The sequence below is a fragment of the Hesperophylax consimilis genome, chromosome 7 (genome assembly GCF_061612785.1).
Source record: "Hesperophylax consimilis isolate HC1 chromosome 7, BYU_Hcon_1.0, whole genome shotgun sequence".
Taxonomy (NCBI): Eukaryota; Metazoa; Arthropoda; class Insecta; order Trichoptera; family Limnephilidae; genus Hesperophylax; species Hesperophylax consimilis.
The window spans coordinates 34,229,982-34,346,380 of NC_142842.1; the positions used below are offsets into that span (position 1 = coordinate 34,229,982).

At 35.6% G+C, this 116,399-nt stretch overlaps 1 protein-coding gene across 1 annotated transcript; it reads left to right on the forward strand.

Moving 5' to 3' along the window:
• Positions 1-1,125: 1,125 nt before the first annotated feature.
• LOC149422654 (uncharacterized) lies at positions 1,126-74,525 on the forward strand. The gene is made up of 9 exons (XM_089633983.1): positions 1,126-1,200; positions 66,941-67,056; positions 67,172-67,314; positions 67,623-67,737; positions 67,822-68,771; positions 70,233-70,475; positions 71,903-72,027; positions 73,080-73,219; positions 74,284-74,525. Exons 1-9 carry the CDS (start codon positions 1,196-1,198, stop codon positions 74,523-74,525), a joined length of 2,079 nt encoding a protein of 692 aa, XP_089490109.1. The 5' UTR covers positions 1,126-1,195.
• Positions 74,526-116,399: the final 41,874 nt, after the last annotated feature.

A 116,399-nucleotide genomic window follows, 5' to 3' on the forward strand; every position in this document is an offset into this window, starting at 1 on the left:
ATTGTGAATACGAACCAAATTCATTTTTAGAAAATGAATTTTATAAAATATATCATGATAAAACTATACTAACAGACTAAACGATTAGTCATAATAGACCCGATATAGTTTTACAAGAATTTTTTTTTTTTAAATAAGTTATATCATTGATGTCGTTATTCCAAATTCCTGTAATATTCAAAAATCTGTTTCTGAAAACATAAGAAAATACACTGATTTAGGAAATGAGATTAAAAGAATTTGGCATTCTCAGACTATAAAAATATTACCATTTGTTATTTCGGCTACTGGCATTATACCTAGCTCTCTAATTCAAAATTTAGGCTATTAGATCTGCAAAAGAATTTATATATAAAAATGGAAAAATCAGTCATTTTAATATTTATATTGAGGGTAGGATTTATAGGTCCAATTAGAAGTTCTACCGAGCCGAACCCTCCGATATGAAAATATCTGGAGTCAGTGAATTATTTTCCCATTTGATCTCTGGTGAGTTGACGTGTTGTTGTATTGTTTTGTATTTATTATGCTTATATAATGCACTTGTATAATGTGGATTGACTAGATGATCATTTGTGGAAAAGTGTGTGGAAGGGTTTAGTTTATAAAGTCGGAAAAATATAAAAAAAAAAAATAATATTTTCATATACATTATTCCCAGTGAGTTAAAAAAAAATTTCGGGAAAGATAACATTAATAAAATAAAAGGAACCTTTTTTACATCAGAACACGAATTTTAAATGAAGAGTGTACAGTGTAGATAGATTTTAAAACACCGACTTAACACAGTGAAATGGAAAATATTTAATAAACACAAGTTCTTTTAGACGCGTATATATGACGCGTTATGATTTTGAATCAGTATACATAAAAGGAATCGTAAACTGCCACAGTAAATCAAACAAAAAAATAACATGTTTCCAGCCCTATAATTCATCACGCTAAATTATTCAGACATGTACCAAAAATTACGCATCACATAGTCATACAATATTATCTTGCATAAACATAAGACTAGCACGTGCTAAAGTTCTCAGAGCGCCTGTGCGAAGCTTACGGTGCTTTCAGGAGGCCTCCCCTTTCAGCGTTCGGCTTCAGGCAGTATTTAGTCTTTCAGTGCCTGTCCTGCGGTACAGCCGCGGCTCACAGTTATCCCACTTTACTCTTGTTAACTTTCAACTCCACTTATACGTATATGGGGTAAGTTTACACATTTTTCCTTAATTTACGGATAGTTAATTAATATTTCGTTTTAGTATGAAAGAAATTAAAGTATAACTAACTAACATAATGATGTACATATAATTTCACGACTTGTATAATTAACTAACATGATTTCCTGGTGGCAACAAGTTTTTTAATCATTAATTGTTACAAAATATACAGGATGTTATACAGGGACATACTTGACTTACTTTAACCAATGTTTCCTGACTTGGAGTAAAAAAAATAATAATTTTGGAATTCGGAATCTAGAATACTTTTTTTATTTTTTTTTTCAAGATAAAAGAAATCCTCGAATCGTCACTGGTCACCAGACTAGTAACCGACCAGGCTCTCACTCCGATCCTAACTTTCCAATACCTACTGATTTTTAATGTTTTAAGTAGAAAACAAAAAACTAAAGAAAATGCAGTGTTTTGAAAATGTTAATTCCACCGCTTCTTGGGCGATCACGCGAATACGGATATTATCTTCAATAAGATAAATTCAATGACATAAAATTATAAGATTTAAAATAATATTTATAATGAGACCAATTTGGCAATGTCTAATCTTGCAATTTCGGAATGCAATCGATCTAATTTATTTCTAAATATAATATGTTTTTTAAATATATTTGTATTAGTTATAAAGCCATTGGTAGTGTATGGTGAGCGATATGCTGAAATAGGCCAAGCCATGATGGTTATAGCGTAATGTGTCTCCACTATTTAAAAAAAACAAATATTTCACTTTATAACGAACTACTTTAATAAAAGATATTTATAAAAAAATATCTTATTTTAACTATCATTGATTCAATAATTCTCCCATATAAAATGAAAAGTATTGCTTATTATATTTTTTTTACCTGGAAACAACTAACTTTATTTTTGTAGGAAAGGCATTGTTAAATACTTAATCTCCTACTAGGTAACATCGAAATATATATCTTCATATTCTTCACACATCGTCAACGGCTTATATTATTTCTCTCAAGTTTTTTTCACTGTATATGGGTGTTCCAAGCTAATAATAATTTGTTATCCTTTGTGATTTGCATAAAAACCTTGTCTTGTAAACATATTATGTTTTTGAAGGAATCATTATTATTCTAAATTAAAGGACATTATAATTTTGTTCACATATCTAAGGATTGAACTGTTTAAAAAAAATCTATTCTCCGTTTTGAGGCTATCGGAGAGGAGATTGTAAATGTGTATTCCTTCCTGTCCTATGTTTCTCTTACCACTTTCAGTCGACTTTATTGGTGTTCAATTTATTATAATGTTTGTTTAGTGTTCGTGTTTCTTAAAACGTTTTTATAAATGTACGTATGTACAAGTCCATTGTGTTTTTATATTAATTTATTAATATTATTAGTAGTCATCATTAACTTCATTTATCGCGATCCAAACATCCAAACTAAAATTGAATTCAAATGTTTGAATACACATCAATATATTATTTATGCATACTCTGTACACACCATTTATTGACGTAGACATTTGTCATACTTACAACTACTTATTAAATATTCCAACCTCTTCGAAGTTCTAGATGGTAAATTATTTGAAGACACTGAATTTCGATTGACAGGTCCAATGTAAAAAATATGGTCAAATGTATGTGTTTTGTTTATAGTTCACGATTTAGCCTTTACTCTGGCCTTTAGTTTTTGGACATGAAATAGTTAATTGCATTAGTCTCAAATTCCAGAATCCAGCGATACTTCGCTTATGCTTACCAAAAATGAAGGTTTGCTACACAAGGTACCTATCTTTACATAGTTAAGACTAGTAGTTATATAAACAGTGGACCTCGCGTTCAAAAAATGTGTTTCTATTTTTCTCTTCTTAAACACATATATACATACATGCAAATGCATGTAAATTAATATATATATATTAATTTACATGTATATATATATATAAAAAATAAATAATCATTTTATTTGTTTGATAATGTGTTATCAACATGTGTGAAACAAAACAAAACAACAATTAATTTGTCAAGAGTAAGCAAAACAGCTGTAAACCGATAAATAATAACGATGGGGAAATAAACACGTTTTTTGATAATATATTATCTATATAACACGTAGACATTTATGTATTACATGAAATGAATATTTCTTTGTTTGTACCATATAGACTTAAAAACTACTCGATCGTTTTCGCTGAAAATTTAGTGCCAGTCTAGAGAATGATGATGAGTTACAGCGTTGAATTAAATTCCATATAATGTAGTTTTTAATGGGAACAATGTGGAATATAGAAGTGAATGGTGGAAAAGTCAGGAACGTCCGAGAAAGACATGGCACGATCAAATTGATCCTGTAAAAAAAATGTTTAGAAAAAGTAAGCTTGTTCATTCCTTTAAAATAATAATATTGTTTCCACCTTTAAAATCTACCTACTTTTCTGGTACACAGAATTTACAATTTTAAAACTTTACCCCAAACCAAGTCTCCAAACGCCTGGTACACTTCAACTAGTAATTAATAAAATGCGAAATTACGTAAAAGAAGTTAAATTTTCCATTAAACACCAATTGCTAAATTTTAAAACGTATTCGCTAACAAACAGGTTAATTGTATTTTTTAAAACAGGTTGCCTTGCCCTAATCGGATAATAAATTAGAAAAACAAATAGATTTGTCAACAGAACCATTACATTAATGTTTATTACAAACATTTACGAGTTTCTAATAAAATTTTGCAATATTATTTTCAATAATTTGCCTGTTGTACTCTGTTCACTTTTCATTACATTCCTGGGTTTAACTCGCGTATCGCGTGGCAGTCGAATATTTACAACAACTTTAACGTTTTAAAATATCATCGTCATCGTCAAGGCTCTATAATTGGCGAACAAAACTTATTAAATTCATTTTCAAGTCAACTAATGCTTTGATGTTAAAGGTTTGCAAAGCGAATAATTTTGAAATTGCACAACTACATTTTCCAATAAGAGGTGTTATTTTGAATAGCTCGCTATTTCGGTAGATGTTACTTTTGAAGCTGTCATTTTTTGACATTTCACAAGTAGAAACTACGCCATTTATAAAAATGGAACGATACACGCTTCAATAACGCATTGAAATTATTAAAATTCACTTGAGTAAATCAAATGCAAATCATCTTGAGTAATGAGGCCCATTTCCACCTCGGTGGCTTCGTCAACAAGCAAAATTGTCGCATCTGGGGCTCGGAAAACCCAAGAGTTATTGTTGAAAAGCCTCTTTATCCTCAACTTGTAACTGTTTGGTGCGGTTTATGGTCCGGCGGAGTCATTGGACCTTACTTTTTAGAAAATGAGGCTTGAGCAACAGTGAATGGATCGCGCTATCGAGAGATGATTAATGATTTTTTATGGCCGAAATTGGATGGTATTGATCTGGACAACATTTACTTTCAACAAGACGGAGCTACGTGCCACACAAGCAACGAAACCATCGATCTTTTACGATTGAATATCAAAATAACACCTCTTATTGGAAAACCCTGTATACATTGATGTAATTTAGTCTATGCCTGTATATAAATTGAACTCTTGACAAATCTGTTCCAGTTATGAAAACGACAATTAAAATAATTTCCCTTTTAAATAATTTATTAAAAAATCACTTTGTGGCGTCAGTTACAAAGTTATTTATTTTATTTTATGTTGATTATTATTTTTAATTATCTATTATCTATTGTTTTTTTTCTATAATAATTTCAAATTAATCGCCGCTCACTATAATATTTTTGACTACTGCTACTTATTTGTCTACTCTTAAATTTTTAAATTTTCGCTATACATTTATCCTGACCAGGGGGATATAATTCCAATCGAAAATTGGAACCGAAAAATGACACGGTAACCTCTGTGGTCTGAAACGTCACCAAGGTTAGCTATCCAATGAAAAGCACTGAATTTTGACAGCTGAGTACTGGCTGAGTGGATATCTGTGGTGGTTTCGTTTGACAATAATCCTAACGAAGAAACCGTATTTTTGATGCATACAAAGTAATTTATTTTATTACAAAATATCCTATTTAAATATAACATTATAGGTAGATAAATTATCACTTTTCTAAATTCTTCACAATCTCAGTTCCAATTTATAAAATGACACTTAAATTCAAAACAAATTTGGTTCATTGAACCAGAAACACACGCACAACCGAAATTGGTATTTTTGTTTATATTCTGGCATGTAAAAAACACCTCGTTTAATATAGGTGATTCAGTGTTTTTTTTCGATAGTTAAAGAAATAATAAAAAAAATGTTTAGAATCAAAGTAGTTTAATGAACAATTTTGGTTAGTCGCTTTGTTGGGAGTCAAAAGTTAATGGGTTATGTTTGATTCCTGACTTTGACAGGATAGACATACCGCGATTATAGCGTGTTATATTCTCGTGGCTTGACCTATTACAGAATATCGCTCGCCATAAATCTACATTAGGAATGTATGAGGAACGACATGTTGAAATAGGCAAAGGCATGAGAGTATAACGCAAGTGTCAGTCCCACAAAGTACATTACATTTGTATTTTCAATAATTATTACAAAAAAATTTTTAACACCAATTATTGTGTACTTTAGGTACACCTGTCAATTATAAGATCCTTCAATACACACAGTCCAACTCATCTTTGATTTGCGTAGGTCTTTCAAAAACAAAAATTTAATAACAGTTCGATACTCAATTTTTTCCATTTTCACAAAAACACACACATTGACTCACTCAAACGACTGTCAACTAAAAACTGCGAAAAAATGGCCGAAACTTTGGTGAGTAACTGTCAAAAGATGCACAACTACATTCACTAGCTTTTATTGACGAGTACCGCCATCTTTGCGTTGAGGTCGGAAACTTTTCAGACCACCCTCGTATATTAAATAACTTGGACGGCCTCCGAAGTCGAGGGACTAGCAATCCGAAGGTCGCGGGTTCAAATTCCAAGTAAATTTATTTGAAGAAATTGTGTTATTTCACAATTAATAAATTAAAAATAATATATACTTGGGGATGGAATATACTCTCAGCATTGCCCGGTATAAGACCACCATTCGGAATTGAAACATTTAATGGTTTTAGCTGTGTTTGGTGGCCAGATCTGAATGCAAGGTACTCCCCCACCTTCCTTTTCCCTACCTTCCCTTCACTACTTATGGCCCAACAACATATCCCAATTATTGAAGATGCTATAGTCTCACTGGCTCCAGACGGTTGGTAACAATTTGGACTCACATAAAAACAAACAAAAAATTATTTCATGTTTTAATTCATATTAAAAAAATACTTGCCGCTTGTTTTCTCACACGGATAACTAAACCCAAAAATAGTATGAAAAAGCTTTTCTAATTTCTGTTACCTTAAATTAATCTCAAACTGATAATTTTTATTCTAAGGCTAAGCATAGCCCTTAGCCTCAATTCTAATCAGAATGGTATGGTACGAACTACGATATAATATGGCTATGAGCTGTAACTAAGTACTACAAGGATTGACTACGAACTATAGGCTATAGCTACGAACTACGAGGTGCTACGCGCTACGAGCTACGAATGTTCCCCTTTTTGTTATTATATTGGGCAAACCTTGAACTGCCCCATGCCTGATGCGATGAACAACCTTGATACAGGAATTATCAAGATGGGTGAATGTACACAAAAGTAGGGCAAACCAACGCTTAGACCTAGACTGACTTTCAACTAACTTATCTTTTGTCTTAATCAGTTTATCATATCGGAAGAATCTAAGCATTTTAATAGTGTTTTGGCGCGTTTTATGTGCTCGTTTATTGATTTATTTTTACACTAATTTATTAAAAACATCAAATACTATTTATATATTTGGAATTAATGGCACAAGTTACATACATAAAATAAAATATATGATTAATTAAGTAAACAAGACAAAAGACACAATAATACACATCACTACAAAGATAGTGAAATAAATGAAGTAATAAATAATATAAAAACAAAAAATATGCACTGCTAAAATTTGTTATTAAAAACATCAGCTAATATAACATAAGTGTCACAAATTGTGTGTAATATATTGAAGCAGAATTGTAGCATGAAACCGTAGTATAATTGTCACACTAAGACACATACGGAGAAAAATGAGTATTGCTAATTTATTAATAATCTCTTCAAATTGTTGGCAATCCGGTTAAAACGGGATTACAGGCCTTATCGAATAAATTAAGATGACATGAGACTAATAGCGGGGGTTTGCTCTTCGCTCACATTTTAATTATTTCTGATGAACGTATTACTAAGATTTCAAATTTTCCTAGAGGGATCCCTACGGATATAAGTTATTTATGTTTAAGATCAATAAAATTAGGACCTTACAATTGAAATATTTATTGTAAAACGGTTTGAAATTTTTATAAAACATTTTTCAAATATAAAATTGAGTACCATATTTTATTTTTTTAGACGTTGAATTAGTAACTTCTGGAGGGATCTCTCTAGAAAAATTTGAGATTTTAGTAATACTTTCATCAGAAATAATTCAAATAAACTCCACGGAAAGATCGATTTTCTAGGCCTGTTGGGGCAAAATCGACCGTAGTTCCATCCATTACGCCGGGTCAACCGCCGGATATTGTATTTACACGACTTCATCACTTATGTTGTTAAGATTCCCACTTTATTTAGAGCGAATTTAAAGCAGTTCTCTACAATACATTTTTTGTGCACGGCTGCTTCACTTACGTCGTTAAGATTTTGGCTTTATTTTAGTGTGTTGTCTCGTCTTAACAGTTTACCTAATAAACTTTTTAGCCTTGATAATATACCATGACGAAATGCGGAAATATTCGGATTTTCCTGAGCACGTGTTTTGATATCGTTATAATATATTCGTAATTTAATAATGAGTTCTTTCAGCATTCCGATTCGAATTTTTCTATTAAAATGTATAATTCTTACGATATCAAAGCCTTCCTTGGTTATCTGCAAGTACATTTATTGTTCAGGGTCAATACCACAATTAAATTATAACATGATTCTTTTCTTTTACCATTGAAATTATTTTTAAGAATTGTTAAAATTATAGTCACGAACTAGAATAACATTGGTATTGGATTCGTGTATTCAGTTACCAGAACAAAATGATTAAAGTTGTTTTAATTTGAAATTAACCAAATTTGAGAAAATATGATTATAAAGTTCGGGGGACTTGTATCACATGAATAGTGGGTAACATTTTTCAACGTATGTTATTATTGCCTATGGAAATAAAGCTATTAGAGTTAATCGGAGTAGGAAGTATTATCATAAAATTGAACTTTAAACGTACCTATTGTTATTGTATTTAAGTGGACTAAAGAAAAGTCAAATTGGTGTAATTTTTTTCCGTTAAATTATTAATGTATGTAAAAAATCATTTCTGAAAGAAAATGGTTCATGATGGTTATCTCGTAGTCGTCTGTACTCTACAACATTTAGTAATATTTACTGGGTATATCGAGCTACTAGAAAATAAATATATTTTTTCCATTTTATCCAATGCGTTTCAGCGTTTTGGAAAATAATTAACATGAGAACAGAGAGAAATTATTATTTTTATTAAAAAAATGTGTTTTGTGATATTATTTATTTTGTAGATTATTTTTAAATTGTTTATACAGTTCAAATTGTAGGGCTTTTACGACAATTTATTCATTATTTAGAAACAACTTTTTCTTTTAAGGTTATAAGGTCATTTGTTTGTATTGTTCTGTTTCTTCTTAGTATTATTATCTTCTTCAATGATATAATAATTATTTATCAACTAACATAATATACTAACCCCAGTGTACTTACCACGGTAGATTGATAAAACCCTATATCAATACGATATTGACAAAATTTGTCATCTATGGTCAGTTGTAGACAAAAGCCGCTGCTGCTTTTGGCGGGGCATTCAAGGTATCCGATAAGCTGTCAATATGCACAACTTTTTTGATAGTGTCGTTCGTTATGCAAAATAACTGGTGAATGAATCGGGGTGAACTAACGAAGCTCTTAGAATTGAAAGAAATCTATACACGATCCATAGACTTAATTAATTCAATTGATTCCGATCTAGCTTTGAGAAACAAAAGTTGTTAGCTATGAATGATTATATAACTCATTTACCCATTGTGTTGACTCGACCTCCTAATTGTCCTAACTCGCTTGAATGAGGTTTTTATACCTCTTTATCCCCAGCGTTCAGTTCGCTTTTGCAAAATGATATCGTGCTGAGCCTAGCTAACTCTGAACATCCCCCGCCCCTGCGATATTGGACACAGTAAAATAAGGCCTTCGCTTTGGGGTTGATCTACAATAAATCCCTTAACTTCACGTTGTGTGATTTGTTAATTCGAAGCCCACCGTTATGGGGTGGTAGGTATTTAATGTCTCCTTTCCATGGTAACTCCCGGTTCTTTTTAGCCAAAGTGTGGGGAAAACGTCCATCGACCCTCAGCGAGTACTACAAGAAACGAGTACGTGTCTCACCTAACTTTCGAATACTGGACCCTATTGCTAATTGACCTAGTAGTTTCTATCATATCTCTACAATTTCCTTGTATCCCCGCCCTTACCTAATGTCCCCGTGTTTATAAATTCTAGATTGTGACATAGAACCGTACCCCCCCCCCCCTCTTGTATACGGGCTATTAAACCCTTCGTTGAATAGTGTGTTGTTTCCGCATAAGTACTGGGACTCTCTCGTCGACCTCTGTAACGATGTACTGAAACTAGATAAATGGATTTAGCTGTGGTTAGTAAACTTTGGGTGTTGCGGATGGAAGTGGAAACGAGAGAAAAGGAGATGGGAACGGATTGAATGACGAGAAAAAGGTTTTTTTTTTGCAAACTGGGTCGGCACCTCACTGCCCCAAATGAAATGGTCGCTATTCTTCCAAATGCAAAACCCCAAGAACCAATACGTGTCTGGCTTTCCCCGAGGTCTGGTCTAACTTCTTCTTATAGTCGCCTTGACACCTCCGGACCGCTCACGTCAGAGGGAGAGATAATGCACCTGTTGGAATATCCCAAATCACCCCGCCCCGCTTCCTCCAACGGACTACTTTACTGACTGTAAAAGGGGAATTTTTCATTGCGTCCCTTGTCATGATGCTAAACGCGTGCATGTTTCAAATAGGTTTGTTCTGGTGAGGCTTTCAACGTCCACTAGCCGCCAGGCCTACTATCCACCTCACGAAGGTTGCTGCAAAGGATCTCGAGGGTTTTCCAGTCGAGTTGCATCAACCTCCGGGTAAACCCCGCTTTAGTATGTGTTCGTCCTCCGATTTTGAACCCTCGTTCATCACGCCGACGTCCCCTCCACGCGATTTTGAAAGACTTGGAGCCCGTTCAATTAAACGCCTTCGCAGCGAACCAAGGCCCAAACATTCCAACTTGACATTAATTTTCATACTGCCTTCTCGTGTCCTCTCATCCGACCCGGCTCCGCGAAAAGGGATGACCTCCCGAACTCTTCGTGATTCTCCATACAACGTTGACGCCCCGAAATCGCGTGATGGGGAAAGTAGAAAAACTTCTGAGCTGAGGAAGTTGTGTGCTTTCTCAAGACAGCTTACGAACAACATACTCCAACGGTGAGTTCTAAGCCGAGGCCAAAGGTATTCGGGAATTTGTTAGTGAACATATAAGGTTATACAAATATTATTAATTTTATTTTTTTATTTGTTTTGAGCATGAGTTGGTTGCAGCTAGTCGCTTCCATGTTGATTTGAGGTGCCTCTGCGCGGCCGCCAACTCGGTAGAGTGTACGACTTTTGTCGTCAGGCACGGACGTCGAGTGATTTATGGGGTCCCTTTTCTTCCTTTTGGGTCGTGTGTCGCCACTAACTGCTTACAAATAAGTAGGTCATTGGCCTCGTGCTAAACACAGCTGTTAGAAGCAAGCAAACAGTTCTAAATGTGATACTATTTTATCAGTTGCAGCCCCATCTTCGTCGCAATTTTAACGTTCTGGAAATATATATTCATGCAAGATCACTCACCCAAAATCGTTATATTACCAGTCCAGTCGGGATATCGACGACATGTACATTAATCCGCGTCCAGGAACTGTAGGTATGAGTAGAAGCCCTTAAGCCGTTAAAGGTTCGTATTAAATTCGAAATCGGTTCTCTATGTCACCCGTCTACTCGCCGGTAGAAACTATAACCATATTGTATCTAATTTTTCTAGCTAAAATTTCTACTTTCATACGCCGCTCCGTAGATAGCACATAAATTACCTGATACTAGAATTCGGAATGTTTAAGCGGATCATTTCTTTCAATAGAATGATCTCTTCCTCCCTAACCGTAAATTGATAGTTGACATGCATCGGTATCTGTTGGCCTCCACTGTACCTTATCTAGATATCTCCCCCTAACGACTATTTTAGAGCATCTAAGTAAGCATTTGCCGAGATCTTTCCAAACTCCCTCCCCCTTCCTAGAACCTTTCATATATTATTTGCCACGTTCACTTCGATTTTTTCACTAAATTCTTATATCGTGTAAACCGTTAAAATCCTTCCCGTGCTCGCAAGGAAAACACTGTCTCTTCAATTTCACAATAAAGTTAGAACTTTGTCTTAGCCGTTTTCGTCAGGTCATTTGATAATTATTATGGTTCTCTATTTTTTTCTCCTCTAATGGCACACGCGTTATTATTAAACATTACTGCAGTTGAGTTTCATCGTTCTATATTAGTCTGAACCAAGAGACTCCAACCCGTGAATTTAGTATCGTCTAATTATGAGTTTACCCTTTTTTTTTGGTTGAATCTAATTAAATTTTAAAACACTTCAAATATTTCAATTAATATTAAAACCACAACTTCACTATATTTAAAACTCTATCAGTTTAGTTTAAAGATAGCACACCAAACTGTCGCGACGTTAAGTTCTCGAAGACCGACTCCTACCAAGTTAAAACGAAAAAAAGCCCTGATTCCCTCCAAACAACGCTATTTAATAATGTTTTTTCGAATAAATCGACTTAAAATTTGTGCGACTTTCGCCTTTATGAATTCAAGGTTTCACTTCCCGTTAAGTTTAGAATTGCATAACCCCGTTTCAGGATTTTTGGCCCCCGCCTGCCGAGTTGAGGTAGACACCTACCCCCCTGCCGAGACGGGTACAGGCGTGTACTCGGTGACCTGACTTCCGGGCGCCCTCCCGTAAATGATTTTCGGCGATGTAGATTATTGCGCAAAATTATTTGATTATTTTTTCTCGTACGCGTGTTGTGTCCGTAATATTGGTTGATTTCCGGCCTATAGACTAGGTGTAGCTCATTTCTATATCGTTGTTTTCGAAATCTTTCCGAGAAATTCGCTATTGATATCGATAATATAATCGATAAATTATCCCAACTAACGGAAGCTTTTCACCTATTATGTCCAGCGCTTGCGCAATCCAGTATCCTTCCTTGTGTGCTGCCTTCTAGCATTTGATTGGTGTCTACACGATCCGTGGGTGATCCCAGGACACATATACCTTCCTCTCGGTGATGACATACGTAGGCATTCGTTCCAAAATTTGATTCGACACGTTTTTTGTAATTTCGCCTACCTGTTTTGACTCTTTTCGTGATATCCGCCGCATATCTTCTGGTAATTTTTCGTAACCCATCGCTGTCCACTACCCGAGTCGGTGACACCTCTTCCATCATGAGCTAAACTACCTTTCGGGTTTCTTTTCGATTCCTGGTCCTTTCTTTTCGGTGATCTACGCCCAGTACATCCCTGTTTTTACAGTTTTTTTGCGTCTAGTTTTAGCCCAACCCATATACTCTTTTCTCGCTTCATCCAGGAATTTCAATATATTATCCTCGTAACTTTGTTTACGCGCAAAAAAGGTCGTAAAATTTTGATCGTTAATCAAAGACTTCGTGACCCATTAACTTTTATGTCTTTTCTTAATTACCCAACTTGCATCTCCTCCGTGTTAATATAATTAGGCAATTTCGGCCAAACGTCCTATCTTAAGTTAAAATTTGTGTTCATTGTGGCCACTTGAAAGAGCACTCAGAAGTTCAGCGATCGTAAACAATTCTCTCTACGAGGATCAACTCGTAGTATGTCTTCTGGACCAAAACATTCTAAAAACCCCCTCTTCTCCCACCAAACCGTCACCCCCTTTTTTCGTTATCGATGGTTGGGTATCGCTACGTTTCTGCCTTAGAATGCAAATTTATCGTCGAATTCCAAGTGCCTTTACACGCATCGTGAGACCGGATCCCAAGGTTAGCTCAACAGTAAATCAACCTAGAGTGTTTCGCGTCTTTAGACCGCCCCTAGTCTCCGTGATTGGCGAAAAATTATTTAATTGATTTTGGGAATGGTCTGATTCGTTGAAACCCAACGCGCCCCTTTTCAATTATTGCGTGGTTAACACCTATTACCGACGTAGGTTTCTATAATAAGGCTTCTAGGATGTCCCAAAGATGTCCATAGTCTGTTCGTTTCTCCCTATTCTCTGAACGTATTTTAATTTATGAAAAAAAAAATTCTTTACGTTCCTTTACCCCAAACAGGTCCATTACAGCCTCCCTTTAGTAAGGATTACAGCGGATAAACACGTTTCGGTGTTTATTTGGTGAAATCATTACTAACAATAGGTTTAGATTGACTCATTTTTCTTCCTTTTTCAAATTTTTTTTTTCGTACTCCAAAGGTTGCGTACCCCTTACCTCCCTAAGAGGAGATGTTCCTATTTTCCCTAAATGCAAAATAAATTCTAGAATGGGTCTTTTCCTTTTTTTTCTTTCCAATCTTCCGTTAATTTTTGGCTTATCTGCTTCCCACGAAGTTCGCCCCTGTACGTGTCTTAACTCAAATGCCTTTAAATAAATCGTAAGGCACAATGCCATTCATAAATCTGCCGCCTCCTACCACTCGTGATTTCATTAAGACGAAACACGGTTTCATTTGTCACAAAACTCGTAACTTTGCTTTATATTCTAGGCGCTTCGTCAGTAAACGTGTTTCCTCTTAACTACACATTTATGGCTAAGTTTTTGTTGCACCCCCAAAGGGTCGAAGCAAAGTTCTATGGGTACCTGACTGAAGTCTCGGTTGTATGTTTTTTTTTTCCATGATGATATGCACGCAACATGAATCTATTTAAAACGCGTAGCTATTTTGCATGTGGTTTTTTTTTCTGTTTTTTTTTTTTTCCTCGCGTGACTTCATTCATTTTCTTTAATAAATAATAATCCGTATGTGTGGCCGGTTATCAATAAGCCTTGATAAAACTTGAATTGGATTATATCTGGTTTATTGAATTGAACACGCAACCTCCCTAAAACTGCATTTACGTGTCCTAGATGTTCATCGAAATTTCCGCACAAATATATGACTAAGTCATCCAAGTAGTAGCTTTGCGAGACTACCTATCTTTTGTTTTAATATTCGTATTGTACCGAACGTGTTTTGTTTACTTGTTGAACTAATTGAAACGGATTTATTTATTCTTATTCACAGAATTTAGTCACTATTTCACGCTGTAGTTTTCTCATAATATCACTGTTTTCACTTTATTCAAATAATAAGTTAGATTATATCCAATGGTTGTAACTATTCACTTCACAAGAACACTGCATTTATTTCACCGAAAAACATGTAATAGTAATCACCGGTAATGTTCACTGTAGGTTCAATGAACTCGTCGTGGTACGCAAACGTATTGTATCCCTGCTTGTACTCACTACGTTTAATTTAAACCTTTTCGAAAACATAACAAAATAATTATTATCTTCCCTCTCTCACAATCCCGGCTGTCCCGATTCGTAACCAAGTCAAATCTCACTAGTCTTCGGTTTACCTTATTATTATTACCATCTCACGCTTTCTCCCTCTTTATATTGCTTGCTAGGTATCGAAAGACCGTTATCTACCGACCATTTTGTAATATACACATTCCGAGACTACCGAAGTCTGCACGCATAACGTTTCCAAACTACGTCGTACAAAAGCGCATACAATATCTGTTATCTGCTATCACCACCCATTGCAAAGTTTAACTCTATATTAAGAGGATAGACGGATCCCTTTTGTATGAAAGCTTGTATTTTTGAAGCTGTCTCCTTCGAAAATGTTCACCGTTTAGGTTTCCCCTTAATATCGCTCTATCCAAAGATAACAAACCGTTTTTACCTTATGCAAGTGGTCTCGTAAATGCTCGGTGGATATTTTTTCTTTCTAAGATTTATGGCCCGACCGTTGTAAATCATGAAAAGGTCTATTAGTTCCTTTTAGTTTGCAATAATTTTCAAGTGACATGAGTCAATGAGTCTCTTCAAAACGACAAACAGATATTAGTACGGTTTTTACCCATTTTTGTAAGGCATTTCAAATGTTTGAATAATATTCATTTCATATTATTTTTTTTAAAGCGGTCTACAAAAATACTAGTCAGATGCTTTACGTTTCACCATATAAATGCGAGCCCTTCTCAAATTATGATCATTTAACTGATTTGTATATTTTTTTCTTATCGAAGGTTGGCGTACATTTCGCAATATCAACTAATACAAATCTCCACTCAAATAAAGATTCCGTAATTAACTTGTCTATTTATTTATTTTCTCTTTTTTTTTTCTCATGAAATGTTGATTAACATCAGCTTACGTTTTTTTTTTCCATTTAACTGTGTAACCTTTCCCTTTTATTATTAGTCTCGTGAAAGTACTCAATTTATATTATTCATTACTAACTACCGTATTGTGTATTAATTCTCTTTATTCATTTGTACGGCGCGCCTGAGGCGACTTTACCCAAAACGGCGCCACACGAGTCCCAACAAACAGCCGACCGACATCCCTGCCGTGTTCAGAGCGATAAATCTACCACCGGCTGTAGATACGTAAGAGTAGGTAACCTTTTTTTTTCCACTATTGTCCGGCGCCTCGCCGTCTCCATCGTAAGTAATTAAATCATAAATGACACTAGAGTCTAACAGTGCGTCCAGCTTAATTTTTGTTCACCTGTCTAGACTATTTTACAACTGACCCACATTCGTTTCGACCTATTTTTTTTTCTATTCGCTCCTGACATGTTTTTTTTTTCATTTTTTTTTTTTGAGACACCATACTCGTACCTCTATCGCTTATAAGGTCAATGAAGCCACCCCAACTTGTAAAACTCTCGGCTCCTGGTTCTCAAGGCACCAAATGTGTTGACTCGACCTCCTAATTGTCCTAACTCGCTTGAATGAGGTTTTTATACCTCTTTATCCCCAGCGTTCAGTTCCCTTTTGCAAAATGATATCGTGCTGAGCCTAGCTAACTCTGAACATCCCCCGCCCCTGCGATATTGGACACAGTAAAATAAGGCCTTCGCTTTGGGGTTGATCTACAATAAATCCCTTAACTTCACGTTGTGTGATTTGTTAATTCGAAGCCCACCGTTATGGGGTGGTAGGTATTTAATGTCTCCTTTCCATGGTAACTCCCGGTTCTTTTTAGCCAAAGTGTGGGGAAAACGTCCATCGACCCTCAGCGAGTACTACAAGAAACGAGTACGTGTCTCACCTAACTTTCGAATACTGGACCCTATTGCTAATTGACCTAGTAGTTTCTATCATATCTCTACAATTTCCTTGTATCCCCGCCCTTACCTAATGTCCCCGTGTTTATAAATTCTAGATTGTGACATAGAACCGTACCCCCCCCCCTCTTGTATACGGGCTATTAAACCCTTCGTTGAATAGTGTGTTGTTTCCGCATAAGTACTGGGACTCTCTCGTCGACCTCTGTAACGATGTACTGAAACTAGATAAATGGATTTAGCTGTGGTTAGTAAACTTTGGGTGTTGCGGATGGAAGTGGAAACGAGAGAAAAGGAGATGGGAACGGATTGAATGACGAGAAAAAGGTTTTTTTTTTGCAAACTGGGTCGGCACCTCACTGCCCCAAATGAAATGGTCGCTATTCTTCCAAATGCAAAACCCCAAGAACCAATACGTGTCTGGCTTTCCCCGAGGTCTGGTCTAACTTCTTCTTATAGTCGCCTTGACACCTCCGGACCGCTCACGTCAGAGGGAGAGATAATGCACCTGTTGGAATATCCCAAATCACCCCGCCCCGCTTCCTCCAACGGACTACTTTACTGACTGTAAAAGGGGAATTTTTCATTGCGTCCCTTGTCATGATGCTAAACGCGTGCATGTTTCAAATAGGTTTGTTCTGGTGAGGCTTTCAACGTCCACTAGCCGCCAGGCCTACTATCCACCTCACGAAGGTTGCTGCAAAGGATCTCGAGGGTTTTCCAGTCGAGTTGCATCAACCTCCGGGTAAACCCCGCTTTAGTATGTGTTCGTCCTCCGATTTTGAACCCTCGTTCATCACGCCGACGTCCCCTCCACGCGATTTTGAAAGACTTGGAGCCCGTTCAATTAAACGCCTTCGCAGCGAACCAAGGCCCAAACATTCCAACTTGACATTAATTTTCATACTGCCTTCTCGTGTCCTCTCATCCGACCCGGCTCCGCGAAAAGGGATGACCTCCCGAACTCTTCGTGATTCTCCATACAACGTTGACGCCCCGAAATCGCGTGATGGGGAAAGTAGAAAAACTTCTGAGCTGAGGAAGTTGTGTGCTTTCTCAAGACAGCTTACGAACAACATACTCCAACGGTGAGTTCTAAGCCGAGGCCAAAGGTATTCGGGAATTTGTTAGTGAACATATAAGGTTATACAAATATTATTAATTTTATTTTTTTATTTGTTTTGAGCATGAGTTGGTTGCAGCTAGTCGCTTCCATGTTGATTTGAGGTGCCTCTGCGCGGCCGCCAACTCGGTAGAGTGTACGACTTTTGTCGTCAGGCACGGACGTCGAGTGATTTATGGGGTCCCTTTTCTTCCTTTTGGGTCGTGTGTCGCCACTAACTGCTTACAAATAAGTAGGTCATTGGCCTCGTGCTAAACACAGCTGTTAGAAGCAAGCAAACAGTTCTAAATGTGATACTATTTTATCAGTTGCAGCCCCATCTTCGTCGCAATTTTAACGTTCTGGAAATATATATTCATGCAAGATCACTCACCCAAAATCGTTATATTACCAGTCCAGTCGGGATATCGACGACATGTACATTAATCCGCGTCCAGGAACTGTAGGTATGAGTAGAAGCCCTTAAGCCGTTAAAGGTTCGTATTAAATTCGAAATCGGTTCTCTATGTCACCCGTCTACTCGCCGGTAGAAACTATAACCATATTGTATCTAATTTTTCTAGCTAAAATTTCTACTTTCATACGCCGCTCCGTAGATAGCACATAAATTACCTGATACTAGAATTCGGAATGTTTAAGCGGATCATTTCTTTCAATAGAATGATCTCTTCCTCCCTAACCGTAAATTGATAGTTGACATGCATCGGTATCTGTTGGCCTCCACTGTACCTTATCTAGATATCTCCCCCTAACGACTATTTTAGAGCATCTAAGTAAGCATTTGCCGAGATCTTTCCAAACTCCCTCCCCCTTCCTAGAACCTTTCATATATTATTTGCCACGTTCACTTCGATTTTTTCACTAAATTCTTATATCGTGTAAACCGTTAAAATCCTTCCCGTGCTCGCAAGGAAAACACTGTCTCTTCAATTTCACAATAAAGTTAGAACTTTGTCTTAGCCGTTTTCGTCAGGTCATTTGATAATTATTATGGTTCTCTATTTTTTTCTCCTCTAATGGCACACGCGTTATTATTAAACATTACTGCAGTTGAGTTTCATCGTTCTATATTAGTCTGAACCAAGAGACTCCAACCCGTGAATTTAGTATCGTCTAATTATGAGTTTACCCTTTTTTTTTGGTTGAATCTAATTAAATTTTAAAACACTTCAATTATTTCAATTAATATTAAAACCACAACTTCACTATATTTAAAACTCTATCAGTTTAGTTTAAAGATAGCACACCAAACTGTCGCGACGTTAAGTTCTCGAAGACCGACTCCTACCAAGTTAAAACGAAAAAAAGCCCTGATTCCCTCCAAACAACGCTATTTAATAATGTTTTTTCGAATAAATCGACTTAAAATTTGTGCGACTTTCGCCTTTATGAATTCAAGGTTTCACTTCCCGTTAAGTTTAGAATTGCATAACCCCGTTTCAGGATTTTTGGCCCCCGCCTGCCGAGTTGAGGTAGACACCTACCCCCCTGCCGAGACGGGTACAGGCGTGTACTCGGTGACCTGACTTCCGGGCGCCCTCCCGTAAATGATTTTCGGCGATGTAGATTATTGCGCAAAATTATTTGATTATTTTTTCTCGTACGCGTGTTGTGTCCGTAATATTGGTTGATTTCCGGCCTATAGACTAGGTGTAGCTCATTTCTATATCGTTGTTTTCGAAATCTTTCCGAGAAATTCGCTATTGATATCGATAATATAATCGATAAATTATCCCAACTAACGGAAGCTTTTCACCTATTATGTCCAGCGCTTGCGCAATCCAGTATCCTTCCTTGTGTGCTGCCTTCTAGCATTTGATTGGTGTCTACACGATCCGTGGGTGATCCCAGGACACATATACCTTCCTCTCGGTGATGACATACGTAGGCATTCGTTCCAAAATTTGATTCGACACGTTTTTTGTAATTTCGCCTACCTGTTTTGACTCTTTTCGTGATATCCGCCGCATATCTTCTGGTAATTTTTCGTAACCCATCGCTGTCCACTACCCGAGTCGGTGACACCTCTTCCATCATGAGCTAAACTACCTTTCGGGTTTCTTTTCGATTCCTGGTCCTTTCTTTTCGGTGATCTACGCCCAGTACATCCCTGTTTTTACAGTTTTTTTGCGTCTAGTTTTAGCCCAACCCATATACTCTTTTCTCGCTTCATCCAGGAATTTCAATATATTATCCTCGTAACTTTGTTTACGCGCAAAAAAGGTCGTAAAATTTTGATCGTTAATCAAAGACTTCGTGACCCATTAACTTTTATGTCTTTTCTTAATTACCCAACTTGCATCTCCTCCGTGTTAATATAATTAGGCAATTTCGGCCAAACGTCCTATCTTAAGTTAAAATTTGTGTTCATTGTGGCCACTTGAAAGAGCACTCAGAAGTTCAGCGATCGTAAACAATTCTCTCTACGAGGATCAACTCGTAGTATGTCTTCTGGACCAAAACATTCTAAAAACCCCCTCTTCTCCCACCAAACCGTCACCCCCTTTTTTCGTTATCGATGGTTGGGTATCGCTACGTTTCTGCCTTAGAATGCAAATTTATCGTCGAATTCCAAGTGCCTTTACACGCATCGTGAGACCGGATCCCAAGGTTAGCTCAACAGTAAATCAACCTAGAGTGTTTCGCGTCTTTAGACCGCCCCTAGTCTCCGTGATTGGCGAAAAATTATTTAATTGATTTTGGGAATGGTCTGATTCGTTGAAACCCAACGCGCCCCTTTTCAATTATTGCGTGGTTAACACCTATTACCGACGTAGGTTTCTATAATAAGGCTTCTAGGATGTCCCAAAGATGTCCATAGTCTGTTCGTTTCTCCCTATTCTCTGAACGTATTTTAATTTATGAAAAAAAAAATTCTTTACGTTCCTTTACCCCAAACAGGTCCATTACACCATTAACTCCCTTTTTAGTGTCAAAAAGTACATGCGGACTGCCAATGTATATTAAAATTAATATTTCATTTCGACATTGTCAATTTATTAGTATTTATTTTTTTTTACTTTTGACGTTTAGAAATGTCAATTTCTCGATAGATACGCCAGTGTTGACATCATACAAATATTTACTAATGTATTTCGTATCAATAATAAATAAAGTCTGTGAACGTCGGAGATCTATTGTTAATAGATTATATCAATTAAAATTCTATGTTCAAATAGTACACTTAGAATAATTTATTTATCACTAGCTGAATCTATTATAAGGTATGGAATCACAGCTTGGGGACTTTCACGTAAAACAAATATAAACTATGTTCAATCAGTTCAAAATTCACTAGTTAAATTATTAGCTCATAAAAATGTATACGAACAAAGGCATAATGTTCCATACCTTTATCAGAATCTTTAAATTTTCTCAGTAAGATCGATTCTGTGGTATAAAATTATATTTCAGCATATGAATAGCCCTATATACATAAATAGACTGGACCACACTTACAATACTCGTTTTACGTTAAATGAAGGACTAATTGTACCTAAGCATTTAAACAAATATGGACAAATAACACTGGACTACATGATACCTAGTTGCTTAAATATGTTACCTGCAGAAATAAAAAATGTACAAATGTGAAAACAAATATAATGTTGAAAAATTGGCTCGCTGAAAGAAATAGTTTTTATTAGAGTCTAATACAAACTATTGGTAGATACTATCACTGTTGTGTATATGTTTTTATATTTTTAAAACAAATTGTTATTTTTATTGTTATCACTGTTGTCATTTAGTAAAATTAGTTTTCTCTTTTTTCAATATTTTTTATGTGAAAAGTTGCCATCGACAAACTACTGAAAAGTAGTTTATTGGAACTTTTCTGTTTTTTCTGTATTTTATCTTATTATTTACTGTAATTTATATTTTGTCTTGCTTTCTTTAAATAAAAAATACAATAAAAAATATCAGTTTGGGTATCGACGGCGCAACCGTGCGGGATATTGATAAAATATCGTCGGAAGTTAAATCTATCAATCCTATTATTAAGTTATCAATTGTATCGTGCTAGACCGTCAAGTCGTGCGTGAGGTCATCGTTCTAGTATCATCTGTCCTTTTCGTTTTCATACAAGAAAACGACCGTCGACGAAGTACGTACGAACTCTCGTTGGAATTAGCATAAGATATACACTACTCAATTAATATAAATTAATTTATAAGTAAACCCTCTCTAAAATACATGCTTACGATTCGTTTAACATACCTATTACTAAATCAATTGAAATTAACACCAAAAGCTATGTTTAATGTACTGTTTTACTTGGTGTTTCATAGCGTTCATGCACGCGTGATTTCGCGTAGGTGAAGGCAATAAGAAATATCCACTCCGATGGTATCTTGTGCCTTGGGCGCGGGGCCGAGGGGGGCTCAGTTAGCGCCTGTTGGGCGAGGTGCTACCGAGGCCATGGGGTTTCCATTGTTGACCCCGTGATTACTGTGAATAAGAATGACGAGATTCGATTGTACTAAGAAATTACGACAAAGCAAAATTTCGAAGAAATAATATGACGATAAAAATGGTAAACATACTTTTGACGGTGGTGTATTTTTTTGCTACAATATTTTTTTTTCATTTTTTATTGAATATAACTTTTTAGTTTTTTTTTTTTTTTTTTTTTTATATGTGTTTATTCAGTTTTTTTTTATTTGTACATTATTTTCTCTTACTTAGATCTTACAAAACTGATCAATCAGTTTAATTGTATATTCAATATATTCAAAAATTTCCCATTGATTGCATGAACTGCATTTCAGGTTGAATAGGGATATGTGTTTGCGATAATTAGACTTCGAGCTATTGTGGTTACAAAACAGATGTTTCCGGGTTTAGAGAAATTGTATATATTGTTTACCAAATCAAATAGACCAAGAGGGAAATATATTAGCATTATCATGTGCATTATACCGTTTATACGTACTGTAAATATTAACGGATTGCAAAAAACGTTTGACTAATTTAGTAGGTGCACGGAAAAAATGAGTATGGCTGATTTATTAAAATCGTGATGACAAGCAATTTCCTAATAAAATGTAAGTCCATTCAGAATATATCGGAACACGTGTTCATGCAGCTGCGATTTTTCTGATAAATATAATGAAGAAATTCGATAATATTAGAACCTTCCTTAAATTTCATTCAGATCATTCTTTAAAGGTCTGCAGTCCCGTTCTTAACAGGAATACCTATAATTTGACTAGATTTTTTAATAAATTAATAATATTTTATATCAGTAATTTTTCTCCGTGTAGTAAGATAATTAAAAATATATATTTATTTATTTAGAATTAACGGCACAAGTGCCATTTACTTACACACTCGTACATGATAGTTATTGACAGTCATGGTATGAAATAGTAAGAAGAAAAAATAAGTTTATATAAGTAAACAAGAGAAAAGAAAAAATAATATAAAATAAATAAATAGTTAGTTAAATAAAAGAAGAAGAAACAAAAATAAAATTCTTAATTTGAAGTTACACTGCTAAATATGCACTGCTAAAATTATTAATTAGTACAGTTTTATACTTCAATAGAGGCATGTTGAAAACATCCGAAAATATAGCATAAGAGTTACCAATAGTGTGCAATCTATTTATAACAGAGTTGTACCTGGGTTATTATGTTATGATGCTGAAAGTATGGCGGAGAGGAAGGAGATGGGGAAGAGCTAGGTGGGGAAGTGCCTGGCTATTGATATCTGGTCACCAAACACGGCCAAAGCCATTTCAAGCAAGATTTCACTTCTGAATGATGATCTTACACCAGGGTGACACTGAGAGTATCTTACATTCCAGAAAGTATGATTGAAGTATATGAAAATATGCAAGTTTAGTTGTTGTAGAAAATTCGTCATCTAGTGTGTTCTTTGTCAATTGTACCCGGCAAGTTGATTTTAGGAGTGTTTCTGTATAGTGTATTGTGTTGGGGTAGTTAGATACTGTGAGCTGTATGGGATAGGGTGGGCTGACCCAGATTAGTCCTTTCTATTCTCAGCAAGAAGGGTAGGTACAAGGTGATCGCCCGAGACGGGGCGTTTCTCAATGACAATCTTAACAAAGTGGTCCTACATTCATTAAATAAGAATTCAATATGCACACATTTTGGTAGGGGCGATTACGTTCATTTTACTTTTTTTAATTTTATATCACCTGAAGTTTAGCAGGCTTGAATAATGACGGTAGATCCTAATAATAATGCTATCAAGCATTTTTGTACTGTGCAATATTTAAATATTTGAATCTTTTTAATATGTTCAACATTGATTTGGTTTGGTTTCACACGAAACTTAACTTTATCAAGCAAATTGAAATAATAACCAATAAAGCTTTGAAAATTTTGGGATTTATTTTAAGGGTATCTAGTGATTTCAATAATGTCAATAGTGTAAAAACATTATATGTCACTAGTAAGGAGTCATGTAGAATACAATTCCACGGTTTGGTCTCCAAATTATGAGGTTCATTCACATGCGATTGAAAGAATCCAAAATATTTTTTTAAGATATGTAAATTTTAAAATGGGCATTCCTAGAGAAAACCTGACTTTGTTCATTAAATATAATAAAATTATCCTGATCGTAAAATTATTTCCGATTTAAACTGTTTGTGTAAAATCATTAATTCAATGTTTCATATCCCTGATTTATTTAATCTCTTTTCATACTCCAAGCAGGTCGGTTACAAGACAGTGCCTACCATATTATTGTAGCAATTCTATATCAACGCCCCAATATCACACTCCTATGCGACGGATTCAACAGCTAGGACCACAGACATAGGAATTAATAGACGAGAAGATAATGGCGAGGGGTAAAATCAACTGTTGAAGAACGAAGGGGGTAAAGCTGACTGTGATTCGTCAATAAATCAATCTGACAGTAAATAGGCATCTCGCATTATAATATCACCATTTAGTTCTTAAAAGTAAAATCTGCTTTTGAATGAATAGACATTTTTACATGGGAGCGCAAATTACTCGCCACGTTATGAACAAATTTGCGAAGTCCAAATTCGGTTAAAAATTTCTTCTATTTTCAGAGTCGAATATTTCGTTTAAGTATTTAGTTAAGACACTTTTATAAATGTTCATAATTTACTTCCCAGCAACCAACCAGCTTTGTGTTTCGCGTCCAGACGTTTCTCGATGTGATAGTATATGTTTCTACAACTGATCCATATTATACGATGTGAATATGCTTAAAATAATGCTTATATATGGAATGTAATACGACAATTGGGTTTATTCTCTTTTTCACATCTATTTTTACAAGTTTTCATAGCACAAGTCAACATTTTGCCGTGTTATTTCGTAAAATGAACCGATGATGCCTCGACCATAGTTCGCACAAGAATGATGACGTCACGTTTTCAAATTTCACTTGAGGCCATACGCGAGCACAGCCGGCTCCAATGGAACCGGTATGGGGAGTGGGGATAATACGCTTTTAATCACTTAGGGCAGGTCTACTAATATTCATATGTCTATGGCTAGGACACAAATACTCCAATGTTGTTGATATATTTAGTACATCAATTTCAATATATAAGCATACCCTTTTGAAGTTTTTTTCATCAAGTAGTGGAATATTTTAATAAAGGTTTTTAATTTGACTAACACATAATAATTTTGTCAACTGAAACAGAAAAAAATATTTTGGATTTTTTATGTTTTGTGCCTGCATACTGTGTAGATCAAGTTCAGTGATATTTTGACTTTATATTTATTTTTCTGAAATTGTTTTAAATAGTCGTTTCATGCACTATTTTCTTGTATAATTTCGTAAATATTTTTTAATATATATATGTAAAAGCCTTAATAGGCGTGAAATAAATTAGTTATTTTACATCTTAATATTTAATCTACTCTTCAATTAGAAGCATATTGATTATGGATGGAATAGGAATTTATATTATAATGAGAAAGTATAGCTTATGTTTTAAATTATGATATATGGGCCATTGAAGATTAATTTTAGAGGCAACTTTGAAATTTCGATTAAAAAAATAATTTTTCAGTTTGGTTGGGTATTTTGACTTCAAATCAAAATTTAATTTTTGTGGAAAAAAGTTCGCGCAGCCTTTCCTATTAATCCAAAAAATAACACTTCAACAATGTATGGTACAATGTATGGTATGCACAATTATTTAGTAGTAAGTATATCCACTCGAGCTATTGTGTAATATTGATTCATTTGCCAAATTATTTAATTAATTCCATTCCTCAAAATATTAATATGGAAAAAATATAAAGCTGCTTAGTGCAGTTTAAGGCCAATGAATCCACTTAGATTTCGCCGTTTATTGCATATTTTTAGGTTCCATGAATTTTGCACACCATGCCAAGGTTTAAAAAACTTGGCATATTTTTCCAAACATCACTGAAGTGGATATTGCTGTTTGATTAATAATAATGCATAATTAATATTCTTTATACGGTTTTGATATTTAACAGAATTTTTTTTAATAAATTCCAACTGTCTAGAGCTAATGGTACTATGGCATCCCCAAGTGGGGTTGTTGTGGGGCTGATTTGAAAGAGGAAGGTGGGGAAGATCCTTGCTATTCAGGTCTGGTAACAAAACACGGCTAAAGCCAATTCCTTCGCTAGAGTAAAACTGAGAGTATCTTCCACTCTCGCTTATATTATTATTTGTTACTTAATTTGATCTTGACCATATTGGGATCGGTTTCCGAACTACAAAATGTAATCCCCTATTTTCTCTACAAAGAACAGAAATTAAGCCATTTTATGTCTTATACATCGGTAAGTAAAACTCCATTAATGGAGAACTGAACACGTTTGGCGCTAACAAGAAACTGCCCAAAGAAGGGAAGCAGCAGTCCACAATGGCGTGCTAGTACCTACCCTGATGTATGCCCTGTGAGGCATGGAACGGGTAGAGAAAGGATGGAAGTAGACTGAATTCTGAAGAAATTAGATACCTGAGGCGTACGTGCGGTAAAACCTAGTTTGATTGCAAGACTGATGCAAACGTAACGTGTGAGATTAAGAAAGGGACTCTCAGATAATTTAGGCTTGTAGAGCGAATTTTTTTTTTTTTTATAGTGAATACCTCACAAGAGTCCCAACTGCTCCCGTCTGGAGCCAGTGAGATTATGGCATCCCCAATTGGGGGATGTTGTGAGGCTGAAGGTAAGTGGGGAAGGGAAAGAGGAAGGTGGGGAAGTACCTGGCTATTCAGATCTAGTCACTAAACACGGCTAAAGCCATTTGGAGCAACGTTTCAATTCTGAATGGTGGTCTTACACCAGGGCGATACTGGTAGTATCTTCCACTCTGGAACGTGCCGCAAATATGAATGAACGAAGAAAAGAGAATATATGACGCAAATGTGAATGAGAATGCCATGGTACGATGTAATTGAAGAGTATCCTATGAGACGATGTATGAATACGAATGAGGCAAGGAGTGAGTGCCAAAACCGAGTTGTTTGGCGGTCCGCCCTCTCTGCCTAACCCTGCGGGGAAACGGCGTGATGATTAGTTGGATAGTTAGTTATATAAGTAAGGAAAATTGAAAGTATTGAAATTATATCCAATAATGTTCTCTGCTTTTACAGCAGTTAAAATTTATTACTTCAGTGACCTTTATAAAATTGGTCTTAGCCGTGTGTTTATTAAAATGTCTCCGTCTACAATATTATTTATAGCTAAATATAATATGATCGGAACTAATCTTTTCATTTCGATTTCAAACTAATAAATAATATTGCGAAAACTTAAATAATGGGAATGTTTTAATTTTTTTCGTCTAACGAATTGTATTTTACGGGTGCTTGACCTCGGGGTCACGAGTGCGATTATATCGTCACAGTTCATGGAATTCAATATGAAAACTTTGTATTATTTGTTGTAAATCTTTGTCTACAACTTGATCATAATTTATAATTCAATATGAAAACATTATATTATTTGTTGAAAATCTTTGTCTACAACTTGACCATTATTTGTAATTCACGATGAAAACTTTGTATTATTTGTTGTAGAGCTTTGTCTACAACTTGATCATAATTTGTTATTCAAATACTTTTATTAACTTATTATTCGCGAGTTAATAATCTATGATAATAATAAAAAAAACAGTACGTAGGCCTCTAAGACATCTTCATCTATATATACGAGACAAGTGACTGTTTATTTGTTTGTCTTCTACAGACTCCAAAACTACTGGATTGATTTCGCTAAAAATTTCAAAGTTTGTTCTTATTAGTTGCAAAAGTATTTAGAGAGTAGTTTGAATTGTAGAAAAAGTCTTTACGCATTATTTCTGCACAAGAATGTGATACGGAATCGAAGTCGATATAACGTAGATTTTATAAAGTAACAGTGTGGTATACAGTGGTATAAAAATTACGTGATGAACGAAGCAAGAGAAGTAAGAAGAATGTGTGATGTTGAAGAGAATGTTAGAAGAAGTCAGAGACGCCTGAGGAAGGCATGGCACGTTCAAGTTAAACAAATACTTACGATATGTTCAGTAAAATACTTATGTTTGTTTAAAACCTTCATACCTCCGAGCAACACCGAGTACAAGTAAGCTAGTCTACAATCTCTAAATACTCGTAGTATAAAATAAAGTCGTCATCCGCGTCTGTCTGTTTGAGCGCTTAGGTCTTCTAAACTACGCAACGGATTTTGATAGGGTTTTCACTGTCATTTAGAATTTTTTTCCGAAGGGTTTGTACATATAACACATGCGTATAATATGTAAAGAAAGTAGAGAAAAGTCGATGTTTTGTAATTAAGTCATAAACAAATATTTTTAGGCGCTTATATTGCTAACGCTGGATAAACCTTATGAGATACATCAAAATAATGTACTACAGAATTGTACATTTTAAAAAGGCCTACAGAAAATTTTAAGATGGTATATGTCTATCTCTTAAGAGTAACACGTCAGCTGGTAAATACATAAATATAAAGTTATTTTTCCCACTACAGCAAAGTCTTTCATGAATGGCTGAGATTAACAAATAATTAATATATATTATTATAAAATATTCTTAGCATTTAAATCACATGTGACAGAATTCCAAAGAACAATAATGAGGTACTGTAACGGTAACGTTTTCCGTTTCCGGAATACTAGTGGGAAATTCCAATAGCTGTGTCAACATTTCCAAACGAAGCGATAATAAAACGAGAAAATATTATCACCTTGACCTGTTTCGACATTTTTCCTTTTTCAGGGTAAAATCTTTTTCCAGCACCAAATAAATACATACATACAACGAGCTGTTTTCAAAACCCTTTGAACGTAGATATGAAATTGATAACATTAATATTATGCATTTTCGTTATTGTATTTATGCCTCTTGGGCCTAATTTTTTTTAAATAATGTAAATAATAAACACCAAAAGCAATTAATAAAAAAAACGTTACGATAAAACTACAAAAACTGCAAGTTTAAATTAACAACGTATTTAGCTTACAATAACAATACAAACAACATTAGATCTAGGATATATTTTTTTTTAAATGTGAAACCGCACAACCTCAATTGGAGTTTGTTGTGAGGCTTAAGGTAGTCGGGAGAGCAAAGAGATGAGGAGGAGGAAGGTGGGGAAGTAACTGGCTATTCAAATCTGGTCACCAAACACGGCCAAAGCCATTTCGAATGGTGGTCTTATTACACTAGGCCATTGATGTATTATACTAGATTAGCCCTGTCTAGCTAAATTCATTTTTAAAATGACCCCACATAGCGTACCTCACAAATATGGAGATGAACTTAACAAGCCAACTCTGTTTAAACTCCTTGTACAAGCGTTCAAACTCGTAAGCGAAACCACTGAGAATTTGTTGTCAGAGGTGTTGTAATATGGACATAAAGCCAAAAATAAACTAACACTTACAGCAAATTTTATGTGCTGAATAAGGGCTGAATCAGGAAAGAATTGATAAATAACATAAAATGATTTTTATTAAATTTATTTTGGTTTTTGAATTCTATACAGGTCCTATATAACCAAAAACGTTTACATTTTTACTATTCTGCATAGGTTTTTTTTTTAATTTACTATAGTATTTATAGAATGGTATATAATTATTGAAGAAAGCAATCACTTTGTGACTTGACATCATTTAATTTAATTTGGTTTTAAGCATTTTAAAACAGAATATATCTAGTAAGCTATCGAAAATTATACAAAATAATTAAAGCTGATGAATATAAAATAATATTAGTAAAAAATTTAACAGTTACATAGAAATTATAGAGACTAGAACAACACTACGTATCATTTAATAATCATACAACTATCATTCAATTAAAAGTTATTTTGTCTTCAACCACTTTGTTAGAATTAAGATATTGTGTCAATTAGATTTGGTCAGCTAGTTTCTCAACCTTCTTCAAGATAGCATTATTGAAAACTAACTTAAGTACTAAACGACTTTACATTAAAGATAATGTAAGATTAACATAAAGAGAGAGATAAATCATAAAATTTTGCGTGTTCACAAGCGAGCTGAACCACGACTTATGGGAAAGAAACGAAGCAACCTAATGTATAATCAAACTTTTTTTCCAAAAAAACTTATATTAAAAAAAAAAAAATATATATATATATATATATATATTATTATTATATATTTTACACATAACATAATATTATAACATTGAATCTAAGTAAGAATCGTGGCTCCCTTATCAGGCACAAGAGCTCCTCTTTTCTGATAAGGTATACATGACCAATTATGAACCTTAATATTATATTTTGCAAAATATGTATGTATTAATGTAACCCATATGATTTATATTAAAATAATTTAAAAAAAAATAAAAATAAATTCTTCGTTCCTTTCCCATAATTCGTAGTTCGGCTCGCGTTCCGGTTCGCAAATGAATAAGCAACAATGATGAGGACAGTGCTTCAGAGAGCGTATGGGTAAAGGGTAAGGGTGGTGGAAATTACATGATTACAATATATACTTATTTATTTATTTACGCCGTTAAATAGGACTTTACGTATTATTAACGACATTCACGCACATCGGTTGTTGCAATTCTGATAGAGGAACAACCGGCTTTTCGATTACAAAATATTTGGAACTGGGTTATTGTTGTGATTGAAAAAATGAACTTGCCCAGCATAGCTGACAAGCAAAATAGCTTAACTCGAGACCAACAAAAGGTAAAACGCAATGCACAGGGCCCATTTCGCATTGCGACACAAGGCTTACACCTTTTCATTAATGTGCACGTGAACCAAACCAAAATTGTGTTAGGGTTATTTTTCAATGGTTATGCCGTGTCTAGTCGTATTTAGTCTATGCACTAGGCGGATGCTGAGAGATCTTCCACTGTGGAACGTGCACACATTAATTTTAATGAGTAATTTGTGAAATAACACAAATTGGTAAAATTAAAATTTACTTTCGCACGCAGGGATTTGAACCCTCGACCTCCAGCTTGCTAGTCGAGAGCCTTACTCTCGACCACGGAGGTACAAATGCTAGAAGTACTAAGTCAGTTTTTGGTAATTTGATTTAAGTGCCAGAGAGTACTATTAAACTTCCCCTATTTGTATGCCTATAGCCTAATACCTACGTATGTCAGGTGCTCCATCTAATGTAGAAGTCCAAATTTTGTTTTATCGTTTTTTAACGCAAAATATAGTAATTAGTTACAATTAAATCATCTGTAAATTACACAATCGTCAGTGTTACGTATTATTATACCTACGTAATTGTACATGAATATAATTTTAATTTTACCAAAATGGGACACTAAATTTTAAGTTTAGGAGTTAATAACTTCGCCGCCTTGGTAGGGATATTTCTTGAAATTTGTATATCATCTACAACAACAGCAAAATCATTCCCAAAATGTGCATGTCGTTCCGATTCAATACAATTTCCAAGTGCTAAATACACCATTCGAAAGAAGACGTTTGTTGGATAAGTGCTCACTCAGTCATAATTATCATAACTAAATAAAATATTCGCTTTTACACGCGGCAACATCGATCGGAGAAATTCAATCCATCTTTATTTTCCTGTCAATCTCTCATCTGATTTAGGTCATCACTAACCAGAACACGCCATGTAATCGATTACAAGCTTCTTAAATAAAGTACTTCTTAAAGCCACATTCACATCTTTGTAGTTTTAGCACGATACCGTTTTCGTCATGGATTTTGTGTGTAATATATGATCTGCGCGATCCTTGGATGGGAGTTACAACTTGAGTCTCGGGAGGTTAGTGGTTTATTTATGCTCGGGAGTTGCATTGAAATTTGGCCAAGCCGTTTTTTTGTAAGGTTATTTTATTTTGTTATGATTTTTAAATATACACATACAAGGTTTTCCAATAAGAGGTGTTATTTTGATATTCAATCGTAAAAGATCAATGGTTTCGTTGCTTGTGTGGTACGTAGCGCCATTTTGTTGAAAGTATAAGTTGTCCAGATCAATACTGTTATATACAGACTTGGTGGTACTGTAGGATCTCAATAATAGAACGCGTGTTCGGATATAATGTTTATTAACAATTTAGTACGGATTGACTACTTCTATCTTCTGAGCTGTCGGTTGGGAAAAGAGAGCGAGCAGATGCATCCGTCATCTTTTATACCTCGATCTGTCATCTCGCTCTTACACATTCAAAAAGCAGGCGTACCACCTAAAACCTTTCTTACAAATACTATACAATTCCGGCCATAAAAAATCATTAATCATCTCTCGATAGCGCAATCCATTCACCGTAACTGTTGCTCAAGCCTCATTTTAGAAAAAGTAAGGTCCAATGACTCACCAACTAAACCGCACCAAACAGTCACACGTTGAGGATAAAGAGGCTTTTCAACAATAATTCTTGGGTTTTCCGAATCCCAGATGTGACAATTTTGCTTGTTGACGAAGCCACCGAGGTGTAAATGGGCCTCATCACTCAAGATGATTTGCATTTGATTCACTCAAGTGAATTTTAATAATTTCAATGCGTTGTTAAAGCGTGTATCGTTCCATTTTTATTAATGGCGTAGTTTCTACTTGTCAAATGTAAAAAAATAACAGCTTCAAAAGTAACATCTACTGAAATAACGGGCTATTCAAAATAACACCTCTTATTGGAAAACCCTGTATTTACCTATGTCCTAATACAATCCTTATATATACGTACTAGCTGACGTGTGACCCGGCTGTGCTGGGGGTTATCCTTAGGAGATAGAAAAATACCAAGGTGGACTTTTTGAAGGTCTTTTTAAGATATACGATTCCGTAGTAAGTTATGTTGATGTATCTCATAAGGTTTAGCCAGCGTTAGCAATGTAGTGTCATTAAATATATTTTTACGACTTGATTATAAAACCTCGACTTTTCTCTACTTTTTATAAATTTTTTAAACAAAATGTCGATAAATGCAAAATTGTGTCCTTCTATAGATCAAAAAAACCGATTGTCTTCGAATACAAACTTAATAATATTTGCTTAACAACTGTTACATCTATTAAAGACCTTGGTGTCTCTCTTGATAGCAAGCTTTCTTTTCGTGATCACATAACTGCAATCGTTAATAAATCCCTTAAACTACTTGGTTTCATCACTAGAATCACTTCGAACTTCAAAAACGTAACCCTTAGAACTCTTTACTGCTCCTTGGTTCGCCCGATCTTGAATATGCTTGTGTTATCTGGTCTCCTTTTTATGCTGTCCACATTCGACGCATTGAATCTGTTCAACATCGGTTCTTAAGAAGGATTGCTAGGAGGCTAGGATTATAAAAAGGCAAATACTCAAAATATGACAAATATGATGAAATTGAACTAACTCTCTAAACCTCTCTCCTTTGGAAGCCCGTCGAGAAAGAAATGCCTCATTTTCTTCTTCAAAATTATAAATGGTATTATTGTTTCACCTACTCTACTTACTCATTCCCTTCAATATCCCCTCGCAAAGACTCAGAAATAATGAACTGCTCTTCCTCAACCATCATTCGACAAATGATGGATATTATTCACCATTGTCCAGAATGTGTAGACTGGTCAACTTAAGTCAAAACCTTAACTTTTTTGGGATAAGTCTGAATGATTTTTACCAGTCGCTAAACAAGTGACGGAATATTATAAGTGTCCTGTGGTCATGACCCACGGCTTAGTCTTGACTTGATTCGACTTGTCACTTTATTTTCTTATATTATATCTGCCTTATGTCTTTGCTTTCATGTACCTTTGTCTACTCCTGTTGTTTCATTTTACTGTATTCGTATTATTGTTTTGTAATTTGGACGATGTCCGTTAATAAATAAATAAATAAATATTATGCATGTATTATGTACTTAAGCCTTCCGAAAAAAAAAGTATAAATGATAGTGAATACCATATTTTGTTGCGTAGTTTAGAAGAACTAAGCGCACAAACAGACAGACGCGGATAGCGACTTTATTTTATACTATTTACAGTTTTTTTTTAAATATTTTTTCAGCAAAAATTGATAACATATTTAATTTTAATTTGTTCATTGTAATTCTCATAGCTCTATTTTGTAGGATGGATATTTTTGTTTCATTACCATAATGCTGTTAAAGTAATTAGAGTGTGGTACAATGATTGCGTTGTATACATTTTTACGGGAGACTGTTTTTAGGAATCTTTTTACTCTTCCCAACAGCAAGATTTTTAAGGTATTTAAAAAAATTGTTTTGTGTTTTGAGAAATGTCGGAATCCAGAATTACGCTCAACAAAGATTTAATTTCAAACACTGCTTGCAAAGCTACTCACTGACTACTAATGAAAGTTCTACGAGAGGTGGAAGTTAACTGAAGACAGGACAGTCAACTAACTTCAAATGTCATGGGTGTTCAATGTCAACTGTTAATTTTTAAATTATTTCAGAGAATTGATCAGAGTATTATTACTCCTGTAAGCTTTAATTATGGGACTAATCTATTCACCTTTAGTACTGTCAAACTGACTATTGGCCATTGCGGTTGTTATCAAAACTATTTTCTTCTAATTGATGAAGTATAAGAAATAATACTCTAGTTGCATTAATTAAAAACTCTTGAATCTTGAATTCCTTAAAAAAATCTCTGAAAATTACGGAAAACCTGATGGTGTAAGTTGTATTTTTGAACTTATAAATTACACTTAAGTAAGTACTTTTCAATTAGTCGTTGGAATTGGCGCTCATTCGAATGGTTTAGCGCAGAGGTTCCCAAAGTGGTCTATATAGACCCCCAGGGGTAGATAACGGCTTGCTGGGGGTCTATGTCAGCGAGAAAAAAAATTGGGGGTCCACGAGATTCAAATAGGGGTACATACGAGCGGACCCCCATTTACCTCAACTCAACATTTAGGAGTTCCGTATATGGCACAATACACCTAACACAAATAACACAGTTTACGCAATACTAATAATAGACTGAGAAATTACTTATTTATATTTTTATGTTTCGTAAAGTTTTTTATTGAGATATATAAATAAAATTATAATTATAATTATATTATAATATTATAAATTATTCCTTTTCTCGTCAGTATTAATATATTGAAGCAAAACATTTCACATCGGAAGTCGCGAATTTTCCTAGATTCCCCAACTTGTTTTTGAAAAACGTCCAGGGTAATAATGATGAACCTTTAAAAAAATGTCCATTCAATTTAATAAAATTGACAATTCGTACCTATTTCACACTGTTAGGTCTGTCCTTTTCGTGCCTATTTCACACTATTAGGTCAAGAAATCAGCTAACGAGCTTGGTGGCAGATTAACGTACAATATATTTGTACAGGGTCAATAGATACACCGAGGTATATATTATTATGTAGATTCAGACGATAACGAAACACCACTCCCGGCGCGGCCGCTAAAAAGTAGAATGATTGATCTGAATCTGTTATCGTCAGCTGGGAAACATAGCTTTATTTACTTTGTAGTTTTTAGCTTATTTTCAACGACAGTTGTTTTGTGTTTTTATACCTTGTTCAGCGTACACTATTTCCTGTGCCACAAAGATTATTCGTAAACGAAACAAAATGCTATTCTTAAGGTCCCATTTTTGGCTCATTTTTTGTTTTGTGCGGGAAGGAATTTATTTTTAGAAATGAAGAAAATAAATATTCAAAAACGAAATACGTGCCATTAAAAAGCGCTTTTCGTGATAAAGTGTGTTTTGAAGCTTTTACGTACAAAATATACAAATGATTTTTTAAAAGTAGGTGGTTACTTCAGCCATCAAAACAGAAATGAATAAAATGTTTAAATTCGTTTAATTTGTGAGAATCTTATTCCCCTCTTACTGCTTCTATACAAAATTTTAATTTAACACCGCATAAGAGTACCACTTCCCAAAGCCCTAGGCGTTAAGGCTATTCTTCTCAAAATGGGAGAAGAAAGAGAACGGGAAAGAGGAATGTAAGAAAGTACCAAGCGTAAGAGCAACGATTCAATTCTGTCACATTTCGCAGAGCAACAATCAGAAATTGTCTTCTCACAGCCATGCATAGGCCTAAAGACTTACAAAGATTCCTATTCTTGCCCAGCGCCTGCCATTTTAATGTTAGCATTTTTTAAATCTTCTCTTAACTTTTTAATAGTGCTTTTATTAAAGCCAAAGAAGATTGCACAGTTCAAATAATTCATTTTTTATTATTTAACTCCCATCGTTGCTTTAATTTTGTCCACAATTCAATAAATTTAATGCAGTTCGTTGATTTTGGGCACGACTCTCTTTGTTTTGACTCTCGTTGTTGTCTTTTGCTGCCAAAATGTTAAATCTCCAAAGCTCCTACCGCTCACACAAAACTCAATTTTAGTAAAATTTATTCATGAATCATGCCCATTTAATTTCTCCCATCAATGGATACGTTTAACGAGTAGTTTAATGCTGCTGGCTACATAAAAACACGTGTCACATAAATTATATTTACCAAGCACAGGTATAAGAGAGTACCTACCCGCTCTAGAGCCCTAGATAGGTATTAGTTATGTGGTAATTACTTATTACCTTCAGAGTATGTCAGATAACTAGTCCAACAACTGAACATTAGCAATTACGGTGTAAAAAGTAGTGATTACTCACGCCTTAAGATTCGATAAGAAAACTGTAGTTATTTTTGATAAATTTGCATGAATTTAGAAATTTATTTAACGTTTCACTTTCTCGGTGAATCAATTTCTGCGTGTAAAACATATTCGTTATGAAATTATTTTATTATGAATTGCAGCAGTCTTTATTTACGTTTTCCTAGAATCTATAAAAAAGACATACCATGATTATTTTTATTACATTATTATTATTTTGTTACCAAATTATTAGGTAGGTAGTGGGTACTTAATGTACTTAATGTGTTGTTAATCTTGGGTACCCTAGTAAAGTAACATTCTTTTCAAGTTTTGAGAAATATTATAAAATATAATCAAAAAAATTATAAACAAATAAATGTTAAAATCAAAAATACCATTTCACTTCTGTTGAATACTTTTGAAGTGTTTTAATTGAAGTTTTCGATTATATTATTTCGGTTGTAACTTTATTCTGTGCTTCGAGTGAAATTTCACAAAAATAAGGCAATCAAATTTTAAAACCTTTTTTTTTACAACATATAATTTTGATGGCAATTATGAGAAACTATCAGGGAGGAAGATTGAACAATCTACCCCTGTCCTTGGACTTTCAGTTTCACAATCTCCGCTGATTTAGGAGTAAATTAATGGCACTTGCTTCAAGCAGTTGAAACTCTTGTGCGATATCACGTTACGTATATAAACAATTTCCAGCGTTGTTAGGCGTTCCCCAGGGGTCAAACCTTGGTCCTCTATTATTCATCATACTTATAAACGAAATCCATATCAGAGTAAGGTACGGCAGGTGTCTACTATTGCGTATGGCATCAAACTTCTGTTGGAAATAACCTCCATTAACCTCATTACCAAGAGTATTGCAATATTTAATTGCAACATAAGAATGCAATTTAATATTTTAAAAAATGTAATAAACCCCCACACCCGCTCCTGGAAACCCAATGTTCTTTAGTACTACATAAAAGGGCTAACATAACACCAATTAAAATTAAGAGTTAAAGATCTTTCTATCGTCCTGGATCCTCAACTAATATTATCTGACCACATATCACGAGTTAGTCCAGCTTGCTACAAACTCCTGAGGTTTTTTGTGTACCTTATCTTCACAAATGTTGAGAATTTCAAAATAAGAAATCTTGTACAGTAATTGGATGATAAATCTGTCGCACAATAAATGAAATAAAAAATAAATCAAAATATTATCAATATTAAAAAGTCCAGTTGATAAAACATCGCCAGTCCAATGCAGAATTTGCGTGGTAGTTAGCCAAGCTCTAGCTGGAAATTTACAATAATTTGTCCCCGTGATAGGAATCTACACGAAACGGTTATCTGTGTGTTTTCGTATTCAGTAACAATGAATCGAGTGAGCTTCGCATACATATTATTATTTAAATACACTTAGATCATTTGCACACGTGACTATTTATTATTTATTTTTAATAAATTTCCTGGTAAAGGAGATACACTCAGGATCGGTTTGGTGAGAGCTCTTTATTCGGAATAGAATTATGATTAAATTCGAGCAGATAAATTGTGTTATTTGCAACAAGTTCTGAATAGCCAGGAACTTTCCAACCATTCTTTTTTACCTTATCCTTAAGGGGTGAGTTAGTTTCATTTGTTTCAGGAAATGGACGCTTGTTTGTGTAAATATATATTGTTATGTAGAAATACGATTATCACGATTCTTTTAACTGGTTATATTGGTTAAAATATCACGTTAAAATCCGAATACTTGTTGACCATTCAAAAATAAAAATTTCGGGTATATGTCAGTGATTGTAACTCTGGTTCAATGAACATTGGTTTTTAATTTAAGTGTCATTTTCAAAAATGGAACTGATCTGTTAAGAATTCAGACGGGTGATAAAGTAGGCACCTACTTAACAAACATACTAATTTCGGTTGTCTGTGATGATATGCGTCAGTTATTCTTGCGTGAAATTTTCGCGTGTAACGGACTCAAATATGCTCTGAATTTAAGTGTCATTTTCAAAATTAATGCCTGTCTTTCTACGTATATAATAAAAATATTTTAATTATATACCTATTTGAAATTTGCATATCTTTTGTTTATTTTTATTAGGGTTGATCTTGATAAGTCAAGTCAAATATCGCAATTCATCGAGATTTAGCTTTAATATCCCGTAATTTTTCACGTTTAAGTTAAGGCGATGCACTACGTCATGTAGTATTTTAAATTGAGCCACTATCAATAACAACCCTTACGTAGATGGCGATAAGGTTTAAATTTCCGCCACCATCCGCCTGTTTTGATTTAATGCAAGAAAAAACATGGCCAAAAAGTGCCTTTAATTTTATTTTGTGGATGTTCAGGCATAAATATTTAATTTTTTTCCGATCATTTTATAGATAACTTAATTTTCCACAATATGCAATAAAATCATTACCGAAAATGGGTTCGTAAGTAGGAGATTTTTAACTTTAAAGCAGTTTTCATAGGCCTATACATTATTTTTTTCTGGGCTTATAAAAAGACTAATATAAAAAAATACTCGATAATTTCAAACGCCAAGATGTATTCTACTCGCAGTATTTAATTAAAGCATCTGAAACATTTCTAGGCGACCAAATTTTCAAACCAAAAACACATGATTTTGCATTACTACGTATGGCATCGCCTTAAATACTAAAACCTTTCTGTTATTTTATTGTGTATCTACGTACTTAATACATTAAAATTTAAAAAAAATAACCAATAGCTTTTTTACTCATGGCTTTTTATACTCAAAAAGAGAGAACGTAATAAAAATGTTAACAACACATTTTCTAAAAATTACCGTATTGTAATTTTTTTCAGTGTATTAAGAACAGTATGTAGGTAGGTACCTACATTCCAATTTAATTATATCGGAGATTTCAATATTAACCAAACCTTTAACTTATATTCGAATCCTAATTTTGTTTAACCGATTTAAAAAAATGCAGATAATAAAATATTTTTGTAAGTTTTATGAGTTACAATAATTACGAGTAAATGTCAGGGACATAATAACTAAACAAACGTAATTCAAGTTTATTCATGCGGCATAAAAATTATGAAAAAATTTCCAAAGCGTAATAATATGATTTAAAGAACTAATCTTTCTAATATGTGACCTTCATTGTTCACGAAAGCTTGAAATTCAAATAAAGCTAATCTCTAGACGGTTTTCTTTGAAAACGTTATTTATTTAACGCACAATTGATCAACATGTTCAAATCCTTCTTAAAAAAGTGATTAACCTTGGTTCAAGGAATCTCATGCGCAGAGGTTGACCCAATTCTATATTTTCATTGTTACGTCGATAACTCTTAAATGGATTTATTAGCATTGTTGAATGTATTCGCTTTTGAGTTTATGGGACCGATAAATAAAACTAAGCACTAAATCTGAATAATTTTGAAAAAAGCATCAACGTCATCTTCGTTTCGTGGAATGTTTCTATATTTTCATGACTTGTTGTAAAACTATAGAACTTTTAACTAGGATGGAAATCGTAAAAGGCCTTATGATGAGTGAAATCATGCGTGCATTCATCACGTAAATTTATTTTATTCTTTTTTTTTATTGTTATCAAGTTTAATTTATAGAACTCCATTTTATTTTTTATATATTCAATAATATTGTTATTGGGTTTATAAAAACAGTTTATTTTTAAACAAGCTCTGCTGTGTAATTATTATTACGCGTGACAGCTGTTTCGCCCTCTGAAGGCATTATCAAACTGTCCAATAACATCAAACTGTCCAATAACAATATTATTGAATATATAAAAAATAAAATTTAAAAAAAAATAATATAAAAAAATAAAAATTTATTGTTTCTTTTTACTCTGGACTGTAATAAGTTATTTTATATTTTTTTATTCAACTTTTCTATTCTTAAATTTTTTATTAATTATTTAGGTATTTAGGCATTCAATTAATTACTTAAAATCACAAGACATAATGCAACACGTTATTAAATGTTTAACTATTTTGTCTTTGTCGCGTGTTAAAGTTTGGCACTCCTTGTAAAAACCAGTAGACGTCTAGGTAGGTGATCATTGTAATCACTTATCTGTATGATTTGTATTTTTGTTCAGTACGTGTAAAAAAAAATTTTGTAAAATCTTTCCGACAAGATTTTTTTTATTTTTTCATCATTTATCAACCAAAGTTAATAAAGTTATTTTTACATTAGCTCCACAAAGGAGGCCCTGAGGAAAATAATTTCCAACAGGGTCTATGTTCTTTGGGGAAGCTGTGAGGAGGGTATTTTTAAGAAAGGAAGGATGAGAAGTTCAGGAAAGGAAAAATGTACTAGAGGTGATTAGGAATATGGAGGTCATTGAGTGACGGAGTGACGGACGAATGAATCCATCCCTCCCACTGCGGTGCAAGGCGATGTTCCGAGAGAATCTTGTTGGAGAGGTCTAAAGGTCTCCCTCAACTAGTCGCTCCCGATCTGGCCTACCACGAAGTTGGTGGACAGACGCATCCGCCACCAAGACCCGGATAAACCTCACCCCATAAACCCTCACCGTTGCTAAGTCACCAGATGGGTGACCTATGGCAGAGGTGTTGGTTATCCAATGGTTTCCGGGGCGGCGATATCTATACCCGCCTCCCAAATTAAAAGAAAGTAATTAATATTATATACAGATACACAGAAGTACTGTTTTTTTTTCTTCTCTTTGTTATAAACTTATTATTTGCATCTTTTTGCACTTTACAATTAAACCAAACTTGTAAAAGGAAATAATGCAATGCCTTGTCTCAAATGATTTGAGATTTTCAATGCCAAAGTTATTATAGTGATATTTTTTTGGGTATTATGCCGTGTTGCGCTGCCTCCTTATGTGGCCAACGTTGTTGTGAGAAGTAATTATTATGTAAATATTTTTTTTTGTGTTCGGTGAATAATATACAACTAGAATTCCTAATATTATGAAACTATACAAAAATGATCTCAGAAGTAGTGAGAGGAATGATTAATTATAAAATACTAGCTGTCTTTCAGTAAATATGGTATCCATTTATTACATGTATAAGCCTTCCGGAAGAAATTCTCTAAATGATAGCGAAAACCCTATCAAAGTCCTTTGCATAGTTTGGAAGAACTAAGCGTACAAACAGACAGACTCGGATAGTGACTCTGTATTATACTATTTAGAGATGCAATGTATTGTCACGATTACGAATTTAATAAAATTTTATCAGAAAACGGCCTGTAATCCCGTTTTTAATTCATTATGATCTGAGAGGTTCCCGAACGTTCCAGACTATTCCCGAAAATTCCACAATATTCCAGAACGTTGCGGTATGTTCTGAAATGTTGTGTAATGCTCTCGAATACCATCGAATGTTCTGAACTGTTCTAGAATTTTCAAAACTTCGAGCCTTTATATCTTCAAAAGCACGACCTTTAGGTAAAAACGGGAACCTTCTTCATGAATGGAGGATAGAGGGCTACAACACCACATAACTCTCGTGATCGTACCGGGACTCAATTCTGAGTTTTAGCGGCACACACAGTGTCCACGCGCTTTTATTGTACTTTTATGATTTGATAACCTACATTATAGAGTTACTGACGAATGTGTGAACTAATGAAAAACATTTAAGGTTTTAAAGAGTTTGCGTGGAGCGATTTATACTATCTGTGCCGGACGCCAAATGTTGTAGGGCGGAATTGGAGATTGCTCATAACAAAAGGCTCACTGGTTCAGTCTTATCGTCCCTTTGTTATAAATTAGTCACGCTTTGAAATGGTAAACAGATAAGAAGCTTACGATTCAGCAGATAAGAGACGCTTCTAAATAGTAGTGGCATGCCAATTCATAGATCGAGAGTTTCCCTAGAGTTCCTATTGCTCATAAGTGTGTAGTTTAATACACTAGTTTGTGTATTTTATACTTGAAAAAAATACTAAGCTTTTATTTTTTTTAATCAGCACATTAATAAAGATTTGTGTATTTCTTACCTGGTAGAAGAACATTGAAACATTTAAATTACCTGGTTTCATTATCTGCTAGAGAAACATTGAAACATTTAAAATACCTGGTTTCATTATCTGCTAGAGAAACATTGAAACATTTAAATTGCCTGGTTTCATTATCTGCTAGAGAAACATTTAATTACCAAGTTTCTTATAGGTAGGTATTAGCTATAACGTTTTGTAGTCAGAAATATGCATTATTTTGTCTACGATAGATTTTTATCAACCTTTGTTATTTTGATGGAAGAAAAGAAAGTTACTGAAACTACTTTTAAATTCGAAATGATATCTCAAGACAGCTGGATGTTGCAATTTGAAAAAATCTTTTCTGCTGTTAAAATACTTTCATAAAACTGTTCTTGAAAATCTAAATAATTGTCAAATTCCACCATCACAAATGGTATGAAAAGAACGTAAAACTTTTTACACTGTTTTTTATTTTATTTTGTGTTTCTTTATTCATAAAAAATTTAAATGATCACAATTTTTTTGTTGTCTACAATCACCATACTAGTATTATGGTAGCCATAATTCTTTAGATTACAATGTTAAGATATACATAAATAAGAGAGAGAAAAAAGAGATAAAAATAAAAAGAAAACATTTTTTTTTTTTTTTTTTAAAGAAAGACAAACATTCCCGGGTTACGAATGACCCAACAATGTTTGAAAATCTCCTACTACCACCACAGAAAGCCGAAAATGTTGCTTGTGTTGTGATGGAAGACTTAGCCAGCCGAGGAATCGAACACGCGACGCTCGGGTGAGACCCAAGCGCTATGCCCACTCAACCACTGACCGGTCACATATGAATATAATGGAATAAAAGAGCAGTTAATTTAATTTAATGACACGAGACATTCTTTGAAATAATTCCTTCCCTTTACCAATAGCCAATTCTGAATATTTTTTATATAAACATGTTCAGTTTCCGATTTTCTAGTATCTATATTGAGTGAATTGAATATCTTGGGAGCTATATAAGAGAATTGTCGGTATTTAAGGTTTAATTGTATTTATTTTTTGTTTAAGTAAATAATAATTACAACATTACAGATATCCTTATTTAAATCATTGCAAAAGTAGCTCCGTGTTCAGGTAGCTCGTCGTTCTTCCCACAGGCAATATGTTGTGGTGACGTCCCCGTAAGTGAAATTCTGGCACAAATCAATCTATTTGTGAATTTCATTATTTGATAATGGATACGTGGCCGTTGATTACTTTGAAAAAATATTATTTAACAACGCAAAACATCTACGAATTTCCAGTGAATGATCATTTATCAGACCATGTGTAATATTATAATTACAATAATATTGGACAATTTGTATAGCGCCGCTTTTGTGAGATATCACCTCAGACTTTTTGGAATTAATTTCCAAATTTAGATGTTCCTTTCCCGAAAATAAGAGCACAGCTCTTGGTGAAATTTTATGAAAAAGTCAAAGTAAAACATAGCCAAATATTAATATTAGGTTTTATATCCTTGCACACGGCTCCTGAAATACGGAATGAAATTTATATCTCTTTTTTCTGCGTGCTTATTGGCTTAACTCAGTTTCTGTTGGACGTGTCTACGCTGAAAGTTTTCAATAGGAAAACGTCGAAACCTTAACGTTATAGCGGGAGGCTTCTCGGGTTCGTGTCAGTGGGTTAATGGCTCGGATGGGCGGAAGGGTGGATGGGCGGGCAATGGAAGGTTTAGCTAGTAGCAAGAAGGAAACAGCAGAGGTGGGGAGGGGGGTGGTGCCAGCCTCCGATGGGAACCGAACAAAGTATTCTGCACACGCAAACCGAATATACCCAATATAATTATTTTTTATATCATCAATAATATGCGAGAATTCTCGTATATTACAAGCACGTTAAATTTATACATAATATTTGAGTTTCTTGATTAATAACTTATTTGCTTCTACCCGGCTTCAGCTGAGATTTGAATAAATGCATTTATTTATTTTAAAAACCGTTATAAATATTGGTGACCGGATAAATCATCACATCTTTAAAAAGTAATATAAAGTCATAGAAAGTGATGAAACAAAAACTTTATTAACTGGGTTAAGTAGGTTAGGTTAGGTTAAAAAAATGTCATCGTTTCTAATGACTTTATATCACTTTTTAAAAGTGTGTTGAATTGTCACTGTGTTGATTTATCATGGAACCATACATATTACAGAGACGATTACAAATGTGGAACACATAAAGGTTACAGTAAATAAGAAATGGTTTTAATTTTACATGTAAAACAGTAGCAATCAAGCTAGTAGCAGTAGCTCTATTCAAGGGTAGCAATAGAAAAGGTAGAAGAAGTAAGTAAATATACGCAAAAAAATTGCTGTCATTACATGTACCTTCGAAGCATTCTAGATGTTATACAGGGTGTATCGGCACTAACCCGACAAACTTTAACCAGCTATTCCTTAGCACATTTGAAGTAAAAAATGTTATGGGCACTTTGCTGTCCGGTAGCATTTTTTTTTCAATTAAAAACAAAAAAAATAAAAATTTCCACACTACATCACTGTCATTGGCAATGCTTTTCGTGTCCAACAGCTGTTATAAGCAAGTATGTCGAAAAGCGTCTTCGCTCTTTCGCACACACTAAATAATAATAGTTAAAAATGAGACGAATGGTGCCGTGCCATTTCGTTGTGATTGTAAAAGTGCGCCAATATAGGTACACACGTGCATTATTCAACGGAATTCGAATAAAATATTGCCAGATGGGTTTTCAAACTTTGACAAAGGATAAAACAGTGGTGACATGTGGTGAAAATATGAATAATAATGTTTTTATTAAAAAAAACGTTACCGGACAGCAAAGTCCACATAAGATTTTTTACTCCAAATATGCTAAGGAATAGCTGGTTAAAGTTTGTCGGGTACGTGCCGATACACCCTGTATATTATTTCATACCAATAACTTCGTATTCAATTCTGTTATGGAGAGAATACAAAGACTGGGTATTGAACTAATGGAAGTCACTGATATTTTCGATTAAAATTTTGACACAATCTAAGCCAAATTAATTCAGCACTTTTTAGTGTAAATTGCCATTTTAAATTTGCCGCCAAAACGTCTTGTTCATTTTTATTCGTGTACTAACTGTTTTGTTGCTGTGGCTCAGTATGTTTGTGCAGATAGAAAAAACAACATGTTTGTCCAACAGATTACGCAGCTATTAAAAAAAACACGTTTTTACCTGCCACAGGTGACATCTATATATAGGTATATAACAACACACGCGTATTCGAATTCGAAGATTTAAGATTTTGATCAAACAAACATTTTTATTTATATATAATATATACATAGAAGATAGATTCGGCGGAGTTGACGTCACGCCGGGCAACGTTGGTGATAGCCGTTTTACCAGCTAGTGGCGGTTTCTATGTCATAATGAAGTTTTAGCCGGTTGGAACCGTTTCGGCTTGTGCGTTTTTTTAAAAAATAATTATGATTCAAAATCACACTTTATTACAATTATCAGAATCAGTAAAAAACTTTTAATCTTCCACACATTTTTAACGTCATTCATAGTTTATGAATATACCCCATAGACATATGAATATTAGTAGACCTGCCCTAAGTGATTAAAAGCGTATTATCCGCACTCCCCATACCGGTTCCATTGGAGCCGGCTCTGCTCGCGTATGGCCTCAAGTGAAATTTGAAAACGTGACGTCATCATTCTTGTGCGAACTATGGTCGAGGCATCATCGGTTCATTTTACGAAATAACACGGCAGAATGTTGACTTGTGCTATGAAAACTTGTAAAAATAGATGTGAAAAAGAGAATAAACCCAATTGTCGTATTACATTCCATATATAAGCATTATTTTACTTTATTTTAAGCATATTCACATCGTATAATATAGATCAGTTGTTACTATCACATCGAGAAATGTCTGGACGCGAAACACAATGCTGGTTGGTTGCTGGGAAGTAAATTATGAACATTTATAAAAGTGTCTTAACTAAATACTTAAACGAAATATTCGATTCTGAAAATGGATCCGAATTTTTTTGCCGAATTTGGACTTCGCAAATTTGTTCATAACGTGGCGAGTAATTTGCGCTTCCATGTAAAAATGTCTATTCATTCAAAAGCAGATTTTACTTTTAAGAAGTAAATGGTGATATTATAATGCGAGATGCCTATTTACTGTCAGATTGATTTATTGACGAATCACAGTCAGCTTCACTCCCTTCGTTCTTCAACAGTTGATTTTACCCCTCGCCATTATCTTCTCGTCTATTAATTCCTATGTCTGTGATATACCCTAATCCGATTCGTCAAATTTCGAAATATTGGAAGTATTACTGTACACCCCTGATTTTTTTACCGTTGGTTTTCCGAACTTTTGACGTAAGCTTTTTATTTTTCAAAATTGTTTATGAGCAGGAACATCATGTTCAGACCCATTTTCCTCATTTCATATTCACAAAGAACATTTTTACTTTTGCCTGCATTTTTCATCGCGTGCAACAGAAACCGAACGAAGCATAACTTTAGTATGAAATTCCCGTTATCAAATAATATAAGCGTCTATTAAATGTGCAAATAAATCCAACGTTTTAGTAGATTCGTAAAAGTTAGCTGCGGAATGTGAAATGTTGTAATTATCCATCCTAGTTTATGTGCATTTTTTAATGCATCGTAATATTTAGTTCAGAGGCAGACATGGTTTTCGAGCGCTCAAAACAATAACTGTCAGAAAGCCCTAATCGTTATGTAACGTGAAATATGCAGCCCGCAATTCTTTTGTCGAAATTATTTTTTTTGTTAAAAGATTAAATATATAATATCTATGACAGGCGCAATAAGAACTTGACAGTCAATTGACAGAAATCGCTTCATATTCTACGTAGCAAATGTGTGATTGGAGAGGTTACGTTCTCAGGGCCGTATTTAGGGCTACGCAACTCGGCAGTTGCCTACATAAATCAACTGCCTAGTGCGGCAAGTTTTCGGGGTTCGTCATTTTGCCAAAGATTCAAAGACGAGGTCGCGGGTTCAAATCCCGGCAAATTTTATTTCAATTAATCTGTGTTATCTCACGATTAAATGATTTAAAATAATAAATAGTACCTTAATGGTAGATGCTCTCAATATCTTTCTGGTAAAATAACACCATTTAGAATTGAAACGTTACTTGAAATTGGTTTAACCGTGTTACCAAACCTAAATAGCCAGGTAACTGCTTCAGTACATTGCTCTTCCTCATCTTCTTGCCCTGATCGCTACCTTCAACATAACAACATACCCCAATTTGGGATGCCTCAGTCTCAGTGCGTCTAGATAGTTGAGAGTAGTTGGAACTCTTGTGCAGTATTCTGATTGAAAAAAAAAACAAAACATTCTAATTACAATCGCCCATTAATTTATTTATTTGTTTTCTGTTATAATAAACACCTTAAAAAGACAAGAGTAGGTTGAATGAATTTTTAATGCAATAAAAAAACACTTTAATTCACTCAGTTTTATTTACAACAAAACAATCACGTGAAGTGATTGTTGTTGATTGATGATTTTAATACCTACACTAAAAAATGGCAAGAAACCCCCCCCCCCCCCTGTTGTTCTGAATTAACCTGTTTGTTCTGCGGTTTGCAATGGAAGAAGAAAGATTCTAGTAAACACAACGTATTTATTAAAAAATGATTTGATGTTTTCAAATAATATCAGAAATAGACTTTACCCTTTGAGCTTTGAGCAGATCTCTGTTTTATCATTATCTAAAACATATACACTGATCTATCCAGAGATGTGCTTTATTTCAAATAAATCCATTTCAAATGGAAATGTAAAATGCAAAATGGGTAGATACTTTCCATTTTGCATTTTAAATGCTTTTCTAAAAACCATTTTGCATTTTGCATTTTAAATGCTTTTCTCAATGCATTTTCCATTTTAAATGCTTTTTTGCAACATTCTTCCTACTATCTCCACTCATCTTTTTTTATAAGCCCTGTAATGGACCTGTTTGGGGTAAAGGAACGTAAAGAATTTTTTTTTTCATAAATTAAAATACGTTCAGAGAATAGGGAGGAACGAACAGACTATGGACATCTTTGGGACATACTAGAAGTTTTATTATAGAAACCTACGTCGGTAATAGGTGTTAACCACGTAATAATTGAAAAGAGGCGTGATGGAGCTCAACGAATCAGATCATTCCCAAAATCAATTAAATAATTTTTCGCCAATCACGGAGACTAAGGGCGGTCTAAAGACACGAAACACTCTAGGTTGATTTACTGTTGAGCTAACCTTGGGATCCGGTCTCACGATGCGTGTAAGGGCACTTGGAGAACGACGATAAATTTGCATTCTAAGGTAGAAACGAAGCGATACCCAACCATCGATAACGAAACAGGGGGGTGACGGTTTGGTGAAAGAAGATGGTTTTTTAGAATGTTTTGGTCCAGAAGACATATTACGAGTTGATCCTCGTAGAGAGAATTGTTTACGATCGCTGAAGTTCTGAGTGTTATTTCAAGTGTTGACAATGGACACGAATTTTAACTTAAGATAGGACGTTTGGCCGAAATTGCCTAATTATATTAACACGGGGGAGATGCAAGTTGGGTAATTAAGAAAAGACATAAAAGTTAATGGGTCACGAAGTCTTTGATTAACGATCAAAATTTTACGACCTTTTTTGCGCGTAAACAAAGTTACGAGGATAATATATTGAAATTCCTAGATAAAGCGAGAAAGGAGTATATGGGTTGGGCTAAAACTAGACGCAAAAAACTGTAAAAACAGGGATGTACTGGGCGTAGATCGCCGAAAAGAAAGGACCGGAAATCGAAAAGAAACCCGAAAAGTAGTTTAGCTCATGATGGAAGGGGTTTCGACGACTCGGGTAGTGGACAGCGATGGATTACGAAAAATTACCAGAAGATATGCGGCGGATATCACGAAAAGAGTCAAAACAGGTAGGCGAAATTATAAAAACGTGTCGAATCAAATTTTGGAACGAATGCCTACGTATGTCATCACCGAGAGGAAGGTATATGTGTCCTGGGATCACCCACGGATCGTGTAGACACCAATCAAATGCTAGAAGGCAGCACACAAGGAAGGATACTGTATGCGCAAGCGCTGGACATAATGGGTGAAAACTTCCGGTAGTTGGGATAATTTATCGATTGTACTATCGATATCAATAGCGAATTTCTCGGAAAGATTTCAAAAACAACGATATAGAAATGAGCTACACCTAGTCTATAGGCCGGAAATCAACCAATATTACAGACACAACACGTGTACGAGGAAAAATAATCAAATGATTTTGCGCAATAATCTACATCGCCGAAAATCATGTACGAGAGGGCGCCCGAAAGTCAGGTCACCGAGTACGCGCCTGTACCCGTCTCGGCAGAGGGTAGGTGTCTACCTCAACTCGGCAGGCGTTAACCAAAAACCCTGAAACGGGGTGATGCAATTCTAAACTTAACGGGAAGTGAAACCTCGGATTCATAAAGGCGAAAGTCGCACAAATTTTAAGTCGATTTATTCGAAAAAACATTATTAAATAGCGTTGTTTGGAGGGAATCAGGCTTTTTCGTTTTAACTTGGTTGGAGTCGGGGCTTCGAGAACTTAACGTCGCGACAGTTTGGTGTGCTATCTTTAAACTAAACTGATAGAGTTTTAAATATAGTGAAGTTGTGGTTTTAATATTAATTGAAATAATTGAAGTGTTTTAAAATTTAATTAGATTCAACCAAAAAAAAAGGGTAGACTCATAATTAGACAATACTAAATTCACGGGTTGGAGCCTCTTGGTTTGGACTAATATAGAACGATGAAACTCAACTGCAGTAATGTTTAATAATAACGCGTGTGCCATTAGAGGAGGAAAAAGTAGAGAACCATAATAATTATCAAATGACCCTGACGAAAACGGCTAAGACAAAGTTCTAAAATTTTTGTGAAATTGAAGAGACAGCGTACATTAATCAAAAAATAATAATAAAAATCGTGTAGAAACGCGGCGAATGAATTTACTCGGAGAGTAGAATTTAATAAGAGCTAAATACATCATTCGTAAATCACATGTGGACCTTCTGGTCAAAATTAATAATAATTAATTTCCAATATATAAAACGTAGAGTAAATTGCTCATTTGAATTGGGGGTATAGACAGTGTTTTCCTTGCGAACCCGGGAAGGATTTTAACGGTCTACACGATATAAGAATTGAGTGAAAAAAATCGAAGTGAACGTGGCAGATAATATATGAAAGGTTCTAGGGAGGGGAAGGGGGTTTTGGGTAGATCTCGGCAAATACTTACTTAGATACTCTAAAATAGTCGATAGGGAGAGATATCTAGACTAGGTACAGTGGAGGCCAACAAATACCTATGCATGTCAACTATCAACTTACGGTTAGGGAGGAAGAGATATTCTATTGAAAGAAATGATCCGCTTAAACATTCCGAAATCTAGTATTCGGTAATTTATGTGCTATCTACGGGGCGGCGTATGAAAATAGAAATTTTAGCTAGAAAAATTAGATAAAATATGGTTATAGTTCCTACTGGCGAGTAGACGGGTGACATAGATAATCGATTCCGAATTTAATACGAACCCTTAACGGCTTAGGGGCTTCTACATCCTTACCTACAGCCCCTGGACGTGGATTAATGTACATGTCGTCGATATCCCGACTGGACTGGTAATATAACGATTTTGGGTGAGTGATCTTGCATGAATATATATTTCCAGAACGTTAAAATTGCGACGAAGATGGGGCTGCAACTGATAAAATAGTATCACATTTAGAACTGTTTGCTTGCTTCTAACAGCTGTGTTTAGCACGAGGCCAATGACCTACTTATTTGTAAGCAGTTAGTGGCGACACACGACCCAAAAGGAAAAAAGGGGACCCCATAAATCACTCGACGTCCGTGCCTGACGACAAAAGTCGTACATTCTACCGAGTTGGCAGCCGCGCAGAGGCACCTCGAATCAACATGGAAGCGACTAGCTGCAACCAACTCATGCCCAAAACAAATAAAAAAATAAAATTAATAATATTTGTATAACCTTATATGTTCACTAACAAATTCCTAAATACCTTTGGCCTCGGCTTAGAACTCACCGTTGGAGTATGTTGTCCGTAAGCTGTCTTGGGAAAGCACACAACTTCCTCGGCTCAGAAGATTTTCTACTTTCCTCATCACGCGATTTCGGGGCGTCAACGTTGTATGGAGAATCACGAAGAGTTCGGGAGGTCATCCCTTTTCGCGGAGCCGGGTCGGATGAGAGGACACGAGAAGGCAGTATGAAAATTAATGTCAAGTTGGAATGTTTGGGCCTTGGTTCGCTGCGAAGGCGTTTAATTGAACGGGCTCCAAGTCTTTCAAAATCGCGTGGAGGGGACGTCGGCGTGATGAACGAGGGTTCAAAATCGGAGGACGAACACATACTAAAGCGGGGTTTACCCGGAGGTTGATGCAACTCGACTGGAAAACCCTCGAGATCCTTTGCAGCAACCTTCGTGAGGTGGATAGTAGGCCTGGCGGCTAGTGGACGTTGAAAGCCTCACCAGAACAAACCTATTTGAAACATGCACGCGTTTAGCATCATGATAAGGGACGCAATGAAAATTCCCCTTTTACAGTCAGTAAAGTAGTCCGTTGGAGGAAGCGGGGCGGGGTGATTTGGGATATTCCAACAGGTGCATTATCTCTCCCTCTGACGTGAGCGGTCCGGAGGTGTCAAGGCGACTATAAGAAGAAGTTAGACCAGACCTCGGGGAAAGCCAGACACGTATTGGTTCTTGGGGTTTTGCATTTGGAAGAATAGCGACCATTTCATTTGGGGCAGTGAGGTGCCGACCCAGTTTGCAAAAAAAAACCTTTTTTTCTCGTCATTTAATCCGTTCCCATCTCCTTTTCTCTCGTTTCCACTTCCATCCGCAACACCCAAAGTTTACTAACCACAGCTAAATCCATTTATCTAGTTTCAGTACATCGTTACAGAGGTCGACGAGAGAGTCCCAGTACTTATGCGGAAACAACACACTATTCAACGAAGGGTTTAATAGCCCGTACACAAGAGGGGGGGGGGGTACGGTTCTATGTCACAATCTAGAATTTATAAACACGGGGACATTAGGTAAGGGCGGGGATACAAGGAAATTGTAAAGATATGATATAAGCTGTTAGGTCGATTAGTAATAGGGTCCAGTATTCGAAAGTTAGGTGAGACACGTACTCGTTCCTTGTAGAACTCGCTGAGGGTCGATGGACGTTTTCCCCACGCTTTGGCTAAAAAGAACCGGGAGTTACCACAGAAAGGAGACATTAAATACCTACCACCCCATAGCGGGGGGGCTTCGAATTAACAAATCACACAACGTGAAGTTAAGGGATTTATTGTAGATCAACCCCAAAGCGAAGGCCTTATTTTACTGTGTGTAATATCGCAGGGGCGGGGAATGTTCAGAGTTAGCTAGGCTCAGCACGATATCATTTTGCAAAAGCGAACTGAACGCTGGGGATAAAGAGGTATAAAAACCTCATTCAAGCGAGTTAGGAACAATTAGGAGGTCGAGTCAACACATTTGGTGCCTTGAGAACCAGGAGCCGAGAGTTTTACAAGTTGGGGTGGCTTCATTGACCTTATAAGCGATAGAGGTACGAGTATGGTGTCTCAAGAAAAAAAAAACATGTCAGGAGCGAATAGAAAAAAAATAGGTCGAAACGAATGTGGGTCAGTTGTAAAATAGTCTAGACAGGTGAACAAAAATTAAGCTGGACGCACTGTTAGACTCTAGTGTCATTTGTGATTTAATTACTTACGATGGAGACGGCGAGGCGCCGGACAATAGTGGAAAAAAAAAAGGTTACCTACTCTTACGTATCTACAGCCGGTGGTAGATTTATCGCTCTGAACACGGCAGGGATGTCGGTCGGCTGTTTGTTGGGACTCGTGTGGCGCCGTTTTGGGTAAAGTCGCCTCAGGCGCGCCGTACAAATGAATAAAGAGAATTAATACACAATACGGTAGTTAGTAATGAATAATATAAATTGAGTACTTTCACGAGACTAATAATAAAAGGGAAAGGTTACACAGTTAAATGGAAAAAAAAAAAACGTAAGCTGATGTTAATCAACATTTCATGAGAAAAAAAAAGAGAAAATAAATAAATAGACAAGTTAATTACGGAATCTTTATTTGAGTGGAGATTTGTATTAGTTGATATTGCGAAATGTACGCCAACCTTCGATAAGGAAAAAATATACAAATCAGTTAAATGATCATAATTTGAGAAGGGCTCGCATTTAGATGGTGAAACGTAAAGCATCTGACTAGTATTTTGTAGACCGCTTGAAAAAAAAAATAATATGAAATGAATATTATTCAAACATTTTAAATGCCTTACGAAAGTGGGTAAAAACCGTACTAATATCGGTTTGTCGTTTCGAAGAGACCTATCGATGGTCACTTGAAAATTATTGCAAGCTAAAAGGAACTAATAGACCTTTTCATGATTTACAACGGTCGGGTCATAAATCTTAGAAAGAAAAAAATATCCACCGAGCATTTGCGAGACGATTTGTAGTACATAAAAACGGTTTGTTATCTTTGGATAGCGTGATATTAAGGGGAAACCTAACCGGTGAACATTTTGAAGGAAACAGCTTCGAAAATACAAGCTTTCATACAAAAGGGATCCGTCTATCCTCTTAATATAGAGTTAAACTTCGCAATGGGTGGTGATAACAGATAACAGATATTGTATGAGCTTTTGTACGACGTAGTTTGGAAACGTTATGCGTGCAGACATCGGTAGTCTCGGAATGTGTATATTACAAAATGGTCGGTAGACAACGGTTTTTCGATACCTAGCAAGCAATATAAAGAGGGAGAAAGTGTGGGATAGTAATAATAATAATGTAAACCGAAGACTAGTGAGATTTGACTTGGTTACGAATCGGGACAGCCGGGATTGTGAAAGAGGGAAGATAATAATTATTTTGTTATGTTTTCGAAAAGGTTTAAATTAAACGTAGTGAGTACAAGCAGGGATACAATACGTTTGCGTACCACGACGAGTTCATTAAACCTACAGTGAACATTACCGGTGATTACTATTACATGTTTTTCGGTGAAATAAATGCAGTGTTCTTGTGAAGTGAATAGTTACAACCATTGGATATAATCTAACTTATTATTTGAATAAAGTGAAAACAGTGATATTATGAGAAAACTACAGCGTGAAATAGTGACTAAATTCTGTGAATAAGAATAAATAAATCCGTTTCAATTAGTTCAACAAGTAAACAAAACACGTTCGGTACAATACGAATATTAAAACAAAAGATAGGTAGTCTCGCAAAGCTACTACTTGGATGACTTAGTCATATATTTGTGCGGAAATTTCGATGAACATCTAGGACACGTAAGTGCAGTTTTAGGGAGGTTGCGTGTCCAATTCAATAAACCAGATTTAATCCAATTCAAGTTTTATCAAGGCTTATTGATAACCGGCCACACATACGGATTATTATTTATTAAAGAAAACGAAAAAAATTATAGTCACGCGAGAATTCAAAAAAAAACAGAAAAAAAAACCACATGCAAAATAGCTACGCGTTTTAAATAGATTCATGTTGCGTGCATACCATCATGGAAAGAAAAACATACAACCGAGACTTCAGTCAGGTACCCATAGAACTTTGCTTCGACCCTTTGGGGGTGCAACAAAAACTTAGCCATAAATGTGTAGTTAAGAGGAAACACGTCTACTGACGAAGCGCCTAGAATATAAAGCAAAGTTACGAGTTTTGTGACAAATGAAACCGTGTTTCGTCTTAATGAAATCACGAGTGGTAGGAGGCGGCAGATTTATGAATGGCATTGTGCCTTACGTTTTGTTTAAAGGCATTTGAGTTAAGACACGTACAGGGGCGAACTTCGTGGGAAGCAGATAAGCCAAAAATTAACGGAAGATTGGAAAGAAAAAAAAAGGAAAAGACCCATTCTAGAATTTATTTTGCATTTAGGGAAAATAGGAACATCTCCTCTTAGGGAGGTAAGGGGTACGCAACCTTTGGAGTACGAAAAAAAAAATTTGAAAAAGGAAGAAAAATGAGTCAATCTAAACCTATTGTTAGTAATGATTTCACCAAATAAACACCAAAACGTGTTTATCCGCTATAATCCTTACTAAAGGGAGGCTGTAATGGACCTGTTTGGGGTAAAGGAACGTAAAGAATTTTTTTTTTCATAAATTAAAATACGTTCAGAGAATAGGGAGGAACGAACAGACTATGGACATCTTTGGGACATACTAGAAGTTTTATTATAGAAACCTACGTCGGTAATAGGTGTTAACCACGTAATAATTGAAAAGAGGCGTGATGGAGCTCAACGAATCAGATCATTCCCAAAATCAATTAAATAATTTTTCGCCAATCACGGAGACTAAGGGCGGTCTAAAGACACGGAACACTCTAGGTTGATTTACTGTTGAGCTAACCTTGGGATCCGGTCTCACGATGCGTGTAAGGGCACTTGGAGAACGACGATAAATTTGCATTCTAAGGTAGAAACGAAGCGATACCCAACCATCGATAACGAAACAGGGGGGTGACGGTTTGGTGAAAGAAGATGGTTTTTTAGAATGTTTTGGTCCAGAAGACATATTACGAGTTGATCCTCGTAGAGAGAATTGTTTACGATCGCTGAAGTTCTGAGTGTTATTTCAAGTGTTGACAATGGACACGAATTTTAACTTAAGATAGGACGTTTGGCCGAAATTGCCTAATTATATTAACACGGGGGAGATGCAAGTTGGGTAATTAAGAAAAGACATAAAAGTTAATGGGTCACGAAGTCTTTGATTAACGATCAAAATTTTACGACCTTTTTTGCGCGTAAACAAAGTTACGAGGATAATATATTGAAATTCCTAGATAAAGCGAGAAAGGAGTATATGGGTTGGGCTAAAACTAGACGCAAAAAACTGTAAAAACAGGGATGTACTGGGCGTAGATCGCCGAAAAGAAAGGACCGGAAATCGAAAAGAAACCCGAAAAGTAGTTTAGCTCATGATGGAAGGGGTTTCGACGACTCGGGTAGTGGACAGCGATGGATTACGAAAAATTACCAGAAGATATGCGGCGGATATCACGAAAAGAGTCAAAACAGGTAGGCGAAATTATAAAAACGTGTCGAATCAAATTTTGGAACGAATGCCTACGTATGTCATCACCGAGAGGAAGGTATATGTGTCCTGGGATCACCCACGGATCGTGTAGACACCAATCAAATGCTAGAAGGCAGCACACAAGGAAGGATACTGTATGCGCAAGCGCTGGACATAATGGGTGAAAACTTCCGGTAGTTGGGATAATTTATCGATTGTACTATCGATATCAATAGCGAATTTCTCGGAAAGATTTCAAAAACAACGATATAGAAATGAGCTACACCTAGTCTATAGGCCGGAAATCAACCAATATTACAGACACAACACGTGTACGAGGAAAAATAATCAAATGATTTTGCGCAATAATCTACATCGCCGAAAATCATGTACGAGAGGGCGCCCGAAAGTCAGGTCACCGAGTACGCGCCTGTACCCGTCTCGGCAGAGGGTAGGTGTCTACCTCAACTCGGCAGGCGTTAACCAAAAACCCTGAAACGGGGTGATGCAATTCTAAACTTAACGGGAAGTGAAACCTCGGATTCATAAAGGCGAAAGTCGCACAAATTTTAAGTCGATTTATTCGAAAAAACATTATTAAATAGCGTTGTTTGGAGGGAATCAGGCTTTTTCGTTTTAACTTGGTTGGAGTCGGGGCTTCGAGAACTTAACGTCGCGACAGTTTGGTGTGCTATCTTTAAACTAAACTGATAGAGTTTTAAATATAGTGAAGTTGTGGTTTTAATATTAATTGAAATAATTGAAGTGTTTTAAAATTTAATTAGATTCAACCAAAAAAAAAGGGTAGACTCATAATTAGACAATACTAAATTCACGGGTTGGAGCCTCTTGGTTTGGACTAATATAGAACGATGAAACTCAACTGCAGTAATGTTTAATAATAACGCGTGTGCCATTAGAGGAGGAAAAAGTAGAGAACCATAATAATTATCAAATGACCCTGACGAAAACGGCTAAGACAAAGTTCTAAAATTTTTGTGAAATTGAAGAGACAGCGTACATTAATCAAAAAATAATAATAAAAATCGTGTAGAAACGCGGCGAATGAATTTACTCGGAGAGTAGAATTTAATAAGAGCTAAATACATCATTCGTAAATCACATGTGGACCTTCTGGTCAAAATTAATAATAATTAATTTCCAATATATAAAACGTAAATTATAGAGTAAATTGCTCATTTGAATTGGGGGTATAGACAGTGTTTTCCTTGCGAACCCGGGAAGGATTTTAACGGTCTACACGATATAAGAATTGAGTGAAAAAAATCGAAGTGAACGTGGCAGATAATATATGAAAGGTTCTAGGGAGGGGAAGGGGGTTTTGGGTAGATCTCGGCAAATACTTACTTAGATACTCTAAAATAGTCGATAGGGAGAGATATCTAGACTAGGTACAGTGGAGGCCAACAAATACCTATGCATGTCAACTATCAACTTACGGTTAGGGAGGAAGAGATATTCTATTGAAAGAAATGATCCGCTTAAACATTCCGAAATCTAGTATTCGGTAATTTATGTGCTATCTACGGGGCGGCGTATGAAAATAGAAATTTTAGCTAGAAAAATTAGATAAAATATGGTTATAGTTCCTACTGGCGAGTAGACGGGTGACATAGATAATCGATTCCGAATTTAATACGAACCCTTAACGGCTTAGGGGCTTCTACATCCTACCTACAGCCCCTGGACGTGGATTAATGTACATGTCGTCGATATCCCGACTGGACTGGTAATATAACGATTTTGGGTGAGTGATCTTGCATGAATATATATTTCCAGAACGTTAAAATTGCGACGAAGATGGGGCTGCAACTGATAAAATAGTATCACATTTAGAACTGTTTGCTTGCTTCTAACAGCTGTGTTTAGCACGAGGCCAATGACCTACTTATTTGTAAGCAGTTAGTGGCGACACACGACCCAAAAGGAAAAAAGGGGACCCCATAAATCACTCGACGTCCGTGCCTGACGACAAAAGTCGTACATTCTACCGAGTTGGCAGCCGCGCAGAGGCACCTCGAATCAACATGGAAGCGACTAGCTGCAACCAACTCATGCCCAAAACAAATAAAAAAATAAAATTAATAATATTTGTATAACCTTATATGTTCACTAACAAATTCCTAAATACCTTTGGCCTCGGCTTAGAACTCACCGTTGGAGTATGTTGTCCGTAAGCTGTCTTGGGAAAGCACACAACTTCCTCGGCTCAGAAGATTTTCTACTTTCCTCATCACGCGATTTCGGGGCGTCAACGTTGTATGGAGAATCACGAAGAGTTCGGGAGGTCATCCCTTTTCGCGGAGCCGGGTCGGATGAGAGGACACGAGAAGGCAGTATGAAAATTAATGTCAAGTTGGAATGTTTGGGCCTTGGTTCGCTGCGAAGGCGTTTAATTGAACGGGCTCCAAGTCTTTCAAAATCGCGTGGAGGGGACGTCGGCGTGATGAACGAGGGTTCAAAATCGGAGGACGAACACATACTAAAGCGGGGTTTACCCGGAGGTTGATGCAACTCGACTGGAAAACCCTCGAGATCCTTTGCAGCAACCTTCGTGAGGTGGATAGTAGGCCTGGCGGCTAGTGGACGTTGAAAGCCTCACCAGAACAAACCTATTTGAAACATGCACGCGTTTAGCATCATGATAAGGGACGCAATGAAAATTCCCCTTTTACAGTCAGTAAAGTAGTCCGTTGGAGGAAGCGGGGCGGGGTGATTTGGGATATTCCAACAGGTGCATTATCTCTCCCTCTGACGTGAGCGGTCCGGAGGTGTCAAGGCGACTATAAGAAGAAGTTAGACCAGACCTCGGGGAAAGCCAGACACGTATTGGTTCTTGGGGTTTTGCATTTGGAAGAATAGCGACCATTTCATTTGGGGCAGTGAGGTGCCGACCCAGTTTGCAAAAAAAAACCTTTTTTTCTCGTCATTTAATCCGTTCCCATCTCCTTTTCTCTCGTTTCCACTTCCATCCGCAACACCCAAAGTTTACTAACCACAGCTAAATCCATTTATCTAGTTTCAGTACATCGTTACAGAGGTCGACGAGAGAGTCCCAGTACTTATGCGGAAACAACACACTATTCAACGAAGGGTTTAATAGCCCGTACACAAGAGGGGGGGGGGGTACGGTTCTATGTCACAATCTAGAATTTATAAACACGGGGACATTAGGTAAGGGCGGGGATACAAGGAAATTGTAAAGATATGATATAAGCTGTTAGGTCGATTAGTAATAGGGTCCAGTATTCGAAAGTTAGGTGAGACACGTACTCGTTCCTTGTAGAACTCGCTGAGGGTCGATGGACGTTTTCCCCACGCTTTGGCTAAAAAGAACCGGGAGTTACCACAGAAAGGAGACATTAAATACCTACCACCCCATAGCGGGGGGGCTTCGAATTAACAAATCACACAACGTGAAGTTAAGGGATTTATTGTAGATCAACCCCAAAGCGAAGGCCTTATTTTACTGTGTGTAATATCGCAGGGGCGGGGAATGTTCAGAGTTAGCTAGGCTCAGCACGATATCATTTTGCAAAAGCGAACTGAACGCTGGGGATAAAGAGGTATAAAAACCTCATTCAAGCGAGTTAGGAACAATTAGGAGGTCGAGTCAACACAGCCCCAAATACCAGTCGGTCCTCAACCTCGCTATGAGAGATAATTTACATTTGGCTAGTTGCTCCCTGGTAGGAGCCCTGGCAATTGAGTGATACCATTACAAAAAATTACAAATACTGAACATGGAGCCATGACGCTTTAGTATTAAATGTTAGATAGCAGTTTATATGTTTTTACGTTCTCAACATTAGTCCCGCGCAAATTTGTTGTGGTTTCATAATCTGTAGTCGTGGTGTTTTTGGATTTACCATCATTAATATGTTTTTTCTACATTGATGTCCATTAAATGACAAAATTGTTCAAAAATTCTATAATTATTTTAATTGTTTGACCTGAGAAACCATCTTGCATTTTCAATGCATTTTGAAAATAGGTATTTTGCATTTTGCATTTGAAATGCTTTTCTAAAAACCATTTGGCATTTTGCATTTTCAAATGGAAAAGTTTTGACCCATTTTCATTTTGCATTTCAAATGGTTTTGGGGACCCGTTTGGCACATCTCTGGATCTATCTAAGTTCAAAACCTTGCAAACCAATAGCTTAAGAATTACACCAACAGAGAGTGGAAGTTAATTTATCACAGTTCAATAAACCTACAAATTGTACAGTTTCTAGAACCTACTTTATATATGTAGACACAGATTTTACCTGAACGAATTACTCGCCACGTTTTCCAGTATAAAGTCTACGGTTTTGATTTAAGTAATAATTAGCATATTGAAACACCTGCAGTACATTCCGTACTCCACTCTCTGGCTTAAAATGAAAAAAAAAGTAATGTTTAGTGAGCACGAACTACTACTTGAAATTCGTTGGTAATTTTATTACGTGCACCGCTCCTGTGCAAACCGTGGATGTCTGCATGATGGATTGATATCATAACAACACGAGAAGGATGGGCTTTAGTTACATTTGGATGCTAAAATTCCTGCATTTATAGTAAGCACACAACACCGATACTTATGAGCTTTGAACATTGAACGTAGCGCCATTTATCATGATATATATATTTTTTTATTTTTTTTTATTTTGATTTTGTTTTTGTGAACCCACTTCCCGACATCCGATCGAGCTAAAACTCAGCAGATAGACTCGTTATTGATCATCTTGGTGGCAATCATACATACAACCGCGGACATAAATTGAATGACATTACAACAGTTAATATACGAAATAAATGTTGGTCCTATACGATCGGCACCAGGCAAGGTCGGTAGCGGTAGGTCCCTGGGGAGGAAGATAAAATCCTCAGTCAAATAAAAAAACCGACCTTGCCTGATGCCTATCGTATATGATCAACATTTATCGAAATTTTGATCCTATACGATCGGCATCAGGCATCTATTAATATAAAAAAATAATACAATATTTTTAGTATTTTTTTTTATTACAAATGTATATAAATGTATTATTTTTTTAGTAATAAAAAAATAAATCTATTATTTTTTTTACATCTATTAATCAAAAAAATAATAGATTTATTTTTATTAATAGATGTATTAAAAAAATATATATATTATATATATATATTAAAAATATATATATATATATTAAAAATATATAAAAAATATATACATTAGAAGTTTTACAGAACATTATCCTATCAAACACCAAAACCATAGAAAAAAAGTTATCTCATAAAAATTTACACATTAAACCTTGGATCAGTCAGAATATTATAAACTCAATCAGAAAAAGAGATGAACTGCACAAAAAAGTCAAAAACAACCCTTATGATATCCTAACACTTCGATTCTACAAAAGATATCGTAATACATGTAAAAATGTAATACGTTATGCTAAAGAAACATTCTATAAAAACAAAATTGATGAATGTAATAATGATTCACGTAAACTCTGGCAGATCATAAATGAAATAACTAATGGTAAAGCCTCACATAATGACAATAGCATTAAGGAATTAAACATTGATGAGATTCCCACATCTTTTACAGAACACCCGGACAAACTTCTTGACTTTATAAACAACTATTTTTGCAATATAGGCTCAAACTTAGCAAATAAAATTAAACCAAATTTAATTAGTACTATCGAAAATACAGTGAGGATTGACGATGTAAATCAAGAAAACAGCCTCAATATTGTCAAGATAACAAGTGATGATATAAGAAATATTATAGCCTCCCTAAATATAAATACTTCATCGGGAAATGAACTGATATCAAGCAAATCAATTAAATATCTACAAAATGAGTTAATCCACCCACTGACGTATCTTATAAATCTGTCAATATCAAATGGTGTTTTTCCTGCTTGTCTTAAAATTGCTACGATCATTCCAATATATAAAAACGGTCCCAAAAAGTATGTATCAAACTATCGACCAATTAGTATTTTAACTACACTATCAAAAATATTAGAAAAAGTTATGAAAAAACAAATGCTTACATTTTTGGATTCTAATAAAATATTATCATCTACGCAGTATGGTTTTAGGGAAAACCTGGGTACTGGTGACGCTATAGCTAATGTAACAAATGCAATTATTAGAAAATTGGATGAAGGCAAAAAATGCCTAGCAGTTTTCATTGATCTTCAAAAAGCTTTTGATACCATTGACCACGAAATACTGTATTTAAAACTTTAAAAAAATGGAATAACCGAAACAACCCTAAACCTACTTAGAAGTTACTTAACGGGAAGAGAACAATTTGTACAAATTGGTAAAAGAAGGAGCAAAACTCTACCAATTAAGTACGGTGTCCCCCAGGGAAGCGTATTAGGACCTATACTATTTCTAATTTACATGAATGACCTTATGAATCTTCCCATCAAAGGAAACATAATGAGCTTTGCAGATGACACTGTAATTTTATTCCATGAACAAGATTGGACAAGCACATATAAGGAGGCTGAACATGGCCTAACTGTTCTTCAAAACTGGCTTAAAGCAAACTCCCTTACATTAAATGTGAATAAAACCAAATATTTAATTTTCTCCAAAAACAAAAGAGGACAACCAATGAATGAGCATATACTAAAACTACATGAATGTCAAAAAAAATTTCCTCAATGTTCCTGCTCGATTTTAACTCAAACCAAAAGCATAAAATATCTTGGTATTGAAATTGACGATAAACTACACTGGGATTCACACATTGATCGAACTTCAAAAAAGTTAACTAAACTCATCTACTTCTTCAAAAAATTACGGAACATTTTGTCAGCTAGGGATTTAAAGAGAGTTTACTATGCTTTATGCCACTCCAAATTGGAATATGGAATAATAGGATGGGGCTCAGCAGTATCAAAACATATAAAACAGCTGAAGGTAACTCAGAATTGCATCATAAAGACCATACTAAAGGTTCCTATAAGGACGTCAACAACAGAAATTTTTAAACAATTTGACGTTCCAAGCATACAGAAAATCTATGCCAAAAACATTTTGGTACAACACCTCAAAAATAATTCTCAGGAAAACACCTCACATACTCATAAAACAAGAGCCAAACAAACAGAGATACTAACTATACCAAAGTGTAACTCTACCTTTGGACAAAGAAGCTCTGAATTTTTAGCAGTAAAGGTATATAACAAACTCCCACTTAGTATCAAACAAATCAAAACAAAAAACAACTGCATTAAGAACATTAAATCTTGGCTTAAGGAATTACCGGAAAAACAACTTACTAGCATATTTAAAACATCGTCGTAGAAGTTTCTGGAAACCCTTACCCAAAACATGGAGTCATACCATAAAAGTCGCTGAATAACTTATCCAAAACCTAGTCCCCCTCAGCAAAGGATCTCCTAGTGAGGAGGACTATGAATATAATCAACATCTATTTTTTATATATATATTCTTATAAAAATGTAAAAAAAATGTATAATATAGCTACTAAATAAAAAAATAAAAAATTTAAATACATCTATTAATAAAAATAAATGTATTAGTTTTTTTTTAATTTGATTTAACGGATTGATTTTGTTATTTATTTAGTATTTTTTTATTACATATTTTACATGACCAACAGATCTCGCAGTATACAATTGTATGCAAAAAAAAATTTTTTTCCTAATGTAAGCTAATGCTTGTATTTATGAAATGAATACTCGTTATTATTTAAAAAATAATAATAATTTAAAAAAAAACAAATATAAAAAGGAAAACGTTAAAACTATGGAAGAATAAATATTTAGAAACGAGGTTTATAACTATTAAAAATTACAAAAGAACATAAAAAAATTATAGTTCTATAAATATTATTTATATGCACGTCATCTTAAAATAAACATCTCAACATAATTATTTGTAATCGGTGCATGAGATATAATTAATATTAGTTATAATAATAATTTATAAAGACAAGTTAAAAGTAGTATAACTTGCATTTCTGCGTAGTACAGTATATTTGAACATAATATCATGCATTTAAACATGGCTGGGTGTACTAAAAATATTTAATGTTCTGTCTTGAATATTTCGTAATTTATTTATTTTCTTATGTCCGTAGATCATTGAATAATTGTTTACCTGGTAAAGGCTTGTATATTACAAAAATAAAATAAAATATTTTTATATATTAAAATAACTATGTTCACAGGCGCAATGGAATGTTTTCACAAAATATGAATTCCGTTAAAAAAGTGTGGAAGATTTAAAGTTTTATTTTTCTGATTCTGAATTTTATCGTGGATTTTATAAACAGAATAAACCAGTGACCTACCGAAAATTATAAAAAAAAATTAAAGCATGATATAACAGTAAGCTGATAAACTGAATATAAAACATTACTAGTAAAACATGTAACAGTAACATAAAATAATATAGAAACTGGAACAACACTACTTATAAGACAAATCACTAAAACTACATTACCAACGCTACTCTAATTTTTAGGATTCAAGTGCTGGTATAGATTACCTACGCTTAATTCTAATTATAAGTGCAGTCAATAAATATATCAATAGTACCCCCAAACTTGTTGCCCAGATCATGCATCCTATTGGTTAGTGAGTATGCAAAGATATTAGAAGAACGAGATGTGCTATGAGCAGTTCGTACTGAGTGGAATTGTTTTGCCGAGTGTCGCCGGTTATGTTCACCAATACTACTGCACACCTTCGCTTGCGCTAAGGTATCCGCTCTAATACATAGAACAGATTTCTGTGCGTACACGTCCCGATACCGTTCAAAGTACCCTAATTAGGTAGTACTCCGGCTACGGTCCGGCGGCCAACATAGCATATCTCGTTCTTCTAATATCTTTGTGAGTATGTCTGATAGTTGGTTGTGTATCTATTGCAGAAGAATGTTGTGGCAATGATGGCAGGACTGCCCATTAAGTTGTTAATGTTTCTGTATAACACAACCAGGTCTGACATAATTCTCCTGTCGGACAGTGTCATTAGATGCAATTGATTCGTCAAACCGACATAATTAATGTATTCAATCGGAATTCTGAGCTTAAATTGTAGGTGCCTACATTTTATTTGTACTGAACTCTTTTATTGTTATAGTGAACTTATATTTGCCAATATTCTTATTGGCGTTTAGGTGAGAAATAGAATAAAGCATTGTGAAAAAGCAAAACAGAAATACAATTAAAAATGCGTTAAGTAGTTATCTGGGTGAAGGCTAGTAATTGTAGATCCAGTAGTATTTTATCGAGTGGGAACCTGCCGCGAATGACTAATTGACACTGAGTACATTTTGTTCAATTACGATCTATAAGTGTTTCATTTTATCAATCAATGTATTTATCGCACAGATGTAACCACTAGTAAAAGCTACGTAGATTTCCATTATGAGTGCTTTCTTACAAGAAGCCAGATAAAATGTATTCCATGTGTAATTTTTCCAATATAATTTTAAGAAGTGTAGTTTACACCTGTGTTATTCATCGATAAAAAATGACTGTACCATAGCGGTAAAATATATTTTTACATTGGCATTGTCCCGAAAACTTCCTAGTTTAATGTCTGCTCTACGCTTTCGGCAAGACTTCCTTCACTTCTGAGAAGCTTCTTTCTTCGTATGATGGAGGTTAAAGGAGGATATACTAGTCTTCAATTAATTCTAGGACATCAGGTATCTCTCTGTGGACCTCACTAACTCCTCAAGGTATGAATTTGTGAGAAGGAATAGAAGGCTTTACAGCGACCACGCACTCCCTAGCCTCGTGAAAATTCTTGTCGATCTTACAGTATTGATAATTGTTTTTCTTTATGTTTAGCAGGCGCGCCGGTCCCAAGACCTTTGGAGCGGGGGCGGGAGGCGCGGATAGGGCGGGACTCCCCCCGGGCATGACTGTGGATGAGCTACGCTGGTACAGCCGCAGGAAACCCCAGGGTAATTATACACTGCTTATTAATTATGATATCTAAAGTTTAAGGATCCTGGAACTTTTCACATTGATTTCCTTCCACATGATTCAAACCGTTCATTCAATTTTTTCGACCTGTAGATATAGAGAGCGCCAGAGACAACCTGTGCCTCGAGTCCGGGTCTCTGAAAGACGTGACCTCAGAGTACGGATACAGCTTCCGGCCGCCCGCGCTGGTGGCCAGATCCCTGGTCGACTTGGCTTCTCACCAACAGGACGATAAAGTTGGTATTAACAATAACTAGCAACTCTTTTGTTTCTTACCTTTTAAATGGATTTTCACTCCACCGGGGTTTTCAAGCGTTGGAGGAAAAGCGAAATAGTAATGTTTCAAATTTATCGCTGTCAATCTGACTCTTGTGGGATTAAGCCGTTAAGTTTTTTGAAAAACTGATTGTTTTTTATTACAGTGGGACAGCCGTCAAATATAAGTACCTATGTGCACTATTCGTATTTCCTTCGATCCATGAACTTTGAATCAACAATAATTCACTCGAGTACTATGGCATACATATGAACTGTCTCATTCCAGGAGAACATAAACATGAGAAGGAGTTTCAGTCACTCAGAAGACCTAGTTGGTAAGTCCATCGTCCGAGCCCCTTACAGAGTGCGGCTCCAACCTCAAGGAGATCTCCGGCCTGAAGGTATGACCATCCGTAGCCATTTAATTAATTTAGTCGATGTATATAGGCATGAAACTGTAAAGAAAACAATAAACTTTATTTCAGGTGACATGCTCTTTCAGACAGAAAAACGAGATCAGTTTATCGAATACGTTCTTTCAAAACGGCCCGACCTGCTTAGAAGAGAAACTCAGTTGAAGCTAGAAGGCGACCTTAACACCGTTACAGAAAACAGAGATAAGTTTATATTTTTCGACAAATGCCAACGCCCCCCTTTAGCGAGGAGACTAACCAACCTCCACCTCGAGGGGGAGTTTAACCACTTAGGAGAGTACAAATCAGTCTTTGTAGAGTTCCCGAGGCAACGCCCCGTTACGAAGAAACCAGAGCTTTGTTGGCTTCGCGATAATGCCGACGATAAGATGGACACCTTTTCAGAAACCCTTACTAAATTTATAGAGCATGCTATCCCCGGAAGCAAACAGGAAATTGTAAGACATCCATCAAACCTAAAGTTTGAAGGGGAATATGACTTCATGGGGGAGTATACAAAATCATACAAGCAGTTTCCCATCGAGAGACGACCGTCTCTGTGTCGTACTTCCAACCTCAAACTAGAAGGAGAAATGTTTTCCACTCCAGAATATAAAGATAAATATGTCAGTTTGCCTTTGGTTAAACAATTTCCGAATAAACCCGCTGACAGTATCATTTTAGACGACTTTTTAAATGTAGAAATAAAGAGCAACTCGGCGTACGTACCATCGCATGCAGATACAAATATACTTCCTAATCCTGAGGGCAGTCTTCCTGTGTCCACAGATAACACGGCCAAGCTTGAGAGGCCTGTCACGGGCCGGAGGGCTGCGTCGCCTCAGTATTTCACCAGCGATTTAAGGCCTTACTTAGACGAGCATAAGCCTTCGGAAAACTTTAGGTCAAGGTCTGGAAGAAAATCTCCCAAGCCTCCCGAAGACAGATTGGCCGGCCGGCCGCCTAGAGGGCGTCCCTCAAGGGCCAACTCACAGTCCTTGGCAAGTGTTAGACATGAACAGGTCAGTAAAATATTCTATGCTTTATTTTAATAATACTTATTTTATCAATGCAAAGAGAATCAACCAGCATGCCTTATTTACAAATATTACAACATATTATTTTACAAGAATGCAAACAATTGAGAGAACTACTTATGTACATTTGATTATCGATACACTATAGTTTTTTTAAATGCATTAAATTCATTTTAAATTGAATGTAAAATTTGGCTTAGATTTCATTCACAACACTGTTAACATAAATTGATAAATTCTATAGCAAATGAGTGGTCGACTTGTAAAACCCGCTCTGGATTTTTCGGAAATCTGTAGATGTCACGAAAAACTGTTAACACTTTGAATGTAAAAAAATATATTTTGTGCTAAATACCAACATAATTATTATTCCTTTGATATTTAGCGAAAATATTAATAATTTATTTACTTTAATTTCAAGACTACTACTAAATCTAAACGGAACATGAAACAGAACAAGACATAGAAAATATAAAGGTAACGATCTCACCTTGGAATCAAACCCAGTATCTCTGTCTTACCGGGGCAACGCCTCTAACCACTCGGCCATATTTACTCGAGTGGTTAGAGGTTAGATAGTTTCGTTTTGATTTATTAGTATTCTTCTTCAATGATGTATTACATTGATGGTTATAACCTTCAAAAGTAAACTACCAACTGAAACTGTAAACAACCAACTGAGGTGAAAAAATTTAATAAGCAGTAATTGTTGATTGAGGTACTGGTACATATTGAATTATTTGGCTTGGAAATAAGCCGTTATAGCTCAGTGGTTCAGAGCACCTGACCATCAGAAGGTACAGGTTCAATTCCCGTTGGCGGCATTTATTTTTACTCGGTAGATTTGTATTGGTATTTCAGGCGACTAATTATTGCTATTTGTTATCCTTTATGCCATGCATAAAACCTTGTCTTATAAACATTAGTTAATCATTAAAATAACACAATGTTACTGTTAAAAAACTACATTACATCGACTCCGTATCTCATTTTGGGGCAGAGATATTGCGTTAGTTATTCGTCGGGCGTCCCCAATTTCTTCTACCATTCAAAACTTTCTCTAAACACTCCTGACACTAATAAGAACAAACTTTAAAATTTTCAGACTACAGGTAGACTACTTTTAGAGTTTTGACTTTGTTTTAACATAGCGGGCTGTTTTTTTATGTATCAAGACTTACTCTTTCTATCTCTTTTTGTAAATGTATCAGAACCAGCTGAAATGTCCAGAGCTGGTTTTACAAGTCGACGACTCAAATATAATATTTAAAATTTCCTAATTCTAGACAACAAGTCATTGTTTCAATAAACAATATTATTTGTAAAAAAAACTGAATCACGTATCACCACTGCAAGATATTGTTATGTTGTATTGTTATGTCTAGCTGTGAATACTGTTTCAATATTGTCATCGCACGAAGATGTTTAATATATTTTATTTCTCAGGAGTTAAGTCCAAAAAAGGAATATAAAGCACCTCCAGATTTAAAGACGCGCGAGCACATTGACCTTCCGAAAGTCCCGCCTCGTCTCAAAAGTCCAGAAATCGGCGTCGACGAGAAGTTGTTCGAGAGCCAGCCGGAGTACAGAAAAGCTTACACTGACTACCTCATTAGAGAAAGACTTCCTCAGCATAGGTCTCCCGATAACGTGGAACTAAAGCCTCCAGTTAATTTAAAGTGGATAAAGGTTTCTAATTATTTTTCTATGGAATAATATTATTCGTTAGAAACAATAGGATCTTAGATTGAATCGCTGTTTTTAGAAATGCTGAATGTTGCCAACCCTAGGAAAATCTTGTCCCTGAAACAAAATGGCGGTCTGCGCATCATGACAAATTATTGTGAAACAGAATTTTTTTTAATGGTGTCAAACATTTGTTTTTGAACGGGTCATTTTACAAACTTTGAAATCAAGTTTTGTTATTATTTCAGTTCTTTGACACGACTGGCCCATAATGGAATAGTAATAGAACTTGTATAGAACATTCACAGAACTTCGAAACTTGACGAATTAAAATTTTAAATTCCAAAAACCAATAAAGTATGAGCTTTCAAAGTGAACATGGGTAAAATGACCGCTCAAAATACCCGTGACGTCACGAAATACAGTTCACAATTCGAATGGCAGTCCCACGTACTGCCATGTCATTAATTTTATTTACCGTGACGTCTGACACTTATGCCGGGTGACTTCTAAAATTATTAAGCTATTAAATTCTAAATTGAACTTTTTTGGGTAAGTTGCAAAAGCAGGAACTACCAATCCAAAAAAATGCAATTTTATAGCCGCAATATCCACCTTTAAACGTTTTTTATTATTTAATATTATGCACTGGCTAGATAATAGACACACACAACATCAATTAAAAATTCTTTCCATAAGATTTGAAAAGAAAGCAATGTCGCCACAGACCAAGTACATGTTGACTATTAGAAGAATGGTCTGACTTTTAGATCACGAAGCACGCCCACATCACATTTATTATATGATAATAATAATGGATCCAAGAACACCTTTATGAAATAAAATAATTATGACTTCGTTTGATCCTCTTTTGGCCGCCAATATGACTTCAGAGTTTTCCCTCCATTAAATGGGTAAAATGGCCGCTGGTAAAACGCAAAAAGCCCTGGACAGAGCAATTCGACAACAATTCGACGAAGCCGCGGGGTGAGGGAGAAGATGTATGGATAATTACAAAACCTACTGAATTTTTTTAATAACATCCCATTTCTTGTCTCACCAAATAACAATAAAATCATAAGCCTTTATATCTGCATTAACACAACAAAAATCAAACTACAATAGTTGATTTGTACCACTTCGCATTCAAATCAGTTCAAAAGTTAGTCCTACAAGATGGCTGACAGGCAATTTCCCCTGACCCTAGATTTGGCTTCTATGCCATTAATACAAAATCCAGGGCTTCTTAGGTCCAGTAAAACATTCCATAGACAAAGCACTCTTTTTAGGATAAATAGCCTAATACAAATTTAAAAAAACATTCCATAGAGTTTGTTGTGCTTGTTACATCATTGTCGTTTGTTGTCGATGGTTAGAGAAATACCAACATTGACGTGTGTAATTATTAAAAACATTATATTATATTTAAGCGAGCTGACCATCATCGAGATTCGCCTTTTGAGATACTTTACACCAAGGGGACAGATGAGGAAGAGAAGAGGATGGGACCGACAAAAGATGAAAGTTCTTACCTGTACAAACCATCGTCAAGGAGGTAAACCTAATCAATTTTTTTCGTTTCATATTTTCAGTATTTTTTTTTAATTTTAATTATATGCTGATATTGCTTTCTGTTCTCATCAGTAAATAAGTACTTAAAGGGCCACATGCATGAATTTTTAAGTGGCTTAGCAAAAAAATGCGATCATAATGTCCTGATAAAAATGCTACTTTTTAAAACCCTTTTTTTATTTTTAAAATAAATTAATAAAATTTCACAATAATAAATAAACCTCATTTTAATTAATTCGATAACGATAATATCATTTTTAGACCAATATCTCCGAATGTAGGTAATTTTAATTTAAAAATAGTTAAAACAGTACCTTACGATTTTAACGTTTTTCAACGTTTAGATTAGCGGTAAACACGAGATTTTTTTTCTAGAACTATACACTCTGATATTTTAGTAATACGTTTATCATAAATAATTAGAATAAACGCCACGAAAGATCAATTTCCCAGGCCTGCTAGGGCAAATTGTACAGAAGGTCTGTCCATTACGCCAATTACGTCCATTAGTCGAATATTTGTTTACACGACTTCTTTACTTAAGTCGTTAAGATTTCCACTTTACTTTAGAGATTTGCTGGGGCAAATTCAACGGTAGGTCTGTCCAATACACCAGGGCCGCGCGTCGCATACTTTTTTGCAAGGCCTTACGGCGTTAAGATTCCGACTTCATTTTAGGGTATTGTCCCGTCTTTTTCTTGTCCAAAATTTACTTGCGCACGCCAGGATTTAAATTCTTCATCGTAATCATCGACCACGGAGGCCGTGAAACTGTATATTTTTTATTACATATGTATAGGTTGATACGTTGATTCCTTTTACGCGGTCGGCCTTTGAAATTTAACGTTTTTATTTTTAGAACCAACGGTGAAATTGATGATTGCTTGCCCATGTTGTTTTGATAAAACTGTAAACTTAACTTATTTGAAATTTTCTACGGCCATAAACCATTTTCTATTAGAATAAATCCATTCTTTGGAAATCCAATTCATTTTTTGATTACCTGCGTGTTGATTTATATCTTTCATTTTCCAGGGCATCTACTACCAGCATTCAGTCCCCCAGACGAAGATCTGATTCTCCTTCGTATCGTCTCCACGTCACTAATGTAGACGAGCCCAAGAAAGGTTTTGGATCCAGGGTGACTGCAACAACTAGGAGACCTAGCAAAGGATGTAATATTTACCATAAAAACAACTTAAAATAAACTTAATATTTCATTATAATACTCTAATTTCTGGTATTAATGTTCTCATTTAAATAATTTGAGAACGGGAGTCTTCAATTATTACTTGGTTTGTTAAAGATTACAAGAAGTTTCCTATCGTAGATAATTGCAAAAAAAGTCTTACTGGACACACGTCCGATCTGTTTAAGGTATTAAGTTATTCTTTTAAAGCAAATGAAATGCAATAAGCAACATTATAAATTCAAAAAACTCATTTTAAACCCCTTGAAGAGGTACTTCTTCAAGGGTGTTTGGGCATGAATCCTAGGGTTTTTTAGGCCAATCTTTCTTGACCGAGGGGTCGGCACGTCATCATTTTTCCAAAATGGGGGCAAAATATAAGTTTTTATTTTAAATTTAAGTAGAGTTTTGGTAAAGGGCAAAGGCTATTCCCCCCTCTTTTAGCTCCCTCTAGATTCGGCACTAACCTATCTTTCTGTAAAACGAACCATAACGCAAATTATTATTTTTATAAATAAAAAAACATTACTAATAACGTCATCAATATCTATCTCTCCACTGAGTATTATTGCGCGAAGGAAGACGAGCACCAATGAATCCTCCAAAGCGGGCACATATCAAACGAGCCCCGAATTGTACCCGAAGAGCGCATGCACTCTCACTAGTAATATGTACCTGAAAATAAAGATCAGCTTATGAATTCGATCTGGGTACTGATGATGACCAAAAAGTTGGCATTATATACTAGTGAATTAAATTATTTGTTTGAGCTATTCTTCTCATTTTTTAGCAAAATTAGAATAAAGCGTGATATTTAGATACCTTTAAAGTATCTGCATTAGTAATTGCATCATGTAATCACGTTTTTGATCATTTAATTGATTTTTCACCCAAAGTCCCAAATTTTGTGTGTTTTTATGAGGAATTTTTAGACCATAGATATATTACTCACGTAGACTGGTTATGATTAATCATAATAAATTCAGTCGTACCAAAAGCACATATTTTTTTAATTTTATGATAACATCATTGAATTTATTTTCAATTTAGATCAAAATGCTGACTGGAGACCAGTGTCTCCAAACAGGAACTCTCAACAGCGGGACTGGTCTATGGGCCCAAGGGAAACGGGCCGAAAGCAGTGGTCCAAGAATAATTTCCAAAGTGATGTGAAAATCAATGAGAATCCTTCAAATAAATCTTTTGTTGTACTTGATCAAAGCATAATAGCGGACCAAGCAAGAAATTATGCCAATCATAGTAATAAATGGTACAGACATTCTAATGATTAAGTATTATGTATTTAAGATTTTATGTGAATAGGAAACAATTTCGTGTAGAGATTGAATTCTTTTTGTATATTTGTACAGTAAATGAGCAAAACTGTAAATTTAAACAGTGTTTCATTAAAATCTGTAGACTATTATTACCACCGTATTTCAACATTCTTGTTTCGAGATATTATCAAAAACCTAACAAGCAATATCACGTTGTACATGTCTATGCGTCTTATTTTATTTGTTGGCAGATAAACTGATTTTTCAAAGCTTCTTCGGAATCATTTTTAGTCGTCATGGCTGGACTCCAGAAGGCCCATGATTAAGGAGTAAAAAAACACACAGAAAATTACATTAAAGGTATAGTCATAAAATACTACAAAAAAACATTGGCAATCGAATTTATAAGTTTCGACTTCCAAAATTGTTTTGAAAAATAGGAGTAACTGGCCTTTAGTAAGATTTATCTGATGCTTTACAGGGCACTATTATTATAGTTGAGCTGAGAGCGTCGTTATGATCTCTCTTTCAAATACATGCGCCTTTCAAGAGACAGAGATAGAGAGAGGTTACAACTGAGTTATCGATGGTATGCCTTTACTCGCTCACTCGCAGTCGTATCGTAATGCATGTAGGGCTGGGAGACGCGGCACAGTTCAGTCAAGCTAAGCATTTTTAGCGAAATCGTTAAATAATTTAAAATGTACAATGTTCGACCCCTCTTACAAATGTTCTGCTGACATTTCGCGAAATAAAATGATTTTGGTCTTAGACAGTGGTCGGCAAACTTATTGGCCAAATAGCCAAATATGTACATTACAACGATTAAAAAAAATTCTGAGAGACAAATCTGTTTTCATTTAGTATTTTTTAACCTTTATTTAGTTAAGTTTTAACCTTTATATCCATAAATTTAAAAATGTCCTTGCATCTCCTTGCAAAGTTTCAATAAGTCAGGTTTGTATGTTGTTGTTTTTAATTTTAGGCATGATTCCAGTTCCGGTTCTCATCAATAAGACGACTTCTCAGTTTATTCTTGATAAAGTTCATGCTTGAATAAGATTGTTCGCATGAGTATGTAGAACCAAAAAGGGAAAAAAACATCAAACGCGAGTTTTTTCAGCTGATCGTAAGAGTCAGGAATACTATTCCAGACGTTAAAAATGATCATGTCTTCCTTCTCCAGGTCTTTCAAAGCAGACCACTTGTGTTGTGAACTAAGATCACTTTTGTTCTTCTCCAATATTTCCAAATCAATACAAAGACGTTGAAATTTAGAGCTCAATATTTCCATGTTTTTTAAATCCTGCATTTTTATTTCAAAGTTACTAATGTCAATGCCAAAAGGAGAAAATTTCAACTCAGTTATCGTAACATTAAGAGGATTTTTGACGAAAGTTAAATTCCTAAACTCCTGAAACCTGCTTATACCTGCTGCCCGTAGATATGTGTGCCAGAGCCACACTCAAGGAGCCAAAGAGCCGCATGCGGCTCCGGAACCGCACTTTGCCGACCACTGGTCTAAGACAAATGAACAATAACACCGTTTGTGTGGGGTATTATTCCATCCAAAGTTACTACCAAAACAGGCCTATTCCATTTGAGCCAATAGAAATAGACCATAGTTGATTTGTATGAAAGTTGCTGTCAGTTGTGTTACATGACGTTTCAAATTCGGCTTATCCCAAAACAGTAATTGTTTTATATTTTACGATTCTAATCGAATATTCTTAAAGTAATCTATTACTAACAAAAAACACGGATGTAATATCACTTATTTGACACCTGTATTCGTTTCTAGCGTTTATCCAACAAAGCGTTCGGGTGGAATAAGTCAGTTTTGCGAAATACCCTCGTATCGCCATTTTGTCAAGGGGCGTGTTGGGCTTGAACTTTAACGTCGCGTCGGTAAGACTCAAATACTGTAACTTGATACAATGGTTAAAAATAATGGTTTTAGAAACAGCTCGCATACGACTGAAAGTATTGAATATGTGCTGTAACTTTCAACTTAAGGCCAACCTAGGTGTTATACAACAATGCCTATACTAATCATAAAAAAATATTGTTATCGGAAATTTTATATTGTATGACATCTATGTTGCCCATTCTTGGCCATGAACGGATTAGAGGCCTGAGTACTAGATTAAATATAAACAAACAAAAATTAGTCACTTTTGCCTTTCGCCAATAATTGGGCGACGTTGATCAGAACTTGGCCAACTGTTAAGTTTTAATAATACAGATAACTTTAAAGACATTTCCAATTTTGTTTTTTAATCCAGAATTACAGTTTCATTACGGGGAACAGAGAAAGGATATGTACTAAAAAGTAAAAAAGGGTGTTCCTAATTTTCTCAAAAATCATAAGATTTGTAAGTAGCTACTTAAATACCTACCTACTTAATACATACCTACCTAATTATAAACTGCATATTATATACACCATAGTAATGAAAAAATGCGAATAAAACAGTCCAAATTAACACTATTATTTCTCATTTGTTTTAAATAATATTTTGACTAAACAATTCATACAGCCGCTGCCATCAAACGTGCCCTTTTTCAAATAAAAATCATATTTACGAAAAATTGAGAGGGTTTTTTTTCTTTTTCTAGATTGTTATATGAATATATCGTGTTACCGGCCATATTTTATATTAAATGCCATCCCGAACTTTGCAGATTTTCTGCGCGCCAATACTCGGTCCTCGAGTAATGTTCGGGATGGGCAGAGCATGAAACTGTCGCCAAGGCATGGGCACACAAAGGATTACAGGTTCTACTGATTGTAGTGAAATGAAAGCAGTAGTTTTGTTTTTGCACATTATAAAACATGGAGAATATATTTAAGTAAACATGTTACATATTATGACTCGGCACTTACCCCCAGGGATCAAAAATTGGTTCTTAATTCTATCTAAAACTGATTAACCACTTAATTACGGAAAGTGAGCGGGGAGCTTCCATACGGCCGGCGGTGGTCTGTCCCAGACAGATCGAGCTGGCACCATCAGGGCTTTGGTCCAGGAGACGGGTCCAGCGTCTCCGACAAGGTGGCTGATAAGCGGTTCTGGAGCGTATCGGGTCTATCGTTTATGTAACATTAATGGAGCGAATCCATCCATTGAGCTGATCGGCAGATTACTTGAGCGGGTGCCGTCCGGGCTTGTGATTTTATTATCCGTATCTTATTAAGAAAAATACGGCTTGTATCGCGCCACTTGAGGTGAATGCTTCATTTCCCGGAGTCCGCGGAATAACGATTTACAAGGGATCGCGTATATAAACTTCAGTAGAACATCATTTGTGATCTTCACGAACACACACACGGTCATCCATTATACGGACGTTTATTTAATAGAGCCTGCACCGACTTGGTTTTTGTAAAAAAGAACCGAATAACCCGCATCAGGAATACTGATGTACACTTTTTTAATACGATCGCCCATCCAGGGTAAAAATGAATTATAATCTAATTGACTGTGCGATCATTACACGGCCGTCCCGCTCGTGTAACAATTCCAGAGTACCCAGCGAAAGGAAACGGAAACAAACAATAGACTGCCCGGCGGTCTATTTGTTGCCAGACCGTGCTCTCTATAATTTTAATCAAAATTAATGCTATGAATGGTACTTGTTCTGAAGAGGTGTTTTAAATAATTACTTTTAAATAAGACTTAACACCGCTTCATAACAATCGTACTTATGGTAAGATAGAGAGTAAAGATACATGTACATAAAAATATAAAATATTATATGAATAGATATATAAACATAATAATATATTTGGGAAGAAAGTCGGGAGATTAGGAAATACCTACTGCTCGTTACTTATTCGTCCGTGTATGAATCTGGGTCAGACCAGATAGGTATGTTCGTAGTCCATCAGGATATGTATGGGTAGTCTGTAAGTATACCTAAAGGTAAAGTCGCTCAGGGAATTGTATTGTCCTATGTCTTGAATGAGTTTATTTTTACGTCTGAGTTATTTGTGTTAATAATATGATATTAATTAGGTTCTGAATAAAAACAACGATCTTGGCTAGGCTGACAAAACGGAAGAGATCTTTATTACGTACCTATCATAGACAAGTTAAGTTTTTTATAAGTATCTAAAGACATGGTATTTTGAGCATATCATAACATCCCCACTTTCAGAATACAGATATTTTACACATTAAAATACTACAGTTACGATGACTAATATTTTTACAAACTTATAATGTTTCACTGAAGCTAAGCTTTTAGTAATTGTGTCTGCTGACATATCCTCAGACGGCAAATAATAACCTAAAAGTAGTAAATCATACTATAGGGGCGAACGTTCCAGTACAATAATCAATACCACTTTTTATGATTATATCCTTTCACAACTAATCTGGCACGATAAATGTTATTATTTTTCCTATCACACCTTTTGTTAAGCACCCACTTATACTTAACAACAGTTTCACTTATTGAGGCATCCGCAATTTCCCAAGCACTTTAAATCTTCTTGAACTGCGCGCAACCAATGTTCTTTCTCCAAGCCTCGTGGAGGTTTCTCCAATGATAGCTCACCAACATCTATATTAGTACCTTCTGTACACATATTTGAAAAACCATACCTTTCTGGTTTATTCCTATATCTCGCAGGTAATGCCTTTACCACACTGCTTGTACTTCCTGTAGAACTGTCTGAATCTTCATTCTCACTTAGCACATATTTAGGATAATTGCTGTTTTCTGCGGAGGTAAATGAATCATCTGGCTAACATTCCCCCACTGAATCTAAACTCTTTTCTTCATTTTCGATGCTAGTTTCTGAATTCTTATTCTATTCACACTGCTTGCATCCAAACTCTTCTCAATAGTGACTACATCCCGACTAGTTGTAATAAACTTGGACTTAGCATTATATATTCTGTATCCCTTTACATCTCAAAATAACCTACTAGGATACACTTATCAGATTTCTTATCCCATTTTAACCTTTTTCTTTGGGTACATGTGCCATTACAGTACTCCTAAACACCCTAAGATGACTAATATTAGGTTTGATATTTGTTGGTATATTGGTCCATAACTCGTATGGACTTTTATTATTTAGGCAAGCTGATACTGTTCGGTTCTGTAAATAAACAGCTGTATTGGTAGCCTCTGCCCAGATCGCCTTCTTCAAATCAGCATCAAATAATAAACAACAAGCCTTTTCAACGGTTCTTCCTCTCGATTAAACCATTTTGCTCAATTGTGTACTGATTCGACTTTTGATGAAGTATGCACTCCAGTCTTCTAGAAAAGTATCAAATTAACGAACATTATCACTTCGCTTTAATTAAAACTTTAATTTTTATATTAAGTTAGTTCTCTACTTTGGCTGTATAATCTTCAAAACACTGAAAAGTTTCACTCTTACTTTTTATGAAGTAAATATGAGTCATGCGACTATAATCATCATCAATATTATAAAGTACCTTGATCCCCCCAGAGAGACATTCTCCATTGGTCCACACACGTCGGTATGCACCACTCCGTCTAGTAGCTGAGTGCTTCTATTTCCACTGCTTGGGATAGGTAGACCACTCTCCTTCCCTTTACAACAGGTAACACATAAAGTTGTACTTATCCTCTCCTCCCATTTCTTCCGTTTCCTCGTGTACATGATCATCATTTAGTTTCAGGTGCCATTTTTTATAGTACCCTACGAGCGCGTCAAGCGCCCTCTGTAGGTATATAGCGGCCATATTTGCTTTGAGCAAGGAAACGTAGAGTTTGACGTCATCTCCATAAATCAACTAGTTGCATCTCTCGTCTCGGGGGATGTCATATGTGAACAGCATGAAGAGAAAGGGTCCCAGAAGACTTCCTTGGGCACGCCTTTTGGAATTGGTGATAGCACGTTCCTGGTGAAAATTCTGAAGGATGTATTCTTTTGGTATTACTGTACCAGTCTCGTTAGGTATATGGGCATGTTAGTGTGGTGCAACTTCTGCACGAGCCCGTCTATCCAAACGGTGTCGAATGCTTTCTCTAGGTCTAGTCTTTGAATTTTGGTAGATTGTGGAGTGCATAGACATATGAATATTAGTAGACCTGCCCTAAGTGATTAAAAGCGTATTATCCCCACTCCCCATACCGGTTCCATTGGAGCCGGCTGTGCTCGCGTATGGCCTCAAGTGAAATTTGAAAACGTGACGTCATCATTCTTGTGCGAACTATGGTCGAGGCATCATCGGTTCATTTTACGAAATAACACGGCAAAATGTTGACTTGTACTATGAACACTTGTAAAAATAGATTTGAAAAAGAGAATAAACCCAATTGTCGTATTACATTCCATATATAAGCATTATTTTACTTTATTTTAAGCATATTCACATCGTATAATATAGATCAGTTTTAGAAACATATACTATCACATCGAGAAACGTCTGGACGCGAAACACAAAGCTGGTTGGTTGCTGGGAAGTAAATTATGAACATTTATAAAAGTGTCTTAACTAAATACTTAAACGAAATATTCGACTCTGAAAATAGAACCGAATTTTTTTGCCGAATTTGGACTTCACAAATTTGTTCATAACGTGGCGAGTAATTTGCGCTCCCATGTAAAAATGTCTATTCATTCAAAAGCAGATTTTACTTTTAAGAAGTAAATGGTGATATTATAATGCGAGATGCCTATTTACTGTCAGATTGATTTATTGACAAATCACAGTCAGCCTTACTCCCTTCGTTCTTCAACAGTTGATTTTACCCCTCGCCATTATCTTCTCGTCTATTAATTCCTATGTCTGTGGTGGAGTGCCTTTTTCTGAAGCCGAACTGCTCGTCTGGCCTGTTGTTATCGAGGTGTGGGACAAGCCGGTTGAGTATAATTTGTTCAAATACCTTGCTCAACGTAGAGGGTAGACCAATCGGTCGATAAATCGTCGGCTGGGTTCTTTCTTCATTCTTTTTTTCTTCTGGGATCTTTGTTTGCCTTTGCGAAGGGCAGCACGGTCGCCGATTTCCACATCGCCGAAACCACAAAAAACACATCGCCCAGACAGGCATGAGACAGGCACTGAAATGTTCTGTAGTGTATATGATGGCTTTTTGAGGGATTTTTTGAGTAATTTGCTGTGTATTTGATCGCTTCCCGGCGCTTTATTCATTTTTGTTCGATTGTGACAGAAATATCACTCGGCGTAATAAAATGAATATCCATAGCATTCGTCTGCTGTAATTCGCTCCGTTCTCGTAGAGATTCAGCTACGATTTGGTCCTTTGCCGAGGCACAAAGGCCGTCCGTGGCTGCGTAGGCTCTCTTGAATCCATCGTGTCAGATTTTTCTTGTAGCGACAGCGCTGTTCCTGTGCCGTTTGATGTCGCTAGAGGGGGGATTATGTGATCTTTGTGTCTCAGCGCGCTTGCCATTTTCCATAAGGAATCTCTTTTAGCGTGAGCGATGCAACTTTTTGTTGAAAAGTTTGCGCTAGAGATCTGCAATTTCGCTCTTTGTTTCCTTTTGCAGGCAGTTGTAGGCTGTCTTGAAATATGTTTTGCGGTGGTACATGCATCGCAGGAGATTTTTGTCATTGATGAGAGATAAAACGTACTCGGGAAGCTTGCTCGTGTATGAGTGTACTTTTTTGAGAGATATGTATGTGTCTTGAGCTTTTTGAAGTATTTCCGTGAGAGTGCTTGTGGCTGCGTCGATTTCTTGTTGTGATGCAGAGTTCCCAAAGTGAGATGTATTCGTTCGTTGATTTCCTTTTTGAATCCTTCCCAGTTGGTACGGATGGTGTTGGCGTTCCACAGAAGGACTCTCACACCCTCGGAATTATCCATCGAGAGTGGTCGTGATAAGCTCCATCAGGATGATGAGCTTCTCAGTCCTTGATGTGCAGCGGGCAAGCTGAGAACGAACCCACAGAGGATCTTGGAGCAAGGCCATAATTTCCACGTCATCCTCGGCAGATGTTGGCGCACGCTTGGGCTTCTGCTGTGGGCATGGCTGGGTGCGGGGCTGTGGGGATGGCTGGGGCTAGGACTGCTGTTGGACGGGGGCGGAGCCTCCGGCTACAATGGCCCAGGTGCCTCCACCCGCCCTCGCTTGAGGAGGTGTCCTGCTGGGGCCTTGTTGTGCGGGACATTGTGACTGTCTAGGTGGCTGCTGGATTGAGGTGACGTACGCAACCCGCTTCGGCAGCCTCTGTAATTGGCTGGATGTATGCGGCGGACTCGTCTCTTGTGGTTTTCGGCCATTTTGCCAAAGCACTTCACACAGCTTGCCATGTGGGACCCGTGACAAAGTCCTGGCACCGGTAGCACTGTTTCACAGGTATTTTACAGCTGTCCCATATTCACTTCCTTTTTGAAATGAGCCAGGTGGATGGGGTGTTTAGCGGAAGCAGTCGTCATCCTGACCAACTTGACAGCCAGAAGCCTTGTGCTTCTAGGTCCTCTGCGATTTAAGCTCGAAGTTCACGCTAGGCAGGCCCTTGCTGACGGCCTTCTTCAGCTTTTCAGCCTCGGTTGTGAATGTATGGAAGACGAGAGCCTCCGCTCGTAGCCCATTGGTGAGGGCACGGTGGTCGTCCATTGTGGGCAAGAAAATACCTGAATGTAAACAGCTTGCCTATCCCCAGATGTCCTTGCACCTCCGAGGTAATTTGCGAGTGCGTCATGTTCCCCAGAGTCATCACTACCGGGAAACTCGATCTTTCCTGCCGGCACCTGCGGAAGAAATTTTTTTTTTTTTTTTTTTTTTTTATTAAATATCAAAATAATATACAAAAATCAAAAAGTCCCAATAAACTACTTTAAAGTAGTTTGTCATTGGGTGCTTTTAACTTAAACAGATTATATCAAATGTATACATTCATATCATGAGAGGTGTAATACAATAAAAATAAAAACAAAAAAAACAATTAAAGCGTATGCAGTTAGAAATAGTTTGTATTAGAGTCTAGTACAAACTATTTCTTTCAGCTAGCCAATTTTTCAACAAAAAATTTCTTTTTATATTTGTACATTTTTTGATTTCTGCAGGTAACATATTTAAACAATTTGGTATCATGTAGTCTAGCGTTCTTTTTCCATATTTGTTTACATGCTTTGGTACGATTAGTCCTTCATTTAATGTAAATCGAGTATTGTAAGTGTGTTCCAGTCTATTTATGTACATAGGGCTATTTATGTGCTGAAAAATTATTTTATACCACATAATTGCTCTTACCGAGAGGATTTTCAGATTTTGATAAAGGTGTGGAACATTATGCCTTTGTTCATATAAACTTTTATGAGCTAATAATTTAACAAGAGAATTTTGAACTGCTTGAACATGATTTATATTTGTTTTAGAGGAAAATCCCCAAGCTGTAATTCCATACCTTATGATAGATTCAGCTAGTGATAAATAAATTATTCGAAGTGTGCATATTGGAACATAAAATTTTAATTTATATAATCTACTAATAATAGATCTCAGTCGTTCACAGACTTTATTTATCTGTAAATCCCATTTGAAAAAACAATCAATAATAACACCATTAACATTAATATTGGCGCGCTTTACTCACGGCGCGCCCGCGCCTTCACTAACCTCCGGCAATCCGGTATACCGGTTGCCGCACTGGATCGGTTGGGGCCCTTGGGGGACAGGGGCCTCTTGATGGACGGGGACCGTGTAGAATACCGTCCCTGTCTTTCTTCTAAGTGCCAACTGGTGGGCGCCGGACGGTATTGCAATCAGGGTATAGTCCTGGTCCGCGGGGTAGAGCCTCGTGGAGAACATGTTAATAGCCTCTTCTGGCTGCGTGGGTCTGCGTAGATGAGTGCGGGTACACGCGGAGTTGCTTTAAGAAAGGCAGTTGGGGGCACGGGCGCCTGTACAGGGGGCTGGCAGGTCTCCTTCGAGGGCTGGCTGCGTACACACAAGCCAGACAGTGCGACTTTTGTTGCTATATTTCAAACCATAAAAAACCTTGATTTGCCAAGGGGTACCAAAGTTAGTGCTGGTTGGAAACTAGTGATTTAATCACCCCTAGCGCTAATGTGATGGCTGAGATCTGGGACTGCCATTAATATTATGATTTATCTGGGTTTTTCAATAACGCCTCAACTAATAAAAAATCATGCAAATGTAAGTAGCATCTCGTAAGCCTAGATGCATACACTGTGCAAAAAACCACAAATTTAGTGAATGCGAAAAAACCAAAGATATAGTCAAATGATACAACTGCGACAAAAACAACAATCTATTTGGAACAAAAAACAATACTGAACACAGTGCGAATAGCGAAAAATGTACTTACCGAAAACGAATGGTTATCATAGCACAACAGAGAATCGATTATGAATAAGTGATGGATGATTTTCTAGGCGAGGAAATTGACAAATTAACAGATGTTTCACAGCACATTTGCGAAGATTCACAACATTGTAGAAATCTGCTAAAAAAAGTCCCAAATACTTTCATTGTTCTGCACCAAAACATCCGAAGTTTAAAAAAAAACCTAGATGAGTTTGTGGTAACACTAAACATTCTTGAAACATTACTGGACCTCATTGTTTTAACAGAAGCGCACTTAAATATAAATAACGCTGACACACTGTACACGTACAGTATTCCGAATTACACATACTTTTCGTCAACTAACTATATTAATAAAACCAGTGGTATGGCGGTGTTCATTCTAAATAAATATAACAATGTCACTGTCACAGAAATTAAAATTCAATTAGCAAACTGTTTACAACTGAGTGTAAAAGTGAACGACATTATGTACCATATTATTGCCATCTACCGGACGCACGGATCGAATCCCAAAAATTTCATTATAGAAATCGAAAAATTATTACTGAGTCAAAAAAGTACCTTTAATATTATTGTTGGTGACATTAACATTAATATCGGACACTGGGTACAAAGCAAAACGAAAGATGATTATATAAATGTAATGACTTCGCTAAACTATAAATCATATATAAATAATGCAACACGAAATATCAGCGGACAAATCCCTTCCTGTATCGATCACATATGGTGCAACTCAAATAACACTCAAAAAAACATGTCGATATTATGGAAAACCAGTATAACTGACCACTACACCTGTATATTCGTTAACAACATAGACAAAAAAGTACCAACAAAACTGACAAAAAAAATATTTAAATTTGAAAACTTTAGAAACAAATCTTAAGATGGAAACCTGGACATCAATAATTGAATCGGAAAATCCAAATACTTGTGCGGAGAATTTCGAAACTGTTTTCCTAAATCACATAAACCTTTCCACACAAATACTTATTTCTAAAACAAAATCTAAACACAGATAAACATGGATTAGTGATTTCAATCAGAAATAAGGAAAAATACTATCACCAGTCTAAAAAATTCCCTAACGACGAAAAAATCGCTACTTTCTTCAAGAAATATCGAAACAAACTTACGCTTCTAATTGGACTGACTAAAGAAAAGTATTTTCGTGATAAATTAAACAATGCTGGTCAAGACAGCAAAGAGTTCTGGAAAATTATCAAAACAATAACTAACAAAAGCACAAAACAAAAATTTCCAAAAGAAATTACTCATCAAGGAATCAATACTGACACAGAAAAAAACCCAAAACTTTGTGGTGATATCTTTAACGATTATTTTTTTAATGTCAGCGCTAATCTTGCTAGTAATATTATCCTAGACAAAAAACAAACTCAACAACCAAAGCTAAACCCAACTTTTGAAGAAGGTTTCCACACATTTGCTTCAGTAACTGATAAAGAAGTTGAAAACGCTATAATAAGTTTACGAGGATCAGCAAGCCCTGGCTACGACAACATAACTGTAAAAACATTAAAAACGGTAGGTACGTGAGATAATCAGCAAACCAATTGCTCATATAATAAATGTTAGTCTAAAGAAGGGCATATTCCCGAACAACTATAAGAAGACGATTGTGACCCCTGTTTTTAAAACTGGTGACGAAAAAAACACTTCTAACTATCGTCCCATAGCACTCACATCAAATATAGCAAAAATCAAATAATGAAAAAATTGTTAAAAAACAACTCAACAACTACATAAAAGATAAGAAGATAATGAGCCCAAACCAGTTTGGATTTAGGGACAATCTCAGCACACAGGATGCGATTGCTAAATTGACATCAACAATAATGCAAAAATTAGATAATGGAGAAAAGTGTCTTGGAATCTTCATTGATCTCCGCAAAGCATTTGATAGCATATCACACTCAAAACTCACTAAGAAACTAAAACAAAGTGGATTGGACGGAATAGTGCTATCATGGTTTCAAAGTTACCTAAAAGAGAGATTTCAATATGTCAAAATCAATAATTTATTTTATTTTATTTTTATTTTTTTTGTAGAGAGACAAACAGCTTTAACAGAGCAAATATAAATATATGGTGAGGAAAGGCTACTTTAATTTCTATTGTTTTGTATCTTTTTTATCCTGTATACTTATCTATGTAAAAATATATTTTTTCAAATATTAAATAAAATAAAAATAAAAAATAAATATATATATTTATATATATATGTTAATTATAGTCAAGCAAAAAAGTCTCCTATATTAGAATTGATTGGAGATGGAGTTTTATTGCATAAAAAAATATATATAAATATATTAAAGGTGAGGAGGGGAGGAATAGGAATTTAGGATGAGGATAGGAGATGCTCTGGATACATTCCATACTATTGTATTAATTTTCGATCGTACGAGTTACTTCTAATCGATATTTGTGAAGTGTATTGCTAAAAATGTCTATGTTTTGAAATTTAGTATTATATTGGGCACATATACGTGGAATGGGTGAGTTTTTCTAAAGTTAGTTCTATATGTAGGTAAATGAAATAAATGGGATTGCCGTTTTGATCTTGTTGGAATAGGAATATTTATTAAATTGGTTAGCTCTGGTGAGTCGAGGCCATTGTTAAGAATTTTAAATAATAAGATTTGGTCAAAAATCAAACGTCGTGTGTGAAGGGAGTTGAAGTTGTGGTATTTAATAGTATCGGTGTAATTTAAGAAATGTAAGTTTTGTTTATAATTAATGTGTTTAAAAATTTTTTTTTGAATTCTTTCGATTTTTTCAATGTGAGCTTGGTAAAAAGGAGTCCAGATCGGTGTGCAGTGTTCTAGGTGGGTACGGATGAACGCTGTGTAAAGGGAATATAGAGTCTTAGGGTTGCGGAAAGGTTTCGTTAAACGTATTATAAATCCTAGCATTTTGTTGGCTTTGTTGATGATTGCATCAGTGTGTTGAATGAAGTTTAATTTCACATCCAGTATTACCACAAGGTCTATGATAGATTCTACTTCTTTGATATGAGTCCCATTTCCCAACGTCAAAGTCCCAACTCTCGACAATCGGGGACAGGTGGATGTTGCTTATTTCGACCTGGAAAAAGCATTCGACAAGGTTGACATCGACATTCTTCTAAATAAGCTAGCTTCATTTGGTTTTTCCAAAAGACTACTCTGTTTTTTTGCTTCATATTTTCGAAATCGTAGACAGTTTGTTTATTATAAGGGTTCCAGTTCTTTGGAATTCATAGTTTGTTCTGGAGTTCCTCAGGGGTCCATCCTTGGACCACTTCTGTTTCTGATTTTTATTAACGATATTGGTTCAGTCATCACACATTCGCTGTATTTACTATTTGCAGATGACTTGAAACTATATCGCTCAATAAAAAATCATCTTGACTGTATTCTCCTTCAATGTGACATTGACTGCGTCTCAAACTGGGCCAAAATAAATGGCTTGAACTTCAGTACACCCAAGTGCAATATCGTCTCGTATACAAGATCAAAGAAACCGCATGTATTTGAATATACAATCAATGAAATTATTCTCCAACACCTAAACCAAATCAAAGACCTAGGAGTTATTTACGACACCAAACTAACTTTTCACCAACACATCGATGATTTAATAAGCAGAGCATACAGGCTTCTCGGCTTCGTAATTAGAAACTCATATCCGTTTCGTAACACAAAAACACTGACGTTATTATATAACACACTAGTCCTAAGTGTACTGAATCAAACTCGATCATCTGGGCTCCACATGAATTAACATACACTTTACGCATTGAAAGAGTCCATAAAAATTTTTTAAGGTTTTTATTCTCGCGGCTCTATGGACGTTACCCTTGGCTTTACCCATCGATTTATATATTAGGCATGACCAATTACCACTCCCTAGAGACACGTAGAGGTATTGCTTTGCTTAAATATTTTTTCCAACTAATAAACGGTCACTTATCTAATAATGAGATACTGGCCCAATTAAATTTTTTTGTACCAGAGTCTCACTCTCGAGGACGTCATCACAATCTTCTATATAGTAGAGCAAGCCGCACTAATTTATTAATGAACTCACCTGTAGGGAGAGCTACGTACTTTTTGAATGCGGTAGATAAAAAATTAGATTTATTTTTTGTGTCCTATAGCGCATTTGTGAGATTTTTGGCATTGCATATACACTGCATAAATGGTACAATTATAACGTCTTAGGCTTTATTACCTGTAATTGTTATAAATAAATGTACAAATTATAAATAAATAAATAAATTTAATGTATAATCAAAGGAAATTTTATTTTTGTTACGTGTAAATGATAATTTATTGCACTTTGAGGTATTTACTACAAGTTTATTTGATTCACAGTAGTCGAAAAGACGATTGAGATCCTCTTGAAGTTTAATGCAATCTTCGATTGATTTGGTAACTAAGTAGATTTTTTTATCGTCTGCATATGCTAGGTAATTGGCGTGTAAAAAACATTTGTGAATATCATAAATATACACATTAAATAATAATGGACCTAAATGAGAACCTTGAGGTACACCGGAGGGCACGGAAAAGAAACTGGACTTAGTTCCCGCAATTGATACACATTGAAGTCTGCTCCGAAGGTATGAAGTGAGCCACCGAAGTAAGTCACCATGGATGCCTATTTGACTTAATTTTTTAATTAGAATGAAATGGTTTACTTTATCGAAGGCCTTAGAGTAATCAGTGTAGATTACATCTACTTGGTTTCTATTGTCCATATTGCTCGTTAAATATTCCGTGAAATTTACCAAATTTGTTAGTACCGATCTTTTTTGTAGAAATCCGTGTTGTTGGTTTTGTATTGCTAAGTGTTGGTTAACCCGGAGTCGAACCAGGTTATTAGTTGGCTAAGCTCAGTAAAAAGGTAGGCAGATGAGACTCGTGTACTATCAGGGGTAGGCAGTTCCTTTAATCATTAGCTCGTCCATCGGTTAGGAGGTTGGAAAAGGTTAACACACAATAATAATACAATGGGTAGAAAGGCACAAGGTATATTAATCATCTCGAGAAATACAGGGGTGACATAGATCTTTCTACTCTCTCCTCTAAATTGACGACGACCGGATGAAGCGTGGATTCTATATGAAGTTACAAGAATTGAACACAAGAAAGGGGATAGGTTGAAAGCTTACGATTTGCCTTGAGATGCGGTACATCATGTTGGCTCAGGTTTCCCGCGCTCAAAAGCAGCGGTACTGTTGATGTGGTGATATGCACTCGGGATTTTACACGGGAACGGGACTCCATTGAGTTTAGTTTGAGCCGAGATAATAATCATGATTGGTAATTGATAGCGAAATACATCTAGTTAGAAAACTGGAACGAGATCGCGTTCGTTATCGCGTAATTATGCAAGTCATGTTCGCGAGTGGTTTTTGCCTTCGCGAGCGACAATGTGCTATGACCGAGGCCGGTTCTGGACTGGCGAAGCGCGCCTAGGGCCGGCCCGTGTTGACTCTAGCAGCCTGGGTGGTCCGTGCCGATCACGTATTTTGACCATCTGGCCGCGTGTGTTGAATACGCCGCAACTAGCTGTGAGGGGAAGTTGGGGTAACTACGCCTTATTTAATTTAATAGGGAGACTGTATTACGTAACACATTCCCCCTCCGCCAGTAAAAGGTGACGTGGTAATGAAGCTTTAGGCGCTAAAAATCCTCTTCACCTTGTCGTGAGGGGAGTAGAGAGAGAGAAAAAAAGTGTTGATTTACAAAAAAAACAAAGGGAGAAAAAAAAAAACATGGTTATGCAATGATGAAAAGACCACATACAAGGTTATGCAGTGATGACAAGAACAACATACAAGGTTATGCAGTGATGACAAGAACAACATACAAGGTTATGCAGTGATGACAAGAACAACATACAAGGTTATGCAGTGATGACAATAACAACATACAAGGTTATGCAGTGATGACAAGAACAACATACAAGGTTATGCAGTGATGACAAGAACAACATACAAGTTTATGCAGTGATGAAAAGACAACATACAAGTTTATGCAGTGATGAAAAGACAAACATACAAGTTATGCAGTGATGACAAGAACAACAACCTGACTCTAAAATTTCATTGGTCTGTAAGCTAAGTTTGAAGAGCGTAGTTTTCGTTGAGTACCAAGTAGACGTAATTTCACTGAAGTTATTAAAGTTACACTTTCACTGTAACTAGACCCATTTGAGATTGCACTCAAGTATCACTAGGGCCATAGAAATTGAACTGTGCTTCTTGGTTGTGGTTGAGAGATGGTGATGCTGAGGGCCAGAAGTATCCGGGTTCTGTTGTTGTACCAGCGTGAATTCCATTATGCTGATGTGGTGGGGCAGTGGTTGTCAAGGTGAAATGAAGTTGGTATTAACATGGAGTAATACCAGTAAGTTGATTGATGATTGATGCGTGTGATGGCTATTATGTTGAGTTTGCGCATCGGCAAGTGGTTGATTTGTACAAATGGCAAGTAGTTGATTGCACAATGGCAAGTGGTTGATTTGTACAAACGGCAGGTAGTTGATTGCACAATGGCAAGTGGTTGATTTGCAGGAACATACCTAACCTTGAGCTGGCATGCTCTGAGGTTGGTTCTTTTTGAATGTGTTTTGAATGATGAGACAACTTGATTTGCAACTGCACGCACGACTCACACCTAATTTGGGTGCGGTCGGGTGTTTTTGGTACGCAGAGATTGAAGAGAAGTGAGTGATGGAAGTGAAGGCGGCAAAGAAGTGAAGCTCAGCTTGCAGGTGATGAGGAGGGCTGCTGGTCTTCTTTTTAATCCGGGAATTGGTTATTATTATAGTCAAAATTTTTGAAGTTTACCTGCCTGGTAGACCAATGATGAAAAAACGTTTGGAGAGAAACAAATTGTGTTCAAGAGAAAAGACAAAAAGACAAAAAAAACGTTGTTTAGAGAGGAGAGAGTAGAGAGAGATCTAATGTGCTGACTATACCATGAGTATCCCGAGATTGGGGAGACAAAAACTATCACGACTGGCGTGAGGTTACCTAATTGATTTACAAGGGTCCAAGTTTCTGAAAGAAGTTGACCTTCCATGGCCGGTGTTAGCGCTTGAGCGATAACAACTTACGACTTTCAAAATTACAAGAAATGTGTTGATTACCTAGGAAAGGGGTGAAAAGGGAAGTTTTTGAAGCAAATTTCATGGATAAAGATTGTCTTATAGACAGACGATACGCTATGTGCGTAGGGTACACCTTCCAGATTCATGAAATTAACCTCAAAGATAATGAGGGATGAGAAAAAAAATGGCGTTGAGCGAGAAGGTCTGCTGGTGATGGAGCTGATTCTCCGTTCGATCTCTTTCAGAGAACGAAATGTGGTCGACCAGCAGATTTCCTAGCTTTTACAAATGTACATGAGTTTGATGGAAGGGTGAAGGATGGAGGGTTTGAGCAGCGAAAATTGATAGTGACTGAGCTAATTCTCAATTCGATCTCTATGTGAGGACGAAATATATCAACCAGCAAATTTCCTAACTCTTTACACATATACATGAATTTGATGAAAAGGTGAAGGAGAATACACAGTAATAACAATCTAATCTTTCACGTGTATTTGGTGAAAGATTAGGGGTCGTTTTTAATCTTCTACAGTTTGTGAGAACATGACAGACCCTTGCTCAGGCTTCACAAACCTGGGAGTTTTTCTTATTCGTCTCCCAGACAACGAGTTAGATGGTTTTGTGTCACTGTCTCAATTAACTCCCACGACACGATACCTCATAACCAACAGTGAGGCTGATGGCTAGTCCATGGTCAATGGATAGTGGATGGTTCTTGGGTCCGCTTGACAAGAAGTCCACAGGTATCAGTTAGCGTAAAAAATTGCTGAATGCACAGCTTCATGTTTGTTTGAATAGAACAAAAAAATTCTCACTACAGTGAAGGACATTTCCCTCAGTGTCATGAGTTATACAAAAGGGTCCCAATTAAGGGCGACAAGTCAGGGTACAATGATCTACGTCTGGTAGAACAAGTACATAGTGTCAACTTATTTAAAGAAAACAACAACAAGATATTGTATCGTTCGCACGAATCATGGTAAGTATTATAACGTCTTCACGTCTCATGTAGAAATTGAACGAATTACGAAAGAACCCTAGTATTGAAAGGACGGTACAACATAGATATTTATAACCATTTATGGAACAAATTATCTCTTTGGCCACAGTGTATGTAAGCCAGAAAAAAAAGTAATTATAACGAACTTCTCGTATCACGGTAGATATTGTAACATTCTCATGTATAATGTTAGATTTTATAACGATCCCTCGTCTCATGGTGGATATTGTAACATTCTCATGTATAATGTTAGATTTTATAACGATCCCTCGTCTCATGGTGGATATTGTAACATTCTCATGTATCATGAAAATAACATATCAACGTTCAATAATAAAAAAGGTACCATTTCAATACCGGAAAAAAAGATACATACACAATGTCAAAAACAATCAAGTAGTGGCTATTGGTATTATCAAGAATGACGATGGCATAACCTTTGGTTGGGTTTATGCGTTAAGTTGGCAATAATACAAAACATATGCCTATAAGGATGTCTTAAACAAGACACACATATAGCAAAAGAGACCTACTCGGTTTTACTTACTCTTTGCTTACAAAAAAGGTTTGTAGTGGTTTATTTAAGACCTTTTAGGGTTTTATTTACTTAAAATGACCAAACAAAAAAACGGGGAACACACTTGGTGTTGCCAAAATTGCCACAAACACGAATGTTGTGAACTTTATGATACAAATTTATACAAGAGGCACCTAGAGACACAGGATGACTTAATATAAGTGACCTGGCTCGGTGTATTTGACAAGGCAAACTAATGCTAATTAAGTCAAAAAATATAGTACATAATATAACAAATTGGGGTCAGAAAGTTGAGATATTAAGATTTTACATACTCAATGTGACCGAAAGGTGTTATGTATGATACATTGTTATTGATGACGAGGACAAAACGGTGTTTGTTCTCCTTTACAACAACCTTTTTCAGAATTGACATGTCAATATCAAATTCTGAAAAACAGCAAATTAGAGCAAATGGGAAAGTTGAGCGCCATTCAATTTTTTAGACAAAACTGAAAAAACTTTAAAAAAGGTAATTGTAACTTTTATTTGTTACACCTATGTAAACTTGAATCAAATGACGATACCAAACTGGAATTTACACACGCATTATGATTACAAGTTACAGGGGTAGAAAATTCACCTCAATTGGGTGTATGTTGCAAAGGGTCATTGTTTTATGTACGATGGAGCCCAATGGAACAAAAGTGACGAACAAATGTGAAAGAACAATGTGAAAAACAGAGAACATGAGAAAATTAAAAAAAACATTTACATACAATGTTGTACGTGACTTTTTGTGGTAGTTACGACAAAAATAGTTATGTATTTAGTGTCGCAACTGTCAGAATGGTGACGACTAACAATTAATGTCCAGGGACGCGACTCCGGGAGCATCAATTGTTTGGGAAGCAGAAAAGTCTCTTGACTGGAATGATATCAATTCCAGAGAAGAATACGTACAAAATATGAGTACAATTTATATACATTACACGGTGAGGTGTGACAAAGAAACAAAAATAACAAAAGGTTTATACAAAAGAGCATAGTTGTACATGTATGGGTGAGAAATGATTAAAAAAAACACAGTTGACACTTCTGTGTTTTTAGAAAAAATGAGAAGGTTACCTTGCAGAGGTCGAAATGCGGGTTTTTATATGAAACTTACGCGATAAGACATGCTATTTGTCTGCACGAGGGCCAAATCTCGTGGGACAAAGGTAGAGCCAAAAGTTTGTTAGCTATATGTGTGGTGACCTAGTGAAGGTAGTGTCCATTGTGTCCACACTTCCTAGTTTGACAATATCTTTCACGTGGTAGTTACCGATGTGTTTACCAGAGGCGTCCGATAGGGTATATACTACATCTGAGATTTTTCTCAGCACTTTTGCTTTAACAAAGCGAGGAGCTAGTTTTGCAGAGAAGTACAAAGCACCTTGTGAGAGTGTGTTGTTGCGTCTCCAAACTGTGTCGTTTTCCTTAAAGGTAACATGTTTCCTCCGTAGATTGTGTCTGTTTGTGTCAGCAATTATACTGCCGGGTTGAAATTGCAGTCCTTTTATGTATTTCCTGTTGTGAAATGCTGCGTACTTAATCAGGACGTTTTTGGTTTTGATGAAAGGAGAAATATTCCTGTCTTTTAATTCCTTTTCTAAGCTTTGAGTACTTTGAGAGCAGATGTTGGCTATTATGCCTAAGGTGTTGTTTTGAGGATTCATTTTGTGGAAGTTGATTTAGACTTTGTGAGAAGAAAAAGAATTGTCTGAGTGTGTGGCTGGTTGTTTTTCAAAAAAAATACCAGGGGTTTGCTTGTGATGGTAGGTGAAGAATTTTGTGAAATTTTTCAAAGTCCCAGTATGGAAAAAAAAAATGGCCAGCGGTTTCCTTGTGTTTTTGATGGAAAAGTCCCTGAGATGTGTGTTTATGAAAAATTTCCGAAAAAAATTTCAAAGTTCTAATTTTGGAAAAAAAATGGCCAGCGGTTTCCTTGTGTTTTTGATGGAAAAGTCCCTGAGATGTGTGTTTTTGAAAAATTTCCGAAAAAATTTCTAAGTTTCAATTTTGGAAAAAAAAAATGGCCAGTGGTTTCCTTGTGTTTTTGATGGAAAAGTCCCTGAGATGTGTGTTTTTGAAAAGTTTCCGAAAAAAATTTCAAAGTTCTAGATGAGTGAAGAAAATTTTTGAAAAAAAAATTTCCAAGTTTTTGATTTGTGAAAACAAAACGGCCAGGGGTTTCCTTGCAATTTTAGTGGAAAAGTCCCTGAGATTGTGCGTTTTGAAAAATTTCCGAAAAAAAATTTCAAAGTCCTAGATGAGTGAAGAAAATTTTTGAAAAAAAAATTACAAGTTTTTGATTTGTGAAAACAAAACGGCCAGGGGTTTCCTTGCAATTTTAGTGGAAAAGTCCCTGAGATTGTGCGTTTTGAAAAATTTCTGAAAAATTTTCAAAGTCCTTGGTTTTGAAGAAAAAATTTTTGAAAAAATTTCTTCCGAAAAAAAACAAAAATTCAAAGTGCAGATTTCGAGAGAGTATTGTTTGTTTTTTCAACAATTATTGGAGGGTTTGTTTGTGATTCGTGACCAATTGTCTGAATTTAAGCAGAACCAGTGTTTGGTTATTTACTCGTAAAATTCCCTTTCCCTTGGACAATCGACAGGTTTTTTAGGCGGAGAAGCGCCGAGAGTCCGGGTTTACGTCAATCGCGAATCTCAATTATATGTAAAGGGTAAGTCGGCTTTCAAGACTTTTCTTTCAAAAAGGATACTCTACCCACCTTTATTACATATAAAGCGGAATTATCAAATGACAGAAGGGCTTTAGTTTCCTTGGTTGTGTATTTTGCAGAACGATGCTGGCTTATTTTGTATCATGTACAAGATTTGAAACTGTTGAATTGTAGATTATTGTAGCTCATTCTCTCTAATAATTGCACTTGGAAAGTAAACCATTGTGGTTTTGGATCACTATGTGATGTTTGAGATGTCCGAAAAGAAGTAAACGTTGATTGCGCACTTTGTGATAGAATACCGGTACTTAAAATTTTGTCGAGTGACGATTCGTAAAACTTGTAATTTAACACCGAATAGTTTAAATGTGACACGGTTGTTTTAGATTGACGCGATGGTTTGTAGAACAGCTATGATTTATTGGAAGAAAACATTGTTATACAAAGGTTAATACAAAACAAGGCATGAAAACAGAGTAAAGGAGTACAAGATTATTTCCAATTTGACCTCCCGATGAACGATTAATTAACCAAAGAAAACCCACGTTTTGCGTCAGTGCTAAGTGTTGGTTAACCCGGAGTCGAACCAGGTTATTAGTTGGCTAAGCTCAGTAAAAAGGTAGGCAGATGAGACTCGTGTACTATCAGGGGTAGGCAGTTCCTTTAATCATTAGCTCGTCCATCGGTTAGGAGGTTGGAAAAGGTTAACACACAATAATAATACAATGGGTAGAAAGGCACAAGGTATATTAATCATCTCGAGAAATACAGGGGTGACATAGATCTTTCTACTCTCTCCTCTAAATTGACGACGACCGGATGAAGCGTGGATTCTACATGAAGTTACAAGAATTGAACACAAGAAAGGGGATAGGTTGAAAGCTTACGATTCGCCTTGAGATGCGGTACATCATGTTGGCTCAGGTTTCCCGCGCTCAAAAGCAGCGGTACTGTTGATGTGGTGATATGCACTCGGGATTTTACACGGGAACGGGACTCCATTGAGTTTAGTTTGAGCCGAGATAATAATCATGATTGGTAATTGATAGCGAAATGCATCTAGTTAGAAAACTGGAACGAGATCGCGTTCGTTATCGCGTAATTATGCAAGTCATGTTCGCGAGTGGTTTTTGCCTTCGCGAGCGACAATGTGCTATGACCGAGGCCGGTTCTGGACTGGCAAAGCGCGCCTAGGGCCGGCCCGTGTTGACTCTAGCAGCCTGGGTGGTCCGTGCCGATCACGTATTTTGACCATCTGGCCGCGTGTGTTGAATACGCCGCAACTAGCTGTGAGGGGAAGTTGGGGTAACTACGCCTTATTTAATTTAATAGGGAGACTGTATTACGTAACAGTATGTTGCGAACAATTGTTGTATAAATTTGATCGTAGATAATTTTTTTCAAAGAGTTTACTAAATACCGTTAGGATTGAGATTGGGTGGTAGTTTACAATGTTGCTTTTAGAACCTGTTTTATGAAAAGGGATTATAGTTGCTTCTTTAAACTTTTTAGGAAATTTTCCCGCTTTTAGTGACATTCTAAATATATTAGTTAGGGGGTATGAAAGATTTTTTGCACATTTTGAGACAAAGTATGGAGATATACCATCCCTGCCAGCACCCTTACTAATGTCTAAATTCTTCAGGTATTTATTGATCAAAAAATTGTTTATTTGTACGTTCCCAATCGGGTAATGATTATTCATATAGGTCGAACTATCGACTATACTGGGATCATTCGTGTCCTTATCATTAACGTAGGTGGACTGAAAGTGTTTAGAGAAAAGTTGACACACTTGATGAGCACCGATGCCTGATTCATCTTTAGGGTGCATGATTTGTGGAATGCCATTTGTTTTACTTTTGCTTTTAGCATAGTTCCAAAGTTGTTTATTATTTATAAGAATATTAGATTCAACTGAACTTATGTACTGAATAAAGCAATGCTTCTGTAAGTTTTTTTGTTGGGTGCGTTTGATTGAAAACTCTATGTAGTCTACTGGATTATTAAGGGATTTCCATTTTTTATGGAGTTTTTGTTTATCTTTAATGATTTTAATTAGAGAAGCTGAATACAAGTTTGGAAATTTACTCTTTTTGATGATACGTTTAGGGACAAACTGGTTGATGGTACTGTTTAAAATGTTGTAAAAAGAATCGACTACTACGTCAATATCCGAATTTTCCTGAGTAAATGACCAGTCTGTCATTGACAGATGTTGGTTAATTAAGTCGTAATTGGCTTTTGTAAACTGATAAATTTCTTTGGAAGGGGCGTGAATAATAGGAAGTGTTTCGATTTTTAGTATAATTTTGAGTGATGGGTGGTGCGAGTCTTCGTTGACAAGAGGATCGCATGCACGAGATACTTGGCATTCCTCATTACAGATAACTAAATCCAGGATTCTGTTATTTGCATTTTTTATGTAATTATATTGTTTTAATTCAGAATAATGGATTGAGTCAGCAAGTGAGGAACTAATTGTGTTCAAGTTTTCAGGTGTCAAGTGTGAATTATTATTATGTATATTCCATTTTACGGTGGGCATATTAAAATCTCCAATTACAAGTAAAATGTCATTGGGATATTGATCTTTTACGTTAGCAAGTAAACAAAGGAATGAATTGAGTGCAGTTTCATACCCTTGTCCCTGTGGCAGATAAACACAGGCTACATGGATAGTACGTTTGGAGGTATAGTTAGAAGGGGGAATAGTTACCCAGATACATTCAGCATTACAGATCAATTCTTCGCGAGGGTAGGCGTTAAGATTGCTATGTGTTATGATCATCCTTATACCATATCATGTTATGAATACCCTTAGTGAACCCAAAACCTCATCTTTTGGCATACCGCAAGGAACTGTCATTGGTCCAATCCTTTTTATCAGGGCTTTTTTTTAAAAAAAAAAGGTGCCGGAACTCACTTCATGTCAAGCTTTTTACTAAATAAAATTATATTCAAATGTCACTTAAATGAAATTTAAAGGAGCTATGCCACGAAGCGAACAAAAAAAGGTTGAGTTTTACGATATTTTTTTTTTATTTTAGTCAAGACTAAGCTACAGAAACAATAAAATACATACATTATATTTGAAATATATTGTACAAATAATACTAAATTTAAAATATAATTGTAAATACATATGTAATGTATTTATTTATGAACTTGAATAAAAGTTTAGAGTGATTTCCAAAGTTTTTTCCAATTCTCGTCTGATACATCATCTCAATTCCTTTTCTTAGTGTTAGAGTCTAAGGCCGAATGTCTTCCTTTAAGTAACCACCTATCAACATATTTTGAAGGATCGAAAAGTGTCAAGGGTGGTCCCACGAGTTTGATGAACAAGAGTGCCGAAACTGTTTTAGTGTTTAACGAAGCTCTTGTTGGGGTAATAATAAGATTCATTTGCGAAAACCCCCGTTCACATTCACTTGAAGAAATGGGAATAGAATTCAGAGCATATACCAAACGCAAGAGTTTTTCAGAATATGTCTTTTCGAGAATGTATTCGCGAAATCCACGAATCATTTCTCGTTCATCTAGTTGTAGCCTGATCGAAATGTTTCTAATTTCCATCTCTCCAAATGTCAACCGATTATCAATGTCTTCAGGCCAATATTTTTGGTCAAGTACGCGAGCCCAAAGTGCAAACTCGACATCTTTATTATCTAGCAGCCTTTTTTCAATCGACGTTTTCAACGTGGAATAAAATATTTTCGGATCAATAGGAGGATCATTTTTAGAAACTTTTTCGTGAAGTAAAACTCCACGAAAATGCAGATTGCTTATAGCAGCTGCAGCACATTTATAATAGGGTCCAAAATTCTGTTTTCTTTCTTCAAAAACTTGAACGAGTTCATTTATTTTTCGATTTGCAATGTAAAGGTTCACATTGCGATTTTGTAGATCCAAACTAAGTTCCGACAATTCTTGGAGAGCGTCGCACATCAATGCTAGATAATAAAAATGCTGTTGATGTTATTTTGTTCTTTAAGCCACTGTAAGTACACTTGTCATTTTTATCTCTTGTAAGGTCATTCATCGCTTCTTCAAAATGACGCACAAGGGATTCATAATTATTCCACACAGCCGAAACTGAACGAAAACTAGATGCCACCCTACTTAAAACTCTTCCGATTTTCAGTACCTCAACGCCTAGTGATTCTGCACATAAATGCAACTCTCTATTATTTTTCGGCGACGCATGGTATAAAACATAAAGTTTATCAATAAATGATTTGAATCTATTGATCCCTGAAATTTTCTTTACAATATCACTTACTGATAATTCTAACCTGTGATTAGCACAATGCCAAACTATAATTGAAGGAAATTTTTCTGTCAGCAATTTTTTCACTCCATTTTTAGAACCTAACATCACAGCAGCGCCGTCGCATGCAACCGAAACTAAATAATTTTTTAAATATTCTTCTGTCATCCCATATAAATCAAGAGATTGGAGTAATGATTCAAATATTCCTTTTGCCGTTACGTCTTTAAGTTCAATCAAATCCAAAAACAAATTAACTGGTGAATTCATTCCAACACTTTCGACACAGCATCGAACATACACAATGAGGGTGGTTTTTTGGCTTATGGTGGTAGACTCATCAATTATCAAAGAAATTATATTTTTCGACTGAACAATTTCTTTGAAAACATTTTTTCTCATTTCATCACATATATGATTTACAATGTTGATACATGCGTTAGTGGAATGGAGAATATGACCCATTTCGATCCCATTTAGTTCTTGGAGATTAATTTCACTTTCAAACATATTGAATGATTGATTTTCCTTAGCTACTTTATATGCAGTTCGAAAAATGTTTGCTGTTATTACTTTTTCGCGAGATAACGATTTTAAAAAAGTATTTTCAATCCGCTTATTTTTGGCTTCAGAAATGATTTTTAACGCTGCTTTGTGTGCAATAGATCCTCTGTGATCGAAAAATTTTTTTCGAAGTGACCCCAATTGTATCTTCCTCTCTTTCCCAGAATACGTTATTTCATTATTGGCCCATTCTTTGGATATTTTCATTCCCATTGTCGTTTCAGTTCCAAGAGTTCCAACGTTTCTGCAAATTGTGCAGCCAAGTTTCATTTTGTGTACGTTCAACCATTCGTTTTTTGAGCAAAAATCGTTTTTTTGATCTAATGACCAGCAGTCTGGCCAATCGTTTTGAGTTCGACCTTGATCCCCGAGATCAGCTCGAGATGATTCAGGAACATCTACATGTACCGATATTTCCATATCTTCTGTCATCGTTTCTGTTACTGTTTTGAGCTTTTTATTTACGGAATCGGCGCCGCTGCCGGTGGTTGAGAAGTAACAGGAAATTTTTTTCATATTTAAACTTGGAGTTGCACTAAATAATATATAAAACAACACGTAATCGTAACACAAACTGACTAAACAAACGTAAATAAAAATATACGCAGATGCCGCCATGCGATAAACGTCAAACCATAAATAAATGCGTCAAACTGTCAAAATCATAATACGCAAAGACATACGTATGAAGCTAGTTACATACGCAGGTTTGCTATTTAAACTATACGGTTACTTCACTATTATCATTTTAACGAATTATTATTGTAATTACTTAAGCGCAAATATTTTTTCGTTTAATTAATTTTGAAATAAAACCGTGAAAAAAGGTGCCGGAACGCCGTTCCACCGCGTTAAATGGAAAAAAAAGCACTGCTTTTTATTATATATGTAAATCAAATGTTCACTCTTCCCATTGTTCAATTCAATTCAATTCAATTCAATTTGTTTATTCCTTTAAAAACATTACAAAATTACATTTTATTTCGTTTTTAAGTATATTTGTAAAATGGTATTACATAATAGTTAGCGGTGTATAAACTATACCAGCATCAATAGAGCTTGCCTTTAAAAAGGCAGCTTCACCGATGCTAAATATGTCGATATCCGAATTAATTCTGTTCAACAGCAAGACTGCTCTCCCCACCGGCATGACCATTGGCAAGTTAGTCCTGCAGGCCGGGAGATAAAACAGTCTATGCTGTCGGTGACGGAGATAACCATCAGGAACATAGAGACTAATACTCTCCATGATAGTCGGATTTACTAACCATCCACGTATCAGTTTGAAGAAGTGTGATACAATATGCACATCTCTTCTGACCCGTAGATGGTTCATACCGAGCATGCCCAAGAGAAAGTCAGTAGGATAGAGCCACGGGTAGTAGCCATACTCCCTCAGGTAGAGGAATCTCAGAAATTTCTTCTGCACTCTCTCCAACATGAGGGAATACTTCACCTGATGTGGGCTCCAAACCACCGACACACTCTCAAGCCTACTCCTAACCAACGCAATGTATAGCACTTGGAGAACCCGGGTGTCTCTAAAATTCATCGCAGTGCGTAGGACGAAGCCCAGCATTTTCAGTGAAGCACTACACGTCATTTCGATATGAGCATGAAATGTCAGCCTACTATCAAACATGATGCCAAGATCTTTCATAGTGGAGACACGTTTTAAACTTCGGGCATTCATGGTATACCGGTAAAACCAAGTATGACGTGCCCTTGTGAAAGAAAGAATGAAACATTTAGAAATATTGAATTCGATCCGATTCCGTTTACTCCAGTCAACAATTCTATTAATGTCCGATTGGAGTCGAATGCAGTCTTCTAAAGTTTTAATTTCCAAGAATAGTTTTAGGTCATCAGCAAAAAGAAGTGACCTGGAATGCAGAATATTTTCTGTAATATCGTTAATAAAAATTAGAAAGAGGAGCGGTCCTAAATTAGAGCCCTGTGGAACGCCTGAGAGTACAAGGAATAATTTTGACATGAATATTCCATGAGATACAAATTGCTTTCTTCCAGTAAAATAGCTTGCAAAGAATATGAGAAACCGTAAAGAAAAACCTATAGTTGACAATTTATTTAATAATATGTCATGGTTTACGGTATCAAATGCCTTCGAGAAATCATTATATGAGCAATCTACTTGGTAGCCCTTATCTAAAGATTTGGAAACATAATCTGTGAGTACCAGTAGGTTAGTATCTGTTGATCGACCTTTTCTAAACCCATGCTGTTCCGATATTAAGAAAGGCTCTACTTGAAACAGCACATGTTTATGAATTATCGATTCGAATAACTTAGCCGGGGCGGAAAGTATTGCCACTGGCCTGAAATTTTCGACAGATGTCTTTGATCCACTTTTGAAAATGGGACAAATTTTTGAGACTTTCCAGGAATCAGGAAATATACCAGTATCTAAAGATAGGTTGAATATAAAACTTAGTGGCATTTTTAAAAATTCAACACATCCTTTTAAAAAAAATACTGGAAGAAAGTCTGGCCCAAGTGAATGTGTATGTTTCATGTTATTAATTGAAGATTTAACATCTGATTCGTCTATATGACTTATATCAATGTTTTGGGCTCCCTTCACATTCAACTTGGAAGCAGAAATGGGATTTAGTAATGGAGGCTCATTACTGTACACTGATTGGAAATGGGTTGCAAATGCATTGGCTACATCCGCTCCTCTAACTTCCCGATCACCATGCATCATGATGTCTGTTATACCACCATCCTTGCGCAGTGATTTTACGTAGTCCCAAAATGCCTTGGGATCATGCTTGATATCACTCTCTATTGAGTCGACATACGTTCGGAATGCTATATGAACATTTCTTCTAACAACTGCTCTGAGATTACTGAACATTTCATACTCATTTTGGTCACCAGTAGCTTTCCATTTTTTATGGTGAGCATGTTTTTTCTCAATGCTCCTGATGGTATCTCTAGTGAACCACTTCGGATATCTACGTCCACCTCTGTTGGGAGGTTTCCTAGGGAAGCAAGCGTCAAATACATTATATATACATGAATAAAAATGGTGTAGCATCTCATTAACGGTATCGAATTTAGAAAGTTCATGCCAATCCAATTGGCTCATCATCTGATAAAGTTTGACAAAATCACCACTACCAAAAATCCATCCCCGCAAAGTGCCGTCTGTGGATTTAGGTAATTTGGTAGTCTTCGGAGGCTTTTTGCAAGAATACAGGAACTCTAATGCGGGGTGATATTTGTCCTCATATACGAGGGGAGAATTGCTATGTATGACATTTAATTCAATGTTACACAAAACGAGATCCAACATCCTCAACTCAGAATTGGGAATACCATTATTCTGGGTGAGCCCAAACACTTCGCATAAAAATTTGAGGTCATTTTCAACATCCTTGCCGCTACGCGCTGAATGGATGTTGAAATCTCCCAAAACAATAATATTCCTTCCTCCGAGAAGATCCACGTTTTCGTGAAACTTGTCGAAGAATAGTTGATATGTTTCCAGAGTTGATGCCGGTGGAAAATATATTACACATATAAAAGTAACAAACAAATCGATTGTAATTTTTATCCACAAGTCTTCGATGTCAGCTTCCAGATCAGGCATGTGTTCGGCCTTAAACTTAGTTTTGACAGCCAAAAGGCAGCCTCCGCCTTGTCTGTGGCCACTACCACTATCTCTGTCTTTTCTGTACACTTGAAAGCTGTCATCGAATAACTCCTGGTTGCACACACTGGAGTTCAGCCAAGTCTCAGTGAGCCCTATTACATCGTAATTGTTTACCAAAACGTTAGAATAAAATAGAGAACATTTAGTTTTCAGTCCCCTAACGTTTTGGTAAAAGAAATGAAAACTATTGTACTGTCAACTAGGTTTAAAATTTGGTAGCCGTGGTGTAATTACCTTATTGACCCATTCTTTTAAGAACGAATGCTTAGGCCAATGCTTAGATTGCAGTAATTCTGCCACCGCTGACCCGGGTACACCGATTTTAAATGACGCATATTCTCCCCTCGTTTTGATTTTTGTTATCTTAAATGAGGAGATACTGACAGATTTACTTATTGTTTTGAGGTGCGATGTTAAGTCATCTACTGTAGTCTCTGGATGCAAGGGGTAAAGATGGAAGTATTTCACTTCCTCCTGGTCCTTTTGACTACCTCGTACGGTGATGGGACGCCGTTTACGATTACGATTAATCAAAGTCCAAGGTTGACTTCCTGGAGTTTGACGTAAGGGCGGTGCATCTGCTTTAGCTCCATCGGGCGGAGGCGGTGCATCCACATCAGTTCCGCCGGCCGGGGGCAGCGCATCACTATCAGATGGCGTGGAGGTAGGCGCTGTGGAGGTAGACGCAACGGGTGTCACATCAGGAGTACTTCGGGATGAAGCATAAGCGGAAGAAGATTGTCCCTTGTCTGAAGCGTTACTCGTTTTTTTCCCTCTTTGGGAGGCTTTTGCAGCCTGCGAGCGGGTTATTATTTTTCCAACGGCCAAACTTGTAGCGTCATCTGAGGTACGAGTCGGCTTAGTAGACGGGGCGCCGTGCGGGGGGAACGGAACGGAGACACCGGCCCCGGCGGCAGTTGCAGTTGTATTGTCTGCGGTAGTAGCGAGCGGGGGCGGTGAGGTGGCGGTGACGAGGGGCGCTGGCGGGCCGAGTGTGTCGCCTGTAGCGTGAACGGGAATCTTGTGCACACATGTACCTGCAACCGCAGTTTCACTATTGTACAAACTACCGACAATTAGTGGTGACGTTTTTAGAATATTTTTAACAACATTCAACTCACTAGTTAAATTGTCCACTTTAACAGAGAGAACTTCGATGGCCATCGTTAGCAAACGAAGCGCATTCGTTTCCTCGTTGATATCCATTAGGATAAACTTGTAAACTTGTAAATTATTTAATAAATTAAAATTACGGCGCGCGGCGAAAAACACGTACGTCCTGCCGGCGAATCTAGAAGACCATCAATTGTTGGAGATATCATATCTTACGCAGACGACACTGTAGTTATCACAAAAGGAAAATCATGGGAGGAAACAATGAGGATATCCAATATCAATATAAACATACTCAAAACATGGTTCGACCTAAAAGCGTTAAGTTACCCGTTACTGTGCAGAAGCGTTAAGTTACCCGTTGGAAATATTAATTAACAAATCTTTTGAATCAGGAACCTTCCCAGAACAATTAAAACAATCTATTATTGTAACCTTTGTATAAGAAGGGTCCTAAACAGGAAATCTCAAACTACAGACCGATATCCTTATTACCAAACTTTTCAAAAATATTTGAAAGAGCCATGTACAATCGCATTTATAACTTTCTCGAAAACTTTGAGATAATATGTCCACAACAATTTGGATTCCGTAAAGGCCGTTCAACAACACAGGCAGTATTCAATTTTTTGAACAAAATTCTAGAAAATATTAATATTAGTAAAAAAACTGTAGGTATCTTTCTCGACCTTTCAAAAGCATTCGACAATGTTGATCATGAGCTTCTTCTTATTAAACTTGAACATGTGGGTATTAGAGGTTTAGCATTAAAATGGTTTGAATCGTACTTAAAAAATCGTCAGCAGAAAGTTCAACTTTCAAATATCAATGAAAAAATGGTCCAGCACATGGTAGAATCCAAATGGAGAACAATAAACAAGGGTGTGCCACAAGGAAGCATTCTTGGGCCTCTCCTCTTCCTTATCCATATAAACGAACTTCCAATAATTGCTGGCACAGAATGTTCAATGTTTGCTGATGACACCGCTTTGTTGTTTGAATGTAATGGAGACGTTGACGAATTTAACAAACAAGTTAACGAGACTTGCCAATTAATAGCAAACTGGCTGTTATCGCAACATCTTTAAATTATTAACTAACCTATATTTTTATTACTTTTATTGTTATTTTTTTGTTAAATTACTAATATTTTTTGTTTAATTTAAACAAATTTAAAAATATTTTGTTGTCCTCTCCTAAACACAAGCAGCTGCTTTATTAGGAGAGTGATTGAAATATTTGTGTTTATATTGTTATAATATTGTATCCTTGTTTATATGTTTCAATAAAAAAAAAATCTAAAAAAATCTATCACTCAACACAAACAAAACCCAAATTTTAAAATTTTGTCCAGTGCAAGCTACACCTATAAATATAAATGTAAACATTAATAATAATATTATCGAACCTTCCCAAACCTGTTCACTACTGGGAATAGAATTAGATATAAACAGTGCTTTTTTTCCATTTAACGCGGTGGAACGGCGTTCCGGCACCTTTTTTCACGGTTTTATTTCAAAATCAATTAAACGAAAAAATATTTGCGCTTAAGTAATTACAATAATAATTCGTTAAAATGATAAAATAAGGTACAGGTGGAAGCCATTTTGAATGTTGGCGTGTTAGTGTTAGTGAAGTAACCGTATAGTTTAAAGGCGGCGATACACATGCCTGTAAAATGGAACAGTAGCTTGCATGCATGTTAATGGCATGTACAAGTTACTGGCGCAATGAGAATACACATGCAAGTTAAACTTGCATGCAAGTTGCGTCCTTGCATGCCTGTATTTGCAAGACGTATACACATGCCAGTCACTAGACAGTACGTGTCTCAAATCACTCTGAGACTGAGTAGTCTCAAGCTTTTTGGCAATGGAAAACATTCAAAGTGAATTAAATATCATCGTATTGCAATTGGCAGTACAATGTGTGTCTAATTTAATGAGAGAAAAGCTACTGGCATGCCCGTACCTGTCGCGACGTTCACACATGCCGGTTTCATAGCCCCCCTCGTCCCCTCCCTCAACTTGCATGCCAGTAAATCAAATGTTGTGCAATCTACTTGCAAGGCAGGTACAGGCATGCAAGTTAGCGTATACACATGATAGTAGCTGGCATGTGCAAGGAGCTTGCATGCAAGTGTGCCAGCTACAGGCATGTGTATTCCCGGCTTAAATAGCAAACCTGCGTATGTAACTAGCTTCATACGTATGTCTTTGCGTATTATGATTTTGACAGTTTGACGTTTATCGCATGGCGGCATCTGCGTATATTGTTATTTACGTTTGTTTAGTCAGTTTGTGTTACGATTACGTGTTGTGCAACTATTTTATATATTATTTAGTGCAACTCCAAGTTTAAGTATGAAAAAAATTTCCTATTACTTCTCAACCACCGGCAGCGGCGCCGATTCCTTAAATAAAAAGCTCAAAACAGTAACAGAAACGATGACAGAAGATATGGAATTATCGGTACATGTAGATGTTCCTGAATTATCTCGAGCTGATTTCGGGGATCAAGGTCGAACTCAAAACGATTGGCCAGACTGCTGGTCATTAGATCAAAAAAACGATTTTTGCTCAAAAAACGAATGGTTGAACGTACACAAAATGAAACTTGGCTGCACAATTTGCAGAAACGTTGGAACTCTTGGAACTGAAACGACAATGGGAATGAAAATATCCAAAGAATGGGCCAGTAATGAAATTACGTATTCTGGGAAAGAGAGGAAGCTACAATTGGGGTCACTTCGAAAAAAAATTTTCGATCACAGAGGATCTATTGCACACAAAGCAGCGTTAAAAATCATTTCTGAAGCCAAAAATAAGCGGATTGAAAATACTTTTTTAAAATCGTTATCTCGCGAAAAAGTAATAACTGCAAACATTTTTCGAATTGCATATAAAGTAGCTAAGGAAAATCAATCATTCAATATGTTTGAAAGTGAAATTAATCTCCAAGAGCTAAATGGGATCGAAATGGGTCATATTCTCCATTCCACTAACTCATGTATCAACATTGTAAATCATATATGTGATGAAATGAGAAAAAATGTTTTCAAAGAAATTGTTCAATCGAAAAATATAATTTCTTTGATAATTGATGAGTCTACCACCATAAGCCAAAAAACCACCCTCATTGTGTATGTTCGATGCTGTGTCGAAAGTGTTGGAATGAATTCACCAATTAATTTGTTTTTGGATTTGATTGAACTTAAAGACGTAACGGCAAAAGGAATATTTGAATCATTACTCCAATCTCTTGATTTATATGTGATGACAGAAGAATATTTAAAAAAATATTTAGTTTCGGTTGCATGCGACGGCGCTGCTGTGATGTTAGGTTCTAAAAATGGAGTGAAAAAATTGCTGACAGAAAAATTTCCTTCAATTATAGTTTGGCATTGTGCTAATCACAGATTAGAATTATCAGTAAGTGATGTTCTAAAGAAAATTTCAGGGATCAATAGATTCAAATCATTTATTGATAAACTTTATGTTTTATACCATGCGTCGCCGAAAAATAATAGAGAGTTGCATTTATGTGCAGAATCACTAGGCGTTGAGGTACTGAAAATCGGAAGAGTTTTGAGTACCCGATGGGTGGCATCTAGTTTTCGTTCAGTTTTGGCTGTGTGGAATAATTATGAATCCCTTGTGCGTCATTTTGAAGAAGCGATGAATGACCCTACAAGAGATAAAAATGACAAGTGTACTTACAGTGGCTTAAAGAACAAAATAACATCAACAGCATTTTTATTGGATCTAGCATTGATGTGCGACGCTCTCCAAGAATTGTCGGAACTTAGTTTGGACCTACAAAATCGCAATGTGAACCTTTACATTGCAAATCGAAAAATAAATGAACTCGTTCAAGTTTTTGAAGAAAGAAAACAGAATTTCGGACCCTATTATAAATGTGCTGCAGCTGCTATAAGCAATCTGCATTTTCGTGGAGTTTTACTTCACGAAAAAGTTTCTAAAAATGATCCTCCTATTGATCCGAAAATATTTTATTCCACGTTGAAAACGTCAATTGAAAAAAGGCTGCTAGATAATAAAGATGTCGAGTTTGCACTTTGGGCTCGCGTACTTGACCAAAAATATTGGCCTGAAGACATTGATAATCGGTTGACATTTGGAGAGATGGAAATTAGAAACATTTCGATCAGGCTACAACTAGATGAACGAGAAATGATTCGTGGATTTCGCGAATACATTCTCGAAAAGACATATTCTGAAAAACTCTTGCGTTTGGTATATGCTCTGAATTCTATTCCCATTTCTTCAAGTGAATGTGAACGGGGGTTTTCGCAAATGAATCTTATTATTACCCCAACAAGAGCTTCGTTAAACACTAAAACAGTTTCGGCACTCTTGTTCATCAAACTCGTGGGACCACCCTTGACACTTTTCGATCCTTCAAAATATGTTGATAGGTGGTTACTTAAAGGAAGACATTCGGCCTTAGACTCTAACACTAAGAAAAGGAATCGAGATGATGTATCAGACGAGAATTGGAAAAAACTTTGGAAATCACTCTAAACTTTTATTCAAGTTCATAAATAAATACATTACATATGTGTATTTACAATTATATTTTAAATTTAGTCTTATTTGTACAATATATTTCAAATATAATGTATGTATTTTATTGTTTCTGTAGCTTAGTCTTGACTAAAATAAAAAATTATCGTAAAAATCAACCTTTTTTCGTTCGCTTCGTGGCATGGCTCCTTTAAATTTCATTTAAGTGACATTTGAATATAATTTTATTTAGTAAAAAGCTTGACATGAAGTGAGTTCCGGCACCTTTTTTTAAAAAAAAAAAGCCCTGGATATAAACATAAATTGGAAAGAACATGTCTCAAAAATTGTAGCAAAAATCAATAGTTTTTCTTATGTTCTGGGTACCTTGAGAAAAATATTAAACACCGAATCAGTAATAGCCGCATACTATGGTTATATTCAATAATAAAATACGGTATTATTTTTTGGGGAAACTCGGTAAACGCTAAAGATGTTTTCATCATACAAAAGAGATGCATAAGAAAAATTACAAACTCTGATCGTTTAGATTCATGTAGACCTATGTTTAAAAATCTGAAAATTCTGACAGTCACAGACATATATATAATGGAGTTATGCATGTTAGTGCGATCATCTACAGACAAGTCCCCACTAAAAACTCAACACATAAATACGCTACAAGGCTCACAGAAAACTTACTAATACCAAAAGCAAACAAAACAATATTCCAAAAAGGACCATACTACATGGCCATTAAAGTATATAACAACCTTCCACATAACATTAAACAAATACAAGATACACACAAATTCAAATCGTTACTAAACACTTTCCTTGTTAATAAATGTCACTACACGTTGAGTGAACACCTCACGTAAATGAAACGCCTATTTTTATTGGTATATATATTTGTATTTTTTTATTTTTTCATTGGTATATTGTTATTTTATCTGTATAAACATTGTAATTATTATAATAAAAGAAATAATATTATTTAAGCATTGTAATTAAATAAATGTGGTTAGCTGGAAGAAATGGGGTCTACCCATAACCCTTCTACCCTTTTGTAATTTTTATTTTACAATAAATAATTTTTGATTTGATTTGATAAATTGTCTCTCTCTAAATACCGAGAAAACATATTTCATCCCATTCTCTTTTGAGGAAAAAAATTTCGAAAACAATATTACCATTAAAATCCATTCATCACAGTGTGAAAATAAAAAAAGAATGCGGTAATGTAAATTGTTTACCAATAACATGCAAAAATAGTATAAAGTATCTGGGTATCATAGTAGATATACACATAAAATGGAACGAACAAGTCCAAAATACGGCAACCAGAGTAAGAAAACTTATTTACTTATTCATTAGATTGAGAAACATCCTATCATATAATATGATTAAAATTATATATTTTTCTCTTGCCCAATCCATATTACAATATGGTATAATCGGTTGGGGAGGGACTTTCAAAACTAACCTTTCACCTGTAGAAAAGGTTCAGAGGTTAATTTTGAAAGTCATCCTAAGAAAACCATCGATATTTCCAACCACGGAGCTGTTTGACTCGTTTAGGGTTCTTAGCTTAAACAAAAATTTTAAAAAGAATGCGCTGTTACAAATTCATAAAGACCATTTCAATTCAACAATTTCTACAAAAATAAGTAACCGATCTAGATCACGTGGTAACTTAGAAATTCCTAAATGTAAAACTAGTGCTGGTCAACACCATTATACTTATCAAGGTATAAAATTGTTTAATGCCCTTCCGGATAAAATTAAAACTGAAAAAAATTACAAAACTTTCAAATCACAAATCAAAAAACTTTTAGATAAACCCAACGGTATTCACAAGTTTTAATTTAATTGGATACATTTTTCAAATAATTGTTTATATGAACTCATTTGTAATTTTTGTTGATTAAATTTTCCTAAATTCACGTTATGAATTTAGGAAAATTGATGATTAATGAATAATGATTAATAAAATATATATATATATATAAACAAAATTTAATATTAAAAAAAAATACATATCCTCTAAAGTTATATTATGCGCTTCCTAATATGCGTTTATTGTTGTTGCATTTTATTAAGTACCCATTTCATACAAGATTGCCAGCTCGGTCTTTGAACAATTTACAACCAGTACTGTACCTACCTTCTATTATCTCGTACCTAATAAGTACATTTATATTTTTATATCTTATTTTTTCTAAGTTTAATAACTATACAAATTATCCAATAAATAAATAAATAAATAAATAAAAATAAATAAATACGAGTCGTATAGTTCCTATCTACGATAAGTCCACTTTCGTGAAATGTTGGCAAATTGATATCTTTTAATTACAAGGTTTTTTAAATAAAAACTAGAGAATTATTTATTAAGTGGGCTTTGTTGTCAAACTACGGATGTAAATAATAAGATAAAACCATGAATTTCTTAATAGTTTAGGAGTAATTACGTAAATAATGATGGACTTATCGGCATTTGAAAGTAACTGTCAAATTAATCGTATATAGGAACTCACAGCCTGTGACTTATCGGTGTTAGTTTTTCAACACCGTTGACATGTGAATGACAAGTATAGGGCCAGCAAAAAATTTGATTTAAAGGAAACGAAAATATTTAATAACTATATTTTTTTAACAAAAGTTAGTTAAGAAAAGTGCATAGAAGAAAAATAAAATAAAATACAAATGTACTTACGTAATTTTTTTTTCGATTTTTTTTTTTTCATAGGTTTTTTACAAAAAAATACGATGGATTAGAATATGCTTTTACAAAAAGAAAACCTAAAAATAATTTTTTTATTGTTTTCCTAAAAAAAATAAACTAAATATTTTTTGTACTCTAAACAAAAGTAAACAATTATTGCAATATTTAAGAATTAAACAAAACCATTTTATAGAACGAAACATAATATTATTATAAAAAAGTAAATGCAGATATTTTATGATTACGATTTTTCTGTATTTATCACAAAATATTCAAAAACTATTGTGGCAATCAACTAAATTATAGAACAAAACACAACAATATTATAAAAAAGGAAATGCAAATGTTTTGTGATTACAATTTTTCTGTATTTATCACAATAAATTCAAAAGCTATTGTGCGAATAAACTAAATTATAGGACAATATATATTATTAAAATGATTAAAGAAATGTAGCAATTTTATGATGATAATATTTTTTTATATTCATCTCGATAAATTCAAAAACAGATATTTTTTACATAAAAATCGATAATTTTCAATTATTAATTCTTAATAAAAACTCGTTGTTTTCAACAAAACAAGTGTATAATTTTTATTGAAAAAACTTTTGTTAATTTGCCAATAATATTATGTACCTTACTTATTACAAGAAATAAACAAATAAAATAAAAACTTTTGTTAATTTGTTAATAGTATTGTGTAACTTACTTATTATTAGAAATAATAATAAAAAAACTGTAATAAAAATTAAACTTGAAAACAATAAATACAAACTTAAAAATTATTAAAAACAACTGAGCGAAGTTTTGGGATCACCCAGTAATGACCGACTCTCAATGAATGATTCCCCTCAAAATAGGAGATTTTTAAGGACCTATTACGGCTATCCACGTGTTTTTTCCAAGATTCCTTGATGATGACTCGCTTTCTAGATGTATTACCCGCCACTTGAACAACATTTGTGGTTAGATCGGACATTATTTAGCTGTAAAAACGTATAAAAAGGAAGACACTTTTACAAAACAACTGCTTCAGCGGCCATGTTAGAATTTGAAAAATGCTTCCCCCCTATTGGCTGCCTGGACGAAATCTTTCTCGCTCATTGGCTGCCTACACGAGCGGTGGACTTATCGGCTTTTGGAACATACAGTGGTGCCTCACACAACGAACTTAATTCGTTCCAGGAGCAAGTTCGTTATGCGAAAAGTTCGTTATGTGAAACGCGTTTTCCCATAACAATACATGTTAAAAAAAATAATTCGTTCTGTAGCATAAAATATAGTAAGATGACATAAAAAAAAGATAAATTTTTTGTTATTATTTTTATTTAGATACATCTAAAAACATAATGAAAAAAACACACATTTTTTAATTTTAAGAAATAATCGAATCTTGCACATCTTCATCCATTTTCCGCCGATGGTGCAGTGAAAAACCTGTCCAAAGTCGTTTGTTTCTCTCTTTTCTTCAACATCTGCCGGAAATAACGGACAAGAGTATCGGAGTACAGGTCGTTGATCCTGTTTGCTTCAGCGGAATCCGGATAGTGGGCATTGGTAAACTCCTGAACTGCTTTCCATTTGACCAGGATGTTCTTGATGTCAGCAGTTGGAATTGGTTGATTGTTTGATTGTTGCTCCTCGTTATCAGATGACGCTTCCCTTTGAGCATTGTCCTGTTGTTGGGCCAGAAGTGTTTGGAGCTCTTCAGTTGTCAGCTCTTCTTTGTGTTCCTCAATAAGCTTCTTTTTTATCAGCACTGCCAGCCTCACCATGCATATTAACGCTGTGGATTCCATACCTTTTCTTAAATCTAAAAAACCACCCCCTGCTGGCTTTGAAATCTTCTTTATTATCTTGATTGCTGCTACTTCCAGGGATGTTTTTTCTTTAGACCTTCATAAATTATCTTGGCCTTGTAACAGATAATATCTTGGGTTGTTACGTCACCTTTCACCTGCCTGTCCTTAATCCAAATCGCTAATAGCCTCTCCATTTCCTCGTGGATTGAAGATCTATGTTTTTCATTAAATAGTTTTGATACTCCTTTGGCTACTTTGGCTGATTTTATTGCATCCTTGTTTTTCAAAATGGTGAAAATGGTGGTCTTGTTGAGGCCAAACTCTTTGACGAGGTCACACTGTTTTACCCCACATTCACTCCTTCTAATTATTTCCTGTTTCATTTCAAGAGAAATCACCTTCCTGCTTTTTTTAGAACCCATCATATAAAAAAAATGTTGAGTTTATCTTAAAAGGACGACTGCCGTGATACGTGTGCGATTTAATTGGTAATGAAGAACGATTGCTGCGATACGTGCGTAAGTTAAGCGAGTTAAGCGTACTACGCAGTGACTAACGAGTCTAACGACTGCCTGCGCGGGAGGATGCAATTAATCGGCAGTGATCGTAGAAGATCGGGCGACTTCGTTGTGTGAAGCGAAGTTCGTTGTATGAATCGTGAAATGAACGAAAAGGAAGTTCGTTGTGTGCAGCATTCGCTGTGCGAGGCGTTCGTTGTGTGAGGCACCACTGTACTGCTCCGTGGATTTATCGTTGTTTGGAACTCATTGCGATTTTTAAATCCACTTTTCGTAGGATTTTACGGCCGTTTTGAACTCATTGATATTTGATTAGTGTGCTAAAGAGCCGCTAGAGTAAAACTGTATCATTAGTTCATTTTTGGAAAATAGTGGACTTATCGTAGATAGGAACTAGTAATTATTACTATATAAGTTATATTTTTTAGTTTGTAATTAAATTTCTTATTTTCTTAATTATAAAGTGTTATCAAATTTATCATCTAGTTTTATAGCTAATTGTTAATTTTTAGCTACATCAACTAGTGAAATTTTACAACCTTTAAACCATAATGACTCACAACACTCCCCAACTCAAACACGAGAAATAATTTCTCAATTGAGTTGGGCAATTTTTGTTAGAAAATTTCCAATTTTTTCGCAATCAGCCTCGAAATATCTACATTTGTAAATTATTGTAATGTGTTTGTATATTCAATAAATAAAATAAAAAATCTCAAAATATATTCTATTTTATGAAATTCATCATCGTAGACTCATATAAAAAAGCCTGTGGGATTCCATATTAAAAATATCGTCTGTTCCCTTCGTGTAAAGTATCTCAAAGTGATGTTCAGCTCGAAAATATATATTGTTTTTTTATAATTTCACACGACAATGTTGGTATTTCTCTAACCATCGACAACAAACGACCATGATGCAATGATATATAACACCCATAGTGGACTAGATCGCCAACCTGGCGGCCATTGCCGTAGGAATTTGAAGCCATCTTGAAAGAGTCAGATTACGGCGGGAATTCAAAATAC

Excerpts from the sequence above, each read along its gene's own strand:
- LOC149422654 (XM_089633983.1), top strand. Across the intron at positions 67,738-67,821 it reads AGGAGATCTCCGGCCTGAAG|GTGACATGCTCTTTCAGACA; the intron begins GTATGACCATCC and ends ACTTTATTTCAG. Across the intron at positions 73,220-74,283 it reads TAGGAGACCTAGCAAAGGAT|ATCAAAATGCTGACTGGAGA; the intron begins GTAATATTTACC and ends TTTTCAATTTAG.